The 117,500-nt window shown below is 31.0% G+C and overlaps 2 protein-coding genes across 8 annotated transcripts; one reads left to right on the top strand and one right to left on the bottom strand.

The window, feature by feature from the left end:
• Positions 1 to 25,330: 25,330 nt before the first annotated feature.
• LOC124535091 (sex determination protein fruitless) lies at positions 25,331 to 91,650 on the top strand. Of its 7 annotated transcripts, none has more exons than XM_047111152.1 (10): positions 25,331 to 25,412; positions 63,683 to 63,716; positions 64,395 to 64,498; positions 75,704 to 75,855; positions 77,633 to 77,770; positions 77,858 to 77,959; positions 81,033 to 81,260; positions 81,679 to 81,900; positions 82,336 to 82,450; positions 90,143 to 91,650. In XM_047111152.1, exons 3-10 carry the CDS (start codon positions 64,480 to 64,482, stop codon positions 90,379 to 90,381), a joined length of 1,215 nt encoding a protein of 404 aa, XP_046967108.1. In that variant the 5' UTR covers positions 25,331 to 25,412; positions 63,683 to 63,716; positions 64,395 to 64,479; the 3' UTR covers positions 90,382 to 91,650. The 7 variants fall into 7 exon arrangements, with proteins under 7 accessions (XP_046967108.1, XP_046967102.1, XP_046967103.1 ...); XM_047111146.1 differs by lacking the exon at positions 90,143 to 91,650 and adding an exon at positions 83,529 to 84,557; XM_047111147.1 differs by lacking the exon at positions 90,143 to 91,650 and adding an exon at positions 86,191 to 89,613 and having other exon boundaries at positions 25,335 to 25,412.
• A 48-nt stretch (positions 91,651 to 91,698) lies between these two features.
• On the bottom strand, positions 91,699 to 114,698 carry LOC124535090. The gene is made up of 5 exons (XM_047111145.1): positions 114,497 to 114,698; positions 94,378 to 95,847; positions 94,118 to 94,302; positions 93,820 to 94,034; positions 91,699 to 93,139 (listed from the first exon to the last, which is right to left on the bottom strand). Exons 1-5 carry the CDS (start codon positions 114,522 to 114,524, stop codon positions 92,908 to 92,910), a joined length of 2,130 nt encoding a protein of 709 aa, XP_046967101.1. The 5' UTR covers positions 114,525 to 114,698; the 3' UTR covers positions 91,699 to 92,907.
• Positions 114,699 to 117,500: the final 2,802 nt, after the last annotated feature.

The raw sequence follows: 117,500 nt of genomic DNA, 5'->3' as shown, positions 1-117,500 counted from the left end.
ATTTTTAATTAAAATAGTTCTTATATATTACTGTTATTATATATTACGATTCTATTTTATTGATGTTATCTTATTAAACTGAGTAACAAAATAGTGTTATATTATCTTTCGATCTGCAATATTGTCACAAAATAGCACCGGCGCGTCTAGGAAGGGGTGTATTTTTCAGTCTGAGTTCCCTTGTACGTATGCATTATAATAAGACAACTCTCAACTTCATATTCGCCGTGTGAGTAATCCTTAAACGCGTATTATCACAGCACGTGTTAATCTCCGTGAGGGGCTTTCAATAGCGTTTCGCATATAGAAAAGTTTCGGTGAAAATGTTTCAAACTTCTCATCGGAACGCGTTAGCTAAAGTTGCTATGTTAATGTATTTCCCTCTTTGTATCAGAAACTGTCTGCTCGTTAAATACGACCTATCCTACGCGTCGAAATGCTTTAAGAGGTTTATTTGGATGTTTTACTTATGAGTTTCATAATAAATATCTACATGCACTTAGACGAAGTATTATACATATGTAGTTGGAATATTTGCAGCTTTGCCTTGTGATTTTCTAATATGAAATAAACAAACACTTTACCTACTGCAGTTCGTTCAACGCATTTGTATTTTAAATATTTTTATCGTCTAGTATTCTTTGATTAATTTTTATAACTAAAATTAAGAATTACTTTTCTTATAGTATAAAATATAGTAAAAATAATATATAGTTTGAATAATCATAAACAGTTGACGACATTTGTCTATAAACTAACAGTCAACGCTATAAATAGCTTTGAACATTTTTAATAAAAGATATACGAGTATTTTTGATACTGGTAAAAACTAGTGCGAATTTAAATTATACTTTTCGAAATATGTTTTATTGATGAAAGATTAAAAGTGGTAAATTAAATATTCATGTGTGTGGTTAGATACCAGATAACATTTTTTAGTGTTACTAAGTTCTTACAGATTGTCTCGTTTAGAAATAATGTTATTTAATTAATTTATAATATCAGTATCTTTAAATATAATTGGTAGGTATAATAAAATAAATAGAAAAAAAATATTTTCATACATTTAATATTTTATTATAGGTAAAATAGTATGCAGACATGTAGGTATAGTTGGAGATCGCGTAAGCTCAGTTATTAGACCATTGAGCCTGAATAATAGCGGCCCGCTAATCCTTGCGGGAAACAAAGTAAATATTTCCTCATGTAGCTTTAAGATACTCATACAAATCCAATTTATTTTCCATTTCCTCACTTCATGAAAACTTAAATATACTCGCCAGGTAAACCACTTTGAAAGCAATCCTTTGATCGTGGTTATCTCTTTATGCGAAATTGTATCAAAATTTTAAACATGAATCTTCAAACGTTTTTATTTTCACAACAGATTGTTTTCTTTATATAATTCGAGTCTCTAATATTTATTTACTATTAATATAAGGTGTATTCTTTTGAAACTCTATTTATAGCTCATTTCTTTTAATTCAGTTAGCAAAGTTAATCAAATATAGACGTTATTTATATAAAACAATCGCAACTTATTTACATTCTCAAGCAACCGGCAGCTGATCAGTGAGATAAAACAAATTGTTTCCGTTTATCTGAAGATACGGTATCAAGATACAAGCGACTTAATAAGAATTCGAAAGACTAAACAGGTTACAATCGCGCTTATCAACCTGGAAGTTAACCGAAACAAGAATTTGAATTTTCTTTTCATAAATTAGTTTGAAAAAGTATTCAAATATAAATAGTTAATGAATTGAATTATTTTGCATTTTCATTAAATTCACTTACTTTATTATTGTAAAAGGATTGTTTGTAATACAAACCTATTAAAATGATTGTAACTATGCTTGTGTAATTTTTATTCGAAATTATCAATTGAAGAAAATACTGTACGTTAATTGAATTCACGAGAATACGCATTAATTTTTTAAAAATTGACAGTTCAAATCATATTCAAAATAATATAAGTCTTAAACTAATTGTCAAATGCTTCACATTATAAAATAATCAATAAATAATTATCAATATTATTTAGTTTAAATTAATATTATAAAAATTAACAAGAAGTTTATTTGAAGTATAATATTTCTGTCGCAATCATTAACATTAAAGAATATTTTATTTAAATCGATAAATTACCATACTTTACACATAAGAAAATATTAATAAGTTAAAAAAAAATTGTATATTTTTTCTAGAAATATATCGACGAGTAATTTTTATTCACAGCTAGCAACACAACGAGCATACCACTCTAAAGTTTAAGAATCGTGCATGAGATAGAAATTAACTTGTACAAGGAGTTCGACATAGCCGTCACACACACAGTTTCGAAGCGGAATCACAAAGAGCAAAATATTAACACGAGCTACTTATTTCGAAAGCTATTGCAAACTTTCCTACACAATTTTGTATGTCGGCAATTTCTCAAGCAACTTTATCATCTGAGATTCACTTGGAACGTGTTGCGAGTGCGTCCTCTTTTTTCTGTTGTTTCCAGTTTGAATAATTTATGCGTTCTTTCCACGAAATACTAATGTATTTTGGAACGCTAAAATTCCATATTTAAATTTTTAAGCGTAATATAAAATGCGATTGATTTATATTGAAATACTCAAAATAACAATTTGAAACAACACTCAAAATATTTTTTTTCTTAAAATGTAAATAATTAAGAACTAAAAAGTGTAGTTGTCATACATATAATATAATATTTACGTTGCCTTTATATGTTGCTTATTTTGCTGCTTCACGACATTGATTCATTGATTTTCATTGTATGATTACACTTTTCCCTTTCGCATTGACAAGCATAATTGTGTAAGAAGGCTTAATAGAGTTTACGTTATGGCCAAGTTCTGTTTTGATATAAATTATAGGATAAAGCTTTTTACTTAGTGAGTTATAAAGTGTTCTATTTTCATGAAAAATACATATATTTTATAAAATGTTTAATACTTATATTTTATATAATAGTTATTTATCGTTATATTGTTTCTTAATAAATATTCAAACTAATTTTAGATTTAGTTTTATAAAAAATATTTATGCCATATTAACTATATTTAAACAGTACTTGTATAACTTTCTGCAAAATATATAATTAAAAATTATCTCTCATTTATACGCCGCTATATAAAATTTACCTTAGTTACCGCGGCTTAAGAGATCCTTATATTTTCAGTGAGCACATATAGTACGAGTTACGCTTGTTTTACAACACTTTAAAACAAGGCACTTACGTCTTGCGGGTATTTCGCGGCTATGAAAGAATGCAAGCAGGTTTACGTTGCCATCTCTTGAACTATTTCCACCGAAATAATTAAAAGTTTTTATGATCGCTCCCTAGTACCGGGGTAAGATTCTGACGACGGTGCACGTAAAGCAGTAACTCGACATACCTACCAATAAACGCGGTTCATGGGTTGCATTGCGAATACAATTAATTGTCTTAAAATTGAAATGTTTACGACTTTTATTGTTATGGTTATTTACGACACTAATGGGTATCTACAGTTCATAAGGTTATTTCTTATATAATTATTTATTTACATTGGGATAAACGTAGACAAGACGATTACATTTTGTATAGCTTTGAGATTCGGTAACAAAATATTAATAAATCTTTTAAAATTTTAAAAATCTAAAAAATTCGTCATGTTTTATATATTGTATCAATATGGTAATATTCTTGATTTTTCAAAGATTTGCCTTGTATATTTATCAACTAGAAAAATAATCGTGTATAAATATGGCTCGCGGGTATACCTACACACGTATAGCCGCCGGCCTCTATCTCGTACAAGCGATAAAGGTCTTGTATGCAAATATTACCATCAAACAAATTTTAATACTTTCGTTGTGTATGTAGATGTGATTATATGCACACATGAATTGAAATCAAATTTGATTCTTTTATCAAAGAGTCGATTTTAAAAATTCAAACTCAGTTAACTATAACTAGGACTAGTTACTTTAAAGGTCGTTTGTTTATTTTATTAAGTTTTATTTAAAGATAAAATGGGTTTGGTACAAGAATAAACTAAAGTATCAAGTGACTTTTCAACGTATTTCATGATCTTACCGATATATTTACTAACATTTTTGAAAGTGGTTATTAATTTATCCTAATACCTAATCTTTATAAAGATTTTCTCAAGTTTATGTTGGGAAACATGAATTGTAAATACAATACTTTCAAAACAAAAACTGTAACACAAAGTTAGAAAATATTTTAGAGACTACAACAATTATTGCAAATACCTAAGTTTGCTACGCTACACTGCGTAGCACAAGCAATGCGTAGCGGCTACGGCTACGTCCTGACTCCCGGCCTACGCTCGGACGCAATTAAAAGTTTATAAGGGATGGAGTCATCGCACGAGCGAGTCTGTAAGCGACTGCATGTAAACATTCGTTTCTAATTGGAGTAGCAGCGTTTTAATGAAATGCGAAGCTCTCTTTAAAAATATAAAGCAATTAGTTTCACGTGCTTGTATATCTTATGTAATTCCTTCTTCTTAGTAAATCTTACGTCAGATTTTTTATTTTAAATATTATAATATAATAGATTGTTTTTATGTAAACAAGTTACATTTTTGGTCCACTGTTAATATAAAATTAATTAAACTGAATTATATTCTTTATAAATAGTTGGATACTACTATTAGGAAACAGCCTTACGTGTTAATTATAATGATTTAAAATTGAACTTGTTTTAAACAAAACAAAGGCATGTTATTACAAAATAAACTAAAATAATATATAAAAGCTAATAAGATGAGGTAGTAAAAATTTCCTTCGTGTGAAAAATAATTAATAGATACAACGACGGATGCGAGCGACGTTGTAAAGGGCATGCGGAAATTATTAGTAAGATGAAGCGGTTGTTTTCAAGAGTAATTGTTGCTACATGCGTGAGAAAATTTTTAAATAAGGTCTTCTAAGATAAACCACGGTAGAGCAAAATTATATTACGATACTATACTGAACCTTTTAAACAGATGTGCACTGTATTTTGGAGCAAAGAAAGAGTGAAAATCTATTGGAACAATAATACATGTATCATGTATATCACTACAGATTAATAAAAATTGGCTAAAACTAAAACATAAATATCAAAATTATATAAATACTTATTTGTCTATAGATTACCAAATAGAATGAAGACATTTTCATTATAATGGGCTAATAAACTCGTATGCGTACAAAGATTAATGTTATTATTAATATATTAGATATATTCTCATAAGTAACAAATATAATAAAAATTTTTTTTACAATGAATAAGGGATTCTTCAGGTAAGTGACATTAGACGTAAATACAAAAATATGTCAAGAAGTCCAGCTTCAAAATAGAATGTAAGTATCAATTTTAATGGTTGTAAAATACCCTTAATCCCATAATAGCTTTATTTACATCGTTTTATAATCGATATGTGATAAAATTATATTTTAGCTAAAATATAGAAGGTTATATACTAATAAGGCACACTGAACTATCTGCATTTGATAGATACATGAGCAAAGATACATTGGGCATTGACCTAAGCTATTGAATTGAATCTGTGGCTTAAGTCCTAGCTCAATGCTAAAACTCGCTATTCAGTACATTCGACAGAATGATCTTAATGCTTCGTGCTCATCGACGGAAGCCAATTTGTGGAGGAATATCTAAAGTTAAACAATGGAGATCGTTCGTTACCTTGCGAAGAATTAGTATTAGAGACAAATAATAAACAAAAGTATTTGTAATTTTCCAACGGTCTATTTTCGTTTTTGTATAAAACAAAACTTTATATTTTGCTTGGACTGTGGTGTATTGATTGTTGGATTAATTTTCGACTAAAAAAATTACCCAGCGGTTCATAACTTTAGAGTTCCAGAGAGAGAGTGCCACTATTAAATTTATTTTTGAAAATATTTAATAAAATACCATCAAATAAAGTCAAATCGGGACAAACAAAACAAAATAGGCACAATCTATCGATAGCCTCTTAATTTGAATGGTTGTAGCATTGTTGATAAAACATTATTTTTTTGTTGACATCGAGAGTTTTCGATCCGTTAATTAAACTCACTTCATTGTTACAAAGTCTTTTTATTCGAACCTTTTTTTATAATTTGACATTGACAACAATAATAACTACAAAACAAATTTGAGACGTCTACAATTCAATTACCTCTATGTAATAATCCAAAATATGTTAATAATTAAGTAAAAAAACGACGAAGACATTATATATATATATATAAACATGACCACCTTGGTTTATGTGTGAAAGACGATATGGTTAGAAAGAATGTTACTTGTGAGATGACGTCTGACAGAGAAGTATGGAAGGAGAAGACATGCTGCGCCGACCCCAAATAAAATTGGGAAAAGAGCAGGAGGATGGATGGATGGATAGACCTTGGTATACATATCTGTTATGTACAAGAAATAAGTAGGTATTTGAAGGTTCTCAACTCGTTTCTGTTTAGAAAAAACCGCTGGCGAAAGTTGATTTCACAGAATGTTAGTCAGAAAATGCCTTAAAAATCACTCTATTATAGATTTCCTAACATCAACACGATCTATCTTAGACTCCAAGTTAACATTATGAGTGATGCTTTCGAAATTCATCGTTAACTGGTATATGAAGCAGAAACTTTACTCTCCAATAAAACTTAGCTCTTAGTACGTACTATAGTAAGTCATAATCTGTTTTACTATAAGAATAGTAATAAAAAATATGAAAATGAGAAAGGCCGTCTCCTATTAATATTATCTATCTTTTAATGATATAAAATAATTCAGGAGAAGTATCATCAAATAAACTTGAATAGTCTTTACGGTCACCCAGAACGAGGTTGTAAAGTGACTACGGAAATTATTGGAATGTTCGTCAGGTAATGTCGTAAATAAGTTCAGAGAAAACGGTGAACATGTGAGTAACTAAAAGAAAATGATTGCCCAGTGACATCATTTGTCGTATTGTCCACAATTTTATTTAATATGTTTTTTTTTTTTTATTTCGTTTGCTCCGTATGAGTATTCTTAAGAAACAGCTTGTACGGAGTTTATTCCACCGCTCTGTACCAATGCGGATTGGTGGGCACACACGTGTTAGATTGTCATCCAACAGAAGCATGACACACGGCGTACCTTCACCGCCGCAGACGAGATGAATTATAGTTAGTAACCAATCAATCACAAGCACGCTTGTAGCGTGAATGTATGTCACGATTCTAGGCCGAGTATTGCGTGCGCCTTAGTTAGGTGAAGTGCCTTAACGCATAGGCAATATAGACTTTCATAATTCAAAAAAATGCATCTTATGTAAATTAATAACTATAGATGTATAAGTAAAAATATCTTGCGAGAACTTTGATCTGTATCTTTGACAGTTTTTACTTTTTATATAACATTAAACGGCAATTTATTGTAAAAACGAGTAATTGTGGATACCAATACTATGTTTATTTATAGTTTTTCTGTAGTCACGAAAATATTAATAATCCTGTTTATATCGATCATTCATATTAAGATAAATTATAATAGTTACACATGCAAGCAAAAAAATAGTATGGTTTATTTTGACAAACTCAGAAAAATAGCCCAAACCCAGTATTCCCGTGCGAACTATGACAAAACTACTCTGGTTTTATCAGAATTCGTATGGGCGATACATAGAATATTTATGCTGTATAATTGATATTTAATAAAACAACCTACAAAATGAATATTTTGTGTTAAAATTAGTAATCACTTAAATTATTTTCCATTTAAAATAATTATCATAAGTGAACCATTATGTCAAATATTTCCGTGAAGATTACTACATGCTATGTAAAAACAGTTTCCGTATTGTGCGTTCCCCAGAGCCACGCCGCCATCCTCTATCGCGGGCCTAATTGCAAAATGTAAATACTATTTCAGCCATCGACAGCAGAGTCTTGTTTCCATGGGGGAAATTTCAGCTTAGAAAATATATTTTATATTACTCTTAAATCTTCTTTATTTCTTTATTATAATTTATTCGTGAGAGTTATTTCACTTGTTAATTTTAATTGATAGCTACCGTAATATTTTACTATAACTAGGCTATATTACGTGATAAAAAACATTTCTAAAATATATATTTAGATACATGGATTTAAAAAGTAAAAATGAACTGAAATTCAATTGGCCGAGTGATCATAATTATTCTGAGTTAAGATTTAGTGTCTAATTTAAAATACAGTTTTATTTGAGTCATATATTAAATTGCTAATAAACAATTGACTTCTTATTTAATTTTAATATGTAATAATAATATGTAAACGTATTTTGAAATGAACGAGTATCGTTTTGACGTTATATGACTCTGTAAGGGATAAAATATTTTAGAACCTCAGGTAACTACGTGTTGAACCCTCGGCTTATAATTATAAAAACAACCTACAAATAGCAGCGGTATTTTTATATTCCTGGTTCATTTAATATGCCTATGTAGTTAATTAAATTATAGTTTACGCGCTATTGACTTATAAAAAAAAACGCTTGACGGGATATCGGCAATAATGTCATGTCAATCACTGGACTCGCAAAATTTTCAACGTTGAAGCGATGTACTCGCGACACGCAAATTATGCTATAAAATACACCTCGTTATACTTTAACATGAAAAAATTACAATTGATACGTAACGCTCTCAAAGAGACACAACATTGGTTAAACTTATTACACAAGCGACCCGTCCCAGCTTCGCAAAGATGCAATACCAATACTAAATATTCTACCGAGTTTGATTAGTATCACATTTTTTTTCAAACATAACCTTAAAATCACAACAGAAGTTACAACACAAACAGAGTTTATTTATATTTTAGGAAATAATTTCATCTTCTTATTATTAATACGATTAAAACATTCAGCGTTTTACACATTGTTAAACATTGTAGTCGATATGAATACAATTTAGTCCTGCAGAATCTTTCGCATCTTTTTAATTATAACTTATCTCATATAGTTGTATCATTTACATATAGTTTAATTGACAAGAAAAAACCTAATATTGTCAATATATTCTACAAATTGTGACGGACTTATTAATTTACTTTATTAATAATCCTGAAAAAGTTTCTAATTTTCAACAAATATCTTTTGATAATTCGACTTTTTTTCTATAATTTTATGAACCAGAAAATACTTATTTAATAAAATAGCGTTTGAAAGTCTATTTATCGAGTAAGTTGTCATGTAATATAATATTGTGGTAAACGGTACCATGACTCGCAGCCGGCTCTCGCAAGGCTAATTGGAAAATGAAAATCCTATTCCAGCTATTGACAGGAAAGTTTTTTTTGTTTTATCGCGAAGCTATTATGTACTATTGGACGGGAAAATGTGTTTATGCTTTACACCTTTCATAACATAAATAAAATTCATATTGAAGGCACTTTTATTTTTGTGAATACCTGTTTATAAAATAAATTGATTGAGTACTTCAAAATTGATTCAAAATAATGTGATGTTATACTAAATGATTGTTTTAAGAATATGTTAGAAACATGATATTTACATTAATACAGAACTAGAAATAAAATTATACATTAACAAAAGTCAAGAGCATCTTCTTGTCTAAATTTCGTGTCTTAGATATGGTAAGATTGCAATAACTTTATAACATTTCAACAGTGAGGAGAGTGACTTCTGAAAACACACAGTGAGCACCTTGTAAGCAACTGCATGTAAATAGACCTGTAATTAGAGACGGCACGTCTTAAACAAACGCTGTCTTCTTGAACATATGTAAATACACTCTTTGGATGAGGTTTTATATTTAACATTCTAATAATTCTTATACTAAATCTGTTTTAATTGAATGAATAGTTCACTTTAATCGTTACTTTTTTATATAGCATTATTAAGTGTAAAAATTTGTAATTGAAAATTATTAATTGATAAGATGTGATCATGAATACTTTCTTCGTCGTTTTAAAAATAAATTTGAAATAAAAACTAACAAGAACAACAAGCAATACGAGTAGTTTAATACATATTTAAACGTGACTTTTGTTAAATATTTTTGTTTTGTTGTATCACGTGCATCGTTTATTCTCTTATCTATTAGTAGAAGAGAAAAATTCTATAATTTCGTGATTCATTATTATACATCACCATCACCATCAGTAATAAAAAAAAGATTTGGACATATCTCACAATAGTCGCATTTTTCGACAATTTTTTAACGAGTAATTTACAGCTTTTGTAAATCGAGCATGTTTACTTATAAGTTAATTTATATAGTATACTTGAAAATAAATAAATTTAAAGTGCTTACTACTTTTACGGCATTGCTCTTTCCTCTCAAACTAAGCGTAAAGATGTATTTGCGACGTAACAAGCAGAATGGTTCCGATTCGTCAAATGTACAATATTTATTTCTATTAATAAAATTAAATAGATGAATTTCTGTTTTAAATTTATGTAGATTATTAAGTTATAATTTAATCTGTGAATACAGTTCATTAATTAAGTTATGTCATAGTCATTTCATGAAATCATTAACTCGAAATAAAATCACAATGAATTTCGACAACGAAGATAAAACATAAGTATATGATTCCTATTTCAAAATATTATTTGTATTTAAGATATAGTAAAGTAAAGTAACAGCCTGTACATTTCCCACTGCTGAGATAAGGCCTCCTCTTCCATTAAGGAGAGTGTATGGAACATATTCCACCACACTGTTCCAATGCGGGTTGGTGGAATGCATATGTGACAGAATTTCGATGAATGTTTTTCTTCACCGCCGAGCACAAGATGAATTATAAACACAAATTAAGCACATATACATAGTGGTGCTCGCCTGGGTTTGAACCCGCAATCATCGGTTAAGATGCACGCATTCTAACCACTAGGCCATCTCAGCTCACGTATTTAAATATATCTGTATATAGATCTATTAAATGACCATTTTATTTGCAAAAATAACAAACTATTTACAAATAAAATATTCGCATCGAAAGTTTTTGCAACATACCATGTTAGCATATAATGAATGCTTAGTTTTCATTTAGATACAAAATTTCTAAGTTGCTACGACAAATAGATTTTAATCGGCTTACGTTGAGAGTTGATACTAACTGTACGATTGTTTAACACGCTCGTATTTTATTAATAATTATGTATGTTTGTATGAATAAACATATTATATATACACATATAATAGCTTGTTATATTGAAAAGAAGCGTTTTGTTAAAAATATGGGGAAAGTTAGTTTCGACGATTTTTTTTTTCAATTGAAGAATATGTCGACTGCTTGATGACTAGACATTATATGAATATAGGAAACTATGGATATTGTGCCTATTATAAATGTAATAAACGCAGTCAATTAAAAAACGCTCAAACTACGAGATCAAAATGTTTATAAATTAACTAGCAAATAAATAATTAAGTCCTACAGGCTTATTTATTAATATCTTTTTAATAGTCTTTGATAAATTAAATCAAATACAAAGAAACGGAATAAAATCTTTACTTACATCATGGACATTATTAATTTAATATCTACACATAAAATATAGCACTTTTGGGTGTGTGCTCTAAACAAGGTTTGCTATGATTTAATAGAATTATTAAAATAAGAAAATAATACAATTATTATATAAAAAGATCATGTGCATTTTTTATCTATTAAGTTGGAACCTAACTGATTAAAATACAAATTTGATGGAACTATGTCACGACTCTATGCCTGGTATTGCGTCTACCTTCGTTAACTTAAGTGCTGGAACGCACCGGATGAAACTGATTCAGATAATGAGAAAAAACTGCTGTTGGTAAATTAATAACTACGCTTTTTTCTACATAATATTAATTGTTGTAATAACTTATACAGACGCAAAACATAATAATACATTGAAATACATGTAATTCTAGAGAATAAATTATCTATCGTTATTATAGTAACGTATAGTCATGTGATGTTATCAATATTACATTTTTTTTAATTATATTATTTGCTATATTATTCATAATTTTTAACGCTCTTGATAATAAAAAAAAATCGAATAAGACTAGTATGTCACAATTAAATAAATATAAACAATTACCGATTACACCAAAACATACCGTATTCGGTAAATATTATTTTTATTGTATTGTCCAATAATGCATTTGTATTTAATGTTCTTTTTATTTCATCAACTGAATATTGCCAAATGTATTTAACTACAGTTAACAACAAAAATATTGAACTAAGATATCAAATTCATTTTATTTATTTAAATATGTTTTATATAACAAGTCTTCATTCTTAACCAATTATAAGGGAAAGGGACTCTACCTGGTGGGAGAAATTTGTGCTATATGGGTATATACCTTCCCCAACCCTTTCCCAACTAGTCTACCGCCCAACTAAGTATTCTAGACTTATGTTTTCCAGTTGTAAGAATAACTAAGCAAGGATCCTATACAGTTAGAGCACCTTAGTTCACACTATTGGCAAAGCATTAACTGTGTAAATAGTGGTTTACACTTCTTGTATTGCTGTAGAAGCAAGTTTAGCTTGCCAGATTGCCTTCCAAAAATGTAAATTAAAAATATTACACTAATACTGCTCAGGTATTGACACACTTTGCTTAGTTTTAACATGACTACACAATGAAGTAGATAAGAAGACTACACGATGAAGTCACAGCGAAAGAAGTCCATTATACTAATTTAGAAGGTAATGGAGTTGAAATAAAAATAAATTACAAATAATGATTACATAATGTTACTAATTACTTATTTGCATTTTACTTGTTTTTATTTCAATTTAGCACTCTGATGATAATTATATTATTAAATATTTATCTTAGACTTTTGTAACAATATTGTGTCAAGTGAATGAACCAATAATTGAGCTCTCACTTGAGGGAAGCTTGCCAACGGGGCATCAAATATTAGATGTAGTTAGGCCGCTTAAGAGCTTATCTGCACGTACGTTGCGCATTGCATAATATTACATCACACTATTTATTACACTCATGCTTACACAAACTGTATATAATATTTCAAAAACACTTATAGAGTAGGTTTATATATGTATTTTTTTTTAAATACAGTCTTTTATACCATGTACATATACAATCACCGTGATCATTTTTAAATCAGCAGCATTGCAGTCATCTCTTATGAAGGATAGAGTGACGTAGTGAAAACAAGATCATCCGTAATATTCCATTAGAATATCCTCAATTGTCTGTATCCGTATCAGGAATCCTGTTGATAGATTTGGATTTAAAGGTCTGGGGGCTCTGGGGCCACCAAGCAGTGGAGGCTCTAGACTAATAGAAGCGTTAGGACTCTAATAATTATATTATGAATTAATTCGATTTTTTTTATTTCAATCAGTAAGCTTTGATTTATTTACTTGTATCGGTAACTTTTAAAGTATTAAGTAGTAACATAATTATAATTTGAATATATCTCGGTAATTGTTAACTCGCTGAAAACTGACCCTGCGGCCCCCACTCATGTGGAGGCCCCAGGGCAGTTGCTCCGATTTCGCTCCCCTAAAAACGGCCCTGTCTGTTGATCTTCAGTATATTTCAAATAGTTCAAAAGTATTCACAAATTTCCCAGGACACTAACGTACGTTCTTTCTTACTCATAATTATCACAATATTAGGAAGTGATCTGGAGTTGGCTTAAATATTGTATTTGATTTTAAACGTACAACGGATATCACTTGTACTTAAATTATATTAAGCTTTCATTTTAACATGTGTCTAAAAAGACTGATTACAAATGTTTTTTTATAATATGTTGGCCAATTATAAATTGTAAAAAGAAAAAATCTAGTTTACGAGTAATTGTTTTTACAAAAAATCATCTAATATATATAATGCAAAAAACATGAAAAGCTTAACCTTACATACATAACTATAGTCACTAATGAGCAAATGATCAAAACTTTACAGGGCCTCGCCGTATCCAACAAATTGTATGATCGTGTTACTGCATGTGTGTGTTATTAAGGTTAATTGTACACACACAATCATTGTAACGTCAAAGGGATAACTCACTTTCATAACACGTTGACGTTTCAATCTGAGTTAATCTGATAGACACATCGGTTTATCGATAGTTGGGTAAATTTTGTGCAGAAATTAGCCCGGAGCGGTCCACGTAGCCGCAGGCAGATTCACTTACGACAAACACTCGTTAGATATGACCCCAATACCAATTAGCATACATCGGCTCCGTCAGTGGAAACAGGGAATTGTTATTTCCGACGCAAACAAATAATTATCAGTTATGTTAAAACTTGTGTTTTTAACATTCGTTTCATTTGTTTTATTTTTAATTAGTATTGTACGCTGTAGGACGTGATAATTCGTACCTAAAGATTATTCCAAAACAACATTTTCTTGTTACAAGAACTTCTAGTAATATATTTAAATACTTGAACTTGAACACGATTCATACAAAAAAATAAACTCATAATTCCGCACATTGTGTACAGAAAATCTGAATCGAACAAATGCAAAACAATAAATAAATGCATTCTCGGAATGTTCAGAGGACTTGTTGACTTATAGACTTGCCTTGAAGTTTGCAGATATATCTATACTAATACTATAACTGCGGGAGTAGCTCTGACTGCTTTCTTTTCTTTCTTTTACGGCCAAATCATTGAACTTTTTTTAAAGAAACTTGTTTTCATACCAGGCAAGCTCGAACCCAAAAAAAGGCTACATTATCTGCCTAGCACCTGACTAACATCCCCTAAAACGTCAGTGAAGCCGCAAATGATAGCTAGTATTGTTTAGTTTAACAAAAAACGAAGTAAGAGATCGGAACTAGTCTGTCATTAATGCAACCAAACAGTATTAACAAAACCAACAAACTGATTTACAACGGTGACAAATTTTAGTGTAATTAATTGTACTGCTTAATAAGCGTCGATAATAAAATTATTTTCGCGTTAATTGATAAATTAGCTGAAAGAGTATTATGTTTTACCTAAAATGGACACATTACTATAATTTATTCCATTGACTGTTGACCACAACATTTTTGCAAATTAAACTCGCTTAATTCTGATTTATTTAGAGACTGATTAAATGTTTCAACGCGTACAAATTGGTTTACCTAGTCTTTGTGCAAGGTCCCATTCAATTCCTATAATAAACATCAGGTTAAATATTTGTTACTAAACGACTATTGTTGACCAGATAATAATGAAATTTGCTACACTCGCGTTGGTCTAGTGGCGAGTTTAGAAGGATGCTGATTCTAGGGTCCTGCTTTCAATTCCAAGTCGGGCAGGGTTAATATTTTTTTGGTGTTCTATTAAAGCGTAGTATTTACACTCCCGTGCACTCTTTTCGATTGTATAAGAATGTTGTTCCAACGGATTGTGAGAATGTGAATATAGAAAGTACACCTGTGTGCCTTTTTGGGCGGACAGAGTCCCTTGAAAATTACCTGTGACTAGGTAACGTAACCTCATTGTCTAATTAAAAAAAGAAATCAATACTTTTCCGATATAGTCCCTATAATTGATCGATTAATCTTATCGAACCGTAAAATCTCCACGCCCCTTAAGGAACACTTAAAACCATAATAGTAAAATTAAATCACAAACAAAAACAACAAATTATGACAGTAAATATTTATAAATGAAAAAATTTAAAAGTGCCACAAAAAATCTGTATGTCGTATTTAATTATGAGTCAGTAAAGTAAATAAACTAAAAACAATATAAGCACATTTTAAAATCCCTGACAAAAAAGTTAAATCCAAAAATATCAATCAGGCTCAGGGCATTTGATATACACGGTATATTAATTTAATTTCGCACAATTCGTAACAATCAGCGTAAAACAATTTACAGGGTGAGTGTAGAGTAATCATCGAAATAGGATTGTCACTTTCCAATTATTGGCGCGCCGGCTCGCTTGGTGATAGGCATTTCGATGGCGGTTCTTGTGTTGGGGAGGAAGTTGGAATACAATGTAATTTTAATATAACTAAAATCGAGAAGTGTAAGCAAATATTACTTTATGAAACTAAACTCTTATACTACCAATATATACTGTTTTAATGCCGTAATCCGAATAAGTAGCAAAAGTTTGTTGGAAAACGTCTCGATGTCAGATTTATAAATCTTAAGTGAGAAAAACAGATTGGTGTAAGACGGAAGCAGACCGATGATTAAAAGGTCTTGCAAGGTCTCTCCTCTCTCTCTACTGATATATATATTGTATTCCCAAATATACAATGATGTCAAATAAATTAACAGGAAGTGATTTTTTAATTAATTAAAGAGATATTGGTGGTTAGGGAGCCGTCTGACTGTATACAATTATCTCATACTGATAATTTCACTATAAGAAGTAATGAAATGGCATTATGGTGACTGAGGTTGAATTTTCACTCACAACTAGGAAACTCAACTAAACTCTATTGTGATTGTAGATTCAAAATATTTATAAGACCTGTCTAAATAGCTTGCTTAAAATATTCAGTAACAATGAAAGTAAATTATACATTTAGCATAATTGATTTTGAAATTTAAAGTTTGCTAACTAGCAGTAAAGTGTGGAAATATTATTATAATATTGAAGTTTATAGATTTTAATGTTCAATTACATATATCAAAGTCAAAATGCGTGGTAGTCGGGCCAACCCAAATCACTTCACTCAAGAGTCAAGTTTCTCTTACCAAAGCATAAATATGACCTATTTTCATTTAATTCGTTATTAAGCGCTTTAGTCCTCTAAAAGCTTTTAATTTCCATGTTAAAAAAATAAATATGTTTCACATTGTAAAGAACCGGAATAAAATGCGATACGGTTTACGGATGAAAAAAAGTTTGAGAGTACGGTTTATTAAATTCTTATTTTAGTTTATCACCAAGGACGGATTGTACACAGCACAGTCGAGTTTTTATTTTATATTACGTTTAGTCTCTCTTCAGGTCTTTATATTTACTTTGTGATTTATGCCATAGTATCATCTGACAATACGAGAACAAAATTAATATTTATTGTATTATAAATCGCAAAATATTTATAATTATGAAATAAAATATGAATACAATTTCTAAAAGTCACACCAAATCACGGCAAAATAACGTTAGATTAAACGTATAATATGTATCTGTATTATTTAAATTTTAGCAATTTTTTTAGTAATGTTTGATTGTGGGTTTCCGTCAAATAATTCTTCTGAAAATCGAGAGACACCGCTTTATTTGTCTATTTACGAAATCCGCGCAAACTCATTTGTCCTCTTGTCGAGAGTACCTGAATAATTTTGTCGGAGGGTTAACACACATTAACGCCATACGTGTGTAAATGTGTTGATGGAGATTGTGTGGAGATTTTTCCCTGTTCAAATTTTATATCCAACGAGATAATTTTACTTACATTTCAATATAAATTGCCTTCAACTATACGAATTTATTGATTATCGCATCTTAAAGTTTTATTTTATTCCGTCACGTATGTATTGCATTAGAAATTTAAATTAGCCAATTAGAGGTTATGCACAACTTTTAATTGCTGGAGTTTACAACGTTTTTCTATACACAAATATAAATGGACGACGATTTTCGTCATTTTACGTACAAATACCATACTCGTACATAGCGTAAAGCTCAATACAAGAATTGGCTATTTGGTTTTATTTGTGTTGTAAAACTCAAACCGTTTTTTAAATATAATTTTATTAAAAAAGATAGATTATTTGTATCAACAAATATGTTGAATACTTATGTAATTGTATTACGATATCGAAAGATTTAGGTTTATCTTTTTATCTAAACGTCAATTATTTGTTTGTAAAAAATATTATGGACGTTTTTTAATTGGTTTAAGTCAATTCACAAAGCAAGCGTGACCCTGAATGAAGTGTAGTTATAATGAGCCTTGAAAAATGTATGGAACTTGAAAGACAGAAGCGCTTAGCAACTACACGTGGCGTAATTTAGATGCGTAAAGAAGTTTATTAAAACATAAGGTGTTATTTTTGTTAATATTTAAATATCGTTTTCAAAAGATGTCGATTCCGTCTAGGCAAAAAAAAATATTTATCAAATATTTATTGAATCTATATCTTTACATATAAAAAAATTGGAGTGTCTGTTTGTTAAATTAAAATATCCCTTTTTTACTCTATGTAGATGCATATGTATGTACATATACCAAAACAACATTTTTTTTTAATTTTAATCAAATCTCTGAAACGGATGGATCGATTTTGAAGGGACTTTCACAGGCAGATAACTGATAACTGATATAATAAAGTGTAAAATAGGCTATAATAGTATATTTATTATGTTAAATTCAAACGTGTACAACGTCGCGGGCACAGCTAGTTATAAACTATATTTATAAATGATGTTACTGGGCTTATGTATCGATATTCGAAAATGTTATAAACAATTAATTGATTCACTGTTCCGCGTTTTATACGATAGGCAATTTAGTTTCGAGTTATCTTTAAGCTGCTTTGTCTGGTACAAACTAATGAGTATTTGATGTCACTGTTATGAACTGTTCCTAATTCTGTTTTTATTAATCTTTCGACGGAGAGGAAATATGTAACAAATAATCGTCATAAAAGGCTACATTCTGTTTGATCATTTATTTATTTAAGATTAACACATACTCTACTGAGCACTATAATGACAATTAATAAAGTTGACGGAATGTATATTTTTAAAGTGGATCAATTTTGCGTTCAATAAAGGAGAACATGTTATTTTTCAAAATAAAATATAAATTGTTTTCAATAAAAATTGTTCAGGTAGATAAAATAATTTAACTTGTCAAGTAACTACAAGTACTCACAAACAAACAAAATCTTTTATAGAATTTAAAAAAATCACTTGGTGGTACTTGGCGACTGATTGTTTTATAACATTTGTTTACAAAGGATTTTTAAAATAAAAGTTGCCACTGGACTCTCTATACTTACTTTTATACGTATTTTGTTGAAATTGGTTGCTTTCATATTTTATGTAAACATAACAAATACTTTTTTGTCTTAAATTTTATAGAAAATTTTAATATATATAAATACTTAAAAAAATACAGATTATTTTTTGGGTAGAACTATTCAGTAGTTTTAATTGTATTTCCATAAATATTAAAACGTCTTTAGGTACATAACTTAAGTTGATGAATACGATAGGTTATACCTATTTAATTTGTATTATAAAGTCAACAAACAAAAAACTTTCATTTGAAGAAGAACCACTGGGAAACAATGCACAGAAATTTTATTTTAAAAATGATTGACACGAAAATTTGCGATAGCAGATGCTACATAATAATTATATAGTCTGGATTAACAGTATATACTATTATCTTATGCGATATGTGTGATGTATATGATGTATGTATTTGAGAATTTGATATGGGTCAGTATAGAATATAAAGACCGGAATGAGAAGGTTTCACAAACAGTTTTAAGCCATCTAATTTTAGCCCATAATAACTATTCCGACACGATCTTTGTGGGAACTGTGCGTTGTGGACCTAAGCGGTGACAACGTAAGGGTTGACGATTTTAGTGCCGATCAAAATAAAAAAATGACAAAGGTACACACATGTATGCATGTACCCTTAACCTATCTCATAATAATAGTAATTGATAATAACTATGACAATTTCGATTGTGATTAAAGCAATCTTTCTTGAAAAGTATATAACACCTAATTTTAATTTTGCTTTACTTATAACGCTTTAAAGTTAATTTCGATATATTAAATAGTTTTCCGCCCGCAGTGTGAAAGTGTAGGCTAGTTATTTCTTTATCCCTGACAACGTTTTAATAATAATATAATAATAATAATATAATTAACGAATATTCGGAAAGTAAATAAAAAGCCTATAAATGTCAAACGACGGGGCTAAGAGAACCTCTGGGTTTTTTAAAAACTAGGTTATTCCACCACGCTTCTCGAATACGGGTTGGCGTGTAGACTAAACAAAAAATATTGTATTTTAAATTTGAATGGTTAATCAACAAAATTTAATACATTTTCTTGCATGCGTTGAAGAATATTATTTAAAAACAGAAACGCCACAACAATCTACGCTTTAAATCGTGTTCTTTTACGCAGACGCGATACTTGTTTATACTGAATAAAACTATGATGAAACAAAACGATTTTCAATAAACACTAACTGATTCAACAGCGACAACCATAGCGTATTTGAATTGAAGGATGTTTTGTTATAGTGGACACAATTCAAATCAATAACTCGAAATTGAGGTTGACGAGAAATGGACAGTTATAAAGCAATTAAAGCTTACGATTTGACCGCTATAGATTTGGAACCGTGGAGATTTCATATCAAATTTCGTAGATAACGGTGTTCTTGTAGCTTATATCCAAATAATAAAATGTATGTATGTATCACTTATGAAAATTATGAATCTTTTTCATGATACGAAGGTAAGTAAGGGCGTTCTCATGTTAAGTTATCACGTGTCCATTGGCGATGTAATTGATTTAAAGGTTCCACTATGCCAATATCTTTAACATAAATATACTTGTCATTTTTCCATATAGAGGCGCAAAAATCTTGGATACTAATAAAACTCATAAACTGTGACTTTTTTGGTAATTTTATTTCAAAAATACTTCAATACAATAAAGTAGGTTTTTAGTGCATATATTCATAAGACTGTAGGCTACAAATATATTTTTTTTATTTGATTATATTATTTTTTTATTTGAGCCTTAATACAGAGTGCTACTACTTCCTTACAACGTTTGAAATACTTCACATTGTTTCCATGATATAATTCAGAATTCGTCAATCTCTAAATTACATAAATAAAGCATAAAACAATTTTTGTTACTAGTTAGGTAATTTATTTTACAAAAGAGACCTTTTGCCCGTGCAGAAACATATGTTTTGAAAATGACGGATGTTTCCTTAATTTAGTTCATATACATTTTACATCGCATATTTAAAATATCGTTATAAGAAGACTTTGTCACTATGACATGAACATTTCTACAAACCGGAAGTGAAGTAACGAAGCTAGTAAACTTCTAGAACATCAACAACAGCACGCAATGACTTTACTTTTTAAAGTGTACATACTAATCTTATTAAACAACACCTTCAAAGGAATAGTGTTAAATACATATTATTTAAAAGAAAAACCAGTAAGAAAAGAAACTAGTTACGTGAAACTTTTCTTTGTAAAGTTTCAAACTTACTAAATACAAAATAGTATTATTTTCATGACTCATTGTGTTAAAACGTTTTTTTTATTAAATTTTATCTTCCTTTATATCTGAAGTATTTAAAACGGTGTCGCTAAACGAATGGAAAGAAAAAACTTCACTCAATAAAAATAAAAACGAATAAAAATCCCATAGAGGAATGTAAAATATTGATGAACGCGTTTGTAGCACGTTCCGTTCAAGCTTTTCTTCCATGATAACTGAGTTAGTAACTATTATAACCCAAAATTCAGGAAAAAACATTCTATATTTTTTGTGAAATAAAAAAAAAACGAAACGAAAAATGAAAAAAATATATACTAAGCTAATTGAATATAATTAAACGTCATAATTATACATACTTAGAATTGACAATACTTTTTAATCAAACCAAAGTTTTACACCATGTATAGGTACTTCAGGTTTACCCATAATATATTTTGGTTTTTTTTTTTATGTCATTCGTGTCAAACGAGAAGGGGGGAGTTCACCTGATGGAAAGTGACTTCCACCGCCCATGGATACCCAACACTGGGGGGTTTGCAGGTACGTTGCGGGCTTCAAGAAATGAGTACGCTCTTGTTTTGAAAGTTACCAAATCGTAACGGTTCGGAAAAACTGCCGTCTAAAGCCGAATCCACATTGGTGTTTTTTAACTTAAGTCAGGCCAATTAAAAGGTTTTTTGGTATGACCTTATTGGAATTCTTTTTAGAAACGTCGGATTATAGCTATCCCATAAGGCTATGGCTAACGATAAAATAGCAAATTTACTTAAGCTTGGTCGCAACCTTGTGCACTATCAATCTAACGCAGCCGGTAAATGTTCCTTGTGAATCGCTGCAATGGATTTACGAATATGATTCAGATAAAGATTATTTGTCGAACTATGATACACATATACAATGAGCGTCAAAAATATAAATGATTATTTTATATATTTAATTAATCAGACCATAGGCAGCTGTTTCAACAGAAGCATTATTGTTTTGTTCTTCACCAGCCATTTAAACTAAAAGCCAGTCGGGTGTAAGCTGCGTTTGCAGGTCGGAAAATTGAAACCGAAAATGAAAATTTGGTGCTGAAAACGATTTTTTGTTAACAGTAGATGATATCACGATTAACGTCCATATCATCCAACAGAGAGTGTGGATGTTGCATTAATCAGACGATTATTCATCAGCTTTTCGTTACAGACATATATTTTGTAACATTAAATACAAAAATATTTAACAAGGAGCAAATAACCTTACTCGAAAACAATGAGGAGTATTTACAAGTTTAAAAAAAGCAATGATTATGCCAACCATTTTTGGTGCTTGTTCCACCACGCTGCTACAATTCGGAATGATGGTTGGTAGATTTTTCTGTATAGGTTTCCTTGCGATGTTCACCTTGATCATTGAGGAAGATGGTTTTGAACCCAAATGAAGATCGTGAAAAATCTAAAAGTATTTATCGATTTAGATTGATGGTTCCTTACCACTGGGTCATTTCGACGATATAGTGAAACTAAACATTTCAGAAACTATTTATAGAGATGTTTTTCATAAGAACAATTTGTTATTTTGACTGCCTCGCTGCCTAGTAGGTTGCAGATCCTGAGTCCTTGGGTTCAAAATTCAAGTCTAGCTATTAAAAAGTTCTTAATTTGTTTTGTTGGCATATTCTCAGTAGCAAGCCAAACTTTAGAAGTAGGATGTTATATAACCTGCGTAGGCTAGACTTCCTTGAGATAAGACGCAGTATATCATCATACCATTCACTTATTTACACTGATATCATATTTTCTTGTTATGAAAACATTTCATAACTATCAAATGGCAAATGTGGGGAGATTTAAGTTAAATGCATTTATTTATTTTAAGATAAAGATTGGCAGACAGGCAACCTCTGGAGTCTCAGGAGTATCTATAGTTACACTGCCTCATTCACCTTTCAAGCCAAATTATAACAGTACTAAGTTTTCCTATTAGGCGGTATAAAATTTTTTGAATGGATTGTACAAAGCCAGACGTGCTTTCACAAAGTCCTGCTACCAAGTAATTATATTGATTAGAACGTTACCAAAATTTTCTATTTCACATATGTTTTCAATCGATCAAACTTATAAACTTTTACAAACGATTTATTACATAAAACCATGACTAAATGTACAAGCGGATGTCTTTATACGTGTATGGAAATAGTTTCATCGGAATCTCGTTGCCTTAATGTTAAGATAATCAACTTTAGTAGAGGGTAGCTCTTAAATCTCTGCCATCAAATACTTGGGGGTAACAAACTTGCCAAATCCGTAGGCCATAAATTCCTCTTTCTGACATGCTAAGAGAAAGAAGAAAACAACCAACGCTCCACGAACGTTGTGCGTACAACAATCCATTATTGCTTTTTATAAAATGTATAAAACAATACGAATGAAATATGTGCTATAGGTACCAGATATATGGAACACTCTTTGTTCCGTATCTTACGATATATTTTTTATAGTAAGTTAAAACTACATGATTATAATTTTAAAATCAGAGCAGACATATTTGCTAGCCAGCATAACCTATATGTGCACTTTTTATAAGTCAGCTTATTCCCTTGGATATCGATGGATCACGCGCCGTCGATTCTCTTTATAGAAACTAAGTATGTCGTAAGTATGAGGGGCTGTTAATGCGAAGTATGTTACGCTGTATTTAACTTACCCCGTACAACATTTTGCATGTCAGCAATAAATCTATACCTATATTAATTAATATTTAACCTTCTTCTTTAAAAAATATTTATCAAGCTTACGTATTTTAATTGGATTCCAGTATTACAGTTTCTATGGAAACAGATACTATAAAAATATATTTCATCATCCTCCTGCCCTTTCCTCAATTTTATTTGGGGTCGGCGCAGCATGTCTTCTCCTTCCATACATCTCTGTCAGATGTCATCTCACAAGTAACATTCTTTCTAACCATATCGTCTTTCACACAGTCCATCCATCGTTTTCTTGGTCGTCCTCTACCTCTATATCCATCCACATCCATGCTCAAGGCCTTCCTCACAATGTTCCTCATTCCTCCGCATTACATGCCCATACCATGATAGCCGCCTTACAAAAAATATATTTATTTGTCATTTATATCTAAGTTATAAAACATTTTCATGTATTACAATAATTGATGGATATGATACCCAATGTGAATAAAGTCAGTTTAAAAAGATAGACTTTCCGTAGCCGTATCTTGAATACGAATGAATATACTTAAGTCAAGGAAATACATGCGACAAAAGAGAAAGTTACAATAAATAAAAAAAATACAAATAACATTTCATATTAAATATTTTTATAAATACTAACATTTTTTTAACAATAAAATAAATATAACAAAAATAGCATTTAGGCACAATTTTTTTAAACTAACATATGTTGTTACTTCTTATGTTAATAAAGATATTAACTAACATATAAGAAGCACACATTTTTAATATAATAAAAGGTTAATTTGCTTACTTATTTAAAAAAGCATAAATGAGAACAAGATGTAAACCTGTGTAATTATGATATAATAACACGGTAAAAAGTATAAAATATAGGATTTTATACGATTTATTACAGAAGTAATATTACGTTCTTTTAAATAAAAGTTATAGTGAATACCGGGAGTTGTGACACGTGGAGAGCGTTGCGACGGGCGGTCGCCGGGACGACGCGCGGAGGCGGCGCCGGCCTGTAACAAATACTAACTACAGCTTCGCATTTATTTTAGATTATGACTCACTTCAGCACCAAATCGATGTCTAATTAATATTAAAGTTTATTCAAATAAATAATAAATTTAACTTAAAGTTAGAATTCTGGCAAAAGTTTCTGATTTTCGTAAAACAATAAATAAATATTGATATAGAAAAGTCTTCTTATAAACGCACTCTTAAGTCTTGTGAGGTAAAATATTGAAATCTCACCACCTGTTAAGTGTTGTAAGTTTTCAAGAACACTAGGGCGGGAAAGTGAGGCAAGAGGCGAATGGGCGGGCGCTGCAGTCTCGCTTGCACAGACTGCACCACCCCTTACCGAATGCATTGCAATTGCAGTTCGCGCTCTAGAGCCGTCGCAACAGCTCGCCCGTTGCACTGTTCCAGTTTTGTGCTCGCGTTACGCGACCTGTAACGAGTTACCAGGATACTAGAGGCACCGAGGAGGTAAGTCACCCTTACATTTCTATCGTCCACGCTTTCGCACTTCAACCGTACCCTTATATGCGTCTCTTTCGTCCCTCGGTGAATTTAACACTAGTTTCCCTTTTATCGTTGGAATGTGGGAAAGCGGGTTTTGGTGTCCTAACTCTCTCTTTCAATTTGTAACCACTTTGAGACGATTGAGAGAGATACAATAAAGTTAGAAATAGCTTTAGATGTCAGATCGGAAGTGATATTTTTAAATAGTAGTATTTCTCTGTGATTCTTTATGAATTTGAACTTAATATTCGCTAATCACAATAAGTTACGTAAAGATAATATAATCATCAATGTTGTTGATATTTATAAACGACAAATAAAATCTATCATTTTACAATATATAAGCTGAAGACACGATGTGATGACAGGTGTTCTAATTACAATTTAAAATAAGAAGGTTTAGTAAATAAAAAATTATAAAACAAAATCTATTTCAGTATAAGTTCCTATTTACATAAATATTAACTTTCAATTTACTATTTTTACAAACTATTTTAATAATATTTACATTTTAAAAGTTTAATAAAACAAATGTGTTTTGAGAAAACAGCTTTAAAAATAAAAAATTATAAGAGCGATTTATTTCATCGCGGACAAATCGTCGGATATCTCCCCCGAGTCAATGCCAAGTAGTACCAGGGGAACATAAATTATATGAAGGCTCGGTTACAGCAATGGGGCCACTAAGCTCGTGCGGCGCGTTGTCAGTACCCCACGCAACCCGTGTGCACCTACGCACTCCCTAACAGGGACAAGGTTCAAAACCTTTGTGGAAAATCAGTTTTTTCATCACTCTTTGATCATTTAAAATTGAATGTTCTGACTGCGGTTAACACTTAATGCGAGCAGCGCGTAATGTTATTACTTCGCGATTTAATTCATTATACCCTTGATGCGATTGTTCTGATCGTTCAGGTGATAATAGCGGGGCTTTTAATGAAATTGATATCTATTGATAACTGAGTGGGCTCTTTTGCTTTATCGTTTTTGGTCATTGTGTGTAAATATTTATAAAAATAATTTCAATCTTAATTTCTATTTTGTCCAACTTCACTTTAGAGTATATTTTTAAATTTTTTTTGTCATTAAAAGAAAAATATTTTTCATAATTTTAGCGTTGAATAACACACTATCTCCAAAAAATTGGCTTGAAATCAAACCCGTCTAATAAAATAAACTGCAGATATTTAGGGAAAATCCTATAAACTTTTCAATCGTATTTACTGAAAGGATAAACTTACATTAAAAATGAAATGGGGGTACTCTTAAAATTGATATAGTTACCAACATTTTCCAATTCCGACCTTTTTATATGTACATACATATAAACTTATGTTACTTTGTAATCAAATTTTATCGATAAATCAAAAATATCCAGCATAATTTTTGGACCTATTATATTTTTGTTTTATACAAAAATATCATTGATCAAGCAGATACCTTTGAATTGTCGGTTTACAACGCCTTCCATTGGTATTTTGATACGTGTATACGATATTAGTGGTAGGGCTTTGTGCAAGCCCGTCTGGGTAGGTACCACCCACTCATCAGTTATTCTACCGCCAAGTTATAGTACTCAGTATTGTTGTGTTCCAGTTTGAAGGATGAATGAGCCAGTGTAACTACAGGCACAAGGGACATAACATCTTAGTTTCAAAGGTTGGTGGCACATTGAAGAAATAGTTAATTTTTCTTACAGCGTCATTGTCTATGAGTGATGATGACCACTTACCATCAGGTGACCCATATGCTCGTCCGCCAACCTATACCATAAAAAAAATATTAAGGTCAATATTCTATATATATGTATGTAACAAGACTAATCATTACATTACATACATAATAATAATAAAAATAAAGTTATCAGTCTGAGGATTTATAAAGTAATTAGTTTTTAGGGCAAGGTATACCCACATATTTTAATAAAATTCCGCAGTTTTGACTTAAGCTGCCGCTAAGGAAGTTTTAATTTGGTGTTAAGAATAATCTAATTAGCGAAGTCTATTAATATACAAATAAAAAGGAGTAGATTTAATGACTCTGTGATGTAAAATATTATAAAAAACATATTTTTTAAATAAAAAGTAAATACTTAGTTTCCTGTCAGTTGTTTTCATTGCTATCTTCTAATTCTCTAAATTAAGTATGAATCTAATTCAGTAGGAATTAAGTTTTCCAAAACTACAAAAATGTGTACCGCCTACCACCAATAATAAATGTGAGAATATTGAATAAACAGTATAAAAATGAGTCGGTTGCAAATTATCGATTTTAATAACCACATTTAATAAGACTTCTGGGATGTCAATGGCGAAACAAATTTTAGTCACTTCGGTCGGAGGTTGCAACAAAACGGTAGCCCTATTAGCGGAGTTCTTTTATTCGTCGGTTCTTTAACCTTTTTATTTCCTTTTACTTGTTAAAATTCCAAAAGAACCACCGGAGCGAGATGAAATTCGGAACATTTGATTACTTGTTATTTATTTTATTTGTATTTAAATAGTAATAATAAAAATGTAATTACAATATCCGCATAGAAATTTTTTTGTACGGATACCAAGTGCATTTTACTATTTTATTAAAAAGTTTCTACTCGATAAAAATATTTTTTTTAATATCAATTATAAAACCTTTTGATTTTTTTTAATCCGTTTCAAATATGGCTCCGTAGATATTTTCGAAACAATAAATATAAAAATTTAACAATAGGAAACATTGAAAGGATATACCAACCTTGATTTTATTATTATTATAATTATATTTCTGAAATACACCACTATATAGGCAAGAGGATTTTATTAGACAACATTAAAGTTTAACTTATAATTTTAACTATAAAATAATATAACCTTATTCTTAAAACAGTTATGTAAATTAATATAAAAAATGAACGAGAAGTTATTTAAAACATCATCATACCTATTAAGCAAGTATATGACTAAAGAACATCGACCTAAGTCTACCAAATTAATGAACAATTAATTTTTTTAACAAAAAATCAATAGACGTGCCAATACACACGTGGACACAATTAAAAAGATGAGAATTGTTAAAATTTAAAACTTTGAAAGTGGAACAGACACAGCGAGCGATAGTCGTTACAGGATTTATCCAGATCTGCATTTAAGATTGTTTCGTGAATTGTGTAAACGAGTTAAAGCGGCTCTGCCGTTCCCGATCGAAGTTCTACTAAACGGCTGATTGCACTTAATGTGACAAGAAACCCACCAACTATCGTTTAACTTCAATTTATATAAGCTATTTTATTGGTTGAAACAATAACAAAAAAACATAATACCCATTCAGGTGCGGCTGCTGTAAACATTACAGAGGAACGCAATTAAAGTTGGGTTGATTAAAAAGAAACATTTGAATGAAAACCTTCAACCTTTTATGCTGCTATAGCAAATTAAAAATAATGATTTCAAAGAACGGGTCTACAGTGAAAATAATATCTCTATTCTTATACTAGCTGGACATTTACTAAGGAGTTATTATTTGTTAAATATAAAAGCCCCTGTGTCCATACAAACTCCGTTCCAAATATTGTGCTGCTCTTAGGAAGTTGCCCGACAATAGAGAGGAAATACTCTTAGGGAGGAACGTAGTCTGTGTGTAATCGGCTTTATTTGCCTCTCACCTCTCGCTTCATAGAGGTGGCGCGATCCTGTTGACGACTCTTAAAAACCAAACAACGTTATCTGTTTATGAACCAAGTATATCATTTGATATGCATTGTTCTACCTCTGTTTATATTAATTGTTATATCTTTCATCTGATTTAAGACTTCAATAAGTGTAAAATAACTGTAATTATACAATTACAATAATGTTTTATCATTTATTTCCTATTTTTTTTTTCTTAATTGAATTGATTCAAAGTTTTTTAAGTAAATAATATAATAAAATATAACCATCAATATATTACGTGTCAGTATTACAAATTGTATTTTTAAACTGGCAAACCTATAGCATATTAGAAGATTTAATACGTTTCTTCGTAATATAACCTAGTTGGTTATTTCGGAATACCTACGATTAAATGAACAAGTGTAAAAAAAAACATTTTTTATTTTTATATTTAATTATTCTAAACATAGATTTTTTATGTTACTGTAAAAAAGTTGGACGTTTATAGGAAAACTACAATATATTGTAATTGTCACACCACCAACTTCACAAGAGACCCGGAAAGCATACACGTGTAGGAGTGGACGGCCGTGAACTTAACAGTCGTTTGATATAGGGCACACGAGATACATAGTTACATTGAACCAGCGAAGGCTGCAGTCGCTTACACGGTCTGTCTATGTGTGTGTGAATACGTATATGGATGCGAACGTAGTGGTTAGGAGTCAGAAGCTTTGAGGCTTTACGTAATTTGTTGGTGAATTGGATTGAGGTTCTCGTGTTTTAATCTCAGCTTACAGTTTACAAAATGTATACCGCCGTTAAACGGTTTTGACTATTCAACTTATCATTTGCTTTCTTTTTTTGAATTAAATGCTTCAACAGTAAATCCATAAATACAATAAATGCAACATACAACCAAAACTATTTTAATGTTGCGAGGTTGCGAGGGAGGAGAGTCGAGATGGCCCAGGGGTTAGAACACGTGCATCTTAACCGATGATTGCGGGTTCAAACCCAGGCAAGCACCGCTGATTCGTGTGCTTAATTTGTCTTTATAATTCATCTCGTGCTCAGCGGTGAAGGAAAACATCGTGAGGAAACCTGCACGTGACAAATTTCATAGAAATTCTGCCACATGTGTATTCCATTCCACCAACCCGCATTGGAACAGCGTGGTGGATTATGTTCCAAACCTTCTCCTCAAAGGAGAGGAGGCCTTTAGCCCAGCAGTGAAATTTTACAGGCTGTTGTAGTTGTTGTTGTTGTTGTTGCGAGGTTTTCTTGACCGATTTCAAAGTCCTAGATTGGAAACCTGGATTGGGTTAATAGAAGCAAGTTAGTAACGGACAGAGTCAGAAAATCGGCAGTGTACCCTACTGCTGCTGCAACTCAAAGTAGCGTAGCTCCCAATCCCCATAATACTTAAATGCTACTCATGCGTTCACTGTAAAAGTGAGAAAAATGAGTGTGCACATGCGTTTGCGCAGACTTTAGTGCACTATAATATTATTCATGCGCTATATCCTTGATTTAATACAACAATATATACGATGCACGTTGGATTTAAAATCCATACGATAATTTTAAAAATGCGAAATTATACTCTATTTATCCCTAAGGAAATTTGTCACAATTTAAACATCCAGAAATCGACTTTAGTATAATATAATAACGAATTAAAAGTTGTTGCTCTGTGGACTTGCCTTATTGATGTATCATTGATGAACACATCTTCATCATATAGGGGTACCATTTCAAATCGGGACAAGTACTATTTTTATAGATTTTATGATGTTAGTTCGTATTTATGTCTCTAGTTAGTCTTGAATAGAACACATCGTGTGTAAGATATCATGTATTTTAAAATCATTCTACATTTACAGGCTGGAATAGTGAAATGGAAATTAGCTCGAAGATTACTTAAGAGGAAAGGAAACCTGACACAGCAATTACAATTACAATTTACTTTACTTGTTACTGTTATTTTACTTTAACTTTTTATGAATTAAGTAAACATAATAAAAACGGCTTCGTCTAGAGATACAGATACTATATGATATTTTTGGTTTAACGGTATGCTACGAAAACAAACACAAACAATATAAAACAATCGCTCTTAATATTAGTATATAAATAAACCCAATTGCGCACATTGTACCCATATTAATTATTGTTAATCAAGGAAACAAGTGTCTACATTTTATTTATTAAGTATATGCATGATTTTCGACAAATTTCTTCTAAGTGGATTTGTTTGAGTTGTTTACTTTTATTCCGTCAATATGAGCTAGTATTTTTTAATTTCCAAGCTTAAATACAGAGACGTTGATTTGTAAAAAAAGTATTTTACTTGTAAGTTTAATTGAATTAAAACTATTATTTAAATTTAATTTAAGTAATAAACACTATTAAAAACCAAAAAGTGATTTTAAAGTGAACCGTGTAATTGATTTAGCAATAGAAAACTTATTTAACAAATTGTTATTGGCCGCAAGAGAGCGAAGTTGTTCGTGGGCTCATGAAGTTACGGGAAACTCATACAGGTGTAGCTAAAGTTAAGCAAACGTTCTATAGTAATTATTACTAACGACGCTATTATCTTATGAACGTAAATCTTAAGGTATAACTAACGAATAATCCTTCAAAACTATTTAAAACAAGAACGGGACATTGAAAACTGTCAGATTGTCTGTAATCAGATTGTGTACCGAATAATACAGCAGCAAGCAGTCCTACTGCTTAGAATATAACGCAGTATTATTTAGTAATAGTAGTAGTTTATAATCTATCGAAGCAAATTTCAGTAGAAGTATAAAAACTCTACCAAGGTTAGGTAACCGGAATATTCTTAACTATCAAAATTGTTTTTTGTAACTTGAATAAACATTCACAATCTTAATTTACAGATACTACATATTGCGCAAAATAGATTATAATCTAACGGTATTTGCAATTTTAAAGTTATATATATACCTACAACATATTTTAAATAATATAGGGTTAATAACGATAAATATTAAAACATTGAAAAATATAACTGACTCGAATTTGAAAGAAAATACTTAAAATTTATAATATATGCATTTTTCATCCTGAAATATCGTCCTTTTACCAGGTTTTAAAACTTCATACCACATATCCGGAATATACATATATATATATAGCACAGCAAGGATCCGCCAAGAAACAACGTCGGGTATTTATTACACAATAATTTTTATAATATACATTGATAAAATATTGTAAACAATTAAAATTATATAACATCCATAAAAATCGATGAATATTAGCTCCACGATATTCGCTGACAACCTCATTTTTTTTAAATAATTTACTCGATTATTATCGAATAATTTTCGAAAATAACTAGTTTTCAACTTTATCTAAAATATATAGTATAATGTCGACAATTTCTAATTCAACGCACGGGTGTATTCCTCTGTAAAAGGTTAGCGAGCTTGCGTTATTTGAGACACGCATTGTTGTCTACACGTCTCTCTTTGTTATTACACAAGAAAACAACATTGTAAGTCATTTTATCCATATTATAAACGACAGCCACATACATTACTTTATTCATATATTCTTTACGTGTGTTTATTTATTATTTTGAGTTTAATAAGTAAGTATATTATTTTTCTTTAACATTAGGTATTATAAATGTGTGTGCGTGGATTTTTTTTATATTGGACAACGTCACATACTTTACTGTGATCCCAATGTAAGTAGCTAAAGCAATTGTGTTATGGAAAATCAGAAGTAATAACGGCAAACACCCAGACCCAAGACAATATAGAAAACTAATGAACTTTTTCTACATCCACTCGACCGAGAATCGAACCCGCGACCACGGAGTGGCGTACCCATGAAAACCGTTATAAATTTTACAAGTTGATATCATGTCATAGTCCTGTGATGAACTCATGCTATATTCATTATATTGAAAGCGTACAGTGCATAACATTGATTTTATCTCCACTAAGAATAGTATCGGAATCATTTCAGAGTATTTTTTTATCGTGGTACATTAATGATCATTAAAAATTTCAGGCTGAATGTAAGTTGTAAAACAATGGAACGATTGTAGCCTTACTACCGAGCTAATAACGAATCTCTTGATATCCGATAAATTAAATTCTTCCCATACCAAATGTCGCCTCGTGGCATGGAGATTTGCCAAGTGGGCTAACTAACTTTGGCCTTACTAGACTATTCTGTCCTACGATACACGTGTTATCTCTATTGTGTAAACCTTTACTTCATTAGTTACAAAAAATTACATTAGTATCTGTTCAAGTACTACTATGAGTTGTACAGACGTTTACCAATCGGTAAGGCTTCGTGAAAAACCGTCCTGGTAGATACCTACTTATAACTTACTTTACGGCCAAACAGCAAAATATGTCTTTGGTTGTATTCCGAAGTGAATCGGGAAGCCAGTGTAACTATGGCAAAGATTAGTGGCGCATCATTATTATTATTACATAGTATAAAACAAAATCCCTTACCTCTGTGTGTCTCTATGTATGCTTAGACCTTCGAAATTTCAGAACGGATTTTGATGTGTTTTTTTTGTAATACAAGCAATAATACATGAACAATATAGTAGGGAGACACAGATAATTTAAGAGGTTTCTAAAGTGGTGTCGTAAATAAATTTCAATAGATAGAAGCTATTTTAAGCAATAGCTTTATCCAATTACGTACATACCTTAAATACATTGTGCATTTAATATAGATCACTATGGCTTTTCACAGCATGTAATTTAAATGAATATTAGCAATAGCAGTATGTATTGTCTAAGGGCAATAAAGCAGTGACCATTCTCAAACATTCTATAGTAGATGCAGTATGAACGTTGCACGCACGTTGCGTGCGAAGCCAAGGTGTGTCACTAATTCAAGATATAAGGACTGTTTACGTTGGGCACCACTTACATATCCGGTTGTCCAAATGCCAGTCTGTCTAACCAAATAAAACTACACGTTATGTTACTACAACGAGTCGAGATGGCCCAGTGGTTGGAACGCATGAATCTTAACCGATGATTGCGGAATCAAACCCAGGCAAGCACCACTGAATATTCATGTGCTTAATTTGTGTTCATCTCGCTAAAGGACACCACCGTGAGGAAAGCTGTAAGTGTCTAATTTAATAGAAATTCGGCCACGTGTATATTCCGCCAACCCGTACTGCAACAGCGTGGTGGAATATGTTCCAAACCTTCTTCTCAAAGGGAGAGGAGGCCTTAGCTCAGCAGTGGGAAATTCACAAGCTGTTGTTGCTGTTACTACAACAAACATCATATCTCGTTATAAATGTAATGACAATAACGATAAACAAGAAAGACACGGCTGCAAAACAGTAATTGTATTCTCATGTCAACTTTAAACGTCCCCGGTGAAATCATAGTGTAATTGAAAAATGAAGCATTTGATGATAGGGGAAGAACTTCGATTTGCAATAATTGCTTCGCTACTCGAATGCCCATCAAATAGTCCTGATTAAATATTTATCCGCGAGACGGTGATATTATGACTGAGTTTTTTTATTAAAACTCCACGCATTTATAGCGACTTCATTAAGTGATAGATGAGTTTGATTTTGTAAGAATACTACAAATTAATTCATAACATCATCAAATTGAGATAATAACTCAAGTAATACTATACCTTCATCTAAAAGTAATTCTAAAAAATATTTATCAATACATATAATAAAATAGGAGTGTCTATTTTAAAATAGCTCTTTTTTACTCAATGTATGTTTACAAGGTATATATACCAAAAAAACATTTTTTCAATTTTTGTCAGTCTGTCTGTCTGTCTATTTGTTCCGGCTACTTAAAATTAAATTAAATTAAATTTGGAACGGCTGGACCGATTTTGAAGGGACTCTCACTAGCAGATACTGATATAATAAGGAGTAAATTAGGCTATAATATTTTTTTTGTTTTAAAATTCAAAAGCGTACAAGGTCAAGGCACAGCTAGTGTTAAATATATTTATTTCACAAAGGATTTGTTGAAATTAAATCTAATAACAGCTGTGGTAAGTTTTTGTATATTACTGATACTACTAATTATATATTTAAACTGTTTCACTGTGCCTTTGTCTAAATATTTTTGTCAAACGTTCACGCAACTGGAATACTTCTGAAAGCATATTTTACCCTATAAAAAACAATAAATCTTTGCTAAATCTATATTAAAAACAACTCTGATAATAATAAATTGTGATAACTTTACAGTGAATGCACCGAAAACGGAAAGAAAACCGACCGTTCATTGTTTTCGTTAAGTCAAATAATTTATAAACTCTCTGTACAAAACAGTGTCGCCATCGGCTAAAACTTTAATATCGCTTAGAAAAACAAATTTGTATGCTATTTTTTTTTCTAATTATTCTTAAATAATGTTTGCATCTTAAATATTTAAATTGATGTACCTTAAATATTACATAAAATTAATATAAGGTTTATTTTAACATTTTAATTTTTCGTCTTAACTACACTTTTGCATATTGGGTAGAAAGGTAAGTAGGAAAATCCTAAGTAAGTAGGAAAGTCCTCGTTTAGCGTGTATTTATAAGGCTTAAATTAGTCTCAAATAATGTATTCAAATGTGCATACCAATACTTTACTTCAGTTCCACATGTGTTATCAATATGACATTGTATCTAACGCTTTCCAACTTACTTATTAAATAGGTCAACTTAATAACATTCTTGTTAAAGTCATGTTAAGTTATCGGCGCTATGTCCTCGTGTAGCGATTTATACCGTGTTCACTAAACTGTGACCATCGATTCTTGGTATTTTCGCATACTTCCTACCGAATATGTAAACTTTCCTGATGTTCCTGCTTTGACCGTAGACTATAACTTAGTTAAAATACATTAATAGGTACAATGCGTTTGTGTGGTATTCCGATGAAAATTAATTTAATGTTCATGCGAATGATGATGAATGAAATGTGATGTTGTTAAATCATTCATTCTTTTCGTCTATTTGTAGTTTTTTAAAGGTCAAATGCTACTACCATTCGATCATCACTGGATTTGTGTTTTATACTTTTAAATTTTTGGTCAGAGGTCAATCTCACGTTTAACAATACAAAATAGAAATTTAAAAATGACTGAATGGACGTTTTTGTTTAGAACTTTATTACAGAAAATCATAAGCTATTATTATCTGAATAATATTATTACAACTTATTTCAGATACTATAGCCCTGTAGACACTTAATATAAACCGTCAAATCTTCCGTCTTAAAAAAGAAAACGTTTTAAAGTCATCCGTTTTAAAAAATAAAACAATAAAAGTTTGGTTTAACTGGCCGTATAGTAAAAATATCTTTATACATTATTAGAATCGAATTGGCATTTAAATATTTACGATTATAATATCTGAAATAAATTCGAAATCGACTTTATTTTATACTAATCGGATTAAACCAGTCTCGATAATAAAGTTAATAAATAAGTACCTACTGCTTAAAAACAAAAACCATAGGACTTGTGAATTCTTGTGAATTACAATCACTAAGACGAATATTTTTGTAATCGTGTTCACGAGGTGTTTAATTTTTTTTGTGTTCTATGCGTCGGACCTTTCGAATTATATTAGCATTACTTATAATTCCTCTCTGTGTTCGTCAAATTGCGTTCACGTATTCTCCTCAAAAAGAGCACAGCTTTGGGATATACCTATACAGGCTGTTGCTTTTTCTTAACGTATTGTTTTAAAGATTACTAGCAAAATAGACACAAGAGTATAGTTATTTTTTTACAGTTATTCCTATCTGCACTTTAAACCACTCAAATACTATAAACACAGAAAACCATACTTAACGCTTTATTTTCCTTTATTATGATTTTATCTTTACCAATAAATAAACGTTATTTTGACACTGTCATCATTATTGAATGTACTTATATACTAATGTGGCAACCTCTAATCGACTCTCGTTAAAAAAGAAGACTCCACGTCACATTATTACACTTATCTTTAACGCTTGTTCCAATAAAGCCCTTTGGATTACAACATTATGAAGTGCAGACAAGATGAGAAAAGAGAAAAAAGTTGGGTTTCTTTTTATGCAAAAGCCTCTTTGTAAGCTCTTTGTAATGTTTCATTGAGCTATCGGCCCTGACGAGTACTGTCACCTACAAAATTGATATACTAAAACGGTTTATATTATTATTTTTATTTTATCTCGTATTATTTTTGCTCTGTAATTTTAAGATAGTAATTATTTTAATATCCGAGAATTTAAATAGTTTAATTACTATACGGCAACCATACTAATTATCTGCTATTCTTTAACTGTTTCGGAGTGTCTGAAAAGTTAGTGAAGAATAAGTAAGAAACTAAAAATGAACTCTTTAATCAAATGTAGTTCTGACACTCAATAGAATATTTGTATGTATACATACAGACATATATCAGACATTTATTGAGACTAGAACAACCATATTTCAGTAGAGTGCTGTAGATCGTTCAACCCTATAAATCAACGCCGCGAACTTTCAATTACATCTGGGAAAAATATCCGGATGACATTCATCATATCCATTCGGATTAACGAGAAATATGTTGAACAAGTCAGGGAGTTTGTTCGGTGAAGTTGGATGCAGAGAAATCACTAAATCAAAAGTTTCGCGTTAACTTCCCATGTAATAAAAAGACAATACACGAGATCAATCCTAAAATAAATATAAAAAGTAACTTATTTAAAATATATTGATAGCATTACGGAATAGAAAATTACTCACCACCATAATGAGAAATAGAATTAAACTTAAAACTTTAAGTACTTATATTTTTATTTTTTTTATTCTATGAAATAGGTTGGTGGACGAGCATAATATGCTCGCCACCTGATGGTAAGTGGTCATCATCACCCATAGACAATGACGCTGTAAGAAATATTAAATATTCCTTACATCGTCAATGCGCCACCAGAATATCTGATGAGTGGGTGGTACCTACACAGGCGGGCTTGCACAAAGCCCTACCACCAAGAAAAGATTATAGAAACGAACACTCTCAGAAATATCAACTACCCCTTTACACATTTATGCGAAATCGAAATAATTCAAGGTGTTTTATGACGTAATCAAATCGGTTCATTCACCCTTTGACCAGATCATAGCTAAATAAAGTATTGATGTTTGTCGTTAGAACGATGAGTGGGTGTTGCTTACCCAGGCAGACCTACACAAAGCCCTATCATCCTTAACGGTGTTCATTACATTGTTTCTATGGTACGTATCAAGAAAAAAGTTTTATTCCTCGCACAAAAAAAAAATCCAATGTAATCTTGACAGGAAACAAAATAAGTTTAAGTTATATTGTTAACAAAATATTTATCCGTAAACTATAATTTTTAGGCTTTTTATTTACTGAAAAACAATATAAATAGAATATAAGTTTGGATTTGGTAGCTTAAAGGTTTTGTTAGTTTTTGTATGTTTGTTTATAAAAATAAATATTATGATATTAATAAATATTCTACCAAATGTCATTACTGTCAAGTAAATGTAAATATTCAAATATCTATTTTTTTGTAGCATATTATTAACGATAAAAAAGATATCAATAATTTTGTCACGTCACTGCACGTAGCTTTATAATTATATGAGCTTCGAAGCTTAATGAACTATGCTGTAAACGCAGTTGACGTATTTACATATCATTGATTCTAACTATATCAAATAAATTATCATAAAGAATCAGAACATATAAAGCATAGATATAAAATCAACTGCATTTATTATCAAGCCACAAGGAAAATATAAAAAAAGGGATGGTATATATTGCGGAATGCGAGCTGACAAGCCAACTAATAGTTAGTTTACATAAATACCTGTAGACATTCACGCATTATAAATTTTAACTCTTTCTTATAGTACCAATCCATTATCAAGTCTTGAACCTGAGTTATTATGTACCTTGTGCCTGAAGTTACACTGACTCACTTAGCCTTCAAACACAATAACTTAACAGTGCTTTGCGGTAGAATATATGATGAGTGAAAACACTCACTCATCATATATTCTCTGTGAAAGCTCAAATAAAACAAAAATTCAAAATATACCTTAGTCAAGTAGGCTTTTACAGGCACTTTTGAATCGTCATTTAACAACTACATTAAGTGATGCTACCATACTACCACCGGTTCGGAAAGTAGATTCTATCAAGAAGAACCGGCCAGAAACTCGGTATTTCCTTTTTCAACATTTAAAAATACAGTCATGTTAATTAAATACAATTACACGCTCTCTTACTGTCTGTATAATCTTGTATTGAATAATATGCCTTCTTTAAATATGTAGTTTTTTACAAATAATTTCAGTTAATGATAAAACAAAGTTAAAGATGTCTGTGGAATTTTATTATTAGAAGCGGATAAGGAGAATGGAATGAAATTTTTATCATTTGCTATAACTAAATATATCCTGAGTAATAAATAGAGAGGATTTTGAATTTGCAGAGAAATAATACTCATCAATTGATTACCCAGCTCAAAGAGAAAATGATCTCTGACAGATGTCAAATCCTACCGTTTGGTTTGCGGATTGCTGCTACGTCGATGATCAGAATTTTGGTGTTTTTTTTTGCTTCATAGCTCATAAATCCAATACGCGTTATACATTTTCTTTTACAGCTTTCTGTCTACAAATGATTGGATTTTAATTACATCTTATAGAGTCATGTTAGCTCCATTGTATATATTAACTCCTGATACAAACACCGTACAATGTATTGATAACATATATATGTATTGACGCAGCTCATTTATAATTAATTTAATTTATAACGACTTAAATAATAAGTATTGTTGTCGATGTAAGTATCGAATAAGTAAAAGTAAACATATATAAGGTTGGTAAAATAAAAAAATTCTTGTGTGCAAAAAAGTGAATTTCGAAAGAGAACGCGATTTAGGCAATTATTCTAGACTAATACGGCTAAAAGCGACCGTGATGTCGACATGCAGATTATAAATAGATGGAATGGAAAACTTAAGTTACAACATTATATTTAGTTTTTATTTTTTTGAAAATAAAATGATAAGTATATTTAATTAAATATATCAATCTTAATATTTACAAATATAAATATTTATATACGTTATGTATTTGGATGGCCATGTTCTTTTTTATAATTTAAAAACAAATAGCACTCGTTTTTGTATTTAAAATATTGACAAAAAGTACTTTTTTGACCTTAATAGGTACTAAAATCTTCGTACATCGTATGACACAAATGATGCTGCATAAAGCCGAAGCCCACTGATAATCTCCATTACATATACTTAATATTTGGTGCCGATTATGAACTCAACTATGAACTACTAGTATTCTTAATTAATATACCAAATAAAAAAAAAAATAAGCCGAAAAGAAATATATTTTAATCTTCAATAGTGCCGACTACACCTGAATGCTGATTTATATCACATCGGTGCTGTATTACAATCAATACTGATGTCACGATATCAGTCTATGCGATCACTCGATGTATATGATTTGTCACATTGTGTCGTACCAACAACCTATCTTGTAAAAATATAACTGTATTTGTTTCAGTACGAATACACCTAATTATAATCGAGTTTTTAATCGATGAAATTATTCGTGAGACAAAGTTTTATTTATTTTAATTTTGAGAAAAATATTTTGTGTCTTATATATCTTTACGGTGCTTTTTTTTATTTATACAAATGTATGCTCATCATAATTATTAAATATATATTCATCCATTAGAACCATAAAACTGGTTAGCTTAATTACGGTATTAATCTGAAACTTGATGATTTCTTGGAACAATACCTATTTATTATTTTTTAAAAGAAGCGCCTTTACATCACCCATGGCTGGGCTAAGAAAACTTAGAAGTTATACGCATATGACAGATTTTCATCCGACACATAAAGATTTTCCTCGCGATATTTTCTTCAGCGCTGAGCACATGATGAAATAGAAACAGAAATCTTAATGTATGCTTATAATTCTTGGCGCTTACCTGGGTTTCAATCCACTGTCAGTGGATAAAATTCAAGTGTTTTACCACTAGACTACTGGTACTAGGACATATTGGCCATTAAGAGTAAACGATATCTAAAAACCGTTCAACTCCTTGACTACTTTAGAATAATATTCACCAGTCTTAACATTCTAATTTTGAATATGGCGTATATCAATCTGTTATCTGTTTTACTTCCTATACATAATATATATTCCATCGAAAATGGGAAAGCCAGTGACGGACACCCGATAATAAACGCAATCAGTAAGGGACAAACTAATATGCACCTTATGAACCATATCCAATTTCGGTTTGCCAATAATGAACATGCAACAAAAAACGCACCATGTATATACCAATTAATGGTCCCTCGAAATTCGATGATATAAAAACTTTTTTAAATTTCCATTACAACATGATTATTTTAACAAATGTGTTTGGTTTTTAATTTTTATTTGTAAAGGGAAAATTACATTTTACAGTTGTGATTTGAATTATAGATACATTTTTAATCCATTGACTGATTTTCGACATTCCTATTGCCCATTAAATATTTCATGTTTGTTTACGAACATATAGACTGTTATTGATTATTTTCAAAAAATATTTCTTATTAGGAACCTCCTAATCATTACATTTTTATAAAGTCTAATTTGATATTTATAATTAGTGACTATTATAACTATTTCCGGAAATACAAACTAAATAATAAATTTAAATTACGAAAACTATTTGAAGTTATCTTATTTAGATAGAATTCTTTCAAACTAAATTAATGAAGCTAAACTGAAAGCTACGCTGAAGACATTTGATGTTTTGAAATACAGCGAAGTATTAAGCAAACTGCGATTTACGTCGCTTCTTGCAAAACAAGTGCTCATTGTTGAACTAAATATATAAAGGTTAAAGATTACTCAACCTTTGATTAATAAATTTTAAATATTAGGTACATACATCTCTTCTCAGATTTCTAGTGTTACAAAGCTATACTGATATTTAATCCTTGAAAAAACTGCAAAGCCTATAAAGTCAAGATTTGACGAACGAAAATTGGTGCATTATATGTTACACAAAACGGTAGAAACGGCTATTAATTTTACAAATCACTTTGCATATATTGATTCTCTATAATATTTATTTTATAATTATGTAAAAATTCCAGACGGCAGATATGTTCGAGACACATGAGGTCTATTCACATAGACGTAAAAAGCAGCTAGTTAGTGGAGTTTACACAAACACTGGGGCTTGTTAACTGTAACTTGTTAATTTTGTTCCGCCTGTAGTTCGTCACAATTGCAAAATTTGTGTAGAACATTTCAACGGCAACATGCGTTTGTTTGTTCGAAAAGAAGCCATCTTTACAAATAATTAATTTATATTGTATTTTGAAGATGATTCCCATACGCTTTAGTCTGTAAAGTATTGGATGAAATGAGTGGAATCATCGTTTGAAAGCCGAACGTGATAAGTGTTTTGAAGGGTTTCATTCGAATCGGGATACGCCTCCAATATTTCTATTTGGTTCCGCACGTGCCAATTTTTAAATGACATTCACAACTTTGAAAGTCCATGCCAAAAGGTGGATCGAGGAGAATTCAAATGCAGGTTCATGATACGCATTCCTATTACAAAGCATCCAAAGTTGAGAACAATCAATGTGTAACACAATCAATTATGTACATATGCGTTCAAATTTAAGTATTATTGGATTACTCGTAGCTAGTAAATACAACTTCTCCACAAACGTCATGTGTCTGGCAATTAATGAAGTCTGGATGGGTAAATGCAATTTTCAATATGAGTATGAAAAATTATTATCCGAATGTACAGTTCTTTTATGTAACTGGTAACGAAATTTATTCCGCCAGGCATGCGATAATTTTTTGTAACGATTTCGTTTGATTACCCGTATCAGATCACCATATAACAATAATTCATTGCAACTTATAAATAATTTCATTCTTGCGTTCATTTTTTTTATTGCGTTCAAATTGGAATGAGGTCACCTTATGACCTCATTTCTATTTATTTTCAAAACAAACATGTTAAATTAAGATGTAAACAGGGAAACTAGAAAAGCTAAAACTGTACAGAAATTTTCAAATCCAATTACTAATTAAGCGTCACGTTTCGTTCCGTCAGCTTACATTGCTTAATAAAACCGGAAACGCAGCTAGAAAGTCGTTAACTACGCTTTAGCTTTAGAAAGAAGTCAAGACCTTCACTCAGGTGTTTTCATTTCATTTTAAATCAGAGAGAACTCGAACTCGAATCAGTGAGGTATATTAAAAGTTAACCGATATCTTAAGAAGTAATTACGTCCACGGATATAATACATTTTTAAACGTTTTAATAAACGCGAAATAACAACAAAAAATGACTAAAATTTTTGTTGTAATTTTAAGTAAATAATGTTATTACAAAACTTTATAGAATGCATCGATCTGTTTCATCTTTTCCGGCTAAATGCGTTTTCCAGTCTAGCACGTTTGTAATTGTGAACTGTAGACACGAAGCGCCCACATCTGCAATATTTAAAATGTGTGAGTGCGCCACGTGTAAGCCCGCCGACCTCTTTCCGCTACTATTCTCCTGGTACGCCTCTCTCGGCGCTGTAAGCGATCTTGTATATGAAACTTTGGAGCGGAATTTGTTTTATATAGTAACTGGAGTGCAAATAAACATTTGTTAGTGAATTAATTCTAATATATTTTTTAATCTACATCGTATTCTTTTAATATTCATATGTCTATTTATTTCAATAGAAAACTTATAACCGTAGGTTGTAGGAAGACTAACAATCAACTTATTGGATTTTACAGACCATGTTGCCTAAACATATAAAAAATTTACAATTATATTTTTGTAATGTATACATATATATTATTGTTTTTTTTACTTTTCCCACTATTTCAATTAATTGAATTGTCACATAATATTAATTTAACTTTCTGTAACTGCGTGTGCATATCGCATAGTGACGTAGCGTTACGTAATGTCATTCCTATGTATACGTGTATGAACTTTTACGTGGTTTTCAATATCATGTTCCACGTGTCATACTAAACGTAGTAGTGTGCATGCTCTCGTAGTGTGCATAAATGTGTAAACGAACTGCAATCAAGGCTCTTCTCAAGTGGCCGTGAACCAGCGGTTACAGCGAATAAGCTTATATAAAGCTGGTTTGTCTATAAACTTTTAATACATTAATTTAATACAATATTAAATAAATTTCTCTCCCTCTTTTAAATAAATGCAGACTTAAACGAAAACATTGCGGAAAATCCTATGCAGTGAGAGCTTTTATAGTTTTATGAAATAAAGTACGCATTTTACCGTTACATAAGCGGATGCTGTTAAACGCAATTTTGGATAGTTTGTTTGATTTATATGAAATTTACTGTGCATTAATTTACGTAAACGCTTCACTATGTTATTAGTTAATTTTAACAAATACATTATAGGAACTTGATTACTTTGAAAAATGAAAAACATGTGTTATTATTTCATAAGGGGTTAATATTAAAAATTCACAGTTTTTTTACTTCTACGGCATTACGCCTATAAGCTGTACAATAAAAGATGAACAAACAGTACTTTTATTAATGATTATAAAAAATCTGATTCCTTACAATAAATAACCTCGACAATATCGAAGATACAACACTATATATCATACAAGGCTAAAGCTACACGCAAATAAAATTAGTCGTATAAATCCCTCTACGCGCATTCGTAACCTCTTGATGTCTACGATGGCTCTACAGTCTACACTTTACAGCACTGCCAATTGCCATTACTTATAAAGTTTCAGCTTTATGTTTGTTTTATTATTATAATTTTTTTCTATATGTTATCGAAATGGAAAAATAATTTATGTGACACGGTATTTATACAAAAAAAGCGCTGATAAATTTAGCGAAAATATATTTATTTAAATCCTGTCTTGAAGTATTTATTGTTTGAAAATAACAATAGATGTTGCTTATCCTTTAAGAGTGTCTTCGAATTTGAGCATATAAAGGATCGTTTTATTTCTCATTAATAAAACACAAATTAATCACATGAGAATATTTTATTCTTCATATATTCACTTTTCCAAAAAGCCGATTCCATAATAACAAATCTAAATCTTGTTATTTAATAACCAGAACTGCGATTTGTTGAGACGGAGGGATTTATAGAATGGTGACTTGTTAGTATCGATATCGCTGTGATTTTCGAAAGACTTCTCATTGTCACACGCATTAAGTTTTCAACTCCGTGAAGTTAAAATTCCGCCCCGCTGCTCATACAAACATATGTTATACTTTCATTCAAAGCTCGAAAGTTAGTTCCCTATTTTTTTTATTTTGCTTAGTAACCCTCGCGTATGTAGTAGACACAACTACCGATTCTCATAACACTACAAAAATAAATAAATTATCAAACTAACTCTGGTAAGCAGAGTTAACTTAACGAAGTGATTTTTACTTAAAAAATAAAGCACACATTTAATTTCTTATTATATGATATCGTAAATAATAAGCACACAGTGAATGAATGAATTTGAAACGCATTCAAAGGTAAATAAGTTTGATACATTTTTTTACCTCCTGTCCTTGGGGTGAAATGAATTTCCCCGTGAAACTTGATAGATAATAGTGCAGTAACATTACAATATGTAAATAAATGTCTGTGTTATGTAACTTGCATGTACTTCGTCGTATGTTGAGTAGCAGTTTAAAAGAGCCTGTCTAGTTAACATTGGGTGTCTGTTTGATAGGGTTGGCAAAATGCAGTTATATTAATATATGTAGATAATATTAAAATATATTTATATACGATTAATCCTACCAAGGAGACTTAGCGGATAGAATTTGATACTTGCGACGTAGCCGAAAGAACTACGGTTCAAATCCGAGCAAGCAGTACTAAGTGTGCATGTACTTAATTGTATTTAAATTCAAGCTCAACATTGACAGTAAACATCTTAAGGAAACTTGTATCAGTTGAAATTCTGCCACATGTGTGTCCAACCCGCAGTAGTGTGACTCAAAGATTCACTAAATCTTTTCATTACTTAAGGGCTAACATATCTCGGAAAACGTTATTTTGCCCATTGATATTTATTTAAGTATTTATTGGTTAATTAGTATTAGGATTCAAATAAAACAGATACCTATTTATTTTTATATTGTTGGTTCAGTATGTTTTATGTTTTTTCATACTAGCTTCTCCTTTTACGCCAAAATTATTTTATATTATACAAAAGAAGGGGCATTCGGCCAAAATACAAATATGAATATAAAATAATAATTTAATTGTCTTTTAATCCGTCAACATTTGTATGTTAAGCTATATATCTTAGGCAATAACGATCTACATGATGTTAGATAATTATGCCTCTCTAGGTATGATTACATTATTTGTAATTTCATCGTTATTACGCCCTGGGGTTAGAGTGTGAACCCTCACTGATTTCTTGAAACCACGCCAAGTGCCCTGTTCAACGCACATAGTGAATAAAACATTACAGCTTTTTTTAAATGAGAAATTCTGTTCGTTAGTCGATGTTGTAAGGGTAATACGTGGTTATAAAAAGCTTTAAACCATGTTACGCAAGACTAGTTTTGAAATATTTTCTAAATGATAAAACTAAATGGCTTGAACGCAAAGCCACCTCGGAACGAATAGTGGATATAAAATATATTAATAATTAGTGTACATTAATTTATTTATTTAAAAGAGGTAGAAAATTCTAACTAAACTTGAAAGCGTGCTATTTCTGGCTGAAGTTTTCATTCCAAAGAGATTGTTTTTCTATTAACAAGGAGAGCTTGAACTACTGTTTATTTCTACTGCTGATTGGACAATAGCATTATTGTCTTAGAACTAGTCCGAGAACATTACATATTAACATAAAATTACTTTGAAATAATGCAGGTTTCCGAAAACTGACAATATTTCCAAACGTTAACTAATGATGAAATTTAGTTTTTTCCCCTTACATCCACTAACCAGTATTAGAGCAACGTGGTGGAATATGCACCAGAATCTTATACATATACAAATGAAGAATAAAATTTTCTGTGTACTAATATGATACATAAAATTTTTTGTTCATTTTTTGTCTTATTCATGTCATCGACTCAATCATCAGGGGTATATTTAAACGATAACTTGTATTATTGTATTGTTATATCTACTTTCAGTGAAGGTAAGGTATAGTTCTTTTTTAAATCATAAATATATAAATTACATTATCCAAAATTAGAAGTTTACAGGATTTTTAATGGAAAGTGTTTTCTTTAGTAGGTTGTTATCATATTGAGCAAAATAATGTCCTTTAGGATATTTAATCATTTAATTATAATGGTACTACTACTACCACAACTGTGTAAATATATTTAAAAAAGGTAGGACGGTAACTGTATGATGTATCTGGATATCGTAATGTAAAGCAAATAAAAAGCAATGTATCTTAAACCGATACTCATATTTTATATCTTAAGTACAAAAAGCAATTTATTGTGAATTGTCATGAAACATTTGTGTACATACTAAAAACCGGCTCGCCTCTTAAATCACTGTTACTTGCGGCGACTGACTCGAAGTGTACTTTTTATCTTGCCATTCGGTTAACATACCATGTTTATATTATTGTACTTTTCACTAACTATGAGTAATAAGTAACCTGGATCAAGTTTTTTAGTTTTATATTAAGCAATTGTAAAAATATAAAACATAAACCTAGTTCTCATTCATCTTCCACGTTCTAAGTAAATATACTAAAAAAAGTCTGTAAATTTACTACTCCTGCGTTTCAATTTTTAGTGTGCTTTCCTGGATTTGAGCAGGCAATCTTTGGTTAAGATGTTCGTGTTCTAAGCACTGTCCATTTTGGCACACATATATAAAGTTTCGTAGCCATTACATTTGTAGTCTCATTACTGTAATCGTTAATCCTGAACGTAATAAACAAACGAAAGCTGCTCACATTATTAGATTGTATTGGACCTTAAAACCTTCGATATTTAACGATATTGCATCTTTTAAATTAAATATTTATAAATCAATAAAATACTTAATATTAATTGCTCACCGGCTCATTGTTATGATTCAAAACAAATCACCATATCTTAAAACTTGCTCAGGGCTAAGGTCTCTTTGCTTGACCTAAATATAATTCTACTTACAAATTCAAAGCAACAACTTTCTGACCTCCTGACCATTACTGCTAACTAGGTTAGGTTATTCACAGGCCTAGCAGGATCGCGCCTCTTTCTCGTAACTATCACAAAGTTTTTAAAGTAAGCGACTAGGACATTGTTGATTCAGGGTTAAAGTTTGCCCTGTATTACTCGATTGACCAAGTTTTTTCAAAGAATATTTCAAAGATGCTTAACATTTTGTTGTAATTGTAATGGGTTGATCGAAGTAGGAATCATACAATAATATCTATATTTTACATTAATATTCATCGACCTAGAACCGCAATGACGCAAGCGCCATAATTAGGAAACAGCGTGAGTTGTTGACTTGCATATTTCTTGCGTATCGGTACAACAACAACAACAACAGCCTGTAAATTCCCACTGCTGGGCTAAAGGCCTCTTCTCCGTTTAAGGAGAAGGTTTGGAACATATTCTACCGCGCTGTTCCAATGCGGGTTGGTGGAATACACATGTGGCAGAATTTGTCACATGCAGGTTTCCTCACGATGTTTTCGTTCACCGCTAAACGCGAGATGAATTATAAAGACAAAGTAAGAACATGAATCAGCGGTGCTTGCCTGGGTTTGAACCCGCAATCATCGGTTAAGATGCATGCGTTCTAACCACTGGGCCACCTCTGCTCATCGGACTCTGCGTATCGGTACGTAGAGTCTAAATAGTTCGTTAAGAATGAATGTATCGGAAATCAATATGTTTAATAATAATTTGTATAAAATCCTAAGCTAGTCTTTGATTTGTGATAATGTAATTGTTTTCTGTTCGTTCTGTGACAAACTGAATTCATGATTGTGCTATTGTTTCATCGCTCCGGGCATCCGGTCAATTTGTTCCATTGTTACAATTCATATCCTCATTGTAAATTTGAAAACACGTATGTGCCTTAATTAAATTTATTATTTTTAGATATGTTCATAATTCAACGTATTTAATATCATATTCGTTAAAATATTAACATAAGCTACGTAAGAAATTACTACAATTTTGATTACTTAATTTAAACAGTACCAGCGTAAATCTTCCTAGGGTTGCAGTACAGATCCTGCAAACCCTATAAGAACTTAAATATTATACATATTTAAAATTATCGGTATGATAATGTAATGTATTGATACTGCTCTTAATATTGATGTTAAAATAGGGGTCAGGAGAAATATAAAAAAACGGTAATTATAAAGAGTATTCAATACATGTAATCAAACCTAAGCAACGACGATATTGAGTTTTGCTATTTACAACATTCTCTTTGGCACAAAGCCTAAAGTACGATCGCAACTGAAACCGAGGGATTATGTAACATCTCGAGCCGAAATTGTGGCTGATTAAGTACCGGACAGAAAGTCAACGTGGGCACTCGGAACCGACTAGGAGTACGTGATGGCAATTTTAATTTCACCTTACAGAACCCGCAGTTTTTAATTATCATATACAAATAAATTGGATAATAATATAATTACTACAGTTGCGTGTACATAATAAATAATTGCTTCTTTCAATACTTTTAAATCGACAAATAAATTCTGTCAAGTGTTTGCACGCCCTTATCATTTTGCCATGTCAAATTTAAAAACAATTGTAGGTAATTAAAGGTAATATAAATGCTTACCGAAATTAAAAAGACCTCATTAAAAAAACTCTTAAGATTAATTGTGAATGCATAATTCGAAGTAAAACAGAAAACATTTTAGTAAAATAATTAGTATGTACTTAAATGATAACACAATTTGATACTCTATACCCGAAACAAAAAAAAACCAGTGAAATGCAAGTAGGTAAGTTAATAGACGGAAGTTGGAAAATGTTCTAATCAGTTAATTTACATATAATAATCTATTATAATCGTAGCAAAAAAGCAATTTGCTGTCTTTAAAAATCCGATAATCCGAAATTATCCGATAAACATCGAGTTTTTCAGGCATTATTCAATTTACAACGTATACCTATTAATACTCCTTCCGTATTAACTTTTATAGGAATATTTTCTTTTAAATCTATATTAAAATACCAAAATAAAATTCAACATCAACTGACGATCACATTAAAATAATATGAAGATGCTTTAAATAAGACCAAATGCAAAAAAAGTTCCTTGAAATCAAACCGTTATTTATATAAAATAACAATTGTAATCTATACAAAATAAACACTACTTTATGTGCACATTAAATCCTTAAATCCTCCACGTAACATCTTTTCCAAAAACTGCTTATAATCAATCGGTTTTTAAATAACTAGACAGAATCATATTTCAACCCAATTTTTTAAACAAAAATAAGTAAGTCCGTAATTGTACCAATTGCTTTAGTCATGATCTGTTTACGTTGTTTCTACTTCCAAAGCATCCAATTCTATTAACCTTTTATTCACAGAAATAAACGTCACGAGCTTTCAAAGAATTCTTTCGCCTACACGTCCTATATGAATGGTCAATTATACGCACAGAATTTTATAATTAAAAAATCAAAGTAACTTTATCGGCTATTACATATTATTAGATTAAATGACAAATACTCCAAAAAATCAAAATCAAAATATACTTTATTCAACAGGGTTTTACAAAGATTTTTGAATCGTCATTTTATAAACCACATTAAATGAAGCTACCAACGGTTCGGAATGTAGATTTTACCGAGAAGAACCTGCTAATACTAATACTTAATTCATAAAATTAAACACACACTATAGGGCACAATCCCAACTGTAAATCATTATTTATATACAGTCGGTAAAAAGCGTGCACTGGTAGCCTTATCGCTACAAATCTCTTTCAGGCAGCCTTTGTGACAGTGAATTAACTATAGACATTAAAGTAATAAGATAGTGTAATGTTAACAAGAAAAAAATAAAGAAAAAAGCACCATAGGTATACCTACTAGAATTAGTGTATAAGGACAACACAATATAATAAATAAAACTTAAATGTACGAATTTTACGGAACACACTACAGCCTCGATAAAAGTTTTATGTACATTGGTTTAGAAGTTTTGTGAGTAAAGCATTACAAAAAATTACTCCACCTCATTTATGAGTGTACTTCAGAAGGTAAAATTATGTTATATTTGCCTTTTCTATGTGAATTAAATCTGTTTTAATGTATCTCCTAAACATGTACTGCGTGATAGCGCAATTGTGTGGCTTTAAAATGTGATGACTGATTGTTACTAATCTAGAAAGACCTGCACGAAGGCCTAACTAAAACTAAAAAACTTAAAAATAATAAAAAAGCCAGCATTGGGCACGAAAACAGTTATTTAGGAAAAACCGTCATACTTCAACCATTTTGTACAAAACATTTACAAATGATTTATGCATGTCCTTACTTGTAAAAAGAAGAGTATGGAGATACAGACAGAGGCACACAGGCACTTTTTAAACTATTTCAACATTGGTTAAATGATATAAATAAGGCCTATGGAATTAATCAAAAATCAAAATCAAAGTATACTTTATTCAAGTGGGCTTTTACAAGCACTTTTGAATCATCATTTAACAATTAAGTGAAGCTACCACCGGTTCGGAAAGTAGATTCTACCGAGCAACGGCAAGAAACTCAGTAGTTACTCTTTTTCAACATTTAAAAAAATACAGTCATGTTAGTTAATACAATTATTATATTAATATATCCTGCCTGGAAGTCAACAGGTATTACAGGTAATGTAAATGAATATATACCCACAAGCTTTAAAAACTCATTTAGTGATGTGAAATAAAATATTACATAGCCGAATTATCCATTAGGTAGAGTAGGCAACTGCCGATAGGCTCCAAGGCAAACCACAAGACAGCTTTCAAAGTTAATTGTTGTATTGTAGATCTTTGTTATATAAAACTTCCTAATTATGAATAAAACTGCAAAGTGGTGAAAAAAATATATTTTACGAATCTAGAAAGGGTAAAGGAGACGCCAGACGTGCTTTGTCTAGTGGTCGGATGGTTAATCCTGTCCTGAACATCGAAATTTTAAATTCACAGTAAGACAAATAAACCAGTCGGAAACTATCACCAGTGACTTTAATAAAATGACAATTGAAACCCACTTGCTTCAACAAGATCAAAAATCTTACTAAAAAATAAATATTGGTCTATAGGAAATTTATTGCTAATAAAATATTAGATGCGTAGATTCGTAAGATACAACATAGGAAAAATTAGGCTGAAATCAACGATTCCTTTTGCTATTAAAATAAAATAAAAAACAAATATATAATTCTTTTATTGATGTTCATCTTTGATATAATGTGTGTTGTTATTGGCAGTATAAGCGTAAATAGAGGTGACACACAATGTATGTGTTTCATATTATAGTATTACAGTATGTAATAAATAGTGTAGATATTTATCACAGTATGTGGTATCTGAATTCGTATAGCTTTATTTACACCTATGAAAACTTGAATACAGACGGCGCCAGTAAGCCTATATAAATTTACACATATATTCGTATTTTGCCTGGTGAGCTTGTTACAAACTAAGTATGTAACGTGAATTTTGCTGGCTAGCTTCCACGATATACTTACTAAGATATCTCAGACTAGTTACGTCACAAAAAGTAAATTAAAACATATCATAAAATTAAGTTACTATTACATTGTACTGAATATGATATACATATATTCTGCTGTGCTGCTGCTGTAAATGTTTAAATTAAAAATGAAAAACGTCAATTTAAATTTATTCCATATATGTTTCGAGAAGTCATATTAGAAGTTTTACAACAACTACGTCAAATAAGTCTACTGAATGTAAAATTTAATTTAGAGATTTACAAATAAAGTGAGTACGAATTTAAATTTTGAAATGCGCAACTAAACGCCGACCTAGGTGATGGAATGAACTCTGGCTCCTCGAGATTACCGCCTTTTTTGGATTCACTGCGGAATTCATAAAATGCCTTCCAAAAGATACTCAGTTTGAAAAATAAAGTTTTTCTCCGTATCATATTATTCTTGATCTTAAATATTATATTATATACTTTTTGTCTAACGCACTTCTCAAATCAAAATAAAATTCAAAATTAAAAAAAATAAGTAATAAGTTACTTTGTTATTTATATAAGCATTTAATATTTAAAGTAAATTAACAATTTATGAATTCCCCGTTGCTGGACAAATGCCTCTGTAGAAGGTTTAAAACGTATTCCACCACGCTGTTCCAATTCTGGTTGGTAGATAAGTATACATGTAATTGAATTTTATCCAACACATACCTACAAGTTTCCTCTTAAGTTTAATTGAAAAAGGAAAATCAATCATAAGGAAATTACACGCCCGTATTTGAACCCACGATTTCAGGTTAAGTTTCACGTTTTCCAGTGGCTAGAATCTCTCTGCTGTTTGTTAGATGGAAAATAGAGTATTTTTTATTTTATCTGTTTAAGATAAATAACGATATTCTTTAAAAGGCAAGATAAGTCGCCGTTTAGAATAATGTATTAAGAAAAAAGTAACGAAGACTTACAAAGAGAGAGACTTAATGAAACTTGTACTCATAAACAAGTTTGCACAATACACTATTGTATTACAGACGTTGACGGCACGGTCACAGCGCATCTATTATCAATTACCTATAGCGGAATCGACGACTCCATGCTAATACAACGAAAATTGTGTTATTCAGGTGTGCGAATATTGATATCACGTATATACAATACAATTTGTCCCCTTGCCGTGACGCTTTCGCCAATACCTTGTGTTCTGTGACATGCAAATCTTGATTATAGTATTAAATCGGATAGAGCGTACGAGTGAGTTAATGTAGGCAAACAGATGTAACAATAAAGGGGAACGTGGGGAGACACGTACCTATAGGTATCTGTGGTCAACGCGACCGGCTAATTTCATTGGAAGCACCTTTGTCGCGGCTTCGATTGCGATTACGCGTAACGAACCACTTCGTATAAATTGCACCCAAGACCAATTAATCGCATCTAAGTTTTTTCCTGGAATTGAATAATTTAATTTTGATATTCTCTAATCTCTGAATGTATCACAAAATAAAGCTATAAATTAAGGATTATACAAAAAGTGTGCCGGATTTTGTCTGTAATAAATTGTTCGTATCTCTAATTATTAAACTGCAAATTTGTTTTCGTGGCTTTTAAAAATGTTCAACATAGGCAATTTGTGGTTTATTTACAAAAAAACCATTAAGTTCAAATATATTTTTAGAGATTTTTATTTGAATACATCCAAATTTCAGAAAGCAAAAAAGTATTTAAAATCTTAATATAAATGATCAACCAGTGCGTCAAAGAAGTCTATTGTATTGTCTTACATATAAACACAGATTCTGATAATACTCAGTGTGATATTTTAACAGTAGTTTCGTAATGTTGCATACATTCAAGCACAGCTTTTACATGAATGCACCCAACGTTTAATTACACGGCTTTGTAAGGGAACAAAAAAGAATAGCCATCGATTAATAAGTGTATAGGCGTGTATTGGCCGCTGTCCAAATTGAACCCCAAAAGTCGTAGTCGGTATCAAATACTAATTTTCGATTCAATTCGATATCTATCATTTCAAGTAATACTATAAAATTATCAAAATTAATGTCGCACGCGTTTAGGAAATTCATAAAAAATATACATATACCGTTTTTATCGTCATGTTTATTTTCATAAAATAGTTCCATAGTAGCATAACTATCATTATTGAATGAGGCACTTACAACACTCGAAAATGGATATCTTCCACAACGCCGTAGGTAAAAACACGGAAACAGTATGTCACATGTTTTTTTTTTTGTTTTTCGAATATTGTAATTCATTTCCAACAGCAATAAAATTCCAGTAACATGTTTTTTTCTAACTGGACTCTTTGTAGGTAACACCCACCCACACATAATTCATATAAATATTAAATACATATTCTCACATTCATACTCCACCGTCAAATAGCAAAACTTAATATTGTTGTGTTCCGGTTTTAAGGATGAGTAAAACTATAACGATTTATATTACTGCCAGTTATTCGCGTACTTTGCGGCATTTATTGAATTAATAAAATAGGATATGCTTTCTAAGCGTATTCTAGATAATATTAATCTATACAGTTATTTTTAAAAGATAAAAATAATTCTTCTTTATTCGTAATAAAATCAATACGATAATCAAAAGTACTTCACACGTAACTTAGTCATTACTAAAAACATTACATAACTACATAATATTATTGGCACTAATCACTGTAATAACGTAACCAGACCAAGTTCATAACCCTCCCTGACGAACATTGCGACGTGATATTTTTAAATCAGTTTATCATTTACACGTACGCTGATGTCTGAATCCTTGAGGGTAAGGTCACAATATAAACACTGAAATTACCGTTTTTCTTCTGACCCCCTATACATATTGCCTACTATTTGAACCATTTATAGTTTTGTTTTGAATGTATATATTATTAGCTGTGCCCGCGACCTTGTACTCGTTTGAATTAAACAAAAAAAAAATATTGTAGCCCAAGTTACAATTCAATTCTTAGTTTAATGGCTTTTAGTTGTGCCGGAAGGGCACAGATTATGGAGAAGACACGAATGAGATTAATCGGTACGGTTGACCCAAGTTACTCATTATGTCAGTTATCTGCCAGTGAAAGTCCCGTCAAAATCGATTCAACCGTTCCAGAGATTAAAAACTATTGTTGATAATTTCGCCCTTTTAATCTAAACTCATCATAAATAATATATGTAGTTATGTAAAAATGTATCATATGCTTCAAACGAGTGCAATTTATTAATAAAGTAAAAATCCTTAAGTGCAAATATTTATGTTATAACTTTCATTTATTCATTACTTTGTTTATAAGTATGTCATAAATAATTAATTGAAATTGGTTAAATCGTAATTTTATTGTGAATCATTGATTAAATTTTTCCGAAGATTACAGATTCAAAATGGGGTAATATTAACTGCCGAAGTTACAGTTTGTTATCGGACCACTCGTTTCGCAGCGAATGATTTTTTACATTGCTCGGAATTTCGAATCGGTAATATCTTCTAAATTATTCATTCGAATGATATAGTGTAAAAGACAATTTTAATTTCTATTACACACTTAAAGTTACTAACATATTATGAATTATGATATAGTTAAAACTGTTATTATACCTTTGAAGATAGACACATGTGGACTTTTCTGTAATTTTTAATACTTACATCAAGTTCAGGAACAATTGAAACTCACGAAACCTACTAATTAAGTAGGTTAAACAGTTTAGGTACTTCTATCTAGTTAATGAAACGAAACTAATCCTAACTTGTTTTTTAAAATCATGTATGTAGAGCAGTAATCATGAACGTACATCAATCTGCCAAACAATATGCAAAGTAAGTAAAAAAGCTGCAAATGGCACACAGCAAAAAATTCTCCATATAAAGAAAAAATATTTAGGAACTTTTACTGCGGCACTCTTGAAATACGAATTGGTAGATGTACATATTACAGTTATTCCTCTGACAGAGGCAGGTTGCTTACCACTTTAGCCTTCTCTGCCGAACAAGAAATCAATTATAAGCACAAATTACTTAATGAAATCTCTTGGAACATACCTGGCTGTGAATTCGCAATCATCGGTTAAAAAATATTTTTTATAACAATTGGGTTATTTCAACTATTCAATACACACTTATTTTTATTTATTAAACTGCACTTTGATATGTATATAGAACGATATGTAAAGTCTAAACACGCAGGTGATACTGTGTGGAACAACTAGTGCTTATTAAAAAACTGTAACTCGTCAAAACGGTTTTCTGCAAATAAATAAAACTGTATATCTTTTCTTTCTTTCTCTAATAAATGGTTCAGGTTAACCGATAATGTAATCAGTATGCTCGAACTCGTCAGGTAATGTAATAGACATGGAAATAACCTGCGGCTCCACAGATCATATTAATTGTAATTAATGATTATTCATCGAAATCAAATGAAATCATTTCATTAAATACATTGTCGCTATTACAATGAATCAAAACAGAGATATATTATATACAGAAATTATGACATAATATTTATTTTTTTAAGTTTGTACCATTTGAATATTATTGTAATACACTATTTCTTTTTTAAATGAAATAATCTACTATTCATATACTTATATATACACTTATATGTATAAGTATACGAATATAAAAAATATGTCTATGTTAAAATAGTCCTAGAGAAGATCCTATAGTTGTTTTTCAAATTATTAACTAAGCGGGCATTTATTTACTTTTTTATACTATAGCTGGCAACCGGGCAGGAGGCTAATTTGATGGAAAATGACTACCACTGCACATGGACATCTGCAACATAGGGGGGCTTGCAGATGCGTTGCCGGCCTTTTTAATTTTCTTTTATCGAACAAGAAAAACATAGTTGAACAGTATGTACCTTTTATAGAAAAAAATATATATAGAAAAAAACACTCATACAAGTAAAAATGAAACAAGAAATAATATAATCTATATTAATATTTTAAATTTGGAAGTAACTCTGTCTGTTTGTGTATCTGTCTATGCCTTTTTCACGATGAAACCGCAGAATCGACTTCTATGAAATTTAGTATGAAGCAAACTTGAACTCCAACAAAGGACATAGGCTACTTTTTTGCCTGACACATGACAACCAACACCTCAAAACGCGATCGAAGGCGAGGTCGACTTAGGTATAATATATTATTAGAAATAGAATTAGAAATGATATTGTTTAAATATTTCAATGGCGGCCAACAGACATTTTCATTCTATGACAGGCAAATCGTTAAATATTCTGACAGCTAAGCGGATGGACGAATATTGCCAACCGTCTCCCTTATATATCCGGTCACAGTGTTGCTATTTGTGATTTTAATTTACTTTTCTAATAATATATATACAGTAGTGTCCCGTGGTAGTGCCATAACATAGGAATTTTAAGTACAGATTAATATAGTGAGTTATGAAACAGTAAAGATGCCATTAATTACAACATAAGAAAAGAAAATCTTAACTAAGATAGTGTATAATCATTCAATCTCCTTGCTACTAGTTTTCCATTTACATTTTACTTGGAAGTAAATCATCGGAAGAGATCGCACCTTAGTTCATATGGATTTATTTATCCATTTAAACAGGTGGTCAAATAAGTTAACTAATAGAGACAGTATAAGGTAACAGTAAATAATTAAAACTTAAATGTTTTATTTTTATTTTGGACGCATTTAAGTAAAAGCTCGTTTTTTTTTTCTTTTCATAAATTTTATACTTTATAGTATTTTAATAAAATAGTAGTAATTAAACTCGCTTTCATATTCGCAGTAAGTCCTTTCACTTGATATCCATATTATAGGCAATTTGTTTATCATCGTATCGTCTATATATTTTGTAGCTTAATTTCAGTGAGCCCTTTTATGCGATACCCGTATTATAGGAATGAATCAAAACAAAATTTGTCCGCTATCTTAGGTGTTCCGCCAAGCAGGATTTATGATGTCAACACACAGTTAACCATGCATTATCTTTTAAAAATATCTGCTTCTAAATTTAGTTGCCAGATTTCACCCGCACAAACTTCCATTGCAAGTTAAATAAAAGGAATAAGACAGACATTTTAAGCAACCGACGAGGAACTCGTCGAAATATTTGATAGTAAAATAATTAGTGAAAAAGTTATCGTGTACAATTATGTTACATTGTGGTAAATATATAGGAACAAGTAAGGAAATTTCATAATTATTTGAACTAAATAAGAAAAAATATTTACAAGTTTTAGATATAATTTAAAATTAAAATAATATTATAAGCTATTTAATCCTACTAACTAAATTATTGTAGAAATGGAATAATTTTATTTAATAGACAATATTAGTTCCACATTAGCGGATTGGTAAGAATTAACGTTTTAAATGGATGCACATCGATACAGAAAATTTAAGTTTATCATAAAAATAAAAATACTGACTTAGTATAATAAACCTTGACTAATACTAATATAGTTTAGAATTCTGTATCTTAATGCTATATAAATAAGGTAAATTTTACGATGAAATTCCATAACACAGAAGGCAGTTAGGCAAAATAATGTTAAGTGAATGTAAGTAATCGAGGAAACTGCACGGGCAATTAACCGATGGGCTGCTTTGTTTACATGCAGACGGCAACCGCTTTAAATTTAAAGAAAATTGTGTAGATAAGGTGCGATGTATCTCTTAAGTGATTTATTAATCTCAAAACTTTGCGTGGGTGTGAGTCTTAAATGGTCAGATTGTCTTGACTTTTAAATTAAATACCGTTAAAATAAAGATCATTGTTTAAAACCACTGGTCTTTTAATCTTAATCTAATGCGACTCTAGTTTTGCACATGAAACTGATATCGCTTTACGTTCGAAAAATTTATAATAATTATAAAAGTTAATGTTCTCCCATATTACAAACATTACAGTTTAAATGCATCTTAATAATAAGTACAAATGTCTGTGATAGACAGGAGCCCAAACTAGGTTGCCCTGTACTTAAGGGTATGTTACTATTTTTAATATTATTATTCTTTTGTTAGGTGACAGAATCGAGATAGTTTGCAAACGTTGTAAAGATAATATACGATTCTATAGAGATCAATTTAAATATTGATTTAATTTGATTGTAACACAAAAATATCGAATTAGTCTCTTTATAGTATCTAACATATAATTGTATACAAGTTAATACCCAATTAATTGACTTTCAAATTTTCTAGTGTAATACTTAATTGAGTCAAGTGTAATCTCATCTAAGGCACATTCTGCTTCTTGATCGATCCAATTTAAATTTTCCAAGCCTTCGATAACCAGGTAATTGGAACACAAGATAAATTGATGGAATTGGCACACACTGTATATTGTGAAATCTTTTAATTCAAAATTACAGCAATAATTTATAAAACCATTTTTAAAAAAATCTTGATTCGTCCCTGAATTTTACGAAAGCTTGTATGGCGCGAGACAGCGGGCGTGCGTTTAGTACGCGGCCCAGCGAGCAAGTGCATTTAAGTCATTTTACATCGCTCCCTAACTCTGCATCCAATTTAATGCGACTGCTGTTTTACAGTATAAATGGGGTTTAGTTAGGTGTATATATATACGCAATCAAATCCAAATCTCGTTTAGTCGTTCCAGTTATATTTTCACCAATGCTTAATTAATTTATTAACTGAATACAGGCAAAATTCTAGCCAATAGTATGATTTTAACAATATATGAAAAAAAGAAAAAAAAAAAAGCACAAACGACATAAACAACTACTTACTTCATTTGAACTGATGCTTTATTATTTTACTACGCTTCCTCACTTTCCTTTGTGCGTTTACGTAAATAATAAGTTTTAAGATCTCTAAAATACATTTCCAAATTGCAATGACTAAGCTAAAAAGAATATTGGATATGTTATTTGTTTCGACAATGGTTATTAGTATGTGTAAAATAAATTTAACTGAAGTATGTTAACTACAGAACTATTTATTTTGAAAAAAAAAAATCAGTCGAATTGATAATGATTTGAGGAGGAGGTCCTACTTTTTGAAGTCGATTAAATAAGAGTAACAACTGAGTGTCTTGCCGTTTCTTCTCGGTAGAATCTGCATTACTTTGTGATAGCTTTACTTAAGATAGTTTGTTTAATGACATCAAAACTGCTTGTAAAAACCTTCTTCAATAAAGCATTTTTTGATTCATTGATTGATAAATAAATTGAACAATTATCGCATGCTGTGTTAAGGCTGACCGTCAGATAATACCAACTCATTAGGTAATAAGGACATCACGTTGATGTCCTTATTACCTCATAATATATGAGGACATCTCATTAATGTCCTTATTATTAAGGAGAGATGTCAGTTGACATATGCGGGTCATGTTATTTCTTTGTTTTCGTTTACGACATCATATGTTTGAAGCAACAGACTGTAAATTTCCCACTGCTGGGCTAAGGTCTCCTCTCCCATTCATTTTCCTTAAAGGCCGGTAAGTCTACAATCCCCCTGGTGTTGCACATTCCATTAGGTGAGCCTCCTGCTCGTTTGCCACCTATGTCATAAAAAGGAGAGGGTTTGGAACTTATTTCGAGCCGACCTGAGATGGCCCAGTGGTTAGAGCACGTGCATCTTAACCGATGATATCGGTTTCAAACCCAGGCAAGCATCACGATATATATGTCCTTAATTTGTGTTTATAATCGTGCTCGGCGGTGAAGGAAAACTTCGTGAGAAAACCTGCATGTGTCTAATTTCATTGTAATTCTGACACATGTGCATTCCACCAACCGGCATTGGAACAGTGTGATGGAATATCTATGTTCCAAACCCTCTCCTTAGTGGAGAGGAGACTCAGCCCAGCAGTGGAAAATTAAGTGGCTGTTGCTGTTATGTTTGAAGCAAACTACAAATTAAATCACTATTTCTTGATTAACCCATGGCCGAAACTAACATGATGCAAAAATGTTACGTTTGTACATATCTGACCGCTTTCGGGCATAGTGTACAGTGCTGCTTCAGTCCAGCAACTTTCTTCATAGCATATTTACCAAAGCGGCTTCTTTGCTTTGGTGAAAGAAAATGCCCTTCACGCATGCATCATTCAGTATGAAAAGGTCAGACGCTTACACTTTGAGCGTGGCACATCATACAACATCAAACAAGAGTTTTCTTTTTTAATTCTTCAAGTCTACGCCTTTATCCTACAAAATATATAATTAAAAATAATGTTCTTCTTAATTAAGATCCGTACTATAATAGTATTATAACCATGGATTATTATTTGGAGTTGAGTTTATGTGATTACAAGTTTTATAAAGCCATCAAAGACTGATCATACAACTTTAAAATTATACGAACCTTTATAACTCTTTTCCTCCTATATTCAATATTTAAATAGATTGAGTAGTAAATATTGTTTGAAAATTATTAAAAGATAATGTCCTCTGAATTTAGGCAAGATTGAATAGCGTTGGATAAGTCGTAATTAAAACGATATAGAAGGTCAGACTGTAAAGTCATAGTTACGAATGTGGGATACTACAGTAAATGATAATACCAGAAGATTATCGTCTGATCTTTATTAATAGAGCGGTTTACATACTTTTTTTTAAATCTTTGAATTATGGTTAAAAAATTGAAACATTAAGCTTTAAAAAAAATTGTAACAAAAACAAAACAATTTCATATTTTTACATAATCATAAAATAACGAAACTGCCTCTAAATGTACCACTGTTGGACTAAGATCTCTCTTTTTCAGTAGTAATACTTAGAGCTTAATCCATGTTGCTAGAGACACATGTGACAGATAGAGACACATGTGACAGATTTTCATAAAACTCGAACATTGTTCCCGAGTTAATCGCCAATATGAGATAAATTGTATTGTTAAATAGACAGATGTAATTTTTTAAAAGAGCAAACATTGGGCCGCCTTTCATTTAACCTATATAAAATGTAAAAGTAACACTTAAATTTGTCTCGGTTATATTTTGTGCACTGGAATCAATTATTGTTATGTTAGTATTTCTAACTAAAGTAAAGTAAATCGGTAAATTAATAATTATAACAAAAGTAAATAGGTTTATAATAATGTGGGCACATTAATTAGATAAAAAGAGGCGGATTACATCGTTGATACAGTAAATCTTTAGTTGATATATAAAATGAGGATATGCAAACATACGTTACGATAGAAAAAATATACTAAATAGATGTAATTAACGGCAAAAAATTAAAAAAACAATAGCTTTATAATAGTATACCTTAATAACTAGTGTAATTCAACCTCTCTTGTGTCAATTCCCTGGTTCCGGGAATAAGTGACCTAAACGCTGACTTAGAGTTTCTTAATAAGCGCTTCTAATTGACTACGGAAGCATCTCAATCAACAGTCTGACAGCATGACGGTGTAGAATAAATAGTATAAAAACACCAGAATATACATGCCGAATGGTAATTGTCTAACTGAATAAAAAACTGCTCATGCTTTTGTTTTTTTTAGTTTTATGCTCTTCAATCTCTTTTTTAAAATCGATTACTTATTTTGGTTAAGAGTAAATTTTGATGATAATATGTGATATTATCATCAAAATTTACTCTTAACCAAAATAAGTACAATAAAAATAAGTTACAATATTTGATTGTCAAAAATGTAGGATGTATTTGTGAATACATCCTACATTTTTGACAATCAAATATCGATATGTTCTGTACTTTAAATTCTCCTATTATTCTATAATATTAATTATTATCATATTCTTTGTGTGTATGATATGTATGACGTAAGTTAGATTAAGTTAGATTAAAATATATAAAATAAATAAATTTAATATCATTAAGTAATTCATTACATAAATGTTTTTATTTGTTACAGATAAACTACACAGCAGAGAAAATATCAAGAAAACGTAAGATTTTTTTATAAAGCATACCGATAAATGAAGCAAGCTGTTATGTGATAGTTCATTTTATCCAATCACTATTCAAACAAAGTATGCAAACGTAGTTTACTAAATTTAATCCTCAAATGTGAGTTACGTCACGTAGAAAAGCAGGTGAACTACTTCATCAAATATTACCTTGGGTCTTTCATAATTATTAATGTCCAGGCGACTAAAATATTGTAACACGACATCTTTTTATTGTGTATCTTAATACTCTCTAATTAGCTATTAATAACCTCTTCAAATATTTTAATACCCTAGTACTCCATGTAACTGAGATATGTATATCATACTGCCGTTGTATATCTATAATGCCGATAACTTACATCTGAACGGTTTTCACTTTTGATGGCATATTAATTAGAAAAAGATTCTCAATCGACGTATACCTATACGCAGTTTATGATTCGTTTTGGAAATAATTTAATGACAATCGATAAGTTACATAGATTTACATTTTTACCGCGTTTTTTGCTCATAGCTCATAATTTAGTTTAGGTAGATAAAGGCATTATAGGTATACCATGGCAGCTTATTATAAGCAAGTGGCACTTAATCCTTTAACTTTAAATACATACCATATGCACTATAATAATATAGTCTAATTCATGACACTTGAACAAGTACTCCGCATATTCACAGGATAATTAGCTGGCATACCGAAATTAATAAGCTCGCCGACAACCTAAATCGACACTGATTGTTTGCAAGCATTGAAGAGGAACGAATGAATTTAACTACAAAAGGTAAGTGGACCAATTAACATATATTGCTTCAAACTGCGAATTCTTGATGATGATACCTCTAACGAGCATTTTAGAGTACGCATAAAATCTATTAAGATTTCTTATGAAAAAATAAATTTAAATGTTTCCTATTTAGATACAAGGCTGAACAGAATAAAATCTTTGTCATTATTTATGTATCAAAATTATTAAAAACACATCAGTTTACACAAATCTACAAAAAGTGTCGTACTAAATTAATTTGCATTTCGAATGTAATATTGTTCAACATTAAGATACACACGAAAATATTTGGTAGGGTTTTTCTTGATTTATTGTCTTGTTTTAAATCGTTTCGTATTTTTTATTATACAAGATCTATAAGTATATAATAGATAAAATACATTTATTACATAAAAACATTTTTTTAATTTAAAACATTACGATATTTAAATTTTCAAAGCAACTTAACCTAAAAACTGGAGAAACAAATTAAGTTATTATATGCTAGAGCAAAACTAAGCAAAACTGTGAGTATTTCGTAATATTTATCTGGTAGTTATAATTTTGACATATTATAAATGGTCGTATTACCTTAATCATTTTCTTTACTATCAGAAATTTCTTTATTATGTACTTATACGAGTATGTTCGTAATAATAAACGCTTATGAATTCCGACTACTTAGCTATGTTAATCAAATTATTTGTTAATTTAAAATCTCGAAAGAACGTGAATAATGAAAAGGACTTTAATGATATAATTGCTCAGTCGACACATCTGCTGTCAAATTAAGTGTAAAGCATACGTCAATAAATAATTAAAAGTCGCGTAAACTTTAGACAAGACAAACTGAATGCCGGTAAATGTCGCATGGACAAAATATTTAATATGTTTTTTGTTTTAACAATATTAGTAGTAGTTGGAAGTAGTAACCATGTATTAAAAATGAAATATAACCATACAAATGATAGGTATAATTTGCTAAGGAAATAATTACCGTTATTTTAAGGCTGGCTTAGTGTATCAAATATCTAGCATCTTTGGATTTACTCTATCATACTAAACCTTGATAAAAATACATGAATATTATACCAAGTGTATTTGTAAAACATTTACATATTTACATTGTAAAATATCCTCATACAAAGTTCCTCGACAGCGCCTTGTCACAGAGTTTCAAAGTTAACTTAACCTTAGTCTAGTTACTATCTAGTATATTGCGTGATATACACATAAAAGTTAGAAAAATGAATATCAAAAATTAATATGAAAAATATTATCTTACATATTTTTCATTTCTTACACACGCACAGTAAGACGCAATTGCTAATCCATAAATCTCCCAAAACTAGGCAAAATTATGTCAATATATATGAAAAGTATATTCCTTGGAAGAATACCAGATATTTTGGTAAAAATAACAAAAAAGCAACCAATAAATATAAATAATAGTTTAAGAACTCCCGCTCTTATAAAATCGTTGATTTGAAAAAACTATTGTTTAAAAATTATTTACAATTTGCAACAGAATGATAAGAAAAAGGTAAAGGAAAAATAATAATCTTTAATATAACGCAAAGTACGGCTTGACTTATACGCTCAAATTTTAAAATGTGATGTTGTCTTAATTTTTCGCGATTATTACACATTGAAATAAAACTATTTATAACAAATTTGAATCGCGTATATTACCCGTGACCACGAACGCTGTAAAGTGCTCGAAACGTCGGGATGTGAAAAATAATTAATATACGCGATTCAAATCCGTTATGACTAGTTTTATTTTAAAATGTACTTAAATATAGTCGAGTGTGAGACTTATGTCTGCGCTGCTCTATGTTAGTGGGGAGCGCGACGCTGTGGCAAGTGGGCCGAAGCTTCCAAGCTTGCGTTGAGCGAAAATGCTTTATACGCTGTTGGACACGCTGTGGGGATTACACACGCTAGTAATCTTATTGTAACAGTACATTACATTTTATATGTAGATGGACACGGAAGCTATTTGTATCAGTCTTTGCAATAAAATAGCATCAATCATTACGCCAGCGCTTTTATCGATATTTATTCACAGTAATACAATCATACGAATATTATAAAGATGGTCTTAACATATTAGGAAAAAACCCTTATCCTAACTACTGAATAATTTACAATACATTCAAGTTTTATTTATACTTCTTTTATTTCTTAACAATAACCCACCTTTTCATTTGTCTGATTAAATTACAATTTAATTCACTGTTACAAAAAAGCACTGAGCAACATGTATATTTCATGTATTTCCCTTACGTGTATAATTTCTAGTTTATAAGGATTTTTATTTATTATGTGTAATCTTTCCAATGTCTGATAATAATTAAATGGCTCATTTGTAAACACACAGAAAAAAAAACAACAAAGAAACAATTAAAACAACGAAAACTACTCTAAATTTTAGTTATTTACATAAGCCTTAAAACTTTACCTTCTCACATATTTTTTTTTTCAAATGAATATCCTTAATACCTTTATAACTCTCTATTCTAAGTAAAATGCGTAGATATTATAACAATATTTCCATAGATATGTATTTAGGGCTAAAAATAACCACATACAGTTAAGACAGCAAATCTAAAAATTATGTATATAATACAATAGTAAAATAATATAATACAGTAATAAAATAAGACGGTTCGTTATGAACAATTGCATGAATGCTGAAGGATATTTGGACTATGTCCATTCGACTAAAAGGTCCACTTGCATAATATCTTCGTACGTATCTAGTACTATAAAGAGAGGTTATGTGTAACAAACGAAAATTAACTTAAATAAATGAACAAATTTTCATAAAATACAATATAATAAAAAAATATTAACGATAAACATGAAAAACTATAGTTATAACATATGTATAATGTATACAGTAATGACAATAAAAGTTTTTTTATTAGCCTGATATTGGATCAATAAGATTATCAAAAATAGTTACTATTATATTATATCTATATATAATCTCAACGGGAGATTAAATTTGAATATCTCTAATAATCTATAAAATATTTTAAATAGATAAGGATCATTACGAGACTTATTATAGATGATGCTATCAAAGCCTTTTTTTTGTAAATACAGTCGGTGCTTTTAAAATTACTTACCTACGTGTATAAACATGCATCACTGGATCGTTGACCGCGTACGTCCTAAGTGAATATAAATAATACTTTTTTTACCGGAACTAGAAGGGTATACGTATAACAGTAAAAAACATTAACTCTATAACCATAGTGTAGAACGAAATCGCGGGACTGCTTTTTCTAGATGAGCTAAAACTTTTTTACGTAATAAAAACATTACTGAGAACATTTTACACTACGCAACATCCCATTGGCATGTTACAGCATTTCATAAACGTACTTTTATCCTATTCAGCCTTATATTTTAGGAATTTTAATTAATTTAATGTTTAGCAAAAGTTACGAGATAACGTTTTTAGCTTACTTGTTAATGCAAATTAAAAACGCTGAACCCAAAATTGAATTACTGTTATCCAACTTCTTTATTTTTATGCCTATTATTTGATGTTTTTTTATGATATTATTTTCAACGCTGTTTTAATTTCATTTATACTAAAATCTCTTTTCATAAAATAAAAAATGCTATTACACATACCACGACACACTAGAGTTCTTATTTTGAAAAAATAGTCTAAATCAATTTTAATGTTTTTTTAATCATTGACTGATGTTGATGTTTTCAATCAAGATTTCAGTTCGGAATTAATCTTAATCATTCCCCGCAATGGGATACAATCAAAGAAATAATTTTATCTTTCTACACAAACTCGCGCAATTAATCCACGTCGGTGTTACATGAAGTGCGACTATACTGTTAGACCACATTTAATGCGCTGAGATAATAAAACAGTTCAGTTCTCGTTAAAACTCGCCCGTTATTGCACTTAGCTGTAACAAACTACAGCACAAAATGAGCATATAAACGTCTTATTAATTCATCGTCTTTACAAGCACTTCATAATACACATATTAATATTACTATGTTCCTTATGCTTCCTTCACAATCCAATCTATTTTTAATACTCAATACGAATGAAAAGAATAAACGGTATATTGTTTTTTTTTTTCATATAATGGACTTGATGTCGGCTCCTTTGAAGACTCACAAATCAATTATATTTCATAGGCAAACGCAATTATAAAATTTTAATAAAAAGTAACACCTAGCTTTTAAAAAAATATTACAGTAAACTTACCCAACTGCATTTTAAGATAAAGAAATGGATTTATACAATTCTTTAAGATTAGATATTACTTAAATGAATAGTCCTTTTTTAAATCAAAAATATAATATAACTTATACATATTTGTATAACAAACAACAATTATCTAATACATATAATCCTAAGAAACAAAACAACGAAATGTGATTCGAGGTAAAATGTTCAAATTTGTTTTTACGACGTACAATTTTGAATTCTGTTGCAAGGAAATCTCAAATATTCACACATTTTACAATATGGCTGACTAACTAAGAATTTCGACCACAATATTGAACCTTAGTTCCAGCACGCAGTGATAGACTTATTGCCCACTGTGTCCGCATGAAAAATTCATGAGAACGGAAGAAACGAAGTCTTACTCTTAACAATAAATATTATCGATTTTGTTTATAGTGGATTATGTATTTTTGTCCAGTTTTGTTATTGCATTTGATTCTTTTTAGCCTGTTTTTAACAGTCTTTAGAAAATAAACGACAAAATTAACGAAACATCTAAAGGCAGTAACTTTAACTTTAAAACACTTTTTTTCGTCAAACAGTCCAATGTCCAACAAAAAAATATACACTCTTAAATATGCGTCCGTAGTCGTTTATTTAGTCAATTTGTGGATGTTTTTTATTTTGCTTTTAATATAAAAGATCTCATTAATTTTTTTTACAGGTTTAGAGCATCCTGTTTGACTGCAATGCGAAATCTTAAACAACTTACAAAACCGGTCACATTTGGAACAATAGCTCACCAATTTGTTACATATATTATATTATATACCATAATATTATAATAAGCCTACTACATCCTATGTATACATTGAAAATATCCTACTCACCTAAGAACACTGAAAATTTTGTATAATACATTTTTAATAACAACATTAAGTATTAAAAAAAAACTAATGATTACTCTTTGTACGATTAGCATTAAAGCTATATTACCTATATCCTTCCTTTCATCGAATTTGGTAGCTCAGGAGTTACATTATTAGCTTCCTGAGAGAATAGTCCATATAGACGATTTGGCAAATTGACTCAACTTTCGTTATTTCTTGGCAACGAGTCAGACTACATTCTCATTTGTGGGTGGGTGGTTTCACAATTATCAAGAATTTAATTTTTAAACATTTTAGGAATGAAACACAATAACGGTGCTTACCGGTATTATGCCAGCGGTATCGAAACACTTTATATGACATAAATTACATATTTACTCATTTCTTCATTAATTCGTGATAAAATATTATTTCATAGTCAAAATATATATACGTGTGTAATATGTATACACCACACAGTTCAATAGCTAATTAAATGCAGAGCGAAATCATATCTTAATTTTGCAAAACTGAATTTACATGAAGCTCGGAAGATGAATGGACCAACGAAGTGTAATGATGTATTTGCCGAGTCTGCTCTCAGTGTGCTGTGCGTGCATTGCATCTGCGAATGCTACATGATTCCTTGTATTAATACGGTAAGTTATCTTATATTTTAGTAAAAAAAAACTTTAATAAGTATTTATTTATATTAATATAGACACAATTTTTTTTTTATCTGTGAACGATCTTAAAAGGAAATATTGAAATATGTTTACAAAAATATTAATGGCAATTGATTCAAAAAATATTTAATGAATTCTAGTAAAAAAAAAAATAATGTTATGTCATCTCGTCTCATCCATGCCACGTGCCCTGACGCCGTGATGAACACAAGTCGTTGTTATTTCCCGCATAATTTACATAGAGATAGATCAGTGTCCCGCGGGCCGTGCACCCGTTGAATTTCTATTGTTTAGATTGGAAAACTAAGTGCACCAGCGCAGCGGTCGACTTTTCCGCTCACGGCTCACGTCATTATTATATTTCAGGTGTTCCGACACAAGGTGATCAAGTAATTCAAATTGTGGCAAATCCAGTGCATATAATCTAGGTACATCGATGATGTTGTTAATCTATATATTAGACCGCAGTACTCGGAGACAGATTTAGTTGAACGGGGATTTAATTATTGATTTAAACCGTTCCCCATTGAGGGAACAATCGAAATAGCGGAGGCTAGATGTCGATGGGGTTGAGAACGAATCGATTTCCTAATGGGTCTGTGTGGCCACCCGGCCCCGTGGAGATTGACTCATTTGCACTGCATTACATTACCGAGTGACACGGACAGCCACTCTCATCATCCCAGTAATGAACATGATTGCATACATTACTATCTTTTATATCTTATAAGCGGTGGTAGTTAATTGACAACTAAAATAACAAACTTTTACAATTATCGTATGTATATTTTTAATGTACACGTGAATATTATAATTATTTGTTTTTATTTAGAATTAGATAAAAATATAACATTGTAGGTAACTAATTATAGTGGTGGTTAATTTTTTTATAAAAAAATTGTTTGTAATATACTTAATTTAATAAAATATGTTGAAGTATGTTGATGATGAATCATATTTTAATTATTATCTAAACATGAAAATACCAAACGTAAAGTTACTAATGGTTTTAAACAAAATAATTATGTCAATAAGTATTTTAGAATCAACGTAAACATCTAAATTTGTTTATAGAAGTAAATTTGTGAAATTGGTACTGTGCTTTAGAAATGCACAATAAATATGAGCAAAATAAGTAAGACATCGAACACGTGCTATGCAAGTTTTAAATACGAAATCAAAATTATGAATACAATTTATCATTCTTAATATTACGACATAACTATACAACAAAATAATGTAATTATATCCAAATCGCCTTATTACAATTTATTCATATTTTGCTTAATCTCTTACATGAAAACAATCACTTGAAATCAATATACCGACAAGAGAACGGCTTGATATTCTAGTTTCTTAATATATTAGGTACAGTTATATATTGTTTAATATTTATACATGGCATTAACATGGCAGAATTGAACGAATAGTATGGAAAGTAAAAATAAATATTAATGTTTTAATTTTGTTATATCCAACTCGGGTCACTCTACAAGAAAGTATACACATAGCCAAAGTCAAGTCATGGCTTTTTAGTTATGTCACATTCAGTAAAAACTAGATTGGGTAAACACGAATCGTGGGTAACTTAAAGAGAGCGACCTAATTATAAGTACCAACAGCAAGTACTATAACCATCCAAACTAAATAATAGACATGAGTTTTACATTTGGTGGTAGGGCTTTGTGCAAGCCCGTATCAAGCCCGTTTTGTGCTAGGTACCACCCACTCGTCAGTTATTCTACCGCCAAACAACAGTACTCAGTATGGTTGTGTTCCGGTTTGAAGGGTGAGTGAGCCAGTGTAACTACAGGCACGAGGGACATAATATCTTAATTCCCAAGGTTGGTGGCGCATTGACGATTTAAGGAATACTTAATATTTCTTACAACGTCATTTTCTATGGATAATGGTGAGCACTTACCATCAGGTGGCCACTATGCTCGTCCGTCAACCTATACCATAAAAAAAATTAAAAAAAAGAGTAAACAAGTGATTTGCTTTCACAGACGTACCATACGCTGTAAATAAAGTATACGTATGTACGTACGTATACCCCATTACAATCAAAGAATGAGTAGAGATAAACAAAACTCAGATTTAAATGTTACATTCGATTTCCTTATAGATCTGCTTTATTATTCACTACCGACGGTTTTTGATTAATGTATCTTCATATATAATACGTCACACTTCCACTTCGCTACTTATATCGACTGTAATTTTAATTCCAAATGTTCGATAACAACATTCAATACTCAATTTTTTGCGATTCCATAATGAATATCGCAGATTATTCAATGATTTCGACGTTTCGACCATGATATTGGGACAATTCAATGTCAAAGTTGTTTATTTTACTTTTCTCTTGTGTATAATACAGACTATGCATGTACGATATTCCAGTCATACACCAGAACAACTGTAAAACGAACCATATCTCGAGTATACTCGTGCACAGAAAGATTATATTACAGAACGGTATGGCGCAGGTACACCTTTCCATCACCTGAATTACAGAATCCTGATGATTATGCTACGGCAACAGCGATACTGCAGATTGACGGGTATCGCATGCAAAGTAAAATACAAATAGTGTAAGAAGTTGGCTTCATCACACGCCGAAACTGCTTCTAAACAGAAAAATTGCATAGTTGAGGGACATCCTTCTCCTAAATACTAATTAACTACGTCTTTCCTGACTAGAGACGAAATCGTGTATAAATAAAAATTAAAGTACACAAATCTAGCTGAGTACTTAGGTAAAAGTACAAATGTAAGCCATTGACTGACTGAACCACTTAAAAATCAACATAAAATGTAAAAAAATACCTAAATAAAATTTAATATCATCGTTAATACAGATAATTATTATTAATGTATAAAATAAAAATATTAAAGCTTAAATAATAATTGAATATAAGAAAATATACAATATACTTACGTATACATAAGCGCAAAATAATAATCAAAACAGGTTTCATTGAACAAAGATAAACCTACAAGTCAAAATGAAACCGATAAATAGATTTTCACATAAAGCAGAGCTGTTCCGAACTTTTAGAAAGTTTTTTTTATAAAGATATAGATGTTGGTACCTTATTTATATTCATAGATTATACCTTTTATCATTATACTTACAATTGATTAAAAAACCTGTTACACCCACCTAAGTTATACTTTGTGCTTGAAAATAATTAGTACACTAAAACTAAGCTTGTTTAGCCTCTCAAAAGCCAACTTAAGTTAGGTAGTTTTAGTTCATTCTCTATTAAAGTTTACATTTTATGTGTTATAAACCATAACAAAACATAAAATTAATAATCTTAATAAAACTGTCATTAAAAAGTATGACAGGTATAAGGTCTTGACTATTTTTAAATTATTTTATGAAGGAACAAAAAAAACGAATTTACGATTGATTCTCAAGTTCAATGAACCACACTATTGAGAGCGAGCGTCGATCTATCTAGGCGCTGCATCTGCTGAACGACACATCAGTTAAAAAAAACGAAAATGTTTTTAGGTTATGTATTATGTAAATAAAATCTATGTAAACAAAACAAAAATATGCTTAATTTAAGTAAATACTTCTAAAAATACATTGCAACTGGTTGTGACAATTATTCTAATTACAATCTCAGTATAGATATACATTCCACGTGCAACATTTTATAGCCTACCCGACATGTTATTTTTTTATGTATTAGGATATAAAAAATAGGTAGGTGCTATTACTATACTTATTTAACTCAGTAGATTTACGTTGTTGTACTAATATTACAATTACATATATTGATAGGATAACTTTTAAAAGAATGGCCACACACATAAAGCTAATTTAGATTTAAATCGTACTCAATTAATAACAGCAACAATATACAACAATCAACATACAATCATTAAAAGTTAGAACTAGGAACTAAGGTCGCTGTCCTCTGACGAAACAACTATTTCGCATGGCAAAGTTACAGCGCCATCTATTCGAAGTATTCAGTATCAAGATTGCAAATGATAACAAAAGAACATTCTTACAGATGGCGCTACCGGGAGATAGGAGGATGTGCAAATTTGTGATAACAAAAATGTCAAGGCCAATGTTAATAAACCTAACTATTTCAGTGTTTTAATTTAATAACAATTGTTAAACGTATTTAAAATAGTTTGAACAATTTTTTAAATAGATTTTACACATCATTTTCATCACAATTGTTTTTGTGTTTTTTTCAAATACTAGCTATTCGCCTCATAACCTCTTTTACAATTCATTAAAAATAAAGAACTACAACATCTAAGAAACTACAAATAAAAAGGTATAATCATAAAAATTATTGTATTTTAAATTATTATATATGTATTGGTCAAGTTGGAATCTGCATTCAAAACGATTATATAAAATTAGCAATGAAAAATTTATTGCAAAATTTGAATTTAGCGCGTCGTTTAGAAACGTATGAAGTTCGCGTTGCGAATACTGGCCGATTATGATGTGAAAGATATTCCGAAGGCCGTGAGGTGCCGTGAGTGAACACGGAAATCGAGATGTGTGTGTGGTCAAAAAGACAGTGCAAGGTAGGGGTCGGGTGGCGTTTGTGATGGCAAAAATTTTGCAAATGGTGAGTTAGGAATTATTGACTTGGTGTGTCTTTTAGTTGTTTTTGATTTGTGATGGTGAATTAATTGTGTGTTAGAGAAAATTTCGTTGTTGATTAATAATTTTAAGATTCTGAGATACGGGATCGGCAAATGGCGCTACGAATAGTCAAAGTTGAAACAACTACGCGTTTAGAAATCCCGTTTGTTCTTCGGTCGTGAATTTTCAGGCACGCGGAGTGATTAGTGGCAACGGCAGTAATGGTGCATTATCAAATTCCTGAAACCACACGTTGGAAATTAGCAACTGGCACATCCAGCTTGGCGATTATAACGGTGTCAGCATGTTGCGATTTTTTTGGCCAGCGGTACTACTTTACTAAACTCGTTTTATAGACGACTAGTGGTTTTAGCATCCCGTAGGGTCGGTGGCCCCGCCGTCTGCTTTCTGGAGTTAAATTACATAATGTATGGGTCTCGCTTGGAGCATGCAACAAGTAGATATGTGTCGGCGCTCGGTCTAACTGTCAATGTGGAGTACAGTAAGCTTACTGCCCGCGGCCCCTATTAATTCGAACCGCTGATGTCACTTATCTCTCCGTTCTACTATCTAGGGCCTATGGCCGCCAATTTTTTGCACATACTTAATGAGTTTAATGTAAATTTGGTAACCAGCGCACGTGTCTTATTATTTTCACCTTGTCTTAGACTACAAGTATGTTCTCAAGCATCATTTAAATTCTAGCTGTACTTCCTGATTCAGAACTATTTGCAAAATTGCGAATTATTGTTAGCAGTGAGATTTAACTTAATTCTAAAGGGTAAATCAATTTGTTATGGCTTATTTATTTATTTGCAGCACGGTCACTGACACTAGCACCAACAATGGACCAGCAATTTTGTTTGCGCTGGAACAACCACCCAACCAACCTAACAGATGTGCTTGCAAGCCTACTACAAAGAGAAGCACTTTGCGATGTCACACTTGCTTGCGATGGGGAAACAGTCAAGGTAATCTTATCTTTATTATCTTATATTACAATAAAATATTTAGGAAGTTTTAAATAATATTATTTATCAAAAAATAATTCTAATAACTCGGCAACCAAATATAAAGAGTCCTTTAACTTTGTTTTTGTTAACAGATTATATAGTGCAAAATGTTTTTGTTTTGCAAATTTTTATAGAATGAGTAGAATTTGAATGTTCAATGCGAAATCCAAATAGTTTAGTTGTGCAAATAATTTAAACCATCTAAATCGTGCAATATTAAGCAAAGGATAATCTTAAAAAATTGTTTTAAAATACTGACATATTAGTGCAATGTTTATTGTTATGTCATAACAAAGTGCATACAATGTAAACATTCATGAGTTATATGATTTACCATGTTACAGTTATTCAAAATGCTGTATGTTTATGCATCTTGTCATAATAATCAATGAATCATATGTAGGCACAAATCTTAATAACAATAATTTACTTAATGTAAAATAATAAATTTTCACAATTAAGTTGCAAGACATACTTTATTTAACAACAATATATCTACACCATAATCTTCACTAAAATTAAAGTTTTACCTTATTGACAACATTCTAATTATTTTAGTGTTTTCAAATAATAATTCAATATAAAAATATTTATACAAATAAATGAAAAGAATAATTGTTTCAAATTTTGAATATATTTTTGCATAGGTTCCATTCGCTTTAATCATTTGATGAGACACTTAACCAAGGTAGGCCACAATGCAGATTTAAATATTTGCTAATTTCACAAGGTCATTACTTAAATGATGATATGCTATATTGCGTAAAAACTTAAAGGTAGCTCACTTACTGATTATAAATGGTTGCTTATAAATAACAAGGATCTGCTTTTATTAATCTATAATTATTATATAAACTATTTTTATTTTCTGTATATATTTAAAGAAAATACATTAATATAATGACTAATGTTATTAACTATCTCAAGCAATATTTCTATTAAATTGTTGTATGTTTTATTTATTAAAGAAATTAGATATAAATCTCTTGTAGGTGAAATCTTTGGATGATAAATATTGTAGCAGTTTTAATTTTATCACAACAGTCATAGACATCTCCAGCCAATGCATTCTTAATAATGCTTATGTTGAAATACAAAATAAATTTAAATATTTTTTACCAATCTGAGACAATAATTTTGAATATAGTTATATAGTTTCTAAACCTCGAAAAAAAAATCTATGAAAGTTTATGCTAATAAAATGCAATTTGCTTTGTAGGTCGACAGTGAATAGTTTAGGTAGGAGTCTGCAGAGAAGCTGCAAGTTTTTAACTTTCTAAATTTTATGACACTTGTTTTGCAGGTTTTAGGGTTTAGAAAACCAAATTAATGTATTATTCTTGTGTGAATGGCCTCACATTTAGTAGAAATAAAATTGTAGAACAAGTTATAAGCTATTAATTTAATCTGTTTCATGATTAAGTAACATTACTTTGAGTATCAATAAAGGCAATAATGATTTACTAGGATGTATGTATTTTTCTGGACTGGTCTTAAGTGTGACTAAGCCATTTAAAACTATTGAAGTTGTGCAAAACCTAGGCCATGAAAAGATTACTATGTTCAACCTTATTAAAATAAGAATAGTTCTAGAAAAAATTTAGCTTTAGACGGATATTCATATTGTGATCTCAACAGAAAAGACCTTCAAATAGATCTGCATTTCTTTTGTTTTACTTATATTTGGCATTTTGTTGGTCATTATTGTACATAAATGTTTCTTTTATTGTTTTAGGCACATCAGACAATACTCTCTGCTTGTTCCCCATATTTTGAAAGTATTTTCCTACAAAATAATCACCCACATCCGATAATATTCCTAAAAGATGTGCGGTTTTCAGAGATGAAGTCTCTGTTAGATTTCATGTATAAGGTAAGTGAAGCATCTGTTAACAGCTTACATACAGCTTAATATTATGTGTTAAAAATCAATATGCTTTATCTATTTTATTAATTTTAGGGAGAGGTGAATGTTGGCCAAAATATGCTACCGATGTTCCTAAAGACTGCTGAGAGTTTACAAGTTAGAGGTTTGACAGAAAACAATACATTGAATCCTAAGGTAAGCTGATTATTAATATTATACTAATATTAAATAATTATACAAAGTAATCTTTCCCTTTTTAATATAACATAAAATTATTTACATATGTAATATTTCATGTTATTCTTAAATTTAAACTGACTTATACATTGATTTTAAATAATAATATTTCAAATACGTATACTTATATGTATGTTTGACTACATTATGGTAGATGTATATATTATTTGTTCAATATCTTTGACATTATCTAGACATGATTATGGATAAAACGCGGGCATAGTCAGGGCGGCGGATGTTAGGAATTTAAAAGCTATCAGAGCAAGATATAGTTTACAAATTTACATGTATACACTATTTAGATTCATGATCTTATTTCTTAGCTCTTATATCGTTGCTATCTCGTTCGTAGATAGATTATACATGTCCTAATTTTGTGCCTTGTTCCGAAAATAACTCGAAATAGTGTGTTGAAAAAACTGTACCTAGCATTCTTGCGTGTAGGAAATTTCGCATTGCATGTTTAAATGCAGTAGGTATCTGTGTAGTGTGTAAGACGCTTAAAAACGGGAGTTTTATTTCATTACAGCTGTCCAGTTTTAAATAGAGTCAATTTTTAGCAAGTGTGATCGATGACCCTATAATTTACTCGTAGCTATTTATTCTATAGTAACTACTCTTCTTGACTTTACGCCGTGTTATATTTTTAAATATATTGAAATATACGAATCATTTAAAGCAATCGTATAGGGCTAAGTAATGTCACCGTTGGTACTCCATCGACGTATACGGAGTGCTAATAGATCTCACACCCCACGTACTGTTTTTATAGGTACATCTTGTAATATCACTGAAACTACTGGCTTAAATTAACAATTTTAAACGATATTTGAATAATATTTTTTAAATATTTATTAATTAAATGATATTAATAAAAATTATTATTATTAGCCTTTGATGAGCTAAAAAGTCTTATCCTAATTTGTACCACACGCAATACTTGTTTATTTTATTTGATAAATTTAATACGGTCGAACTAAATTTACTGTTATTTTTTTTTCAACTATAAACATTTTATGTTATACTTCACTTTCAAAACCTTAAGCCATAATATGAAAGTTCTAAGTCGAAAACGAATAAAACCTACTTCGTCATAACAGTTCTTTATTGTTGTGTATATTAAACAAATTTAAAAGTATAGGACTATAACAATTTAGAAGGTACAGGACGCCAGTTTATAGCGGTTTTTTTGTCTATAATAACCGGATGTATAAAGCAAATGTAACCGAAATAAATATACTAAATTTCTTTTCTTTGTCTTTATTAGTTGTAAATTTATTTAAAATAAACATTTTTATTTGGCAATATTTGAGAAATTCAGATTAACACTTTTAATAAATTCGTCTGATATACATAATCACAATGTTATCATCGCTTAAAAGACCGTTTCTCTTAAAACTGTTTGCGTGACTTAGTAAGATAATCGAGAGATATTAGGAACATGTTTAAAAAAACTTAATAAGTAAACATATTGTGATTTCTTATTGTTACTTTTTACACACAAACCCTTCTCAAAACCCACAATACGAATATTGAAGAACTAATAATGTTACTTTCGGTCTCATAGATTTTTAAATTCGCATATTTTTCTTATAGAACGCAATAATAATTTCGAAGCAAATAAACAAAGATTCTGGTCTGTTGTCGTTTCTTGAACACCTTGTAATACATTGTGGTGGCCAAGTATGAAATTAAAATAAAAAACAATGTTACGATTGCGAAATTTTAATAGATTATGCGTTATATTCGAATCTTGAGGATGATAATGGCATCAATATGCGGACGTAATAGACTAGAGCGTGCCAGACAGACAAGTCTGGTAAATTGCGTAGAGACAGTAGGTACGGTGCGCCGACCTTGAAATTTTGGTGAACGCTCATTGACCCTTTATATACGAATTTACTGCCTAGTTAATGCCAACTGATGATTTTAAGATTTGTAAGGACTTTTGTTTCGTTATACGTGGTTAACTCTTAATAAATAATCTTTATTATAAGCAAATAACTAAATAGATTAGGTGTTTAAAAATAAATACAGTTAAAATAATTGACGTCGACTAAAGTTCCAAATAATTAATAAATATGTAGGTAAAATTCGAACACACAGCTGATAATATATAATATAACATTTATAGCAACGTATTTTGATATTTCCTTAAATTGATGCGCATACGCAAAAATATCTTACGTGCATCTTTACTACGAACTCGTTTATTCAAAACTGGTTATAATAAGCAACTGTCACACGATTCTCTACCATTTGATTCGCTAAATTTCGCACTTTCGTACCGTGCTTCTAATTAATTAGTCAATTTTATAAGACTACTTTGATTACTAGCAATAGTAATATTTGTGACTATAGCATCTTAGTATTTTTAAATATATTAAATAGTATGAATTGATCCTATATATTATTATTAAACTAACGTTTAGTCAGTGACTTTATTTTTTCCTTTTGAAATATAAAATAATTATCTAAATACCAAAATCTTATGTTTCTTGTTTTTTTTTTAATGGTATATTAATACTATGTCAATGTTATCATTATTTAGTTGATAACATACCAATTGTATGTGTATCTTTTGTGTTGACGTACTATGTTAACATTATTTCACACATGTTGCGCCACAAATATAACCCTTTCATGAATGTATTGTTTCCACAAAAATATTACATTAATGTTTATTTTGTGATTAATTTATTGAGAGCATAGTCTTATATTTGAGTTTTCATTATCCTATTTTAACTTGATTATACCCATTTTGTATTATATAACGTTGGTTAGGTATTATTTGACTAATTTTTCAGATTTCTGGATTGCTTACCCGTTCTGTAAAGTTTATGCTCCGATAACACTAATTGAAGTATAGCAATCCTTAGTTATAAAATGTTATTGAAAAAGATCTAAATTTATATTTTTGAAATAAATACTAAATTACTATTATTATATACCTATGAATATGAATTAACAGACTAATGTGAGTTTATATTCCCTTATGTATGTTTATATTCCCATCATTACCCATCAACAGTCAGAGGAGCGATCAACGCCGTCCGTGAGCGCAGAGAACTTGTCGTCGCGGGGCGAGTCTTTCGCGACCCCGCCCGCGGCGCACGCGCCGGCCGCCCTCACGCCGCTGCCGCAGCCGCCCGCGCATGCGCCCCACGCGCCGCACCACGCCGTGCCGCCGGAGAAGCGACGCAGGAAGAACTCCACCGTGCCCCGCGAGGACATAGAGCTGCCCTACCGGCACTACGAGGTATCGATACGCGTTACATCGATAAGAGACCCTCCCACTCGGACTTGATCAATCATAATTATAATCTTAAGTTCTAGTTCACTAGTTACAGCCTGTAAATTATCACTGCTGGGCTAAAGGCCTCCTCTCCCTTTGAGGAGAAGGTTTGGAACATATTCCACCACGCTGTTCCAATGCGGGTTATTGGAATACACATGTGGCAGAATTTGTATGAAATTTGTCACATGCAGGTTTCCTCACGATGTTTTCCTTCACCGCTGAGCACGAGATGAATTATAAAGACAAATTAAGCACATGAATCCAGCGGTGCTTGCCTGGGTTTGAACCCGCGATCATAGGTTAAGATGCACGCGTTCTAACCACTGGGCCATCTCGACTCATATATAATCTTAAGTGTAACGCAAATATCACACGGCAGGGACACGTGAAGTCCAACGCGGGCAAGGGCGGGTCGACGGGGTCGGGCTCGGAGCCGTCGACGCCGCCGCCGGCGCACCTGGGCCGCGCGACGCGCTCGCCCGCGCACACGCCGCTCGTGAAGCAGGAGCCCGACTCGCCGTACGCGGCGCCGCACACGCCGCACGCGCCGCTCGCCGCGCACCCGCCGCACCACGCGCCCTACGACCAGACGCACCTGCCGGTCAGTCTCACGGCTGATGGCGTACTGGGATACTGGGCTGCTTCTCAGACAGATCGATCAGACGACCCATCTGACATTTGAAATACGAAATTGAAAAAAAAAAAAAAAAAAACATTTTATGCTGGGATACTGGGCTGCTTCTCAGACAGATACGACCCATTTAACATTTGAAATGCGAAATTGAAAAAAAAAAAAAACATTTTATCTTTGCTACTTTTTTGGTTATTTTTTTATCATTTATCATATATTTTTTTTTAAAACAAATATTATGCTAAAATCTATGTCAAACAATTAATTGCATCACATACGAATATATATAAAATTATTACGTAAAATATTTGTGTGAAGTTGGGATTTTATTCATTTAAGAATTTTTGTCCTAAAAATTAAATGAGAGGTGTACCAAATATAAATAAAAAATTGTGAAATTTTCAGAGTATGGGAGTCAATGAAATGGCTTCCATGTTGACGCAACATTCAATGAGCAACGATTGCAACGATAGCGAGCCTATAATGCAACCACACCCGGACCAGACAGACACCATAGATGGTGAGTCATTATTTTTTTTAATTGACGATCACCAAAGAAACTATAACTAAATAAATATTTTTAATAGATTTATTTGATTTCAATTACATTAAAAATACATAATTAAATAATTTACCCTAAAGTTTTAAAGGGTATTTTAGTAAGATATTTATATTTTCGGTAGTACATATTTTACAAAATATACCTTTGAATAAAATAACAAATTCCTATATTTTTATATTAATAATAAAAAAGGGTTTATGCATTGTACATAAAAGTTAACGTTACGTAAAAAAATATTTAAAAAATCTCGATTTTGAATGATTATATTTATAAGTCTTCGTTGGTGATCGTAATAAAATGTGATATAAAATTGCCGTGTTTTTCATATTGAGTTCAGCCCGTTATTCCGTTATTTCGATTAAAATATTATTTATGATTATCTTACGGTAATGTCACATGTCACAGTGGCACTTAATTCATTTGTGCTAAATATATTTTTAACAACTTCCTCAATACACAAACGGGACGGTATCTTTGACACTTTTAATGTATTCATTTATGTGGATGGAGGGCTCCTCTCAATGCTTATTTAATTTGTTAATTTTTATTTGCTTAAGTTTTTATAATTATAAAGGAAAGTTTAATATATTTCCCGGGTTAAGCGTTCCTCGATAATTATATGTGTAACTCATCTTCATGCATGCGCATACGACCTCAGCATGATAGTTAATGTGTGGCTTTATCATTTCGACTAATTTGCACTGATCATACATTAAACGCTTTTTTACTTTCTTTTCCTTTAATGCTTATACAATAATTTTCTATTTTATGAAGAAATCGGTGTGAAATGGTTTATCAAATGATATGATTTGGCGCCCCCGGTGGGACGTAGGTGATGTAAATAATACTTACGAGATATGTATAAGCGTTTAGTTATGTAAAAATGTTGGCATGTCAAATTGGGTGTAGAGGTCACAGCGTTGAATCGGAGTGTGCTAGATGTAGTTGTTTGTCAACGTACATAAAAGGTCGTTACGTTTGAAACTAGCATGTCAGATTGAAAATATCACCAGTCAAGCAGTTACGTATCTTACAGGTGAAAAATATGCCGACGAAAACGATATACCACAGGAACAATTTGGCCACAATATAGCAAATATTGAAAACATAGTAAAAACTTTTAAAATAGCACTTAATCATAAACCATATAGTGGCTCCATGCCCTGTAAAATATGCGGTAAAAATGTTAGCAATATAAAGAAACACATGAAATCTCATAATCCAGAACAGCATAAGTGCCCCTTGTGTCCGATCATTTTAACGCGTGCGGACAATTTAAAAAGACATTTAAGAATGAAACATTGCTCCGTCTTAGGTCCAAACAATCTTTCCAATATACAAACGAAATGTTAGATAAATTCTCTTAGATAGAAAATTTAAGATTACATCTAGACAAACCAAATATTTCGTGTAATGAAATCTTATCTTTACAGACTTTTTTTTTAATTTAATGTTCATTTCCGATTTCGTGAAAATGTATTAATATTATCTCCTAATTAATTGGTCTCAAGATTAGAATTAAAAGAAAAGATCTTAATCTTTTAAATCTGCTATCGATACTGGGATTTTTTTTCCTTCGAGGATAATAACTTTTTTTATTTTTAATAGTTCTATTTTGTTCTACCGGAAACAGACATGTCTATGGTATGATTTCTGTCCATAATGAACTAAACTATGTTAAAAAATCTCATAACTAACTCAAGTGCGCTTACTCAATAATTCTAACAGTTACCTAAATACTAATAAGTATTAATTAGAATATAAGGTGTGGTGTGTTTATTTTATTTAACATTAACAAATTAAAATATATATTTTCTTGATCAAGAGTCTTCAATGTACTTTTTAGTATGAAATACTTCACTCACTCAATTGTCTCAAGATTGTTACATCTAGGTATAAAATAAATTTGTACTCATTACTATAATAAAGCAATACTCATTTTTATTGTATATGGTTTACAATTATATTATTATTTATTCTGTTCTTCGGAACTTCATCCATCATCTCTCTTAACTATAATTATAAGTATATTCATTCACATGGGATATAATATCATATGAAATGGAAGAATATTAATGCAACTATTACAGATCAATGTCTAGGTAGAAATTGGAATTAATCAATAAACATTTATTTTAAAACCAAAAATAATATAAACAGTATTAAAAAGCAGGATCAGTTATTAATAGTTAAAGTCGAAATTAATACAAAAAAAAATAATCAAATAGCCAAATATACTACAAATCTTACACTTTAATGAAATGATCATTGAGTTTTTTTTTGTTAACTGTACTAATAAAAATAAAGTACAAAAGTTTATAGCAGTTTCTTAAGACAGATATTAATCGTTTCAATTTAACAAGTAGATCATTAATTATACATAAAACAATTAAATAAGTATTTTTTAAATCAAAACTACCTATACATTAATCAAATCAATTAAAATTACTAATTCCATTTGAAATTGATATTCATTTTTAAATCTTAGTATAAATGCTCTCTTGAAGATAGAAAATGATATTTTAGGTTTTTTTTTCACGCAAATGTTTTAAATTGTTACTAATATTTGATTATGTACTACAGTTATATTGTGTACTACTTTAAATGTAAATAGGCCGGATATCATTTTTTTTTTATAATTAAGGTATACGGGTTTTACTTTTTTTACGGTAAAAGTTCTTCGTAATTATGTTCATGAAATGAAATCCGGTCCATAATAATTATACACACCAAACCACGTATATGATCTCTTATTGTTCCTTTTGTAATTTTAAGGAAACTACTTGTCAGGTGTGTACAAGACTGATCTTTGCTTATGTATTTTAGGAACCGTAATTTTTAAAAATAATTTATTTTCATTAATTCGAATTATACTTAATTTTGTATGTAAGTCTATCGTTACTGTGTGTTCGTTGCAAATATATTCCTTTATTTTTAACCTCTTTTCTTTTCATTTTCATCCTCCTTCCATGCTTTCTTTATTTATGGTAGACCTATATCTCAAACTACTGCATTCTGTATACAGCCTTGGTGACAGTAATAAACGATATCACGTGCAAATGTATTAACACTGACGAATAACAAACACCATTTCTTCAATCATTGATTCATTTCTGCATGGATCTCTTATTAAAACTATCATTACTCGAAATTATTTTGGTTACAATAATTTTTAACTAAATACTTTACTAAACGCTTTTGATAGTGCTAGGAAGAGCATAAATAGCATAGCATTAACAAATTTGTATCAAAGCTTTTTCAATAGTGCTAATATGTTACAAAGTCTTTTGAGAAAACAGTGGAACTTGGATAACATTCGGTCGCCGCGATTAACTAAATATTAGTAACTGTCACATGCTTATAGAAATAGTTAAATACCTTTTAATAACACGTTCATTTTAAACTTTTGTTCAATTCAAATTCTGCTGTTTAAATCGGACTACTTAAAATTGTTATATTATAAAACTGACATATTCCAAAAGATATTACAGAAGCTATCCGTATATAGCTATAAAAATCCCTGGACTGTAAAAGGACTTTTCTGTAAAATGGCCTATTCATAAAACGATGTCAAAACTTGAAATAACGATTGCAAGACGCGTAGAATACGCCATTTTAAAGAGACGGCCCCGACCGAGGGGTCCGACGGCGACACGGGCCGAGTAGAGTAGGGCGGGCTGACGGGTCGCTGGTTGCAGGCTCGAAGGGCTGGCACATGCGGCTGACGTTCGAGCGCGTGGCGGGCGCGCTCAACCTGCACCGCTGCAAGCTGTGCGGGAAGGTGGTGACGCACATCCGCAACCACTATCACGTGCACTTCCCGGGCCGGTTCGAGTGCCCGCTGTGCCGCGCCACGTACACGCGCTCGGACAACCTGCGCACGCACTGCAAGTTCAAGCACCCCGCGTACAACCCCGACACGCGCAAGTTCGAGTCCGCGGCGGGCGCGCCGCCGCACGCGCCGCACGCGCCGCTCTTCGCCAACAACGTGCACCTGGACGCCGGCTTCGACTGATTGTCCATGTACTGGCTCGGCCTCGACGCTCTGTGAGCGCGCCCAGCCAGCTCTCTCGCCTCCGAACGTTTTCCTATTTAGGATTAAGCTGAAGTGCTATTACTTAAGCGGGCCTTAAATTGAGTTCTTAACACTCGTTTTAGTATTGTCTCGGTTGTGCATTTGACTTGCCCCAGTGTGACCTTGTATATGATTCCGCGTAAGGGAGTACTATGTAGACTATTCCGTTACGGGGTATACCTTCGAGTCGACGTCGCCGCTACGGCGACTCGAAGCGTATATTATATGAATAGGTAAGCAAATTTTTTTCTATACCAATCGCTATACGGGAACGGGCAAAAGCAATAATATGATGTTAATTTTATTACCATATTATTTTTTATATTGTATCGATAGAAATCTTAAGCTATTTAAATATACACTATGTCGAGTAGCGGTGCGACCGCGAAATGATGCTGGCTATTAACGGTTGCCCTCGGGCGGGCCCACATTGTCTTGTTATATTTATTCATTAGATAGGAAATTATGAGTTTCCTGTAGCTAATTATATTTATGTTATATTATTATCCTATGATTGGTGCGGAACGACAACAGAATGGATCGATAAGGACTGGCAAGAGATTGTGATCTGTCGTTGGTCAACGACATATAAATATTGACTGAATCTCAGTGTAGATGCATTTGTAACTCTATGAGGCCTTTGCAAGATGGATAATTATTAAGGATTTGTGATGTATTAACGGATAGCGCCTAAGGAAACATACGAAAAGATTTTTATACTAGACTAGTTGATCTATTTACGGAGATTGTTTTTTTTTATACTTAGATATATTCTATTGTCTGATTTAATATAATTTTATATTTATATAACTATGTAATATGATTTATTAGTGTTGTTTGTTTTTATTGATTCATGATATAGTAACTTTGATTTCGTTTATCGAGTTGAGTTGAGTTGTCGACTAGAAGTAATAATACTTGCAATGTTAACATGTTTTATTATTTTATCGTTGGTAGGTTTAGTTTTGGTAAGTCGTGATCGGTGCTGGAGGTCAAAGACCTCTTTCAATTACTTTAAGGTAGGGAGGAACGATTCGAGGTTGCGCATTTAGTAACTAATATTGGCATTCTACAATTGGGACTAACCTAGCGTTTATGTATGTATTTTTCAATTTAAGATTTAAGATTGTTACATTTTTAGCTAAACACTTAGAGTGGTACGGTAACTGAAATGTGATAAAATGGAATGGTGCTAGAACCAAGAGTGTTAACACGCTACGATTCGACTCCTATTGTAATATTAATGTTTTAATGATTAGTTACTCTGCATTAACGTAAGGCGTCTAGCATCCGGCTGAGGTCGCATCTGTGTTCAACGGGTACTAAGCATACGTCTCGGCGTATAGATACACACTTAGAGATTACAGTATCACTCGAGATTTTTATCTTAATTTTTTCGGACCTCTTAAAATTTACTAATGTATCTAGATTGTTAAGTCGCCGATTGTATAAATCAGATCTTATTTCTACCAAAAACATTGAATGTTTGTTGACGGTGAGAAATGACCGCATCCAAATAGTGACCGTGATCGTTTCACATATTTTCTAAGTTGTGGCATTAGTGCTGTTTAGTAGCTGTGAACATGCAATTCACTTGTGCAATTTTTTAAAAATAGTCATAACTCGTACCTAGATTATACATTTTGTCTATTGAATATAGGGGCCCACTTGAAATGTAAGCACTAAGCTCCTTTGTTCCTCTACTGATAAATCTTATACTACCAAACGTTTCTTCCACAAATATTTATATTTAATTTTAAGTATATTAAAGATTTTTATATCGACCGTTCTTTAATAATGTGGGCGCTTATTATTTGATGACATTTCATACTCAGTGCAATATTACTAGTTATTTAATAACGTAACCAAACTAAAGGATATTTTAAAGTAATTAATGTCTTTGAAAGAGAGTAACTACCAATTTGTATTTACATAAGTAAAGTGCTAATTTCTACTTCTACATAGCGAAACGAAGTTTGGGTTACGGCAATGTACAGGTTTTATAGCTGGTAATATTAATATTTAGCTTGTTTACCTCTGCCAATCGTAATAGTTATGTACTGTTTATTAATTTATTATCGCGCAAGTTAAAGTCTATTGTTGAATAGATCATAGCTATCCGGTATCCGGTACGGGTTTCATTGCCCAATAGGAACCAGTGGAGTTTAAGAATCGCTTCATCTAATCTTGAACGCATTTTTGTACATTATTATCAATCGAGACCAATTTTTAAAATATTGAATTTGCTATAGCAAATCAACTAGTAACATAGAATCTTATTTTAGATATTTTAGGTTAGGATACTATGATAGTGTCTGGCCAAAATATTTTGGAGTATCACATCATTTGGCTCAGAAAATATCTCCCTTTGATCTCTTTTCAGCTTTCAGAAAGTGTGCAACTTAATAATAATTATACGGTGACCACGTAATGGAACTTAATGAAAGCTAACTTTATGCCATATGGAATTTACACATAAGGTTAACGAATTACTAAATTTAGTCTTATGAAAATGAGGTCTTGTGGACCTAGTCACTTATTTGGCCTGAAATAAATATTCCAATTTATTGTATATTATTAAAATTTACCTATAACGTCACGAATGTGATTTTATCATTTGGAATCAATGGAGTGCAGGATGAGCTCTATGGTTATTTTCAGGATAGCAATGGTCTAGTTATGTTTTATTTTGTTTCTTCTTTGTAACATTAGCCAATTTGTTATAGTGTCGTATATCACAATAGTTAATACTAATAGGGTCGGGGGTGTCAAATCGTGTACCTTAACAGCTGTTTATCAGTCTTGTTATATTTTTACATGAAATTTTATGAACGATATGTTGTTTATGATTATATTAATTAATGTCTTGGTTTGATGCCTCCGTTAAAAGTTTAATTTAAATAATTTTGTTTTATGCAAGCAGTTAATGCAATTTTTATTTCACATTGTTTGATGTTATGTAATGCAATTTTAACATGTTGCAAACTCCTGCATTTATCTGTTGTATTTATTACTAATTTTTACATTAAATTGTGGTATGTTACAATCCGTGTAGTTTCAGTTGTGCGTTTTACACGCTCCACCCCATTTGCAAATTGTTATGTACCGTTTAAGTACGAATGCACGGCCTTCATGCAGCCTCAACACTCGCAGTCTATGTGTACGTACACAGCAATGCTTCTAGTTGAAAACCCACACATTCATCAAAATTACATTCATGGTGCATGACAGTGGATGGCATAGTGCAACTGAAAGTATTGTTGAAAGCCGTGGACCGTTAATTGTTACAGTAAGTTTAGTACTTATATGCATTTCGTATATATCCTAAGTGTGGCAACATTATAGATGTTCATTGTTAGAAAATTTTCGGTGCCGTCCACATAACTTTGCAAAGCGATCTATGTGATTTTTTACTCAAAGAACGATTAATGATACTGATTCAATTCAAATTAAGTTCCTCTTAAATTAAACTCTCGAGTTACTAAGCTAGTTACGAGAGTAGTGAAACATCGCATTGCAAATTATTGGCGGTCGGGTGGGCCAGTGGGTAGTGAGCGCGGCGCGTGTGGTTGCAGAGCGCGCGCACGCGGCGCCGCAGTACTCGTACCACAGCATGTTCGTGGCGGCGGCCGAGAGCGCGGCGCTGTGGCGCTGCAAGTCGTGCGGCAAGGAGGTGTCCAACCGCTGGCACCACTTCCACTCGCACACGGCGCAGCGCTCGCTGTGCCCGTACTGCCCCGCCACCTACAGCCGCATCGACACGCTGCGCTCGCACCTGCGCCTCAAGCACGCCGCGCTGCTGCTCAAGCACTAGACAGCTAGACGCGCCGCACGAACGCCCCCGACCCCGCGCCGGCGCCCGCCGACCCGACGCCGACTTTGTTTCTTGTTATACGTAGTTTTGTCATTATATTGACGCAATTTACATTTATCTTCGTGTACGTAGATAATAATTTATGGCACGTTTTCGTGCGTTATTTATTGTTCTTTAATTGTGTATGGTAAATGTTGTCACTAACAGGGTAAAATTATCGTGGGTAGATATTTTGGATGAAATGTGAGCGTCATTTGCGCCGTTGATGAAACGGAGATTTTAAAATTTAGCCCGATGCTCTTACCTATGTACTCAATGTCGCATAAATATTCAGTATTAATTGTCTGTGAATAGAATAAGACCTAAACTCTTTCTAAGACTAAATAAAGTTGATAAATATTTACTTTATGCATATGTCTAGTTTAAATCTGATAACTTTTCTTTATGTTTACCGAACACATATTACAAATGACAATTATTTCTTAATCTGTTTAACTTGATATCTTTTGGCACAAAGCACATTTTAATGAAGAAAATATTCCTGAATAATATTTTGTATATTAAAGATAAGAAGGTGGAAACGTAACGTGTAAGACTGAATTGGCAACAGCTTGTGATTGCGGATAGGATTGAGGAAACATGGTCTGTAAATAAATATTATATATTGTAAATCTAAATTAGCTAAACTTTAATATTTAATCTCGGCTCTAAATTCGTGTTCAAAATTGAAATACGCTAAACATTTGATCGTATCGAGCCATTAAATCAATTCTAAGTATATTATTTTATTCCTAAATTATATTTTTGTATAAATATTAGCATTGAAAATTGCATTATATTAAGTGTTTAGGTACTAGCTTATAATGGTCCAATGTCGTACGAATAGGTATGTATGTATAGATGATATGTGTGTAAATTATCGTGCTTAAAATTATGTGTCATTTTCATTCTGTAAATATTGTCAATTTCTGAATCTCCAAGCCTATGATATTCAATATAATCAATCGTATATAAATAACTTATATTTAGACGCATAATACAATATATTGGTCGTATGACAACATCTATTGATAATTTTTAACAAACTGCGTACAAAACATTGATAATTCTGCAATGTCTTGTTTATGATCTCAATACTGACCTTATTTGTTCTTTTTTTAAGTAACTCTGATAATGGAATAATATTATATTCATAAATGTTAGTGAAACATAAATGATAACGTTACTGCATTCATGTTGTAAATAATTTTATTAAATGTAAATACTGAATTAGAGTTTCATTCTTTTTCATGGTTCTTACAAAATAATAAAAGTATGTTCAAAAATTAAATAATTTATTGCACAAAAAGGCACACGATATAAAATCTCTAAGTATTTATTTAGAATAACTCGATAAAAATTGCACATTGTTGAGTATTATCACAAAATTATGGTAAGTATATTCAATTGTTATGCACAAACTCCTTGTCACTCTATTTATTTTATTACACGAATCAATAAAAAAAAATCTTATAATAATTATAAAAGAAATATTACACTCAATCACGGTTTAAAATAATGTATTCCTTATGACACGATAAATCTTGCTTTTTTGGTGAGAAACAAATAAATACCCAAAATATATATATATATTTTGGAAACACACCTCAGTCGGATATTATTTATAGTATTTTTTTTATTTTGATGTTGAAACTAGAAAACTAGAAGCGCGTTTATATACATACTTAAATGGGGAATGAATATTGTATTATATGAAAACAAAACAATATAAATGTTTTATTTATTTGACACGCAACTCAAAGTCACACTATTCATAACCAATAAAGTAAGTATTAAACAATAGTTATAGTACTAGTGCGATATAACAGACAATACTACGTGTTTACTATGAATTAAACATGGCGGTTTATGGCAAGTTTAATTCCCTAACTAAAATAATATACCTAACAAGCATCACCTACAAATACTCATCTCGCATCTATGCGTTGAAATTCACAACCATAAAATATGTATTTAGTAATTAGTGAATAACATCAACTTCATAAATACTTACCGTCTAAGAACAGTATATTAGAAACTATCACAGGGACTTATCTTAATTTATAAAATAACAAGCAAAAGTAGAGTAAAGTGTGTTTCCATTGAAATAATTGGCAATTTCTGTGAAAATCTTTACAAAATCAATAATAATTAGACGACATAATTATCTATTATGTCTTCACTATCACACTTTATATCCAGCTCTGCCATGAACACAGTGAGCACTCAGATGCAAGTAGTGTTCTGCTGATTTAACCAACTCCAGCAATTTTTAATATAACTTATGGGGCCCCTAACTATAGTCCAAGACCTGACCATCATCAGCACCATTAGCCCCTTGCAGCCTAGATTGAGACGGACTTGCTTATGGTAAATAGACACTTATTACCATTGCGACACAAAATTTGCCAATTTTTCTGCTGTGGAGACGCAGCTTTACACATTTAATAGTAAAAGTTTAGTTTTTTAAAGTTGATAATTTATGATTTAATCGTCCTGTAATCTTTGAACATTGCCACTATTTCCAGACGATTCTACGATAACGTCAGCTTGGTTCACCTGACTTTTGGCAATGCTGACGGCATCTTCAGCAGAGCTATTTTCTGTTGTTTCATTCGAAGTCGATTCATCGTCATTATCAATCTTTTCTGATGCTACTTTTTTGTTTTTATTCTTTTTAAACTGTTCTTCCATTTCCTTGAATTTTAATGTAAGATACCTGAAATAGCATTGTTAATATTTTTAATAATAATATACATGATGTGAATGAGTAGTGTAACTAAGTTATTTATAAAATTATACGTTTCTGTCCAAGGTTTTTATCAGATATTTGAAGTTAAATATTTAAGACAAAAACAAAACATCCTTATTTAGAATTCTTTGCTTAGTCTCAGAGAGCTAAGATAAGTAAGACAGCCCGTGGATCTTAACTAAAGATTTAAGTTCAAACCTGGACAAGAACTCGGAATTTTCCCGCTATTTGGATTTATAATTCATATCGTGAAATAAAACAGATAAGGAAAATTGTGACGAAGTATAAAAATCTGGTAAGTACATGTGGATTGTATATGCACCAACCCCAATGAGTGTAATCACCACCAGAGTGCTGAAATAACCTCCAAACCTCACCTTAAATGGAGGTGGCCACAGCCATCTATAATTTACTTTTACTCTTATTTCTTTGTTTGTCTATTTGCACTCTGTAACGTTTATTTGATTTAACCTACCTATACCTTTTAGGACTGTTTCCTCTCGCATTCTGCTGCTCAATAACAACAATCTCAACGGGAATTGACCTCATCATATATTAAAATCATGTAACGCTGAGAATATAGCTTGTTCTTGCCATATTTTAAATATTATTATAAAATTAAATAATTACTACAGCCTCCAACTTACTTGTCAACTAACGGACCACTGTAGTCCTCGGGAAACTTAGGAGAATGAGGCAAAATGTACTTGTACAGGCTTTCATTGAGAACATACAGCTGTGTAGTTGAAGCACATTTGACATTAAACCACCAGTCACATGTTAAAGCTGCTTGTGAGAATATTGTGCCGTTTGGACATAGAAATGAAGCTTGACCGCCGTTTAAATCACAATAGTGCCATACCTGAAAATATATTTTAAAATATTTTAACAATTAATAAAAAATATGTATTAAGTTTAAATCAAAAAATGTATTTATACACTCACTTGACATCTCGTTTCAGGATCGGCAAAGAAACCTTTGTATCGCTGCGTTTTGCAATCAAATTTAGTTGACGGAATGAGTGTTAAAATTGGATAATCTATACCAGGTCGACCTGGAGTGCCACCTTCTTCGTCAGATGTCACAGGTAATGGGAATCGTTGACTACTTGACCCACCGGTTGGGTAATCTGTTAATATAGATAATGTCAAATTTAGGTATTCGATTTATGAATTTATATTAAGTACATTTTATTTTATATTACCATCTAAATGTTGTGAAGGAGGGTGAATAGGAGCAAGATAAGGTTCTTCGTACAAATCTTGTGGCTCTGATGTCGTTGATGGAATAGTAGTAGGCGTTATTTTTATTGAATTTTCAGAATTCTTAAAAGGTTTCGGTGTACTGACTACTACTGTTTCCATTTCGTTCTGTTTATTAGTAGCTTTTAAAGTATTCAGTACTTGTAACAATGTTCTTATAGAAGCACTGACGTTTTCTCTTGTAATTGGTTTTGGGATTGATTTATTTATTTGTAATGAATTTAAAAGTTCCGCTAGAGTTACGGAGTTTTGTGTTTGTTTATATTGAGGTTGTTCAATTACATATTCTGGTTGCGTTGTACTATCTTCAGGAGCAATTGATATTGCCTCAACGCCATTAAATTCTTGATGTTTCTCATTTTTAAAACTATGAAACGGTGATGCTTCTTGTTTTGTTGATTTATATACAGGGGCCTCGGTTGTCGACACTGAATTTACTATCGGTCTAAACCCACTTTCTATGACTGGTTCAACCAATTTAGTCACCGGCGGTCTTCTTTCATAATATATTTCTGATATAGTTGCTGGTGGTTTTCTTGTTTGTACTTGTTGACTATTGTAAAAAGGTTGCGGATGAAATGATGGTCTTGGTTTAATATAAATAGATTCTTTATGGTTTAATATAGGAGAACTGTATTGTTGTTTCGATGTGAAAACATTAGGTGTTTTAACAGGTGGAGTTTGTTCATAGGGAATTAACTTATATGTTGGAGATCCCCCCTCCTCAGATGAGAAATATTGTACATTTGGAAGGTAATCATCATTCTGATATGAGTTTATGTATGGATTTCTTGTAGGAGCTTTAAAAGGAGCACTCGGAGCTTTAATTTGTTTTGGAATAAATCGGTCATATGTAATGTCTCTGTTATCATAAACGTTATGTTCTAACAAAGAAGGATTCTGAACGTGACTTATCTTAGGTGGGTTTTGATAATGAAAAGGTCCTAAAGAGTCTTTATAAAATAATTTAGTTGGATTCGATGAAGCTATATTAAATTGCGTTAGGCGATTCCCATGATATCTTGGAATGTTATTGTTATGCCTTTGTGACGTGTAAATTATTTTTGGTTGACGTTCATTCGGTGTGATGGTTCCAGCTTCAACGATTTTCGCTTGCTCAACTTCAACATTATTTTTATTGTACGTTTCTGTAGTAGGGGATACTAAATCGTTAGCGTAATAAAACGTCATATAAGGTATCAGTCTCCTATATCTTTCATTAATCGCCAACTTTGAAGAATTCGCTTTTAAAAGATTGTTCGGATTAATATAACTTTTTTGTGGAGCTTCACTCCTAGCAATAGTTTCCGTGTTTCTTTTGTGTGTATCGACCATCATTCCACCAATCATTTTCGTTTCTGGACTATTTCCATTTGGTGAGATTGTTATTGTTGTTACGATTGTTGGTATCACTGAAAAAAAAGTAATTATGTTAAAAACATTCATTTCAAAATTGTAACTAATTGCGAAGCACATTATAATTAAACATATTATAAAGTTGAGTTTTAATATCGAATTTTCATACTATTCTAATTTATACTTTTGGGAATGAAATGAAGATGATGAAAAAGTGTTGTATATATTTGTTAAATTAACGCACATTATGGCGTTGTCAGTCCAATCTAATGGCACAGAAGTAAGTACGCTGATAAAATACTGTACTTGTATCGCTGTATTTGCGTTAGAATTTGCTTATTATGCAACGGTTGTTTATGACTCAATTGCTTTGTCGACAGAATAACTAGTAGGTAAGCTGGCGGTACCCAAATATTACTGGTAATATCTTATCGTGCTTGGCCACGAAACCCAAAAAACATTTAATAAATCTAAAATACAATTAGTGTTCGATTCATTTTAAAATTAGAATGGTAGTAGTGTTTTTTTCTAAGCAATAAAAACCTTGAAGAAGTATGATATCCGTATCCTGGATATAATATAACCAAGAGACAGAGTTGCACTTATAATAGGTAATCAAACGAAGACATTTATAGTGTCCGTGTAGAAAGAGATACGGAAATATTAATAACGTTTTCCGTTCCTGCAGTTTCTATCATTTTCACATTACAATTTTTATTATCAAATACAAATTAAAAAAACTCATCCAACGCTAGGCTTTCACTGGTGAGTCTAACGGGACGACATTTTCCACAGTAATTCTTTAAGTAAACAACAAGAGAGTATTTTTTAAATAATGTCTCCTAATGTGTTTTCATGGGAGGCGCAGTCTTGTAAATTAAATCGTTCTAACGTTATAAATATGAAAATCGATATATAAATCTTATGTTTTTTATTTCTAATAGGGTAACATTTGAGTTATTTTTTTTTTGTCTAAAATTCGTAATTTTTTTAGTTGTAATATTTTTAAGGTTAGCAGTATAAAAAATCGGTATCTGTCTGAATTAGGCTTTGCCTTGTATGCCAGTCAGTCATTTATTTATTTTACTAAGAATATTCCATTGTGACATCCATCCAGCTTGTATTGTATAGTACTTACAGATAATCTTTTATTAAATTTATACCTTAAATACCCCTTATAATTATTTATTTTAAAAACAAGAAAACATGCCTGTTAAAATACTATTGTTACCAAAGTAATATGATTTGCTCAATATACATAATATTCTATATAAATATCGAATAACTGACGTACCTGAATTACGACAGTAAAGTTAGTAATTTGATTACAATATGTAATAAAAAAATAGTTCATTTTGTTTTTATTACCTATACATAAGCTATTTGTAGAATAAAGGTAAAATGAATTAAATTTTCATATTTATATAATGGAACCGTTTTTCAAGTGATAGTCTAATATTTTCAACAACAATACCGAATATCTAAATATGTCCATTTTCTGTATATGTTTAGTAAGTAAGAGGCAACATTTGCAAATAAATCACGTATTGCAAAAACTATTGCTACAATAAAACCTTCGATAAGTACCTTTATTGCTCTATATACTATATTTATCTTTACTGACATTTCCATTTGTTATTTAGCTTCATAGGAACAAATGATCTTTTGACCTCTTATCACGACTTTAGGCTAGTCATAGATATAAACGTGAAAAGTGTATATGTACGTATAAGTATAACCTAAAATAGGCCCGGAAAGACAGTTATAGATGTATTTTGTATAAACTTTACTATTTAAAATTAAATGAAACCAAATAAAGTGAATACCATTGATGTGTATTATATTTATAACTTATATTAAATTTACTTCAAAGCGGATATGGTCGAAAATTATTTTTAATAGGAATGGTTTAATAGAAAAAAATATTGGTTATACATATATTAGAAAACGATTCCTATATGGAGTGAGAGTTATGACATCATTGTGAGCCTTAATGCGTAGGAGGATGTACGAAGATAAAAAAATCAATAAAAATTGTAACATAATATATATAGACGTATATGTAATATTCTCGAGATGTTAGAGTCGAGATGGCCCAGTGGTTAGAACGCGTGCATCTTAACCGATGATTGCGGGTTCAAACCCAGGCAAGCACCGCTGATTCATTTGCTTAATTTGTCTTTATAATTCATCTCGTGCTCAGCGGTGAAGGAAAACATCGTCAGGAAACCTGCATGTGACAAATTTCATAGAAATTCTGTCACATGTGTATTCCACCAACCCGCATTGGAACAGCGTGGTGAAATATGTTCCAAACCTTCTCCTCAAAGGGAGAGGAGGCCATTATCCCAGCAGTGGGAATTTACAGGCTGTTGTTGTAATATTTATGAAATATATTACATTGAATTTATGTATCAAAATATATGACGGTAATTCGGTGAATGGCGGAATTAAAAGCATTTGTTCTTTAATCGTGGTAGCCAAGGTCCAACGAATGTTATTTTATAATAAAAATGTCAGTCGAACAATCCATATTAATCATAATAGTATCAGATCTTATTTCCTTTTTAAAATTCAATTTAACATTTAGTTGCTTATAATATTGGCGGAACTTAAATTACATATCATATCATGTTTTAATATTGTGTAATTTTATATTAATATCTACTTATAATATTTACATACATAACTGTTATAAGTATTTACGTTGTCCGATTATTTAACTACTTATGAAATAAATAAGAGTTTATATTAAGGATTAATACTTGATTGTATTTGTGATTTGTTTTAGAATATCATTGGCAACAAAACAATTTTATATCCTATTGGTTGTCTTCAATCAGTCACGAACTATAGCAAATTGTCGAGAACGTTTATTTTGTTATTATGACTAAAGAATAATCACACGAATAGATCGAAACGGATTTGAATGGACGGCGGGTATTAAAAAGCGTAATTTAATTAGTTTGTCAATAATATCTAATGCAATATCTGAAGGAAATTAAAATTTAATATGAATTAATTGATTACGACATCCTATTTTTAATTAATCTTATCATTTTATGCCAACTGATACACGCATCTGATATGTATATATTGATGAAAAATAGCTAGAGTTATTTTTTTATTGATAAGCAATATGTGATTATGATATCATTTTCATTCATAAAAATATATCTTGACTTGTGTTTTTCCGTGTTCGATGAAAGATAAAATATACATTTAAATAGTCTGTGTTAAGACATACATTTATTTTACTGTGTTCATTATTCTAATATTTTGTTAGAGGTATTGATGTCGTCCTGACCGATTCTTGCGATAAGGTCAAAGACCACGCAACCAATAAATATTACAGTTCACCAGTTTGTGCTCAAACATAGGTGCACTCGTTATTCCTCCACTCTCACCATGGTACGACATATCCGCCAAACCTGAACTCTTCAAGCACAGGACCAAAAGATTAACGCTCTTTCCGAGGCGCCAGAGTAAACACTTCAAACTTCCAGGCTGTTACTGAGACATTCTTTTGAAAAAACCTAAAAAATTTTTTTATCGACCCGATCTAGGATTTAGCACAGGGCTCGTGATCTGCCTTACATCTAGCCATTAAATAAATGAGGCAGTCCAAGGTTTTGCCTGTATCATTATCGTTATAAAGTCATGGTCTTGTTTATCAACTTACAATGCTAGTATAGGTCCAATTCTGAAAATTAAGGCATGGACAAATTTACCTACCGGTTTTTAGCAATTGTATCCTTATATAACCTAACGCTCATAATTAAAACCTATTCTTTCTTATCAAAATATAAAATCAATTAATATACTAAGATTAGACGGCTAAATAAGATTAATTAATATACTTACGTATATAATAGGTTGGGGAAAAAGTTTCTTCGTATTTTATATGAAAATTCAAAAAGTTTTTTTTATAGTTTATTTACATTTGACTAAAGTATGTAGGTGCCATTTTGTTCCATAACTTTTTGCCATCTTGTTGGTAGTGACATGATCCCATTGCTGTAAACATTTTGGGGCTTCTGATCGAAAAACTGCGACAAGTGGTTTTGGCAGTCCTCTCGTGATGTTAACCTGACACTGCCTAAGGAATTCTGCAGAGACCGAAACAGATGAAAATCTGAAGGTGCAAGGTCAGGACTATACGGCGGATGCATTAATACCTCCCAGCCAAACTCTCGTAATTTTTGTTGAGTGGCTAAAGATGTGTGAGGTCTAGCGTTGTCATGGTGAAAAACCACACCCCTTCTGTTGATCAATTCTGGCCGCTTTCTCTCAATTTCTTGCTTCAATCTCATCAATTGTTCGCAATACAGTTCTGAATCGATGGTCCTGCCGGGCGGTAACAGCTCATAATGAATGATGCCATTCCAATCCCACCATATACACAGCATTACCTTGTTGCGAGTTAATCCGGGTTTTGCCAAAGTCTGTGAAGCTTGACCAGCCTTTGACCACGATCTTTTTCGCACGTTCTTGTCGTATATGATCCACTTTTCATCACCAGTTATCAGCTTCTTCAAAAATGGTTCGGTTTCATTACGTCGTAATAAAGAATCACAAATGAGTACACGGTTCATTACGTTTCTTTCAGTGAGTTCATGAGGCACCCATATATCGAGCTTTTTTGTGTACCCAGCTTTATTCAAATGAGTCAAAACCATTTTGTGGTCAATTGCCAGTTCTTCAGCTACATCGTAACTACTAATATGCCGATCTTGCTCCACTTTTTCAAAAATGGCATCAATTTTGTCCGTAACAGGGCGACCAGAGCGAGATGCATCTTTGATATCAAAATTTCCGGCTTGAAAACGCTTAAACCAAACTTGCGCTACTCTCACAGATACTGCATTAGGTCCATAAACATCACAAATTTTTTTCGCGGCTTGAGTTGCATTTTTACCTTTATTATAGTAAAATTTTAAAATGTATCGAATTTCTTCTGTAGATTCACTCATTTTAACAACAACAAAAACAAATGAAAATCACACAAATTCCTAATTTGAATTTGGAAGTGCCTTCTTTAAAATTAAAACTTTTTAATGATACCAAAACCAGCCAGATACAAATGGTATAGCCAAAGAGATTTTATTACAAGTTCATACATACTATATGCGAAAAGACTTTTTCCCCAACCTAATACATTCCGACTTTCTTTTGAGACTTATAAATATAAATGAAGAACGCTAAAACTGTGGTGTTTCGCAATAAGCCTGCAATTTTTGAATGTGAAATGGATAGTTAATTAGAAGCTTAAGTATCTAGTAACCTAGAAATAAACTATGATTGTGAAACCTACTTAAAACTTATTTTACTCTGGTGCGGTTTCATATACCTATTTATATATATTACGAATGTCAATATGGAATGCTCAATCAAATTAATACTGAAACTAGTAGTTTCATATTATACCTAGTTATATTTACTGGTAAGATCCGTCTGACTACGTTGTAACTAGGAGCACGATACGTCGAGTACAACAGGAGATAACTCGGTACATCGGCCCTAGTTGTCGGTCACGGCTGGCGAGCTCACGCACTGCCTAGTAGATACCTATTACGCGCCCGTCTTGTTTAACGGTGCATTCATATAAGATATAATTTTCAACATACTTTCTGCAATACCGAAATATGTATTCTTTATATAGACTGTGTAATAATATAATTATTTTAAACGTTCTCGTCACAATCTATATTTAGCAGAAGTATAATTAATTATTTTTTTCTAAATGTCGGGTATAATGGATTAAAAAACAAATATTAAACATCAACCTTAATAGATAATATAATTTGTTTGAAAGCTATATGAATATAATAAGTTTAATTATATGTGGCCCCAAGGCCGTGTAACGTGTAGGGGAATTTACATCATCAACGCATCACAAATCACGAACTAAGATGTTGTGTCCCTTGTGCCTATAATTACACTCGTTAACTCACCCTTCAAACCGAAACACACAAAAACAAAGTATTTTCCAGTAACAATTTAAAACTATGTACCATGCTGTATCACATCCGAGGTGCGCAATATTGCTGTTTATTAGAATATGTGATGAGTGGGTGGGTGATACCCACTCCCATTAGTGTACAGAAATTTGGACACGTATATTATGTACAATAAAGGATTCAGCAGTACACCATTTATGAAAATTTTAAGTGCATTATATATAGCAAATATGTGACTTCTACAAAATTATTTATTTATATACTATGAACAATGCAATTAAAAATCGTAATAAACACATCTCACGTTTTTTTTTAATGTTGATACTTCTATAGTGTTTATAATGAAAATGTCTTGCAATATATGACGATATGAACGATACTCTTTCTGAAAAAGGACATTGATTTAGTGTTGATAAGTTATATTCTGTTAAAGTGTAAAAAAAATAAATGCACAAAATTCACTGCTCCAAAAGTAAGATATGGAAAAAATATAAAAATTTAAATTATGAAGAATCCGAAGTTTTAGAAATAACTGAATTCCTTAGTATCACTGTAGACTCTAACTTCCATTGGGGCCTTCAATAAATACTTTGGGGAGAACAAAGCACTACAACCTTCGTACCACAAAAAAAACATTTGACCGATATAGATACAGTGTAATGTTTTATAGCCTTCTACATTTATAGTACCTTTTTCTGCTAAACAGACCTTTTATAAAAGTAAAAAGATAATAAATTAAAAAAATGAGGATGGCGGTTGCTTTATGGAGTAACTTATTGACAATACGAGTTTATAGAAAATACGAGTTACATCATTTGTTATATTTTATGTATAGAAATATGTGTACAGAAAATTACGAAATATAAAATATCTTATTAAATTAATTACTAATTAATATTACATAATTACTGAAAATATAAGTTCACTAATAACAAAAGGTTTTGAAATATTGTGTTATACAATATTTTAAAAGCACATGGATACTGGTTGCAATTTCCTTACCTTTGTTTCAGTGCAACTTCAATTTATATTATATAATCACAGTATCAAAGATTAAAATATTTTGGCTTAATTTTTGGTGTCTTCAAAACAATTGTCACGTAAAATAAGAGCATAGAAAGCATGTTATTAAGGTGAAAGCGAATCACGACTATGGCAGGAAACAGACGCCAAAAGTTATTACATAAACAAAATCGTGTTTACTGATTAGGTGAGATTGTGTGTAGTGAGCAACGCGTAGCCGATCACGAACCTTTGGTGATATAAGTATGTTAACGGTGGGTCAATAACAAAATTGATACAGTCGCTTATACATCAACTTAAAATTAAAATGAATAACAAAAAGTTATGGAAAAAAGAAATGTCTTAATAGTCGTACTGTAATATTATCCGATTGCAAATATAAAGATTCGCTAACATTTTATGATATATTTAATCGAACATCATGACCAATGGCGATGTTAATAAATTGCCTAAAAATTACCTATACATACAAATAATAGGGAATGTTTCTAGAAACAATATATTATTATATTTTGGTTTGTTCCCATAAAATGGAGCATATTATTTTATTCATTGAAGTGTGCCATCAAAATATTGTGTCTCTTTTGAAAGCGAATAATATAATAAATTGGATTTCGCCTTGGAATTATCTATGGCCGAGCTTATAACATCTATCTTGCGAGATTAGTATTCGTGTGGCTTGCGAAATCATCTACCTCATAGCCTTTCTCTCTAATTTACATTTGTTTATAGTGAAATGGTTTTCGTTCAATTCCAGATTCCCGACATCTACCTCTATTGCATACAAAATCTTATTGTACGAGAGCACAACTTAACTCAATGCATTGCAATCGTGCAGACTATTATTGAAATTAACGTTTGCTTCTACGTCATTTGTGTATACTTAGTTAACATACATTTCCTTATATCTGAGCTATACAATTTGAATTGACGTAAATAACCCGTATATATTTATTTTAGTACATTTTATTATAAAATATTGTCCATATATAAATAACATCTATTTCATAATTATGTAGGTCAGTATAAAAAATATATTTCTTAACAAGAAATTTCTTTAAACATTCTTAGCGCAGCATCATATCCGACAAACTGGGCCAAGGGAAATAATTTCGTAATAAAAACCGAGTATGTAACAATTTTCAGTTAAAGATGAATGAGAAGATGGATAAGTTTTTTTATATATTTAAAAATCTGAAAAAAATTGTCTAATAATATATATACGTCCTAAATATTATTTTTTAGTAGTAACAGACTGTTAGTATCCCATTGTTGGCTTACTTAAGGTAAGCTTTGAGGTTATTCCATCATTTTACAAATTTGGGTTGATGAATACACATGTGCGAGACAATTAGAGACATGCAGGTTTCTTCACGATGTCTTCCTTCACCGCAGTGCATGAGATAAATTGTAAACGCAAATTATGCACACGAAGACTCCGTGTCCGTGTTTCAGCACGCAATATTGGGATCTGTTCAAGGGTTCTAACCACCGGACTGTCTAATATCTACTCTAATATAAGATACATCTCTTAATAATCACGAAGAACGTATTGACACATCGCAACATTTAACTGTGTGCTAAGAGGCACTACTTAATTGATAGGTTCAGAGAAGTACAATTAGACATACCATCATTCTTTCTTCATAGTTCCTACACAGGAACACATATTGCCTTGATGTCGAAACGCAATTCTCTTAAATGCCGTTTACAAACTCAAATACACGACTAAACAGACAAACGGCAATCGGCCATCAAACAGCGAAATATTGTTTGCATATCTTACATGTATTTATTTGTTTTACAATGGAAATATAATTACGTTGCAAAGCACTAGACCGTAATATTTTGTTAGGTATTTGTTGCAAGAAATATGTCTAGTTTCACACACGTACGAAAATACGTTGTCTTTATTTCGTTTCATCATTCTGACTAGAACTCAAAATATTACTATTTACTTTCAAATTACTTACTGTTTAACTACTTGGATTCTGATTAATATGCCTTATTTATTTATTTTTAGATTCTTCTCAAGTAGGAATAATCATCCCTTATCTATAAATGTATAGGCATCCCCTTTTCTATTACTCGCAACGAAACTTTAGTCAGACTTTACTGATTATTTTTTTTTTTTTGTATTTTTGTAAAACACCGTAAAAGGCTCTAGCGTAAAGAAAAAGGCACAAAATTTTGATTTTTTTTTTAGAAGCCCTTAAGTTTTCTTAAGCAGTGTACACAAGTTTTCTAAGTTGAGCTATAACCTATACTTTTCTCAGTGACTTAAATAAAAAATACTGTACCTACCTGACGCTTTTCGGTTCGGTAAGTTAAAAATAAAAACGTCTACCGACCTTATAACTCTTCTCTGATATTTTTTATTTGTAACATTATTCTTTGTCGGTTGTTTACCAGAAAATTTGTAATAATATTTTTTATACTTGGTAAATACAGTTATCAGCCGTTACAATATTTTTGTAAGACCATATAAAAAACTCATTCACGATCAATTAGCAATATAATACAACTTAATAAAGAATGGTCGTTATTAAAAACATTTTAACGAGCAATGCTAATAAAACTAATTAATACATTAATTAGAAACAAAAATAACGCGATTTCAAAATATTTTATTTCCATATCGTAAAATTAACTATTTGGAGACATGTGAACACAAATTTAATATATTTTAATTGATTTTAGGTTCTCTAAATTCTACTTTATATTGATTAATGCAAAGAATTTGTTAAAACGAATGCAAACATTTGCCCTTTACATAGAAGCCAAATAATTCGAAAGGTACTCCAGTTACCGCTTACAAGGAGTGTAAGGACGTACGTAACAGGAGAGTGGAGCGGCCAGCTGTCGTCGCGCCCGTTGTTGCAACCGGCATCTGGGTCGATGACTGTCACCGCAGCGCTCTGCTTTATCTGATCCACATTATATCAAATAATTGTGCGGCTACTGTAACACCTACATTTAATTGATGGTACGTATTATGATTTTTAAGTACATTACAAAATAAAATAGGTAATTACTTCACGAAACAAAGAAAGGATAATCCTTTTCTTCTTTCAGTTAATCTATCATTCATCATTTTCTCAAAACCTACGTAAAATTTCTCATTTAATTTTCCTACGGGGACATTCTAGTTTTCTTCATTAAGAACAGGTCTATTGGAAAATAGACTATAGCAATTTAAGCGATTTTTTAATGAAATTATATAAGTACATATAAGGCATAAATTATTATGGGTAATGAGTAAAACTTTCATCCGACGAAGCGGAAACAACAAATATGTTATTCTAGATTTCACCAAACTTAATATATCCAATTACACATAGCTTCCGTTTAATTCACACTTGGAAGCTTTGATTTGATTGCTAAACTTTCTTATATTATTCAATCTTTACCTAAAAAGCTGTATCGAATATGAATGTGATGTTGAAAGTATAAGGATGTGTTAACACAAGATAGTCCCAGATAATATAACACATATTATTTGGAGAGGATAAAACTTCTGAGTCTGTATTGAATTAATATCGTATTTCTGAAATTGCAATGGTAATATTAACATTGAAATAAAAAACGCGAATTGATCAAAACTCGATCCGAATAAAATAAATCATCTGGGTCATCATCAAGGGTCTGACAGAACTTTCTAAATAGTTATCATAGTAATTATTTATGATATTATCAACATATATTTGATTACTTTTACAGTAATTAATGCGTCTTTAATAAAGATACATATGCTAAAGACCATCATTGTGATAGTAAAATACGTGGGTGAGATTTAATATTTATAAAAAAAAGACACGAGATTTTCTGCCCAAATATTGGTTTATACAAATCTTTCCAAACATATTTGAAGCTTATTTAAACATATTTGAACATATAATAATAAATATAAATTGTATTACTGTTGACATTGTAGTTGCATTGCATACCGACGTCATCGTGGGAATTAATCTAAGATGTTATTTACAATAGATTATTTCATGACAATTAACACATACTGTGATACTTAATGGTAGTCATAAATGAGTCATTGTTAAATTAAATTGAATATCATGCAGAATAACACTCATTTTGTTACAAGCTTAATTTTCAATATGCCTTTATGTAATTAAGTAAACAATGATATGTTGTGATCAACGTCAAAGTCTGGAAAGTTATCGGTAATTATAACATGACAAGATACTAATAAGTCTGGTCTAAGGTACAAATAACACATAAAATAAAGATCCTAATGATCGGATAGTTAATAACGCCATGGTTCAAACTGTCATCACTAACAGCCTATTTAATTGCGGCATAAAAAAACTACGACTGGCCTTACGTATCAGGCAAAAACTTCTATGCAAGAATAATTAGTGAGTACTAGTGCAACCTGTTATAATGTAACGTAGGAAGAGAGAGAGAGTGTATTAATGTTATGATAGAACATATTTTATAAAACATATTTTTTCTTACTACACATACAGTGTATTGGGTAGATAATAAATCTGCTAATTGTGAGGTCCATAGTTTATCCTTATGCTCGCTTTTGGGTAAAATTTCGCAATACCAAACATGAGCTACCATGAGTTTCGAAGTTGAGTGAATCTTGTCTCGAAGACTATATATAGAGAGAAAACTATATAAAGTCTTCGAGAATATACGGGACACTTTTTTACTTGCACACTTTTTTTAGAAGAAGGTTGGTACATGAACCACTTAGTGGTAAGTGGGAGATTGTGGCGCCGTAAGACATACTAACCATTCCTTACAAAGCCAGTACGAAATATGTTATATTACATTATCTATGCTAATTAATTATACCAAAATAAATCAGATTCATTAATTAAACTTTACTAAACGAACTACATTAGGAAACTATATAATTAAATTCATATTGTACCTTACCAACCTTAAAAATGATTAATACACTAATATCTCTTACTAATTGTTAGCATACCGTGAGAAATGCTAATTTTCTCATCAAGAACGATGTACCGATAAGATGTATGTCAGTTATTAATAGTGGTTCAAGGTGATCCATGTTTACATCGTTGCTTCTTTACTCGCATAAAATTTTTTTTAAAATAATAAATAATCCTTACATTTTTCAATGGTTTTAATAATAAGTAAATTTAAAAATTTAAACATGTCAATTTAAATTACCTACTGCAGTAGCAAATAATGGAAACTCATATTCTTGATTTTTTTTTTTATTTCTAAGATTAAATTCATTAATTTTAAAATTACCGACCATCAAAAGTCAAAATCAAAATAAACTTTACTCAAGTAGGCTACTACTTTTGAATCGTCATTTAACAATTAAGTGAAGCTACCGTCGTTTTGTAATTAGATTTCGAAAAGAACCAGATTGAGAAAATAAAGAGTTAGAAACTGAGTGATATCAATATTCTCGTGGATATACGTTTAGTTTTCTAACTTTCCTAACTGTTCCACATATCCTGTGGAACTGAGTCTTCCTGCAACATATGGTTATGTGTTTAGTCAGTGTCTATAATCTAGTTATTTTAAACGCACTTTTCCCGGATCTATTCTCCTTTTGCTTTTCTAAAGAGTGTTTGTCCGAAAGATATTACTGTAAGCACTACTACTACTACACTGTTCTACCGGTTTTGCGGATTTTTTCTTGGTTCCACTAATATTTCTTTAGCAAAGGTTACTTGCTACTGTGTAAATGTTTTAATAAATTGACAATTATTTATCACTCTACTTTTTTGTCATGGGTGAGATATAAATATTAAAGACTAACACCAAAATTTATCAAACAGCTTACAGAGTTAATTATGGCCGTTTTAATACCAAACTTCCATCGAAAGAGCGAATCAAAATCTCATACATATGTATGCAGTAAAGTAGCCGAGGTCACATTCATTTTCATTTTGCAGGCTGCATATGAATGAGAACGTACAAACATGGCTTGTCAGAAAAGGTATACCTATAAATACACTCATATTTAATTAATTAGCTGCAGCTAATTGATCGATATATTAAAAAATAAATTCATAATATTTCTAAAGCCTAAACTTTTTTTAATCACATTATTTTGATCTAATTAATTAATATTATTTATTACAAAAAAAAAATCAGCTATACTCATGTAATTCACTTGACATACATGTTAGCTTAGATCGAATAAATTATAGAACTAGTACTAACACACAAATAGATAAGTTGTACCCTTTACTGCTCCATAAACAAAATCGTGCGGCAGATAATGTTTTATTTATTATTTCAAAATATATCAATGACTAACGAATCAGGTTTAGAACACGGGATGTTGTGAAATATGCCAAAGCAAGTATCTAAACCAAATATGTAACAGCAACCTGGATTTGTACTAATTAGTATTCTGTTTCCTTTGAATCTGATATGATTAATAATAAGTCTATCTATCAGTATGCCTGCTGATTCATTTTATCATAGCAGAAACATTATACAGATATGGTTTATACTATACTAACTTTAAGATATTTCGGCGTTTTTATAATTTCATACTCAATGAGAAAATATGAAAAAGAGTCGAGATGGCCCAGTGCTTAGAACGCGTCCATCTTAACCGATGATTACGGGTTCAAGCCCAGGCAAGCACCGCTGATTCGTGTGCTAAATTTGTCTTTATAATTCATCTCGTGCTCAGCAATGAAGGAAAACATCGTGAGGAAACCTGCATGGGGCAAATTTCATAGAAATTCTGCCACATGTGTATTCCACCAAACCGCAATAGAACAGCGTGGTGGAATATGTTCCAAACCTTCTTCTCAAAGGGGGAGGAGGCCTAAAGGCCTTAAACGCACTCCCAGCAGTGGGAATTTACAGGCTGTTGTTGTTGAGAAAATATGAAAATTTACATGCATATAGCATATTTTGCAATAAAATGTTCCTTAGGATTAAAGGAATGGAAAAAGTTAAGTAAGGAAAGGTTAAACGATGAGTCGATTTAAGTCTAAAAACATTTTTTTATGGTATAGGTTGGCGGACCATCACCTATAGACCAAGTTCACAAAAGTTATGAAGTTTAAGTAAGTTAAGTGCCTACTCAACCATTAGTGCTGATTCTACTTCGTCGATATAAGCACTAATTTTAGTTATAGTTAGGTCGAAAATATTGATGTATCATTCATATACTTAAAATTCTTGATAAAAATTATAAAACTTATTAACTATTATGTACGTAAGGACTAGTAAAGGGTGTTGTAAGGCGCAGCTGAAGCAATTGACTATTTGTTAAGTGTATTCCAAACACGCCTTGGTACTATGTTGTAATTAATTAAGAAATACTATTTACATACCTTAGCTGAATACGTGTTAGTAAAAAAAACCTGAGGAAAACCCAGAAATTGTTAAAAGTGGTTTTCTTTTTATTTTATCTCTGTATGGTAATTAAATACAACCTTTTTTAAACGTTGGAACATATCATAAAAACAATTTCTTTGTCTCGTATTTAACAATAGAGAATCAAAATAACAATCCCAACTATTGAGATGCTTGCATAACCCAAAACTGTTAAAGCGAGACACGGAAGTTATTATGAATACGCAAAATTATAGGCATTTAAATTGTATCGCGAAAGGAGATTGAATACATGCGCCGGCGCCGCTGGAGCGCGATAAAAAGTCTATAACGTTTAACTTTCTTCTACACTCCAAATCGAAACAAGAAGACATTATGCATTTTTAAGCACATAACACATATTTAATTTTATATAGTATTTAATGGCATATTATTTTGAATAAGAACAACAATAACAACAGCCTGTAAATTCCCACTGCTGGACTAAAGGCCTCCTCTCCCTTTAAGGAGAAGGTTTGGAACATATTCCACCACGCTGTTCCAATGCGGGTTGGTGGAATACACATGTGGCAGAATTTCTATGAAATTTGTCACATGCAGGTTTCCTCACGATGTTTTTCTTCACTGCTGAGCACGAAATGAATTATAAAGACAAATTAAGCACATGAATCAGAGGTGCTTGCCTGGGTTTGAACCCGCAATCATCGGTTAAGATGCACGCGTTCTAACGACTGGGCCATCTCTGCTCATTTTGAATAACGTCATTCGTCAATTCATTGTTTACTTTAAATGTTTATAGACTAATGTAAGACTGCATTAGAATGTAATACAAAATATTAAATACATATTATATGAATTATTTATTATCTATAAACTACAGACGAGTAGTATCTGTCAATGTATTGTCTCTTTAATCTGGCAACATTAAAATTGACAGATAGTCGTCATGGCGGGAAATTTATTGTGGAGATACATAATTGCATTGGGCTTCGTGTAAAACATACACATAAACTGTAATTATTATAAAATACTATAAGAAAAGCAAGAAACAACGTTTTCTTCCTTAGTTAAGCAAGTTCTTTCACTAGTAATAACATGTAGTTAAAACACGTCGTTGCATTGTACTGATAAATTAATAATAATTAATTTTTGGTATTACAATTTTCATTTATTTAATTTCTAATATATTTATTATATTTTTATATTAAATAAAATAGTTTTCCTATCTATTATCCATACATGTGATAAAATTGGAATGTCTGTTTGTAATATTAAAATAACCCTTTTTTACTCAATGCATATGTAAGTATACACGTTACATATACCAAAATAATATTTTTTACAATTTCTGTCTGTCTGTCAATCTTTTTGTTCTAGCAGATAACTGATATAATAAAAAGGTAACTTAGGCTACAATAATATTTTTTTTTTGGTAAATTCAAACGCGTACAAGGCACGCCTAGTATTTCCTATAGTTATAATATCTATAGAATAAGAAAATATAAAATTTACAACTGATTAACAATATACGTATTCCTTAAGCTTTCGTATTTACATTGGTATTTCTTGTTTAAAAAAATGTTGTCTTTTAAATAACTTATCTTAAAAAATAATCCACAAATTCTAGGAGAATCAAGTTTTATACTTTCATTTTAATAGTTTCCTTTACAATCGATTTTAAAGCTTATTTAAATTCCATTATCCATATCGATGGCTTGCTTGTACGAACAGAAGAACTTCCCGGTTCAATATTCTTAAGTCATTAATTTTCAATTTCACTGACTATAAGCGGTAATCATCGATGGGTCATCAGGGTCATAAAAAAGTAACTGACGTCGGTAGACGGACAGTGAAAGCGCACTACACAACTAATACGATAACACTCTCATTTAACCTTTACAATTTACATAGTCAACTAACTCTAAAAGTATGTATGAGCAAAACGCGAATTCGCAGTGGACATAGTGTTAAGAATTTCTCGTACTGGACTAATCTTTGAATATTTATGATGGGACTGGTTATTCAGCTGTGGGACATGTATGAGCATATTTTTCATTTTATGTGTTCTATAATATATACTAATATTATAAATATGAAAGTAACTCTGTGTGTGTGTGTGTGTGTGTCGCTCTTTCACGTACAAACCGCTGAACCGAATTCGATGAATTTTGGTATGAAGGAAATTCCAAATGAACTTTTTTTTAGTCTAACACGTGATGACCAAATCCCTAAAACGCAATTGAAGCCGCGGGCAGTTACTAGTGGATCATATCTATGAAAACGATTCATGGATATGAATTCTGAGTCATTAAAATTATTAGGTCGCGCATAATCAGAATAATTTTAAACACTAACTAATATATGGTATTGTTTAGATTGTCTTTATAGCGATTTTGTAATAAGCGATTGCTATTATTCATACTTCATAAATGTGTTTTATAGTAATTTGATAGCAGTTAACAAAGGAGAATCGAAAACTTTTAAAAAACGGTATTATTTACATATTCGTTTCCTTTATCTTATAATTATTTTCATATTATACATTTTTTAATAACAAAATAATATATTTAAATGTCACAACAACTGACAAGTACCTACTATAAAAATAACATGGAATTATACGTTATTTTTAGTAAATTATTAATAATGTAATGTTATTAATTTAAAGAGCAATGATTATGAGATTATAAAACAAGAGAACATCGATATGTCGATGAAGAAACGTCTGTATGATGAAATATTATCTTCAAATCCAGATTTGAGTTGCAAAATGTAAAAGTAATATGATATGTGTGTATAAACCTCGACGGTAAAATAGATTCACGTTTCTTCTCAATGTTGCAAGTTCAATCCTACCAACATATTCGTTAGGTGTATAATTTGTCTTTTTTTTTAATTTCCGCTCTATAAAGAAGCGACTATGGTATTTAAATAAACAGCCATCAATTGAAATAACCATGAAATAGCAAATATATTTGTATTAATAAAGACTTATTAACAAATATTACTTGATAAATTATATCGAATATATTTTTAAAATATGTAATTTAATCCCTACGTTATATATCAATAGACATTACCTACGTTAATATTTTTTGTGAGCGATGGAGCGCGAATTACGTCTTAGTATCTATATTAAAATGGGTTTCATAAGCCATAATCACTGTTAATAAATTACAAACTCAACAAATTAGATAACGCAATAATTAACCGGCCTAATCGTAACCTCTTCGGTAACTCGTGTTACATGAGAAATATTTTTAAATATTTTCTCCGAAGAAGACCGGTCAAGTGCGTTATCGACGAGCTCTAACAAAGAGATATATAACTAGATATCTGTATAATTAATATTTGTCTGTGAAATGGTTTATTAATAGATATTTGTTCGAAGCTTTTATTTAACTTGCTGTGTTTTGTTTGTTAGTTTGTTGAAGTCTAATCTTGCAAACAGATTAGAACTATTAGTTCTCTAACCTTATGGAATTCAATTTTTTTGCTTTATTTGATACTGGTATGGACGTATCCATACTACGGACGAAAGATGTACGAATAGTAAACTGCTTAGGCACAAAATTTTATATTTACTTCAAATAAGTGAGTTTTAAAAAAATTTTTATGTTGTAAGTTTAATTTATTATTTACTTTCTTAATTATAAGCTCTTGCGATTTTAACGATACACGTGTGATCGACTTCAACGCGCTCGAAGCAGCACAGTTGTTACACTTATTGTTAAAACGCTAAATCTGTTACATTTCTCATAGTAAAAATACACGATAAATAAACAGGCTATATAGCTGGGTTAGAAATACCAAGGTAATGTAACATGTTTATGTACTTGATTGCATTTAGACAGGAATTTATAAAATGTATAAAGCAATATATGGTTAACGTATTTATTTCGTTAATCTTATTACATAAAATAAATTATTTATATATAAATCATATGTCCATTTTTGTGTAATATACTTTATGAAATCATATATAAAAATTAAAACCTTTGTTGCAGTTATGAAAATAGAACACAATTGATTCAAGGTAACGGTTAGTTTTCTTTATTGCAATGTAATGAGACAGAAAATAGATTAGTTTCAATTTCATATATCTTAAGTGATGTTATAGTTTTCTTTGTTTTGTTTAAATTAATTTCGACTGCAGACATTGGCATTGAGAATGTTTTAATTCGATATGCCTTTTTACTCCACTTTAAGGTCACGTAGTGGAAAGTCATAACGAAAAAATATTTCATTATATTTTAAAATGATTTGCTATAATGTTCTGTGACAAGCATATTTTACTCTAAATAATTTTATATTTTAATCCTTTTATAATGATTATTTGTTATTAATTTTTAAGTCTAAATTTAATTTCCTTTAACAAATAAATTAAATATAAAAAGATAAAAATCGTACTTACTGCATAATATTAATATCCACAGTTCCATAGTAAAAAATTGTATCCAACATTCAATGTTCTATTGATTTTCAAAAACTGTTAACCTATTAAAGGTGTTTTTTATTTACGTAAATAAAGTATCAAGAAATCGTAACACGAAAGGCGACGAACTCGCATGCGGGTGGCGCGCTTCGCGTAAGAAATGACTTTAAATGATTCAACACTTTAACGCGGTACACTCTGGCTCTTGAACATTAAGTTTTTTCTCGCTTTGACAGCTTTGACTCAAGCGAAATAAAACTGTATGCTTATAAAATTTAAAATAAACTTTTTTTGCGTGAATATAAGAACAGTGATTATAAATAAAAAGGCTCGTTACTATAGTGTGAATGATACTTCGGTTGCTTTGCAAATACAATCAAAAGGTCCTGAGTTTGAATACTGGTTAAGTCATTCTCAGTTACGATACTGAAAGTGTTCCGGTCCATGGAAAATATATAAAGCTTTATTATATTTTCCTTGGTCTTTATATATTAACAGTAGTTTTTATATACTTGCTGAATAACTAGTCATGATGTTCATGTCATTCCATCAACTCTTTACATCCCGATTATTATTTACATAAGTGAAAGTCTAAATAGTCTGGAAGTAATTTTAACTGTCACACTAATGTTAAAAAGAAGTTGATTTACAAACAAAAATTACGATTATATAAAAGTTAAATTCAAAAATCCCTTGTATGACAGTGAACTTTCACATTATGAGTAGTTTGACAACTACATCGATTAGCACTGACTTACTTAAATGAGGTTCACTATTTTTATTCTTCTTTTTTTTCATAATTATAATCTTTTCTATTATAATCTGCCTGTGTTGACTGCCTCGTTTATCTTTTGGCTAGATATAAGGCTGCGTATGCCGAGTTACTGGGATAGAACCCCAGGTCGGGTCGAAAAAAAAAATTTTTTTTTATCAATGATTTCTCGGTAAAAGATTGGATTTATGAGACCCTGCTTTTTTACAAGCACAGTACACTGTAATATGTCCAAAGTAGTTTTTAGGTTTTCTTTGAAATTGAAATTCATGGCCAAAATGCTCAGGACGACATCAGCTTCATAAAAGTACTTCTATAGATACATATCTCTGAAGCCTTATGAGAAATACAAAATATTGTAAAATTATGATTTTTAACATAAAAACATTTACAATGTTCATAGGCCAAAAATAATTCATTATGATTGTCGTTGTCAAAAATATGTAACCTTTTTCTATATTAAAACAATAGAGAAGTGCAAGGATTTACGTATTATGAACGTACGTACATACGACCATGTGTACAATAACAGCATTAATTCATACCAGCGCGCCTCTTTCCCACACTTAAATTAACTTTAGAGGACAATACTAGACGCTACTTGGTTATGAATTGTCATTGTTATACCAAACCAAAAAATAAGAGAATAAAGTAGAGATATCGTTAATTTAATGACATTTTTTTAGAAAACTATGTAACGTAAATATATTTATACTAAATAAATATAGTTTTAATATAGAAATTGAGATATATAAAAATATTTTGTCGTTATCGAATTAGTTTAGTGAAATATTATGGTCATGTGTGATTTTTTGTTTCTGTTTTTTTTTAATAATTTTTACAAAATATAATGATTAAGATTTTTCCAGATATATATTTATTTAAATACTACGAAACTTTTCTTCTTCTAATCCTAATAATTAATTTGATAAAATTTATTCAAGTAGATACTTCTCAATATAGATTAGCAATGAAAGTGCTTCCACAATCTTATTTGCACTGTAGATGCCATGTCAGTATCACCGTATAAACTTTTGTTAAATTCAATAATTTGATATTTAAGTTCCGTTTTAATTGGTAAAATGACAAATAATATATGACAAATAACTAAATGGATGTGACAAACGACACAAAATAACCAATCAAAGTGGAACTTTATTTTGATGATGGACAAAGAAGGTACAAATGCAGGTACGTTTAGGGAATTAACACCTATTGACCTAAATATATTCCGTATCCAAACAATGATGTAATGTATTGTTTCTTGTACACTAACATTTGTGACATAATACCTTACGTCATGGATGACCACACGTTCAACATCACCATAGTGGACAATCTTCCTCTTTGAATAAAAAGTAGTTGCATGTTTGATGCTGTTTTTAACGTATCCAAATAATCTTTATACGTTTTTACGTAAAAACTGCGCATTTATTAACAGAAATCATTTATCTTGTCACAAACGTTGTAATAGATGCGAGTTACGAAATAAGCAAACAACGTTTTCTAAAAACGCTTAATACCAATAGCTGCCGAGAATATTTTACGTTATTCAAGTATAATATCATAAAGTATATATATGTATATAGATTGTAGAAGGATGTGTTTTGGGGTGCATTCCTTATGCTGGACGTATTTGTATTACTATAAAAAGCTAAATTGAATTGGACATTTTTTACAAATTCCTTTTATTTAAATATTACGGATTTATTATATTATAGACCGAAAAATCAACCAACAACGTCTACACTATATGGAGAATAACCAAAATGAATCACATGTCGTAGAAACAGAAAATACGTATAATTATATTCTTTCACCTATAACAATTTTAAAAATACATTGAATAGATAAATAATCTGTATTTTTTTTATTTTAGCTGAAGTTTAATTTTTACTAGTATTTATACTGTATATGCTACCGTAAAATTAATACCATGACGTTATAATCTAACTCCCAAAATGGTAATCTGTTGAAAGATTTACAACCTTACCGTAACATGTAACATATAGCAATGCCGTAAATAGCCTTTCTATAACTGCGCCCTATTTAAGCAGAGACCTATTTAACGCCACTGACATATAGTAACAGTTGTTTTAGGCTCACGAGAAGCCTTAAAGAATATACTCAACCGCCGAAAGATTGAATGAACTATGAAATACTAGCTTTTGCCCGCGACTTCGTTCGCGTGGACTTCAGGTTCGTCCCGTC

The sequence above is a fragment of the Vanessa cardui genome, chromosome 14 (genome assembly GCF_905220365.1).
Source record: "Vanessa cardui chromosome 14, ilVanCard2.1, whole genome shotgun sequence".
NCBI classification, from domain to species: Eukaryota; Metazoa; Arthropoda; class Insecta; order Lepidoptera; family Nymphalidae; genus Vanessa; species Vanessa cardui.
This window is presented reverse-complemented; position numbering and strand designations above follow the sequence as displayed.

Excerpts from the sequence above, each read along its gene's own strand:
- LOC124535091 (XM_047111147.1), top strand. Across the intron at positions 75,856-77,632 it reads GCGATGGGGAAACAGTCAAG|GCACATCAGACAATACTCTC; the intron begins GTAATCTTATCT and ends TTATTGTTTTAG. Across the intron at positions 82,451-86,190 it reads CCAGACAGACACCATAGATG|GCTCGAAGGGCTGGCACATG; the intron begins GTGAGTCATTAT and ends CGCTGGTTGCAG.
- LOC124535090 (XM_047111145.1), bottom strand. The coding sequence starts at position 114,524 with ATGGAACTGTGGATATTAATATTATGCA. Across the intron at positions 94,303-94,377 it reads TCCTTCACAACATTTAGATG|ATTACCCAACCGGTGGGTCA; the intron begins GTAATATAAAAT and ends CTATATTAACAG. Across the intron at positions 93,140-93,819 it reads AGTGGTCCGTTAGTTGACAA|GTATCTTACATTAAAATTCA; the intron begins GTAAGTTGGAGG and ends ATGCTATTTCAG.